This window comes from Lissotriton vulgaris, chromosome 1_2, assembly GCF_964263255.1.
Source record: "Lissotriton vulgaris chromosome 1_2, aLisVul1.2, whole genome shotgun sequence".
NCBI classification, from domain to species: domain Eukaryota; kingdom Metazoa; phylum Chordata; class Amphibia; order Caudata; family Salamandridae; genus Lissotriton; species Lissotriton vulgaris.
In genome coordinates, this window is record NC_141686.1 from 358798719 (window position 1) to 358923522 (window position 124804).

Genomic DNA, 124804 nt, shown 5'->3' on the forward strand with positions numbered 1-124804 from the left:
ACTGGTGAGCGTAGGCAGGGAACTGGCTGGGCAGCAGATTAGGACACTGGGTTCAGCCCAGCCATAAATTTAAAGAAGGAATTTGGTTGGGGGTGGTTGGGTATTTAAGCACAAGCGCGGGTCGCAACACCCTCTTAGTGAAGGCACCCCCCACCTGGTCGCCCCACCCGGATCCCACAAACTTAGACCACACCGGTTTCACGTTATGGCAGAATTGAGGCCGCAATTTAAACTTACGAGCGATCCTTCCACATGCATTGCTGCAATTCATTTGGAAGCCTGTGACCCTTGTGCCATAGCCAGAAGCACTGTGCCCTACGTTCAGTGCCGGCCATCATTCACTTCCCACCGGGTGACCTTTCACTTCCGGTGCAACCACCTTTCGTTCCGGGTAAGCGTCCGCTTCTAACCCGACCTGTAGACCTTTTCACTTCTGGTGCCCCACGCATTCTATTCCGGGTAAGCGTCTGCTTCCAACCCGACCAAGTGACCTTTTCACTTCTGGTGCCCCACACATTCTATTCCAGGTAAGCGTACGCTTCCAACCTGACCGGGTAACCTTTTCACTTCTGGTGCCCCACACATTCTATTACGGGTAAGCGCCTGCTTCCAACCCGACCGGGAGACCTTTCACTTCCGGTAGGTACCACCATGCCTTTCCTTCCGGGTAAGCGCCTGCTTCCAATCCGACCGGGTGACCTTACACTTCTGGTGCCATCATGCCTCCCAACTTTTTCCGGGCCACAGGCTCCGCCCTTGACTATTTTCCTCCGGTTCAACCCCCCAAGGCGATTGCGGTAGCTTGCCAGTACCCCCTGGGTCCTGACTGCTACCTGTTTGTGGCCTGTTCTTGTTCAGCAGATGCTAAGTTTAAGTAGGATCCCTTTGTAAATACCGCCAAGCCTTTCTGGGAGCTTTTGCTCCCCTGCCATAACTGCACCTCAATTCTTCTAATACACCTCCCACAGTTTGTATGAAATACTGCCCATATGTTCCGTAGAACATGTGGCATGAGGTTGTTTTATCGTTGAATCTGACCACCGTATGGCTCCCTCCTTGGGATGGAGCCCCTGCCAGGGACCTCCAGGGAATAATCTGAGTAACCCACTTTGTGTCATACATGCTCCTTCCAAGTTCAGAAGTATTTCTTTATAACGAGAAGGAAGTTGCCCCTTCCTATAGTTGGGAAGTTGTTTCCTACTGAAGTCGATGATCACAACTTTATCCTTTGTTGACCGGGTGCAGCATGTTTGAATCTTTAAGCAGTGCACCCTTGACCGTTGAAAAGCAATGCTGAATTCCCCCTTTATTGCCGCCAGCTCTGTCTGTAGCCCTGGAAAGGTCACAGTACTTGATCGCCCAACACCGCTCTGCACTCTGTGACGTAGAACAAAAACACAGTAATGGTGGCTCATAATCTCCTAGGAATGACTTTCATATACCGCTTAAGTTTTCATGACTTCTTGCACCGATGTCCACACCATGTTCCCCTTGAGCTTCCGGCATCCCATATTTCAGGGTTAGGATGTATCCTAGTAAAGGACTCCCGCCTGTTATTACCTGTACCCAGCCAGGAGCCTAACTGGGCAATGCTGGCCATCCACCTGTACACTATATACAGTTATTCAGAGTTACCTGCTCATTTGATCTGCTTTATATGGCTTATGTTGGACTTGGCCCTTTTGGCAGGTTCACCCCTGAACTTTTTGCTTTGTGTTTGTGACCCATGGATAGTGATTTCTGGTCTTTGCGCACTTTGACACTGTGGCGCAGTGTAAAGTGCGTGCGCTCCCTGAGTGCGTGAGTGAGACTGGCCTGCCCTCCCATAGGAATGCATGGGGAATGTCTGTGTCCCTGGTAGTTCCTGATGCGTGCATGGTCAAGTTTGGTATGTGCGAACTCGTGAGAGTGAATGCTGCGCAATGGAATGTGCGGCGTGTATGTGTCTTGTGCGGAAGCGCCACTTCTAGGAGTTGGCATATTAGTGTAAAATATACCTGGCGTGTGATTGGCTGGAGCTGGCTGGGATGCCAGGCTCCAGGAGTCTGTGTGGGTCTGCCCCGGTGGTGAATGGAGAGATTAGCATGCTGATGTGAGGGAGGGGCTGCGCCTGTGTCCTGAATGAGGCTGGGTTTCCCCCCACACAATGCTGGCTCCGCCCCCTGTGGTGCGACTGATGACCCTAGCCTGCCTGTTGAATGAAAGGGGTGGTTGAGCCATCAAGGGTACTCCAAAACCAGTTGCGACTGGTTCTCCCCCCACCCTGCACCTAAAGACAAAGGGAAAAGGTGTATAAAAGAGGGGCTGTGACCCCATGAAAATGTTCTTGTTTCTGACTTGGATCTACCAGGGGCATGCTGCTGCTTGGGCCCAGGGGAAGGCTTGCCCCCCCCCCTGGGTCCTGCCCAGCCCCTGGCTTGCTGATGGACCCCACAAGGACTTAGTGGAACTCTGTCCTGCTGAGGGCACCTGGGAGCGCTTTGGATTTCCCCTGTAGCGCTTGGGAGCGCTTTGTTGCCCCTCTAGCGCTGGGAGCGCTGTATTTGCCGTGGTAGCGCTTGGGAGCGCTTTCTGCACAGCCGGTGCCCACCCGGCATTTGCCCGTCTGATTTGCCGATTTCGAAGCCCCTGGCGAGTGCCCACCTCGCCAGGGACCGTGCCGCTATTGTCATGGCCATAGCGAGAGCCCACCTCGCCTTATATTTAAAATAGAAGGTTCACCGCCGCAGCCCGGAGTGTTTTGAAAACGTTGCCGGGCCGCTGCCAAGTGCGACCCGGAAGTGCCCGCCTCCCTGCTCGGGGCCGCGCTGTCATTGGCGGACACCCGAGGCAGGAAGCCAGGCAAGCTGCAGCGTGACGGGGCCAGGCGGAGAAGCAGGAAGCAGCCTGCACGTCCTGCCGAGGCTCCCGAGTGAGAGGAGAGCCCCGGACCTCTGCCAGCCGCCGGTGAAAAAGATGCTGCTGTCCGGAGGAGCCCCCACCAGAGGAAAGAGACCGGTGAGTGGGGCTCTGATCGAGGCGGTTGGGGGTGTTTGTCGGGCACGCTTTCGGTGCCGCCCCCGTGACCTGATCCCTGTCCTCCCTTTCTGCTGCCCCAGCAGGGCAGCGCTTGGTGTTCAGAGTCCCCCGAGAGGGACTCCAACGGAGTTAGAACACTTTGGGCGGCCCCGGTTGGCAGAGGGCCGCCCCGACTACCTGGGGCATTACTTGCTTCAAGAGCCCCGAGAGGCTCCGGGGGTAGTGTTGATCCTGAGCCCACGGAGGCTCCAACGAAGGGGCATTCTTTGTTGCAAAGAGCCCACAAAGGGCCCAAGGGGCATATCTCTATTTAGAGCCCTGAGAGGCTCTGGGCGCCCATTGTTCTCGAGTCCCCCAGAGGGGGGACTCCCACCAAAAAGGGGCCACAGTTGTATTCAGAGCCCAGTGAGGCTCTTGAGAGACAGTCAGTTGGGCAGAGCCTGCGAGGCTCCTGTGTTGGCCCATTTTTGATGTTGCACCAGTTGCCCAGCACTTTGTGGGCAACTGTCACGTTTAGGCCCTGACCTTGGGACACAGGGACCGCCACAGGTGGTGGCTAATGTGGATTTTGCGCTATTGTGTCTCCTTTTCTTACACCTCTGAATGGGTAGTTTATTCATCATGTGTTCTCTTGTGCTGCACCTCTGAATGTGTTTTTATGCGTCATGTGCTTTGCTTTTACACCGCTGAATGTAGGTTCTGCATCATGTGTTTCCTTCCCCTGCACCTCTGAATGTGTTTTTATGCGTCATGTGCCTTGTTCTACACCGCTGAATGTTTTTATGCATCATGTGCCTTGCTCTTACACCGCTGAATGTATTTTGTGCATCATGTGTTATCTGCACCTCTGAATGTGTTTAGGCGTCATGTGTTTTGTCCCCAGGTCTATACCCCTAAATGTATGGTGATATTTAGTTGGTTGTTCTTGCTAGTACAGGTGGTGCTAGTGAGGTCCTGGTTCCCTGCGTGACCTATTCCTAGGGTGGTTAGGATTGCGTAGGTGGTACTTACCTGATTACCAGTAGTTACTGGTTGTGTGCTATTTTGTGCTACAGTGATTTATTATTCCATGTTCTAAGTGCTAATTCTACCTAGTGCTAAGTTCTAAAAGTGCTGATTCCTGACAGTGGTCCAGGTGGCCCTGTCTTGTACATATCCCTTCTAAATTCTGCCCGTGCCTCTGGCACATTGTAAAGTGTGGGTTTTATCTAATGTGTTTTGGTGTAATACAAAGGCTATTTTTATATATAACCTTGTGTGGAGTTTCCTTTGTGGTGAGCCTTGGGTGTTGTTGCTGGGGTGCGTGCGCAAATACTTAACTTACATCGCCTCCAAGTTTAGCCTTGCTGCTCGCGCCATGTTACCTAGAGGGCGAGTAGGGGTTATCTTGGCGTGTAACTCCCTTGCCCTGACTTGGGAGTGGTGGTCTCTGACTGACTTTGGCGAAAGCCCTGGCCAGCCAGGGATCCCATTTCTAACATTGGTGGCAGCGGTGAGGATAAGGATTTGTGTTTGCATTGTACCACAGTGGCAACTGGCCGTACTACAAAACTCTGCATTTTAGATGACCACATTTTGGGGATTATTGTATGGAGTTTGCTAAAAATGTCATTTCTGTGGAAATGTGTTTCTTGTGCACTGTGAGTTAGGTGTCCCTAGCTCGGGAGGGTAGATCATCCCCCTAAGTGCAGTGTGTTTTCTGGATTCACCATGAGGGTGGGATCCAGTGATGGCAGCATAAGTGTGTCCAGTGCATGTGTCCCCAGTCCCTGTCCTGGAGTAATGGTACCTGTGTCAAGTGTGGTCAGGTTGAGAAATCAGGGGTGGTAGAAACTGCCTTACCAGTCTGGGGAGGGGTGTGTGTGGATGAATGGTGTGTGGCACTGGACGTGTGTGTGAGTTCTCTGGATGGGGAGCTTGCTGAATGCTTGTGTACTCTTGTTTTGCTCAGATACCTAAGTTCCATGTGTTAAACTTTTCCCAAGAACGTCTGCAGACAGTGGAGGCTGCTTCTGATTTTTTGTGGTCTGTTTAGAGACAGATATTTGGAGTTGGTAATGTTCTGGGAGGAGAGAGGCATAGGGGATGGAGTGATTCCAAAAGGAGTGGCTGAGGTGTCTTCCAGCCCAGTGTGGTGGAAGAGGTTGTGTAGCCCAGCAAGGTCTTGGTGTAGGGGCTCACGTCCTGTCTCAAGAGGAGAAGGAGTGGGTGGGACTGTATGTCTCCAGGTGCCCGAAACCCAGTGTCAGGGCCTGGAATGTTTCTGAAGGGAACGTCAGGTCGGGGGCCTAGGCTGTACCAATAGGTCATTTGAGGAAGATCTCCCAGAGTGTTTGAAGAATGTAGAACATCAGTGAACAGGATTTCATGGGTGGGCCTGAAGCTCATGGGAGTTTCCCCTGCCCCTGTGCCATTGTGTTAATTGTTGGGGAGTGACCCGAAGGAAAGGTTCTGGTCTTCCAGCCCAGTGTGGTGGAAGTGGCTCAGAGGAGCACAAGCCTGGTCTTCGTAGTCTGGGTGTTTTTTTCTTAGGAACACCAGGTGAGGGAGCCTAGCATGTCCGTATGGAGCGTCCTTCTAGGGAGATCTCCCAGTGTGGAGAGAACGTGGAGCGCCTGTAAGCAGGGCTCTAGTAGTTCTGTTATCTGGCAGTACCGCTCCAGTTGGGAGGGTGCAGAAGTCCAGATAGAGGGGTGCGAGGGGGATAGGTTCCCCAGTGGAGTAACCAGTGGGTCAGGGGCCAGCCAGAAGGGTTGTGTCGCCAGGGAGTGACCAGGGTGATGCCACTTCTGTCCTGAGTGTCAGGAAGACTTGTACACGACACATTAGTTATGTGTCACCCTCAAGGAAGACCTGGTGCGCCAGGCATCTGACCAAAGGGGTACGTCCCTCGGTTGGGGAGCCAGTAGCCGGTGTTTCCGGATCTGGACGTAAGGGCAACTGTATGTAGTGTCCTGAAGGAACTCCTGCCTGAAGAGAAGGAACCGGGTAAGCTGTATGGGGGATTGACCTGCAGTGGTTGCCTTGCTGCTGAAGGAGGAGTGAATTCGAATCCCAGGTGGTAGACCAGTTAAGGGAGCTGTGACCTATCTGTCATGACCAGCCTGGTGTCCTGTAGGCCCCGCACTGAGCCGCGTCTGCCTTCGGCCGCGCAGCCTATGCCGCTCGCCGTCCCCGTCTCGACGCGGTCCGCGAGCCGCTGCCTGCACCGCACCTGGCAACCCGCAAAGTGCAACGCCTCATTACACCGATCTTGTGCTGGTCTGACCGTGGTCACTGCTGCTGAGGGAGTAAAGGTCCCGAACTGGTGGGAGAGTTGTGTTCTGGAGGGTGCTTCAGAAGTAGAGGTAGCGTGGGGCATTCTTGCCCGTGACCTCTGGTCAGCCAGAGGGTGCGGACCCTAGGTTGAAGGACCAGTGGTAGTGTGGAACTACACTGAGAAAGGGAGTGGAGAATGGCTATGTAGGCCAGGGGTTACCACCCCCCACTCTGTGGATTGGTAGGGACCAGTGGTATCTGGGTGGCCTAGGGCCTGGTCCTTGCCGTGGACAACTAAGGAGTACCAGTGGGGTAGCCTAGTTGGGCCTGTTTTTTTTTTAAGTATGTGCTTGTCTTATGGATCAACGTGGCGTAGAACCAGAGGGTGTCCCTGCAGTGCGGGCCCGCGTCCGTGTTCTATCGCCCCAAGCAGGGAAGTCCATCACGGTGGTGATTGTTCTCCCCTGCGTTTTGGCTGGAAGGGGGTCGTGTTGGACTTGGCCCTTTTGGCAGGTTCACCCCTGAACTTTTTGCTTTGTGTTTGTGACCCATGGATAGTGATTTCTGGTCTTTGCGCACTTTGACACTGTGGCGCAGTGTAAAGTGCGTGCGCTCCCTGAGTGCGTGAGTGAGACTGGCCTGCCCTCCCATAGGAATGCATGGGGAATGTCTGTGTCCCTGGTAGTTCCTGATGCCTGAGGTGTGCATGGTCAAGTTTGGTATGTGCGAACTCGTGAGAGTGAATGCTGCGCAATGGTATGTGCGGCGTGTATGTGTCTTGTGCGGAAGCGCCACTTCTAGGAGTTGGCATATTAGTGTAAAATATACCTGGCGTGTGATTGGCTGGAGCTGGCTGGGATGCCAGGCTCCAGGAGTCTGTGTGGGTCTGCCCCGGTGGTGAATGGAGAGATTAGCATGCTGATGTGAGGGAGGGGCTGCGCCTGTGTCCTGAATGAGGCTGCGTTTCCCCCCACACAATGCTGGCTCCGCCCCCTGTGGTGCGACTGATGACCCTAGCCTGCCTGTTGAATGAAAGGGGTGGTTGAGCCATCAAGGGTACTCCAAAACCAGCTGCGACTGGTTCTCCCCCCACCCTGCACCTAAAGACAAAGGGAAAAGGTGTATAAAAGAGGGGCTGTGACCCCATGAAAATGTTCTTGTTTCTGACTTGGATCTAACAGGGGCATGCTGGTGCTTGGGCCCAGGGGAATGCTTGCCCCCCCCCCCTGGGTCCTGCCCAGCCCCTGGCTTGCTGATGGACCCCACAAGGACTTGCTGGAACTCTGTCCTGCTGAGGGCACCTGGGAGCGCTTTGGATTTCCCCTGTAGCGCTTGGGAGCGCTTTGTTGCCCCTCTAGCGCTGGGAGCGCTGTATTTGCCGTGGTAGCGCTTGGGAGCGCTTTTTGCACAGCCGGTGCCCACCCGGCATTTGCCCGTCTGATTTGCCGATTTCGAAGCCCCTGGCGAGTGCCCACCTCGCCAGGGACCGTGCCGCTATTGTCATGGCCATAGCGAGAGCCCACCTCGCCTTATATTTAAAATAGAAGGTTCACCGCCGCAGCCCGGGGTGTTTTGAAAACGTTGCCGGGCCGCTGCCAAGTGCGACCCGGAAGTGCCCGCCTCCCTGCTCGGGGCCGCGCTGTCATTGGCGGACACCCGAGGCAGGAAGCCAGGCAAGCTGCAGCGTGACGGGGCCAGGCGGAGAAGCAGGAAGCAGCCTGCACGTCCTGCCGAGGCTCCCGAGTGAGAGGAGAGCCCCGGACCTCTGCCAGCCGCCGGTGAAAAAGATGCTGCTGTCCGGAGGAGCCCCCACCAGAGGAAAGAGACCGGTGAGTGGGGCTCTGATCGAGGCGGTTGGGGGTGTGTGTCGGGCACGCTTTCGGTGCCGCCCCCGTGACCTGGGCCCTGTCCTCCCTTTCTGCTGCCCCAGCAGGGCAGCGCTTGGTGTTCAGAGTCCCCCGAGAGGGACTCCAACGGAGTTAGAACACTTTGGGTGGCCCCGGTTGGCAGAGGGCCGCCCCGACTACCTGGGGCATTACTTGTTTCAAGAGCCCCGAGAGGCTCCGGGGGTAGTGTTGATCCTGAGCCCACGGAGGCTCCAACGAAGGGGCATTCTTTGTTGCAAAGAGCCCACGAAGGGCCCAAGGGGCATATCTCTATTTAGAGCCCTGAGAGGCTCTGGGCGCCCATTGTTCTCGAGTCCCCCAGAGGGGGGACTCCCACCAAAAAGGGGCCACAGTTGTATTCAGAGCCCAGTGAGGCTCTTGAGAGACAGTCAGTTGGGCAGAGCCTGCGAGGCTCCAGCGTTGGCCCATTTTTGATGTTGCACCAGTTGCCCAGCACTTTGTGGGCAACTGCCACGTTTAGGCCCTGACCTTGGGACACAGGGACCGCCACAGGTGGTGGCTAATGTGGATTTTGCGCTATTGTGTCTCCTTTTCTTACACCTCTGAATGGGTAGTTTATTCATCATGTGTTCTCTTGTGCTGCACCTCTGAATGTGTTTTTATGCGTCATGTGCTTTGCTTTTACACCGCTGAATATAGGTTCTGCATCATGTGTTTCCTTCCCCTGCACCTCTGAATGTGTTTTTATGCGTCATGTGCCTTGTTCTACACCGCTGAATGTTTTTATGCATCATGTGCCTTGCTCTTACACCGCTGAATGTATTTTGTGCATCATGTGTTATCTGCACCTCTGAATGTGTTTAGGCGTCATGTGTTTTGTCCCCAGGTCTATACCCCTAAATGTATGGTGATATTTAGTTGGTTGTTCTTGCTAGTACAGGTGGTGCTAGTGAGGTCCTGGTTCCCTGCGTGACCTATTCCTAGGGTGGTTAGGATTGCGTAGGTGGTACTTACCTGATTACCAGTAGTTACTGGTTGTGTGCTATTTTGTGCTACAGTGATTTATTATTCCATGTTCTAAGTGCTAATTCTACCTAGTGCTAAGTTCTAAAAGTGCTGATTCCTGACAGTGGTACAGGTGGCCCTGTCTTGTACATATCCCTTGTAAATTCTGCCCGTGCCTCTGGCACATTGTAAAGTGTGGGTTTTATCTAATGTGTTTTGGTGTAATACAAAGGCTATTTTTATATATAACCTTGTGTGGAGTTTCCTTTGTGGTGGGCCTTGGGTGTTGTTGCTGGGGTGCGTGCGCAAATACTTAACTTACATCGCCTCCAAGTTTAGCCTTGCTGCTCGCGCCACGTTACCTATAGGGCGAGTAGGGGTTATCTTGGCGTGTAACTCCCTTGCCCTGACTTGGGAGTGGTGGTCTCTGACTGACTTTGGCGAAAGCCCTGGCCAGCCAGGGATCCCATTTCTAACAGCTTAAATGAAAAGGTGATGTTGTGTGGTCCGAATTAACTGCTTTCCGTACCAATGAATTCATGCTTCAGCTGTTCACACTTTCCACCTTGTAGTAGCTAATTGCCTCCGGGCTGCATGCGCTTTGTTTCCCTACACTCTAAAGGCTAATTCGTTGGGTTTTTTTTTACTTTCCTAACATGTGAGCATTGAAGAACCTGTGGAGAAAACTCCTTCTGCTTAACATTTCCTCAGCTATCATGTTCGCCCTCTTTGATAACCACTTTGTCAACCCAACCATCCATCCATGTGAAATTGCTTGTGTCTGGGGTGGGGTCGGATTCCCATTTCCCCACAGCTAGTAACCCCGCAGCACCAGCTGTCATGCAACCTTTCTTTTATTCTTAAAACCTAACCTTTCACGTTCAGCACACACATTCATCATCACTCCTGTCACCACCTAGATCATGGCTTGCTTTACCCTCAATATATATTTATATCTGTAAGTAAAAAAAAATGTTTTAAAGAAACAAAAATTGTAGGCTCTTCGGAGTGCTTTATAAACCATTGTAATCACTGTTGCGGGAGTGCGGACGTATTGCAAACCACAAGACATACTTTGGCAGGGGCGGTAAATCTTATTGAATTCCTGGTTCTTAAATCAGAGACTCGTTTCATATAGTTATCATTGAATACTACAATTTCTATTACTACGTGTACAAGGCGATCGATGGAATCCTTAGATTCATTGATTGTTTGTCCTAAACTCATTCTTTTACACACCCTAATATGTAGCTCTGTCCTTTCCTGCCGCCTAGCGAACAATGCCGTGACCACAGTTCTTTCTGAACATGAGTAGTGCGACTTCAACGCGAAGAACACTTTTTGTGGGAGAACGGTACTGCCCCTACTTCTGCAATGATGGGATGGTAGACAGGGCCAACCTGCCCTTAGTGTGATAAGCCTTTGTATTAACAGTGGGGTTTGTGGACGAGGTGTATTACGTCATGTTGTTGCTCTTTGCTATTCGAAAATGCTGATCATTCAGCGGCGAGACTAATCAATCAATCCATCATAAAGCGCACTACATACCCGTGATGGTCTCTAGGCGCTAGGGGGGGAATGCTGTTACTGTTTGTAGAGCCAGGTCTTGAGGAGTCTCCTGAAGGTTAGAAAGTCTTCGGTCTGCCTACAGTGTGTACATTAACTTAAGAGCCTACTACACCAGCTCCTTTGAGCTCTGAGTATGCTCTGAGTATGCTCCTGCCTTCCAAATTATAAGGCACCCTGCTCAGTATCCCCTATCCTGACCCCCTGACCCTCCCTCGGCCAGACAGCAGCGATGCGGCCCTCCCAGCGCTTGGAAATGCACCATTCATCCACCCTGTGGCCGAGTCCCCCTTATGATGGCTGTCAGTCCCGCTCACTCGCCACAGGGAACGCATTCCGAATGTGTATGCCCACCACTTTCAAATGTCACTAGCCGCCACTCTTCAGCCCGCTCCGTCTGGCCTGACGGCGTTTGTTGGGACCAGCTACGGAGTCATTCTGTAACTTCTTGTTGCCATACGCCTTCCCCATGTGCCAATATTCCGGAGGGAACTATCGACTTTACACCTCCTTGTAGTGACACTCCTGTCCATGGAAAGTTACCCAAGCTGTGATGTCACTTTTGTTTTTGCTTGACAGCAGAGATACCTTGAAATGAAATGAAATGAAATTAGATTTCTTAAGCGCATGGCTGCCCAAGAGCGTCCCAGCGCTGATACACACAGCTAGCTTCCAAGATCCTCGGACAACGGACTCATTTTCCTCGTGGGAAAAGGAATGTCTTTAAAGATTTCCGAAACTTCTGGAGACAGGGTTCCAGACGGAGAGCAGCAGGAAGATCATTCCAGATCTTGGCTACGTTCACAGAGAACCTCCTGCCTCCTGAGTGAGCTCTCTTTACTCTGGGGATGGTCAGTAAATTGCTCCCGTCAGAGCGGAGGGAACGCGAGGACTTGTAGGGGCATATAAGGTCCCTGAGGATAGGGGGGCCCATTCCCTGGAGAGACTTAAAGGCGATGGAAAGGGCCTTAAAGTTAACTCTCTCCCGGATGGGGAGCCAATGGAGAGCTCTAAGAGCAGGCTTGGCCGAAGTTCTTTTTGCAGTGCCTGTCAAAACCCTGGCCGCCGCATTTTGTACTCACTGGAGGGTGTTGATGGCTGATTCAGGGGCACCGAGCAGCAAGGCATTACTGTAGTCCAGCCTTGACAGTATTAGCCCCTGAATCAGGAGTTTCCTTGAACTGAAGGGGAGAAGAGGCAACACCTTTCGGACTGAGCGTAACAAACCATAGCAGATCCCTGCCACTTTCTTCGTTTGTACTCTGAACGTCAGGTCGGGCTCTAACCATACTCCCAAGCTCTTAATTTCATTCTTGGGTTGGGGCGCCTCACCCAGACAGGGGGGCCACATGGTTTTGGGAAGGGAGGTGGACAGGTTGCCCACCATCATAAGTTCTGTTTTAGAACCATTGAGTTTCAGCCGAGATTCTGTCATCCAGGCCATGATACCTGTCAGACAGCACCCAAATCTTTCAGCCGCATTTTCATGGTGAGATAGCGAAACGACAAGCTGGGTGTCATCCGCATAGGTCACTATTTTCACCCCGAAAGGTGAAACCACATCCTCCAGTGGGGCCATATAGATATTAAAAAGCGTCGGGCTCAACGAGGAGCCCTGCGGGACTCCACACTGGAGGGGGATCGACTCAGACAAGTTGGTGCCATCACAGACCTGGTAGGACCGACCATTCAGAAAGGAAGTAATCCAGCTTAGAGCCTGGCCAGATATTCCCACCCTAGTAAGGCGCTGAATAAGGATACCGTGATTGACGGTATCAAAAGCCGCGCTGAGGTCTAAGAGGACCACAGCTGCGGAACCTCCTTCGTCAAGAATGCGTCTGGCTTCCTCCACTACTGCAATCAGGGCAGAGTCAGTACCCTGCCCAGGGCGAAAGCCTGTTTGCGAGTGCTTGAGCAGGTTGTGACCTTCTAGGAATGTGGACAGCTGGCGGTTGACAACCTTTTCTGCAATTTTGCCCAGGCCAGGCAACAAAGAAATAGGGCGGAAGTTCGCCAGATCGTCAGGGTCAAGTCCCAGCTTTTTAGGGAGAGCCTTAACCATCGCCTTCTTCCAGCTAGGGGGAACTTCCCCACCGCCGAAGGAGGCGTTCAGGAGATTCGTGGCCCGCGAGGAGATGGTCTGTGCAATCCGCTTAAGAATATGGATGGGCATAGGGTCAGAGGGGGAACCACTTTTAAGATTAGCTAATTCTTTGCGGAAGTCTTCCTCAGTTATGGGAGTGATAACTTCCCACAAAGGGCTCACACCACTCACGACCTGCATGGAGGACTCAGAGGGAGGAGTACTAAAAGGAATACTTTGTAGAATTTTCCTGACCTTGTTATCAAAAAAATGTGCAAGCTCATTGCACCGAGCTCTGCTCGTAGCTTGTGGCAATGAAGGAGAGGGGGTGTTCAGGAGTTCCTTAACTATAGTAAATGTTTCTCTTGAGGAGCTGGAAGCAGTCCTGATTCTCTCTTCATAAAAGGTCGCTTTCGTGCGGTTGCAGGCTAGCTTATATGCCCTCATGGCTTCCTGATAGGGGACTTTACTATTAGTAGACCAGTCTTTCCGCCAAGCGCGTTCCAGACGTTTGCAGACTTTTCTAAGGTCGCGCAGTTCAGTTGTGTACCAGGGGTTTTTAAACCCATTACTTTTCTTGGTACTACACTTCTTAGGAAGCACCAAATCCAGTGCTTTTAGTAACCAATTATGGAAACTGCAATCTGCTTCAAGGGAGTTCAAGAGCGGGGCAGGAGTAGATTGTTCAAGGACAGTGGTTAGGTACCTTACTACCTCTGTTAACATACCGTGCTGTAAGAGGGAGTCTGCGCATGCATTATGACTTCCCCATTCATGCATGGCTGCCTTATTTCTTGGCCCACATGCCTCGACGCTAATTTAAATTTTAAAGTATCTTATGGCTAAGAAACCATATCAATGCTTTTACAGTATTATTTCTTAATACTCTTTACTGTACGCACTTTACTTTACATTAAGTATTGCAATTATGGCAATTCATTTCTCTTGCGTGAGAAAGAAGACTGCTAAATAAATTACACCTTTTATTGAAAACGCCTGTCTCTCTTTTCTCTGCACTCTGGTGAAACTAAGTACGCACAATTGACTGAGTGAAATAGCTGTCTATTGTTTTCACACGACTCTAGAGATACACTCTTATTCTGAGGGAGCAAAGTTGTCATGTTGTATGGTTGTCAGAAGCTAACCCCTTCTTGTCTATCCAGGGAAGTTACACTCCTCCTCGTTTATTCAAGAAAGTTTCTAGTGACCTCTGAGCTAGCTGGCAAACCTTAAGTCTAATATAGTCAGTAGAGACCTAGTCGACCTCAGTCCTACGTCTACACTGCTGAATATATTATTCCAATGCGCAGAGCCTATTGGGAATATAGGAACTACACTACATGGTGCCCAACGTTTTGTAAGGCGATAAAACTAACGCAAGACGTTAGAGTAACTCAGTCGTGCTTTTTCACACAGACCCTTTTTCCCGTAAATACTCCAAAAGACGTCTGGAGTGGGTAAGAGGTTAAAATCCGCCGGAACTTAGTAGGAAGAGATTCCTATGTATAGTTTTTGGTTTAGTCAACGTTGAAGGATACAGTGTTCCAAAATATTGTGCATCTAATCTTTGTTTCCTTGAAACTTGATCTGCAACAAAAACCTTTCTGCCAGTAAAATGGGGGAAAGTGAAGAAGAGAGGGAGGCAGCTAGAATAGCTGCTCGACTCCTAGAGGATGACACGAGTCTCCTACAGACTGACCCGAATGCTATACTCATTCCGGTCAACATAAGAAAACTATAACTCTTAAACTTATAGAAAACGGACTGACATCACGAGGTGGTACAGTCATATTCATGGTAGAGGCCCATGAATATCGGCAGACAGAGGTATTCTATTCATGGATAAACTTTCCAGCAGCAAACGCTGTAACACACGAATTCCACTATTACAAAATAGAGGAACCTCCGGATGAATACACTCCTTTCGAGGACGTTGAAATCCCACTAAATTACCAAGAGCACCTGCTCTGGTTTAAAGGCGCCCTAAAACATAATGATCACATCACCAGGCTCCGTCCACTAGGTAGACCAGGAGCAACGTGGCCGGTTCTAGCCAGCTACACACCACATCCAGACATTGATAAAATGTCAAGCGAAGAACTCTTAGTTAAAATAAAAGAATTAACAACGGCATATAGAGAGTTAGTTCAATTGGCAATGGAGGATATAACTTACCTCCAGAAATTGAAAGAAACAGATATAACAGCCCAACCAATTGAACTTGCCAGAATCATAGAAAAATCCTATGAAGAACTAGGTAGAGATAGTTTGGGTGGGAAACTGGTAAAACCCCAACTAACTGAAAATCCTGAAAAGATATTTATTAAAAAGAATCTAAAGGGGGCGTGGCTAGCGGGCGGGAGCTCCCCACGGCATAACGGCCTTTGGTAAAATCCGATAACTTAATCCGTCACACCGCCCACCTGAAGTAGCGATACCAGCTCGGGGACCCAAGCGGCACCACCCGATCTGACTCCGGCGAAAATCGTGGGCTGGGGTCTGCACCATCCCGCACTGGCGTAACCAATGCGGTCACAATAGTCATCATTTCCAAAACCCAACCACCCTCATCAGCCCGAACGATTACCGCCCCATATCTCTAATTAATACAGAGGTCAAAAGGTACGCCACCGTCCTGGCTCAACGTCTCAGACCATACCTCAACAAATTCATCCACCCCGACCAGTTCGGCTTCATGCCAGCGCAGAGTACCAGACACTGTTTTAGGCGCCTCCATCTGGCCTCGGCCAACCGACAGTCACTAACCCCTTATATGGCTCTTCTCCTAGTCGACTTCGAGAAAGCTTTTGACTCAGTCAACTGGAGATATCTGGACGATGTCCTGGCTGCTATGGGCATGGGCCTGGACTTCTACCGTTTGGTTCAGGTCCTGTACTCCAAACCAACCGCAAGAGTGCTTGTCAATGGAGCACTCTCGGACGCATTCACAATCAGGAGGGGGACGAGGCAGGGATGTCCTGTCTCGCCCCTCCTTTTCACCCTGCCAATGGAACCTCTGGCCAGGCTTATTCGTGCTGATGACCGGGTCCAGGGCTGGTGGCTCTCATGAGGACAAAATCGCATTATACGCAGACAACGTCCTACTCTTCCATGCTTCCGAATCGGCCCCAGATGCCTGCAGATACTCTGTATCATCAAACGAGTCTCTGGCTTATGCTTGAACTCTGCAAAATCAACCCTGGTGCCCCTACATCTATCTAGAGAATGCTTTGATTGACAGTCTACCATCCCCATTAGATGGCAATCGTTGAAATACTTAAGAATCTGGGTCGCTCTGCTCTCTGAACTGGCTTGGGCACTTAACATCATCCCACTGGTCACAAAAGACCGCCAGAAGTGGCAAGCCCTATTGCTTAACCCGCTAGGCAGGGTGGCACTTTTTAAAATTTCCCCGATTCCTCTACATCATTCATAAGACCCCATTCCATATTTCCCGGGCATGGTTCAGGGGTTTAGACAGCTTGACCGCGAGGTTCCTCTGGAATGGTTCTCGTCCACGCATGGCCCTCTCTCGCTTCCAAATTCCACTCTTCTATGGAGGCATGGCCATGACAAACTTGTACCTATTTTACATAGGGAACCAACAAGACTGGGAACAAGGTTGTGAACAACAAGGCTGGGAACCAACAAGGCTGTTACACATAAGTTGCAAATGGTGCAGCATGCACCCGCCAGGCTGGTTCTGAAGTGGCCAAAGAAATCCTCAGCGTCTACCGCATTGAACACTCTCCACTGGCTACCAGTGGTCAAACGGGTGCTGTTTAAAATCCTGGTAATTACCTTTAGGGCCTTTCACTTGCAAGGACCAAAGTACATACAAAAGAGGTTTTCCCGATACCATCCATCACGCACCCTTAGATCCTCCAATGCCAATCTGTTGGCTATTCCGACTTTTAGACTCATTTCGAGGGGTGGCAAATCCCTGCCAGTCCTAGGATCCAAAGCATGGAATAAACTCCCCCCGCACCTCCGTGCTATGGAACGGGAATCTGAGTTCAGAAAAGCACTGAAGACCTGGATTTTCAGTCTCCCTGACACGTGCGCTAGAGCCCTAATATAAGTACCCTGGCCATATTACTGAAAGCAGCCGGACCAGACTCCACATCAGCTCTGGTCTGTGTAGGCGCCAAGAGGCTCCTTGGAGTGACAGTCGCGCGGTATAAAAACCAATTTACATTACATTACATAGCAACCCGCCTCCTAATATTGAACGACTGGTTTAATGGTGGCTGGTCCGACCCTGCCTACAGGACCGAGTTGAAAGACCTGGAACTCTCTCTAATCCAGACTATGATGTACGGGGGAACCCATTTCCAGGACCTTGCCCGCAGTATCCCGTGCAGGTTTGGTGGCCTGGCGTGACTCCCTACGCCATACCAGCTGGGGGAATAGGCTGACCCAGCAAACACCCCTCTGGCAATACACATGGCTTCGAGAAGTGGGGAACCCAGAGGGTTTCCAGGGCTGGGATCTTATTGGTATTTCGCAACTCTGCGACGTTTGGGTCGGTGACCATGTACGTTCCTTCTCGGACCTTCAAGTCAGACACTCACTCCACCCGGCACAGTTTATTAGGTACTTACAACTCCGCCACGCCCTCAGCGTGCATATAGTAACAGGCACGTCGCTTCTAGAACACAGCCCCTTAGTAGCACAAATCACAATGGGGGACTTTGGGAGGGGGTGGGGGTTTCAAGCATTTATCGTTCCTTAACTAACAATGGCCCAACCTCCCTCGACCCGCTGAGGACTAGTTGGGAGTCCTGGCTAGGTGCTCTGGAGGACGACGACCGGAGAGACGCCTTGATGGCTCCCAAAACCATCACTGTCTCAGCCTGGCTCCGCTTGGTCCAGCTATACTACCTTCATACCTCCTATCTTACCCCTGACTGCCTACATAGGGCAGGCCTAATGCCACACCCATCCTATACACGCGGTTTTGCCCCCTCATAGCTTTCTATTGGGAGCCACTGGTAGTGGAACTTACGGAGGTGCTGGGATGGGAGGGCCCTCACAACCCTTTGAACGTACTACTGGGAGTGACAGATGGACTGGACAGCTCTAGAGCAGACACATTATTCATAAGCACCGCCCTTGTGGTGACCAAACAAGACATTGCAATGGCATGGAAGAATCCCGGCCCGCCAAACATAGTCAAATGGCGCAAAGGAGTAGACTGGTGCGCCACACAAGAACAACCACGGTATGAGGCCAGGGGATGCCCGGCCAAACATCGCTAAATTTGTGGCAAATGATGATGTGTTTCTGTGTCTTTATTGTCATACAACATATGACTCTAATGTATTACAAATGGTAAAGCCGCCCCCTCAGGTCTGGGTGAGCCTAGACTATGGTTGGGTGTTTATGATGGGCACGATTGAGAGTCCGGAGACTGAAGGCTCGACAGGTTTCTCACAGTGCTGCCAATGCACGGTGGAGCTTGTGAGATAAACAAGGGGCACACTTTGTATTCCCACGTGTTAAACTGGAGCGGTGCACCTGGCTCTCGTTAGGACTGGTAACAAATATGAGAATGTGCACGTGTGATCTTTAAAATGTTAATAAAAACAGAATTAAAAAAAAAAGAAACAGCAGAGAGGAGTTGGACAAGAAAAGAAAGGAAGCCCCTGAGAGTGTGAAAGATGTTTCTGGACTATACAGCCATTTCTGATATTTCAGGAATTGCCTTAAATAAATGAAAGCTCCAAACTACCTGCTTGTGGAACGGTGGAGGATGAGTGGAGCCCGCAACCTGCAACCAATTCTCAAATGCATTTTGTTTTCGTTGGACTGGTAATTGTGAGGCGCAGCACAGTGAACATGAAATGAAAAGTGCTAAAGAAAGAAAGTGCTTGTAGCTACTAAACAAAAAGGTTTAGGCGATCCTCTAAACCAAAACTTTGTTGATCCTCAGTTACAATTTCCACACGTACACCGTTGTTCCTGTGCCGTAGTAAGCATGTAAGGTAGCGCAGATGGTTAAGGCATCCACTGCAGACATCTGCAGCATGCAGAGCACAGGCTTGAAGCCTTTTAAGATGCAACACATCCTCGACCCTTCTTTTGTGAAGGCGTCCCCTCCCTATGATGCAGAATGCTATACAACACGTGGAGTGGAGTAGAATGGACATAAGGTGTGGATATTCTTAAAAGGGTTGATGCGTGTGTGTGTCTGTTTTGTATTTCCAAAACGCTTGCAGGTGTAATCCTATGTGCTGTTCATCCCACTAAAATCTAACTTTGCCGTTGCATTTAGGAAGCAAACTGTGTTGTTAAATGAAACATACAGATACTTTATTTTAGGCAGAATGAAGTCCCGCATGAACCAAGAAGAGGTAGACGAAGGGTTCCTGCTGCTCAGACATCGGCAGTGCAGTGACTCGTAATAATGATCATTTTAACTGTGCATGGTCCTTAGATATCGACTCTCCTTCCAAAACGTACAGCCCTCCATCAGCGCTAGCAGGAACGCCCAGCTCGGGTTTATGCATATTTATGGAAAGACCAGGATGCCATGAGCTCAGGTGCAAGCAAAGGAAATCACCTATTTGACTGTTGTTGGGCTGCTAATATACAGTAATTTACAGGGTCAATGGGCCCCTCACAGTCCTGGGCCCGGTGCCACTCACCTGCTGAAACAATGGTAAAGCGCACAGAAGCATGAAGGGTCACCAAGCACCAGCAGGAGTGTGTGATGAATGGAACCAAGAACAGCAGAAGCATCTGCCGTCCGCTGGGAAAACACGAACATGGACTTCAAACAAAATATTATCTCCAAACCTAAGGCTGAAAGAGACATCTTCAATCATGAGGAGCACAAATAAGTGATTAATTTTTTTTTTTAAACCCTGTGCCGGTGCTCATGCCACCGCTTTTGCTGCACACGTGCAAAGATGGTGCTGCACCATTAGTTTAGTGCCCTATTGGCTAGTTCTCCTGCTGGGGGAGTAAATTATTAGGGGCCACTTGTACGAAGCATTTTTGCAGTCGGAAACGTCCAACCACAAAAATGCTTTAACAAATGTACCAAATACAAATTGTGATTTGGTAACACGCTACCTACTCGCAATTAGTGTGTGCGATTGGTATTTAAAAGGGTCGTGTTTACGGCATTTCTTCCAATTTCTGAATCTGAATGCGACTGAATCAAGGTCAAAATTTACTGACTCCTTGAAGGAGGTGGTAACCCATTTGCAAATAGGTAGGGGTCCTTTGAAGAATGGATAACAAATATTTTTAAGAGCAGGCGGCTGTCCCACAGACCCTACTGTCTACTCTTAAAGAAATTAAACAAAAAATCTTATTTTTTTTTCTTTTTAAATGCATCCCATTATCCTTTAAAGGAAAACGGGCTGCATAAAAAAAAAAAAACAGACTGCTTTATTAAAAACCAATCATAGACATGGTGGTCTGCTGACCTCAGCAGGCTGCCATCTCTGTGATGGTTGTGATTCCTAATGGGTCTCAAATTGCGACCTACCACACTAATATGCATGAGGTAGGTCTATTTGAATCTCGCTAGCAATCGCTAATAAAACTCAAAAGAGTTTCATACATTAGGAATTCCGATTTCCAAAGTGCGACTCTAAGATAACCGCAAATAGGAAATCGGTATTCCTGATGCTAGTACATCCTACCCTAAGTCTTGTTGTATTGTGCATTCTTCGAATGAGGAAAGCAAAAAAGGGCTGGGATGAAAAAAAGAAATAAAAAAATCAGTCTGGACACAGTACTTACTCCTTATAAGAGGTAAATCAAGTTATACCTGGCGGCACTCATAGATACGGGGCTGCTTGGTGGGTTCACTGCTTTCCAGTTGGTTGCGGCAGCACTCTTCACTACCGAAGCCTGAGCGCTGTAGAGCTTACAGAGCGACAAAAAAATAAATGTGCGCCCTATAGGAGGGGATCTTAAATGCACAGAATGCTGACTCGAACCCATTGCAATGCAAAATACAGCAGGATTTATTTAGGAAAAGATGTCTACATACATCTGCAATGAACACAGTTCAACTATTAACTCTTAAACATATGTGGTAAAAGGTATGATGGGAAGGTAAAAGACCCCACGTTTCTTTCTGCAGCTCCAACTTTAATCACGCACCACAAAGAGCGAGCAGCACCTGGGCTGAAGATGGAAGCCAGTCCGTTCCGAGAGGCGAGTACCTCTGTGCGCTGCGGAGGGGCTACGGGCTTCGATTTGTTGGGACTTTGGCATCTGTGAATAGAGGGCTGTGCTGAGAGCCCTAGCTGTGAGCTCATAGTTGTTGTGACGTGTAAGTAGTAGTTTAGTGTGTGTTTTGTAAGGCGGTGTGAGAGCGTTGCGGCTGTGCCCTCATGTAATGGCGTGAGCGAGGTGGTAAATGAATCCTATATTCGGTTGGTACAATAGAATCAACTAGCAGTGGGGAACGTTGAGAACATTTATAAACAAATAACACAAGGATGTGATTGGGTACCGATCATATCTCCTTACATTCTTGTACGGCTGCTCGCAATCACGCTTCACAGGTGACCAAAGCTGCAATTACGGAGCCCAGGTCTAGCCCGGGAAAATGACTCATCTGAATGATGCTGCTTCACTGGGGGAATATATGCCTTAGCATGCTTGCGGCAGGGTCAGAAATTACTTCTCTAAATACTTTTTTGAACACTTTTAGCTGGGACTTAAACATCAGTATGCCGCACACCATGCCCTTCAGTACCGAACAATGCTAATTAGTGCATGGCCTTTTAAAATAAATTAATCTGAAAGGGACGGACCACGCCCGGCATGCGAAGAAGAAAGATGCTGCACAACTTGTGAACCTGGGCACCCGATACCTGCAGTTTAAGAGGCACGCTGCAACGTTCTCCCCTCTTCCACGGTGATATGTTGCTAGGCCCAAGATCTGCTCTCTGTGCTCCTTCACGCAAGAGATCTTTTTTCCACGCTGCTCGCTTTTTAAAAGCAAAAGCTGCAAATGGTGCCTCAGTGATGTGTGAAGTGTATGCGCTTCGCAATGGAGTTTGCGCACTCGTGGTTATTACACTAAATGCACGTAGCCTACAGGGAACACTGGTCATTAGGCATTTATGACTATAAGCCCTCGCTAAGTTACAACATTCCAGTAAAACTTACTTTGGGGTAAGCAGGACAAAAGATTGTTACAGTGAAAATGGATCCATCTTGTTTGTATTAATTGGTGTTGTAGAAACGTTCGTTTTGATTGAAATTCCTGGCATAAACTGTGCAGTGATAGGGTTCAGTTTAGTGTGTATTATTTGGTGCCGTTGCATATGTGACTTTCGCGTAAAGCTCTTCTCACACACTGTGCAGTGATAAGGCCTCTTCCTGTGTGTGCACTTTGATGCCATCATGGCCTTTCTTTCTGAGAAAAGCGCTTGGAAGACACTTTGCAGTGATAAGGTTTCTCTCCTGTGTGTTTGTTGTTACGAGACTTGACTTTTGATTTAAGCTCTCATGTGTGTACGCTTTGATGCCGTACAAGCCCTCCGTTCTGGGAAAAGCGCTTTGAACACACAGTGCAATGATAAGGTCTCTCTCCGGTGTGTATTAGTTGGTGCTTTCGTAGATTTGCCTTTTGATTGAAGCTCTTCTCGCACACAGTGCAGCGAAAAGGCTTCTCTCCTGTGTGTGTTCTTTGATGCAGTACAAGGGTCGACTTACGAGAAAAGCGCTTCTCACACACAGTGCAATGATAAGGTCTCTCTCCAGTGTGTATTAGTAGGTGCGTTCGTAGATTTGCCTTTTGATTGAAGCGCTTCTCGCACACAGTGCAGCAAAAGGCTTTTCTCCGGTGTGTATGTGTTGATGCTCCTGAAGGATTTTCTTTCGAGTGAAGCTCTTGGCACATACAGTGCAGCGAAAAGGCTTTTCTCCTGTGTGTGTTCTTTGATGATGTACAAGGTCTTTCTTATTAGCAAAGTGCTTGGAACACACAGTGCATCGATGAGATCTCTCTCCTGTGTGTACACTTTGATGCCGTACGAGGTCTCCCTTTTGAGAAAAGCGCTTTGAACACACAGTGCAGTGATAAGGTCGCTCTCCGGTGTGTATTAGTTGGTGCTTTAGTAGATTTGCCTTTTGACTGAAGCTCTTCTCACACAAGGTGCAGCGAAAAGGCTTTTCTCCTGTGTGTATGCGTTGATGCTGAAGAAGAATTTTCTTTTGAGTGAAGCTCTTTGCACATACAGAGCAGTGATGAGGCCTCTCTCCTGTGTGTACGCTTTGATGAGGCCTCTCTCCTGTGTGTACGCTTTGATGAGGCCTCACTCCTGTGTGTATGCTTTGATGAGGACTCTCTCCTGTGTGTACGCTTTGATGAGGCCTCTCTCCTGTGTGTACGCTTTGATGAGGCCTCTCTCCTGTGTGTACACTTTGATGAGGCCTCTCTCCTGTGTGTACACTTTGATGAGGCCTCTCTCCTGTGTGTACACTTTGATGAGGCCTCTCTCCTGTGTGTACACTTTGATGAGGCCTCTCTCCTGTGTGTACACTTTGATGAGGCCGCTCTCCAGTGTGTGTTCTTTGATTCTGTAAAAAAGTTGCCTTTTGAGTGAAACACTTTTTACACTTTTCGCAGGGATATGGCCTGAGGCTGGTGTGTCCTTTTTTGTGCCTCACAAGAAGTGTCTCATTGATAAATCCTTTCTCACACACATTACAAGCAAAGCGTCTCTCCTTCATGTGCATTCTGCGCCGTTTCTTTAAGTCGATATTTTGAGTTATATTCATCTCGCCTCCGGAACCTTTATGGCTTTCTTTCCCATTCATACTTTCTAGATGTGATTGTTGTGCTGCAAAATAGAAAAACATTGAAAATTACATGAAGAAAATATTTCTTGAAAAAGCTGCATTGATATAATATGGAGAAGTGAAGTTACAATTCAGGGAAAAACATGTATGTTCTAATAAAAAGAGACACAAATGGGGGCTAGTCTTCCTACACAAAGTGCGGTGACTTAGTTCTGCAGCTGGAGCATGCTGGGAAATCAAGTGATTCACAAGAACCACTGTTGGACATGGGCTTTCTGGTTGGCTAGGGTAGGCACCTAAGCCAGGCAGAATCCACCACTCTAGTCAGGGTAAGCCAGATACACACCTGAGATAACCTGTGCTCACCCTCGGGTAGCTTGGCTCAGAGCAGTCAGGCTAGTTTAAAGAGGCAATGTGCAGAGCATTTGTGCAACACACTCGCGCAGCAACACAGTGAGTAAACCACAAAAGGGAATACACGCAGGATTAAGTAAAAATAGATTCTATATTGTACATCAAACAAGACAAAAATGACTTAAATCACACCGTTAGTGCAAATAATGCAGGTTTGACAGAGAAAAACACAAAAATTACTATGAAAACATAGGTCAAAGTGCACCTGCGCAGCTATTCCACTTCATACGGTAACTGAACGTGGTTGAAGTGATTGCATTTAGAAACCAAACGTATGGCGCAGGAGCACCTACTAAATGCTGAACAGTAATTGAGCTTGAGTCTTCCAGCAGTTCTCCTCTATGGATGGCCTGCACCATTCTTGAGGTCATCTCCAGAGCAGAGACAATGCTGAACAAGAAATGCCCCTCACGCTCTTGCGAGTGTGGAGCCCGCCGGGGCCGCTTGAATCGCGTCTCTTTGCCCAAGGGAAACCAAGGCACCCGTGAAGGAGAGTAGGGCGGCTTTACCACTCTTCTGGACCCAACCCGCCTCATAGTACCTTTGTGGGTGCAGGGTCACTGTCCGCAGAGCATCTGTAACTTGCTAACAATGTTGTCATGTCTCGGGAGTGAGACCCGACGTTGAGAGCTTCGTGCAGTATACGCGTTAAAACCAGAGGGCGAGGCTGGCTGGAATGAACCTTGGAATGCTGGCCCGCCGCATGTTACGGAACAACGTGTCGTTGAAACGCCTGCCTTGAAGGCTTTGTGCAGCTCCTGTAGCTCTGTAGCCTTAGACGCTCCACCCTACCACCTCAGAGCAGTAAAAGTCTTCAAGTGGCTGTTGCTCGAGTCTCACGACCAGAGGGGCCACACTAGTTTGTTCTTGGTGGCATCTGACGGTGGCGATATCTTGCCAGACTCCGGGGTTGAGGTTCACAATACAATTCAGCTGCAGTGAGCACGCTGGCTCTAGGACGGGTTTGTTTCTCTGGTAATGCCTCCAGGCGAAACAACGCTGTTCTCGCTAGAGAAAAACGCTCACCACATGCTGGTTTGTAAAACATGGAGCACTTCCCTAGAATGTACAAAGGCATTCCGCTGGTCAGAGCGCTGCACTGTAGGCCCATGGTGCACTCTCCTGTAATGCACAAAGTTTTACCTTGGTGCAGAAGGGAGCACTGGCGACATGCTAGCCCTTGTAAAATGGGCTCACCCAGCAGAAGTCTTGGAGAAAAGAGGCAACAAGGTCTTTGATGGCCCTGAGATCTCAACAGAATAGGGGGCAAGCAAACAAGCCCTTGGAGAGCACTTCGGGCACAAAAGGAGGTGGCAGGCAGCAGACCGCACATACAGTTAGGTTGCAAATTGGCAGACCCTCCTGCAGCCCAGCAGCAGCAGGTCAACACAACAAGGCAGTTAGTCGAAATGGTGGTTGCTTCTGGCAGCACAGCAGTCCTCATGGCAATGAGCAGTTTGTAGAGCCAACAATGTCTGGCTACAAGTCCAAAGCAGGATCTAAAAACATGGGATGAGAGCTCCAGTACATATACTCAAAAATGTCTTTGATTAATGGGTGACTTCAAATGAACCCTCAGAAGTGTGCAACAGTCCCTTGCAGCCCAGTCCTGGTTCCAGACGATCAGTAGGGGGTAAATCAGCCCTTTGAGTGAGGGCAGGACACAACCTATTCAGATGAAAGTGTGACTCACCTCTCTCCCAACCGAAGAAGACTATCAGCATGCAGATGTATCCCCTGTCACACCCTTCCCCTCCCATTGGGAAAGCTTGGTTGTCATGACTCTTCCAAACATGATAGTTGCAGGGGTTTCCTCTGAGGTTGAGTGAGGGGGTCAAACCGTAACCTCAAAGAATAGTGTTCAAAACACCTTCGAGGTCGAGCTTCCCCAATGCAGAATGATGAACAGCTTTGTTTAGAGTACCCATGAGGCGTTCTACCAGACCATTGGCCTGGGGTCAAAGGGGAATGCTTTTTTTATGCTTTATATTGAGGTGATCTAGAAAGTTTTTTTAATTCTTGACTATTAAAAGGTGGGTCGTTGTCAGATTTTAAGATTGCAGGTACAAGTCATGTCGCAAAGATGCCATCTAGGTTGTGAATAACCCGGCTCATGTGTAGTGGATGAAAGGTCTTCTACCAATGGAAAATGGGAGTATTGATCAACAATAACTTAAAGATAATGTCCGTTATCCAGAGGGCCATCAAAAAATCAATAGAAATTCTCTCCCAAGCTTGATGTGGCAATTCAAAGGTTGCTGACTTACTTGAGATGAAAGACAGTTGCATACGTGACAAGTCTTCAATTCTTTTTTGACCCTTTCGACAAGATACGGAAACCAGACTCGATCACGGACAGCTCTCTTAAAGGCAACTATTCCTCGATCTCCTTATTGGGCGAATTCGGCTACTTGTTGTCAGAGACTTTGGTCAATAACAATCCGTGTACCTTGCAGAATGAGGCCTTCCTGCGTTACTGAAAGTTCATCTCTTACATTTCTGAACTTCATATACTCGCTATCATTAGTGAGAGGTCTAGAATGCTGGTTCCACAACTTTTAATCTTGACATGCCACTACCTTGGCTCGTGGCAGTGACAATTTGCTCTAAAGCCATAGCAGTTGGTGTGCTCAATTTCACAATAAATTTGATATAATCCTCCACTGTCTTACATGGGGTACCAGGGCACAATCAGCCAGTTTCTGATCTTAACCTGGACGATGAAGAATCGTTTAGTTGTAATTCTTGGGAACTCGAACCCAAGCGCTCAATTCTAGGAGGCATTTTTGCTGTGGGATTGCCAAATACCATCAACAATGCTTGGTGATCAGCCTCTAATGTGAAGGGCTTTCCATACACAAACACATGGAAATTATTCACAAGCTCAAACCAGTGCCAAACTTTCTTTCTCAGGGTGCGAGTAAGCATGTTCAGTTTGTGACTAGCTCTTATTGGCATGTACCACGATATGTCTTGGGGAATTTAGCGGTCCCTTGCGCTGTGCAAGGATTGCATCTAACCCTACAGGGCTAGCACAAACTACTCCCTCTGTATGGAGTTTGGGATCAAAGTCGGGAATTTCAATGGCGCTCTCAATGGTTTGCTTGATTTTTTGGACGCTCTGTTGGCCTTACGCAAGCTCCTGCAAACCCATCTCTTCAAGGCATCGATCTAACATTGCTGTTCCTCTGCCACTCGGTCTATAAGTGCTAGGAGGCCTCAGGGGAGCTACGCGCTATATGAACTTAAATTCATTCATTCATTCTTCTCACACTCATGTGACCAATGAAATGACACATACTTTTTGGTTAGTTCTGGTGCAATGACCATACCAAAGTCTTGTATGTATCTAGAACAGTAATTGACCGTTCCAAGAAAAAATGGTAAGATGGAACTATCTTGTGGGGGATTTGCACTAGACAATGCTTGTACTCTAGATGGATCAGGTTTCATACCCCCATCACAAAAGACATGGCTGAAGAATTTCAAGCTTTTCTTGTGGAATTCTCATTTGTCGGCATTCAGAGTTAAGACTGCATCGTTCAGCAAACGACATACTTGCATGAGAGTTTTGTAATGCTCTTTCTGTGCAGCCCCAAAACAACAATAGATCACTATAGTTAAATACATTTACTACAGGCTATATGATAAGTCAAATGACGTCTTGGAAAAGTTCTGCAGCAGAGGATATTCCAAAACTCAATTGCTTTTAGCAAAACAAACCAATATGCGTAGAAAAGGTTGCAACGTATCTGGATTTTTCTTCAAGTTCTAATTGGTAAGATCCTTTATTTAGGTTGAGTCGAGAACTCTGCGCCATTCAATTGAGTTATATCAGCAATGTGCGGACTGTGAGGTTTTTCTTGCTCAGTTGCCTTGTTGGATTGACGTATGTCAACACTTAAGCGTACAGGTCCTTCACTGTGTCTTTTAGGCACTGTTACAATGGGAGAAAGCCATGGTGTCGGACCAATGGAGTGTTCAATGATGCCACGTATAAGTAAAAAATGAAGTTCCTTTTCAACAGCTTCATGCAAGTGAAACGCAACTCGTCTGTCTTTGATGAAAATTCTCATTTATGTGTAACCTTAATTTCATTGTTTGACTTTTCCCGACCAATGAAATAATGAAGGAAATTGACTTACAATTTCATGATGAGCATTCATAGTGTAGTTCACTGATATCAGTCCCATATCAGCAGCACTATGGAAACTCAGCAAACACTTGAAGCTGTTCCTTGAAGTACATGAATAGGCGCATTCGCCACAGTTTTTTTATGTTTCATCATGGCTAAAACAAAATTATTTGACTATTGAAGGGCGTTGAGGCAGTCCATGAGTATACTTTAGTCTTTGAATTCGTAAATTGTGGTACCGGAGATAATTTGTGATACATCTCCAGCGGCAAAATATTTATCGACGCACAGCTGTCTTCATGTTGAATTGTCTTCACTTTGGATTTTTTATCACATTCGACTAGCCCCATATGTGCATGGCTTTTTGAAGTAAACATCAATATTGCACAATTGTCATTTTCCCTTTCATTGTAAACAAACATGGAGGAATTCTTTCTCGACGATTTAGACGATTATCAACTTCATTTTGCATCAAATTGACTCAATTGGTGTGACCTCTTAGCCTTGTGGGAGTACGTTGAATGTCACTGATGTAGCGTTTGGTCGGCCATTTTGTCTTCAAACTGCAACAAACTTACTTTTATCTTCGCATTGCAAGTCGTCACGAAATGATTTGCTTTACCACAGTCTATGCATATCTGTCCAATGGCCGGACATTTACCTTTGTGTGGAAATGACAGACCATATCTTTAACACGTTTTCTTTTTCTGTGGAAACAGATCCGTGTGTCCCTCGGCCTTGTACCTTGGCTTACTTTTCGTGCTCATGACCGACGCACTACGGACTCCATGCCAGTCACTTGGCGATAAGCACGCTTGTCAGCGCAAGCAGCCTTGAGGACTTGATCCAAGCTCAGTTTCCATCAGCATTTGTCATTGAAATTCATACGACAGACATCCATTGATTACTCCGAGGAGCGTAGCCTCCTCATCATAAATTAATTGAATTTACAGTGATTTACCAAACATCCAGTCTTTTCAACAAACTCACTACCTGGTCTCTGGCATTCTTGGCTGAATATATATCCTTTATAATTCACATTTGTCACTGGCTTAAACTTGACATTAAAGGCCTTTTTGATTTGATCATATGTCTTTTCACCTTCTTGTAAATTCTTTTTCATGGCTTCTTTCACTCCTTCACTGGCCATGTTTCTCAAGATACTTTATACTCTTTTGCATCTATTGCATCTATAAACTCTTCAAAAGTCTCTATCCATGCAGTCCATCTATCGCTAATATTCAGTTTTTTTGCAGTATCAAACGCAGTTGGCGGTTTTAAGAATGCAGCAGCCGTGTATACATTGGAGGACAGTAGTGGTCTGTTAGACCTGGCACCATTGGCGTGGGTCTCCCTTCCATTTTTGCTGTTGCCTCATGTGTTTTGCTGGTGTATAAATGCTTTGGGCACTGTGCCACTGCTATTCAGTGCCACAGTGCGAGTGCTCCCTATTGTAAATTGATGTATTGATCAGTAGTTCCATGTTTGGCTATGGTTTACTTGTAAGACCCTAGTCTAGTGCACTGCGTGTGCCAGGCCGTGTAATCCAAATGCTGCTGGTGGACTTGCAGCACTGGTTGTGCCACCCACAGAAGCAGCCTTGCAAAGTGTGTCTAAGGTCTGCCATTGCAGAGCCTGCGTGCAGTCTGGTACTGTCATGCTGACTGGGCAAGTGCACCCACTTGCCAGTCCCTAAACCTTCCCTTTTCTTCATATTAGTCACCCCTATGGTAGGCCCAAGGGCAGGGTGCATTGTAAGTATAAGGTAGGACATGCCCTGGTGTGTGTGGCATGTCCTAATAGTGAATTACAGCCATTTTCGTTGTTCACTATTGCAAGGCTACATGTTCTACATGTATGATGCTCAACAGACACCTAAGACAGGTGCTTCAGGTAGTGTAGAAGAAGTTCTTCCCTCCACAGATGATACTACTGATATTGTGGTACCAGATGATGAAGATGAGGCAGAGGAGGTAGATTCTGACATTGAGGTAGACAGCCAGGTCCCAGTCAGAAGACTTAGCCAGGCTAACCTAAGCATACATGGGAGTCAGTATGGGCAGCCCCCATACAGACCCCCAAGTGGGCTTATCCAGAGGCAGAGGAGAGGAAGATCCCACTCCAGGAATTCTCCCCAATCTCATGCTTCAAATTGCTCTCATGCCCCTGCTCAGAGAGAGATGACCTCTCCTCAGAGAAGGGAACATGGGCCAGAATGAGAGAGGCTAATCTGAGGATTGAAAGGCAAGAACTTGAAGTTGCCTTGGCCAAAGAGAAGCTTGCTCGTGCTAGAGAGCACAGAGATAGTGGGTTAGAACCCACTGGTGGCAGCAATATCCCTAAGGATAAAGATAGGTCCTACGATAATAGAAACCTAAGCAAGATTGTGCCCCCCTACAAAGAAGGGGATGCCATCCACAAATGGATAACTGCTCTGGAGAGGGCCTGCAAAAGTGCAGCAGGTACTCCAAAGTCAGTGGGCAGCAATCTTATGGCTCTCCTTTTCAGAAAAAGGTAGAGATGAGCTCCTCACAGTTAGTGATGGGGATGCTAACAACTACTCTGTCCTGAAGAGTGCTCTGATTGATGGGTTTGGCTTAACCACTGAACAATATAGGTTGTTGTTCAGGGACACCCAGAAGACACAGACTCAGGACTGGACTGACTTTGTAGATTGTGCCACTAAGGCTCTGGAGGGCTGGTTATTGGGCAGCAAAGTACATGACTATACAGGATTGTATAATTTGAATATAATAATAATAATAAGGAAATTTATAAAGCGCCTAGTTACGTCATCTCGGCGTGTCCCCGCGCTTATGAGGGAGCAGATCCTTAGTAATTGTCAAAACCAGCTTCTACACCAGCACCTGGTGGACTCAGATCTGACCTCAACACAAGAATTGGGTAAGAGGGCAGACACATGGGTCAGAACCAGGATTAGGTCTAAAAATCAGGGTGGTGACCAGAAGAAAGATTCTACCAAGCCTCAAGAGAAAGGTGGGAATAAATCTAAGGACAAATCCACTACAGGGCCCCAAAAATCCTCTGAGGGGGGTGGGTCCCAAAATCCTTCCTCTACAGTTAATAAACCTTATTGCCATGCCTGTTAACAGCCAGGCCATTGGAAAACTGACAGCAGTTGCCCCAAGGCCAACAATAAGGAAAATAGTCCTCCAGGTAATGCTCCAACACCTCCTGTTACTACTAGTAGTAATCCCCCAGGTGGTGGGAGTGCCCCCAATAATTTGGCTGGGTTTACTTGGGGAACTCAGGTGGCCTAACCAGGTCCCCTACCACAGCTACTCTTGTCTGTGAAAATGGCATGGGGTTTGCCAACTTCACTGCTTGTCCCAACACTTTGAGAAAGTACAGACAAGAGCCCCTCGTCAATGGCCAGAAAGTTAAAGCCTATAGAGACACAGGGGCTAGCATCAATATGGTGACCAACAGTCTAGTCCCCTCAGGATATTATACCTGGGTTCACCTATCAGGTGACTAACATTGATGGAGTGCAGAAAGATCATCCCATGGCAGTAGTGAATCTCAGCTGGGGAGGTGTCATTGGCCCCAAGAGAGTGGCAGTGTCTACAAACGTGCCTGTAGATTGTCTACTGGGGAATGATCTAGAGATCTCAGCCTGGGCTGAGGTAGAAGAGGAGACCCATTCCAAAATGGTAGGCCTTCCCCAAAAGGTTAGTGGGGTTGTGATAGTCGCAGCCCCTGCCCAAGCAGATTTCCTCCCTGAACAGGTTGGCAGGGATGTGACGGTCACAGCCCCAGCTCAAGCAGAATTCCTCCCTGAAAAGGTTGGTAGGGCTGTGATGGTCACAGCCCAAACTCAAACAGATTTTAGTGTTGTGAAGCCTGAAACAATGGATCACTCCACTCAGACAGAGAGTATTGGGGAGGAAGAAAAGTCTCCCTCCCACCAGGCATTAGGTGAGAGTCAGCCTCCTCAGGGAACTGACCCTACCCCTTGTGAAGGAACTGCCCCAGATGTAGTCAGGCCTAGCCTGGCAGAGCCTCTGATGTCAGTGGACCCTTCCAAGGTGGGGCCCAGTCTGGAGCAGGTAATCTGCCCCTCTCTACCCTGCCTCAGTCAGCCCAGGGCTGTAGAGGTCAGGAAGGCCAGTGGACCCCAAAGGGCCCCCTGTCCACAGGAACCCCCCCATCAGCAGATTAGGGGCACCAACGCTAGAAACCCTAGCCAGGTGAAAATTCCAAACACTCCTGAGGGATCTCCCTTACACCTAGTTAGGAACCTCCCCCAGATGGACTCTGTTGGGCACAGCCAAACTTGGGACCTAAGGGCCCCAAACCTAACCTGTCCCTCCAGTGGTTCAACCAAAGTGACCCAGCCTCCAGCAGTAGGTAGCCAGAGGTTGACCCTGAGAGCACAGTGCAACTCAGTCATGGAAAGAAAGGCATACATGGTGGATAGTGATTGGAGGAAGCTGAGCCCAACATTAGTGGAGCCTCACTTCAGTACTCCATCCCAGCACCAGCCTTTTACTTTGCTTACCAAAACACACCACAGGTAGAGATTCCCTATGGTGGAGACCATCTGATACCCTTAGGGTGAGGGGTTGCTTAGTGGACCATGAGACAGGGGGTAACCATGCCAGTGCAGGTACTTCCTTATACGGCCACTTAGGCAATATAGGCTTACCTGGTCAGGGATAGCCTTATCTCCTTTTGTTTGGGGGGAGGGGGGGGTTATGTAGGAAGGTGGATACCCGACTATGGTTACCCCCAACTTTTTGCCTAGTGTTTAGCTGGTTTTTGACTTAGTTGGCCTGGGATCCTGCTATTCGGGGCCCCAGGCTATCTGCTCTCTCTGTAAAATGGACTCCATGTACTGTAGGTACATACCAAATTGGATATTGGGTCACCCTTGTGAGTCCCTGTATAGTGTACCATAGGTACCCAGGGCATAGGTGCACCCAAGGCCTACCAGGGGCTGCAGCATATATTATGCCATCCCTGGCTGGCCACCTAAATTGACACAACTGGCTGATCACTCAGCTGGGGCAAGGTTGTGTAAACACCCACTGCTTAGGTATAGTATCCCTATACCTACCTTATATATAGACACATAGTAACCTATAAGTCACTCATATGGCAGGCCTTAACAATTCTGGAGGCAGAGTGCTTGGTTATGTGTGAGATGGTGCTCTAGCATGAGCTGAGCCTGTCTGCAGCTTTCGGAACCATGTCCTTATAGCTGTTCTATGATATTGCCATACCATATACTTTTAAGTGCATTATAATCCTTGCGGTTAATGCTAACTTTGGTTTGGCTTTATCCAAACATGTCGTGTAAGGTTTCATACGCTTTGGAATACTACCCCCTCGCCAATTCTGGCGACGGGGGTAGCATTCCACCCTTCTAGAGGGAGAAGACATGTTGAAACTACTGTACCCGGTTAAAGTTAACCAGAGCCCCAGCATCACAAAATGGATGCTGCTGCCACAGACACAAGTCTGACCTCCTGCTGCTGGGAGTCCTTCCAGTCAGGGAGGCCTGGACAATAGGTTTCCTTCCTCCTTCCTGGGGAGGTGCGAGCACCACCCCAGACAGGACTTTGTGTATTGGACAGAGAGGGCTGAATAGGATGAGACACTGCCTGAGGCACACTAGGTGCTTCATGCATGCCCAAGTTCAAACCGGTTGCTGGGGCACTCCAGCCCTAGCTCTGGCACGAAACTGAACAAAGGAGAGGGGGTGTAACCACCCCCCTTCCTGGTCCCTCCCATAGGAGGGACCTAGAAAGTAATCCAGCCCCTTTTAGTTGTATAAAGGTAGGAGCTGAGTTCTGAGACTTTAGATTAATCCTGAACTGAAACTTGAAACAAAACTCTGGACCTTCGACATTCTGCTGAAGCTGAAGATTGAAGAATCTCCCTTGTGGCCAAGGAGTGACCACCCTGGGCAACCAGGCACCATCCAGCCAATCAGCGGCTTGCTTTGTCGACGTTCCCGCCGGAACCCGAGCACAGAGCCTGACAAGACCCAGACTTCCAGACCTCTCTGAGACCTCGCTTCACGACTGCAGCATAGCTGATATCCGTGGAGGCGACGAGACACGTGGGACCGGACATCTTGAAAAGCCTGCAACTTGCTAAATGTGCTGCTCCTGAGGCATCCTCGAAGCTGTGCACTGGGGATTGAGAAACCCTGAACCCGAGCTCCACCTACACCGAAGACCAGCCCTCCACACTGCACGAGTTCTGCGTGGGGCCCTTCTGCTTGTGTTCTGCTCGACGCGTTGTCCGGTTGCTGGCCCGTTGGCTAGTAGCCTCTGTGACGACAATCCTTTTGAATCACATCGCTGGTCTGGTTGCTCCAGACTGGCCCTTGCTTCCCTGCAAAGGTGAAGCACCACAGACCTTGCTGGTCTGCACCAGAAGCCTTTGTTGTATCCTGCGTGGGTTGCCTTTGCCAAGGCTGGTTGACTCCAATCCGGAAATCGACCCCTCCATCTGCGAGAACCTTCGTGGGACAGCTCCTCTCCAGCACCTGGTCGTCCTCGACGCCTCCTGGTCCGTGTGGCTGCAAAGACAAGCTTCAAGACAGCACCTGATTGCTCCTCGACGTCGTCTGGTTCCTTCCTGGTTCCACCCGGTCACTGGCTAGTGACTCAGACTCTGTCCCCTTTGCTTTCAGGTCTCCTTCATCTTCGATCCACCCCTGGACCCACCCAGACATCTTCCTCCTGGTCGCCTGCAACATCTTTCTTCAAGGATCCATAGGATTCAACGACGAAACCCAACACATCTTCACACCTATGCACCCGCCGTCCGCGGGTGAGGTAACGCGAGTACTTTGGTGCTCCCAAGGGTATTGACTATCCAAATGTCTAAGTCTTTAGTTGTTTCCTCCTAGCTAAACTGGAAGTGTCCTAAATCCTTCTAAATCTAACTTCGAGATTCCCATTGACTTTGTATTGACTGCCGCGCGTGTGTAAAGACACTGCACACGCCGCCTGTGGGCCTCCTACTTCTAAACTACTGTTAAGATAGTGTAGCCCCAGCGATTCCCTAGACCCTAGGCCTTTCCTTTTCTCGTGACGTGGTACTTATACCACTTTCTTAATATATGGTTTGCTTCGCCCCTAGGGCCTAACCGTAAATTGTTCAACTTAACGTATTCTAACTAAGTGTCTTGTTATGTGCTTTTGCCTCTGATCTCATAAAGAGTTCAGAGGAGTGTGTTAGTAAATAAATACATATATATTTTATATATATCCTGTGTGGTGTCCTTTCATTTGATATTCAAGGGGTTACATATGGTAAAACAGCTGGCTTTACATGCCCTCAAGAGTATTTTAGCCTAAGACTGTTCTGTCCACGCTACCACTAGGGTAGCTGGTCTTTAAGGTTGACTTACAACCATCACCATAAGGGTTGTTTGGACTGGTGCAAGGTGATCACTAGAATAGTGAACACCATATACCAGGCCAACTTCTCACAGCTCTTACCTGGACAGGCCGCTCCTGCATTACCTCCGCCCCAAACTCTGCTGAGCTCCATCGCACTCCACTTCCTACCACTGACCCAAACGCCACTCAACTGATCCCTACAACAGCCCAGCTTGAACTCACAATCAACACTATTCTGGATGAAATCTCGTCACTAGGTAAGAACGCAAAGATTACCTCCTTCCTGCCCCAGCTTCACGCATCTATAGCAAACACTGATCCTGCCACAAACATGCACTCTGATCCCCTATCCTTTAGCCCTAGACAAACTATCCCCTATATCCATCACCAACTCAATCATAGATGCACCACGACTGAAATCACGCAACGGGAAGCTGAAATGCTGAGCAACACGTATGACAATGCCCCGAGCAAGCCTTGCCGCCGCAAGATCCCGGTCATCCTTGGCACGAGTAGAAACCTGAACACCACTCGCCCTCCCAGGCGGCCTACTCAAATAACAACCATCCAACCCTGTCAGCTTGGTCCAAGATCACTACCTACGCGTTGCTGCATGCTACTAAACTGTCAGTCAGCAGTCAAGCATGCCACTCAAATAGCCAAAACCATCCCAGGACACAAAATCGACTTCTGCTTTCCAACTGAAACCCGGCTGAATGACCACTCATCCTCTTTTATCAATTTCCTCAACCCACAGGGCTTCTCAATCATGCGTCCGACCGCTATGATCGTATTGGCGGTGGATTAACCATTATACACAAAAACTATCTGTGCTTAACTCCATTCCTCAGCATGAAATACCCTACCTTTGACTATGTAGGAGTTCAACTCTCGTCCAAAGACCCCAACTCTATGAAAATTCATGTCATCTATCTCCCTCCTGGTGAAAAATGACAAATCTTTGAGGACTAAACAAAACCTATTAACGCAAAACTCCCTTAAAGGCAGCGCAGACGTTCTACTAGGAGACCTAAACCTGCACTTGAACAATGCCGATGATCCAACAGTACAAGCCCTATCCACCCTCCTGGAAGCGAACAATCTCACCCAACACTGCAAGAAACAAACTCATACCAAGGGCTCTACCATTGATGCAAACATCTCTAAGCAGAATACCTTAGCCCTCCGTTCTATCCTACCCACCGACTGGACTCACTACCACCTAATTCTTTTCAATTTCAATGCCATCCAACCAAAGCCCCACCCCCAAAATACCCGGCACAAGCACTGTGCGAGAAACATACATTGAATCTCCCAGGCAGAGTTAGAAGCATTAGTCAGTGCCCAAATTCCAAGGTGATGATCTAACCGCTCACTACAACACAAAAATGGGAGACCTCCTTGACATAGTCGCCCCTTTGAAACTCAAGAAATCAAGAAGTATCCCTTCCAGATCTTGGTTTAACAAAGACCTTAACAAAGAGGCAACAACTCCGATTAGCTGAAAGAAACTGGAGACAACAACCCTTGTTAACACATCTTGCGATACCGGGAGCTAAACGCATAAAATACAAAAAACACATCTTCAGAGAAGAATCCCCCTTCTTTTGAGCCCACCTTGACCGTTCTAGGAACAGACCTAAAGACCTTCTCAACGTCATCAAACAGCAAACCTTCTCTTTCCCTCAACACTCAATAAATGACTCTACCATGCGCTGCGAAGAGTTTGCAACATTCTTCTCTGAAAAAATATCTAACATTGAAATCTCTCTTGACCCACCCATCTCTGCGTCCTCCACCAAAGATGTCCCCCTTAGCAAAGAGTGTCTACCCACGGCCCTACCTCCAACTAATGGTCATCTCACCAAACTCACCCTATGCCAGTTGGACTGAATTTGACAATGTCCTTTCAGAAGAAGTGCTCAAATTACTCGCTTGCATGAAATCAACTTCGCACATTTCTGATCCCCTCCATCCTGAGCGTGTCAATAATCACAGTCACATCATATCTCGCCTGCATGGACCAAAATCATCAACTCCTCCTTTTCGAGCAGCTCCATGCCAACCTCCCTCAAACTCGGCCAAGTCACCCCCTCATCAAATAACAGAGACGCCGACTAGAACAACCGTAACAATTACAGACCTATATTTATACACATTTACCTTCAGAAGCAAGTCTCATCAAAGCATAAGAGTGCCTGACGAACTTAGTAGTCCCTACGCTGGTACTTTTCAGACTTGATTATTGGAACTCTTTCCTGTCTGGCCTTCCCCGAGAATATTAACATCACTGAAAGAAATGCTTCATACAGTTATCCACTTTGTGACAGGTCACAACATGTTTTAATCACATTTCTTCTATACTTCGCATCCTACAATGGCTTCCAATTGAAGCAACAGACCAATGTAACACTGAATACATCACCCACAAAGCCCTCCACAACTCCACACCCTCCTACGTGGTTGAAAAACTCAAAATCTCTGGATCTGAACAAGGATCGAGAATTCGTAAAGTCCTCCTGCTGGAACAAGCGACATTCAGGCAAGAACACTTCATAAAGCTCGCCTTCTCTGCCAGCGCTACAAGGATCTGGAACTCCCTCCCACAAGCACCTTGAACAACCACAAGTCTTGCCACAATTAAAAATAAACTCAAAATCCTCCTATTTGAGAGATGCTCTGAATAATAAATCTGTGGTCACTTTTCTGCATCTACTTTTCCAATGTATCCAGATATTAACTGTTTGAACTTTCTCCCCTGACGTGATCTGTGGTATTAGTCTATTGCTTGTATGTTATTTGATGACACATCTAATCTGCATTTTGGTCTTTCTTCTTAGAAAAGTGCTTCAATGCCCTTCAGTCAAGATTGTACTGTATAAAACCACAAAAATAAACACATGTGATTTAATAAAGAAAAAACAGAAAACACATATTTTTGAAAAGTTTGTGCAGATGTGTCAAAAGATTTCAAAGTTATCAGCAAAGCAATAATTGCTTTTCAATAGAAACTCCTATAACCACAAACTACGTGGGAGGGAAGGAAGGAAGAGCAGAAGAGAGAGAGAGAGGGAGAGAGTAAGAAATAGAAAGAGAGAAAGATAGAAAGAAAGAGAAAGAGTAAGAGAAGGAGAGAGAGAGAGACATAGAAAGAAAGAGAGAAAGGGAAAGATATATATATATATATATATATATATATATATATATATATATATATATATATATATATATAGAGAGAGAGAGAGAGAGACTATGGTTTAAGTGAGTTTCAAATACTTTTTAAACATAAATTAAGATGTTAAAAACAATCCCAATAATAACTTAATTGTAACCTTTGTGTTTTAGATCCAAGACTGCCAGACAGCGCTCAAGACATCGTGGGGATATTAAGGAAGCATCAGTGGGAATACATTCCACCCATTCCTTACCATTGGATTTGTGGTTTGTAACTCAAATCCGTCCCTCCCGCTGCCCAAAACCTTGTTTACTGTATTTTTCCACAAACACGCTTTTCTTTCTTTGAGGAAGCTTGCTGTTTACTTTTCTTCCTATGACTTTCAAAATGAGAGAATTTATGTGACAATTCTGCTGAGTATCCATACAAGAGGAGAAGGTGTAAGATTTTTTTCCTAGCACACAACAAAAAAACAAGCACTGGCAAAGCCAATTGGTCTTGCCTTGCAAACCTACTGACTTTGCAAATGACTTTTTGCAGTGTCCCACACCATCATTCAAAAAAGAAATATCCTAGTGCATTTTGCCGGGTTACAAAGATTGACACGTAGTTACTGAGGCCTACCCTTTGAATTTCAATCAAATGTGGTGGATATGATTAATGAAAATAGAATGCTGGGAACAGAGAGTTATTACTGTGCCATCAATAAGCTCCTTAGGTGCTGCACCTAAAAATGCTGATATTACATTTTTTTCTGAATGCCGGGAAAGGGAACTATGAGTCTGATAAGAAACTAGATACGGTTGCTCGCTGTTGCAGGGAATCCCAGCCCACAATCAGAGCCCGAGACGTCTCTCCCCAGTGTGAGGATGTTATTTTTGAAAAGTAGCTTGGCCACGCAGTCATACTTTATTTGACTATTTTCCTCAAGATACCACTAGCAAAGCGCCCAATAATTTCCAAATCCGCCCACGGGCTTGCCGTATTGGATGTAAAGGCCTGAGATGTCCTGATGGTTTTCTGCTTCAATATGGCCACCACGCAGGCAGCATCGAGGGCGCTGGCCTTGCAGGGCGTGAAGGTAATTTTTCGGCCCTCACACACCTTCTTCTCAGCAGGCACCAGGTGTGTGTGGGGGGGTCTCCCCACACTCAGGTGTGTTATTCATTTATTAATTCAGTGTTTTATATAGATCGAACATGACCCAAATGGGTATCAGAGTGCTTCACAATTCTATAGCATTGTACTTCTGACATTTGGTTTGATTAGTCCTTTAAACAAACTACCAAGTACATATATTCAATTTTAAGTGGAAAACATTTCTACTTTACAAATAATACATGTCCTGAAGATTACTAGAGATCAACTTGCATTACAATAGTATGTGTCCTAAATATTACAACATGTGACATTTTAAAAATACATGTACCAAGAATGCCTCATATCATTTAGTACAGTGGTTTGTACATAGCCAACAGCCCGGTTACAGAATACATAGCTATTATCCTAAACTGCTTTTGGCCCGGAAAAGTCGTACAGATGTGGCAGGGTCGAGTCATGATGCTGCTGGTGAAAGCTGCCAGAAGATGCTTCAATGGCACGGCCCTTTGTACATGCAATGTCCCCTCCACCCCAAGCCGTCCTTCCATTACCTTAGGTGCCAAGTTTACAGTCAACAGTGAAGTTTCTGGTCGGCAGCAGTAGACATGAGCACTTTAGTTGAAACGGCTGCTACCATTATGCGAAGGGGAGGTGGTGAAGGCAAGAAAATGAAGTAATTTGCTTTTATAAATAACCAGCAAGGAGAGGCAAGCAGCGATGAGTGAGACGGTGAGGAACTGGCTCTCTTACATTGAAGTCAGAAAAAGAACAGGCTTTTTAGGGGAAACATCATATGACATTTGATCTCGGTCTGTGATTGAACAGCAAATGTGACGAGATAAGAACAAGAATTACAGCCATTTACAAAAAAGCTTGGAGCGAGTGAAAAAAGTGCTCATATGAAGTGCTCTTAGAAAAAGTGCTAAAGCAGTTGATAATATGGGATCATTGCAAAGATACAAGTAACGGGACGGTGCTCGGTGGGAGGGAACAATTTACGAAAAGGAGGGACAGGTAGGAAAAATTAGCCATTTGGAAACAAGGCTGTTTAAAGGAGATTCGAAGAAACAAATAAAAAGCAATGAGTGGGCAGTAAGCCTACAAAGTTAAGCGCTGTTGTGGCAAGACCTAAAAAAAAGAACTGGGCTGATGTTTCAGAATATATCAGAATTAGTACAAATGAAGCACATTTGTTTTGTATTACTGAAGTGTGGACAAAAATCTTTGAATATGATTAAAACACATTAATACACTAGGGGATGACATTTGCAAACATCATTTATGTGCAGTAAAACCATATTTCGATGTAAATGTAATGATCATTTCAATTGAAAATGTTTTGTCTGTAATGGCAGTGCGCTACCACACCAAATATACTCCACACTACGCCACTCAACTCCACACCACTCCACTCCAATCTATGCCACTCACTCCATGAAACAACACTCCACTCCACACTCCTCTACTCCACACCAGTTACCCCACTCCAATCCACCCCACTCCAATCTATCCCACTCCACTCCAAATACCCCAAACCATCCCACTACAATTCACCCTATTCCAATCTATCCATTCCCAATTTACCCACTACAATCTACCCCACTCTAACTCAATCTACCCCATCCCACTCCAAACGACCCCACTCCAATCTACCCTACTACACTCAATATTACCCAATCAACCCCACCACACTCCAATCTACCCCACTCCACCCCAATCTACCGCACTCCACTCAGATTTACCCCACTCTGCTCCAATATATCCCAGTCTACCCCACTCCACTTCAATTTACCCCAACTCTAATCTACTCCAATCTAACTAACTTCACCCCAATCTACCTCGCTCTACTTCAGTCCAATTTACCCAACTCCATTTTAATCTACCCCACTGCGATCTATCCAATTCATCTACACTCCTACCACAATCTACCCACTCCAAACTACCACAATCTACCCACTCCAATCTACCATAATCTACTGCACTCGACTGTAATCTACCCCAGTCCACCTAATCTATTCCTCCTCACTTCATCCAATCTACCCCACTCCATCCAATCTACCCCACTCCATCCAATCCACCCCACTACAATCCACCCAATCTACCCCATTCCACTCCACCCTAATCTACCCCACAACACTCCACTCCAATCTATCCAATTCCACTCCACCTCACTCTACCCAAACCTACCTCATTCCAGTTGAATCGAATCCACTCCACCCTACTCCAATCTACCCTACCCCACTCCACGCCAAACTTACCTATCCCAATCTACCCCACTCAAATCTACTCCAATCAATTCCACCACACTCTACCCCACCCCAACCCAATCTACCCTACACCACTCTATATAACTCCACTCTATTCTACTCCAGTCCAATGTACCGCAATCCAAACTACCCCAATATACTGCACTCTAATCTACTCCACTCCAGTCTTCCCCACTCTACTCCAATCTACCTCATTCCACCCCATTCTTTCCCAATCTATCCCACTCCAATCCACTCCACTCCACCTCAATCTACTCCACTTCACCCAAATCTACCTCAATTCAATCTACCCCATTTTACTCCAATCTACCCCATTGCACTCTACCCCAATTTATCTCCCTTCTATCTACAACACCCAACGTCGTGCCACTAACTTTTAACCATGCCGAACAGCAGTCACACTGGGGTACATAATGGCTAAAACACGTTGCCAAAGCCAATAGCTTTCGAATAGGAGACACCTATTTGTTTTGCCAATGCTTGTTTTCAGTGGGTTTTTTTCTTCATCATATACACACGCAACAGTTCCCTGCAGCCAACTCCAAGCAAGCACAGGTGTTCAACGGTGCCTGGGCACAGCAGGGGATTCCCTAAAGGGCCTGGCTTATGTTTTTTTCTTTATTCTTTTTAAGGGTTCCCGGATACTTTCTTGGGGTTCTCGGACCCTTGCAAACTTGTGTATCCTTATTGGACATCGATAGGGTTTCAGACCGAGCAGCAGGTCTCCGAACATCACAAATGTCCACCAGGGTACAAGGCCAAATACTGAGCCTGCACAGACACCTGCCTAAGGTTTGCGGACCTCAAGGGTCATGATGTGGAATCCAACCTCTGTCTCAAAATCAGAAATGTCTTTCTACATTTTAACATTAGGCAGCCCCTGTGCCAGGGAGAGACAGGATGGCACCACGGCTCTTTATGGCTTCTTTAGTATTTTTACAGGATGTGGGGAACAAGTCTCTTCATCATGTAATGGTTCAAGATGTAGCCAGCCAATCAGGGAGCCTCAGGTCTGCTAACCCAACTTTGGGTTTACGTATCCGAAATGGATGACGGAAGAAAAAGCTCTCTCATCCAATCGGATCCAATAGATTTTAACATTTGGGGCCTCGAGTCCAGATGCACGAACCATTCATGGGCTAAAGGTCCAGCTAGATCTATCTTAAATGATTAGTGGCTTAATTTGAGGACCACAAAAAAACACTGCATGAAACTAGTCATGCCAATCCCAAATAGTTTTGTGCGGATTCATTGAACGGTACCAAAGTTATTATATATATAGATACAAATTATATTACATGGGTTTCTGTAATCCCTGTATAAATGGCAGTCTCTAATTTCTTTAGAATCAGGAATTTGTGACGTACCAAGTCAGTGATTATGAAGAAAAGACGTCAGAACTCGGCTTTTAGAAGTTATTACAATCGACTCCTGAGGGCTCAATGCCTGCTGCCAGCTCCAGCAGCTGATGTGAAAAGAAGGTCAAGTCACGAAGCATAATTGAAGCAGCTGTTCACAGCAACAAACAGAACTTTGCTTTTATTACTTCTGCTGTATGTTACTAGCTTACTATGAGAAGCAGAGGGAATATGCTTATTAGTTTCCTTAGATAAAGGAAGGGTGGAATATTTCTGCATGTTTCTACACGTTTCGAGCTACTGCAGCTTTTTATTTCAGGGACTTTTATTGAACAGTTTCTAACATCTTTTTGGAAGAAATATCTAACAGTTTTGATGTTTACTTTTGCACAAGATGTTTTCAGTTCATTTTTCATGTTTGCAAACATGTTAGCTGCAGCATATGTAGGAGCTACGCATCAAGATTTTTTTATGAACGGCGATGGTGTGACCATGTATTATACGGGATAAAGTACCACCTGGTGCATATAATAAGATTATTGCAAGTCACCTCAGAGTTCCAAAACCTTTGTGTATCTGTCTATCATGAGGTGGTGTGCACTCCTGGAGAACCCTGCAGTGACAACAACATCCCTGGTCAGCCCTGCTGTTGAGGCCAAATACAGACTAGGATTTTTATATCAGGAACTGCAGACGACTGCGTCTTACCCAATGCAACTGGAAACACAGTTCCCTCTCTAGACTGAGCATGTCTGCTATTCTCAATGAACACCACATCACTTGCATCCGACTATTACTTGGGATTCTGGCCAGTAATTCCTTTCATGAATAGCGCTATTTCCAGTTCCTCAGCCCGGAATGGGGACGATCATGGAACGTGAAGAGCTACTGGCCTATTTGTCTCATGCAGAGCCCCATTACCAGGCCTGTTTCTGCACAGGAAGGATGCAGTCCTGTGTGGAAACAGAGGAGGAGATTGCAGGGAAACATCTGCACCGTGTGTACTCGTACTCTGGGGGTCAGTATCGCTCAGTGGATTCCATCAATACCATAATCCTCCCCTCAGAGACTTTCTAAAATCTGCCCATACGCATTTTGAAGAGGTTACATGTGTTAGTATGCACTCCGAGAGTCCATTTATAGTGAAACACATACCTGGGGTAGATTCAAACAGCAATAAATGTGCATTAGGGAATTCCTGCTTCAAGCATAGGTGTTGCTGTAGGCACTGGGTTTGTTGTGACCTCAGCTCATCAAAGGACAATAGCCCAGACTCCAAGTGTTCGTCTGATGACTTCCCATCAGGTGACACAGGTTGTAGGCACTGCTTCTCCTGGGGATCTTGGAAATGAAAACACATCAGTTCTTCTTCCAAGTGATCATCAGGTTCCTTCCCATCTGGTAGCGCGCGTTGTATACAGTGGTTTTGCTGTGGTTCGTGTCCTTCAGGAAATAGTGGGTGTGGGCAGAGGTTCTGTTGCTGGTCCCAGCTATTATCAGACAATAGGGATGGTTCTTGCTTCAGGGGCTCATCTCGCTCCCACTCTTCTGGGAACGCTGACTGTACGCTCTGGTCTTGCTGTGGTGTCTGCCCATCAACAAATTCTGAGTGAAGACACAGGTTTGCCTCCAGTGATCTGCCTGGAGGATCTGTCAGAGGGCATCTGGATAGAGTACAATCCTGCTGTACTCCATTTCTATCTGGAAACCCAGGTTGCAAGCACTGGTCCTGGTGTGGGTGACGTAGATCAGGAAACATTGGCTGTAGACAAACGCTTGGCTCATATGGAGGCACTTGATCATCAGTTGGCGAGGAGAGTGTACAGTACTGCTTTGGTGCATGCCCATCAGAAAACACTGTCTGGAGACACAAGCTCGGTTCCCCTGGCCTATCAGGTTGAGGTGTCGCAGGAGACCGGCTAACAGCACAATCTCTAATACTCGCCGGACAGACCACCTCCAAAGACACTGCGCCATTATCTAGGGAACCTTGATCCTTTTCTATAAAGATTTTCTTAATCAGCCCAGCGACTCTAGAAGGTACGTCCTCTACAGTATTCATCAAGTTATCCAGTTTGGCTTCCAACTCCTCCAGCATGGATAGAAGAATAATGTGGGGCAGGTTCTCCGAAAGCGGTTCCAGGTCCTGGTCCCTCTGAGCATCATTTCGGGATCTTGAAGTTGAGACATCATGAAGAGCTAAAGATGAGACTGTGGCTCTTACGGATTCATGTGAACACTGCGCTGTCACTTTCTTTTCTGGAGCCCGTCTTCTGCCCATTCTGGTAAATTGATGTTCAAGTCTCAAGTGTCTGCAGAGGAGAGGAAAAGAGAAAAGACAACACGTTATCACAGGACAGTTAGGTCAAAATACTCCTGATCAGAGAAAAATGCGAAATTCTAAAACCTGAAAAAAATGGAATCATTAAAATTTCACAATACCGCAACATAGTTCATATATTATGAAAGGCACGGATTTGAAATGTGTTTCCAACATTACGTCTGTTCCTGCTCAAATTGTACACTGTGCAACCACAAAAAGAGAATACTGTAACGGCCTTGCAGCAATGAAAGGTTTATAATACCCTGGCACACAAGACTGCGCTATCATCCTCAATTGCACTGTACACCTTTCTTTTGCAGTATTCAGGTCAGTGACTGAAGCAAGCGCCAACATGCCAAACTTCTACAGGATCTACAAAACGCTTGTTATGTCATTGCATATATAGAGAGCATGTTCAACCTGGGGTTTCTTGGAACTGAATCAGAAATACATAAAAGAGGAGAAAACGAACCATAACGGGGAAGAATCGAAATTTGCCTAGCTTACGTAACGGTAAATTTCAATTCTATTAAGGACACGGAGGCGAGGATTATGCTATATCTTCCTTCGCTTTATTAACATAAAGACTCCACAGCAGCTTAGGAAAAGATATAATAAGAACAAAAATGCTTTAAACATAAAGCATTAACGTAATGTTCAACAAAAATAAACAACAACTCCCAAGAGTCTCTTGCGTAACAATAGTCCATAGTCCTATTACTCTGTCCATCATCACTATATAACCGGACTTCTCATCATCTTCCTCCTCTTTCTTCGCGCAGATCACGCTTGAGCCTCATTGGTCCTGCTTAGCACCGTCGTTGCCTGTCAAAAAAGGAACAGCGTCAGCGAGGTGGCCTAGGAATGCGACAACAAGGCGAGGAGCATTCAGTGATTAACACAGTACTGACAATGTAAAGGAAAACGCTTTACTTACTGCCATACGGGTGGGTAGAGACACCACTGTGGCCCGGGTGGGATAATCCTCGCCTCCGTGTCCTTAATAGAATTGAAACTTACGTTACGTTACGTAAGCTAGGCAAATTTCGATTCTATGTCAGGACCGGAGGCTTCAGATTATGCTAGTTTAAAGCTTACTTACCACCAACTGAGCCAAATCCACCACCGGCTTGAAATAAAACCTCTTGAAGGTGGAATCTGAGGACCAATCCGCCGCGCGTATTAGGTCCTCCAGACGAGCACCCACCGAGAATGCCTTAGAGGCCATGGCCCCCCTGGCGGAGTGTGCTCCAAAGAGAGAAGTATTGATGCCTGCTTCTTGCATGACCCATCGCACCCACCGAGCAATAGTAGGGGAGGAGACAGCTTTGTGTGGCTTCCGCAGGGCAATCAACAACTGACGCTCGCCCGGAGGGCGCAGATCCAAGGTCAGGTCCTCATATGCTTTGAGGCATTGCACGACACACAACTTAGGAGTGTCAGTAAAGGCTGGATAAGAAATGGAACGCGACGACGTCTTAGTACGCCGGCCCACGGTAAAAGTAACCCCATCCGGGGAAAAGATGTGTGCAGAGACATCCAGCGCGCGCACGTCCGAGACGCGCCTACAAGAAACCAGACATAACAACATGGCTAACTTCGCCGACAGCTCCTTAAGAGACAGATAAGAATTGGCTGGCCACGACAGGAACAAATTCAGAACCAAATTGACGTCCCAAAGGACGGAGTACCTGGGTTCTGGCGGCAGTGCGAGGCGAACAGCCCGCAGAAGCCGGCACACAAAAGGATGTTCCCCTACCGGGTGGCCATCGATGTTATCATGGCCCGCAGAAATCGCCGACCGGATAGCATTGATCGTCCTATACGCTAGATCCTTGTCGGCCAAATGCGCCAGGAAATTCAGCACGGGAACAAGGCCTGCGACCACGGGATCCAGATCCCTTCGTAAACACCACCGCATCCACTTAAGCCAAGCGGATCTGTAACGCTTCGTCGTACTATCGGCCCATGCTTTGGAGAGCAAGTGCTCAGCCGACCCCGAAAGGCCCGGGAGCGCCCAGCGTCTCCTGAGAGCCTCCACGCCACGAGGCGGAGAGTGTTCTGCACGACGAGAGGGTGAGGTTCCTGATCCGGGTTCGTCAGGAGCAGAGGAAACAGGGGGAGTAGGATTGGAAAATCCCAAGAAAGCTCCAGAAGAACCGGAAACCATACTTGAGACCTCCACAGCGGTGTAACCAACACCAGTTCCGCACCCTGGCAGCGTATTTGAGCCGCCGTTCGCATGATCATGGAGAACGGGGGAAACGCGAACGGCTGTTCCCGACTCCAATCCTGCAGGAACGCGTCCGTGGCCTCCGCTAGAGGGTCCGGCCTCCAGCTGTAAAACCGCGGCAGCTGGTGGTCGAGACGGGACGCAAAGAGGTCCACCGAGAAGGGACCCCAAAGGGAGTGTAGCCACCGGAAGACTTCCGGATCCAGTTTCCACTGGCTGGCGTCCCTGAGATGTCGAGAGTGCCAATCCGCTACCTGATTGCACTGGCCTGGCAGATACTCCGCCGTCACCGCAATGTGGCGAGACAGGCAATAATCCCAGAAATCCTTCGCTAAATCCGCCAAGGCGCGGGAACGAGGACCTCCTAGGTGGTTCACATACTGAACCGCCGAAATATTGTCCATCCGTAACAGGACACAAGCCTTGACCGAATCTTTGGTCCAACAGCGAACTGCGAAGGAGCCCGCAAGGAGCTCCAAACAATTGATATGCAATTGTTGTTCTTCTGACGACCAGGCGCCGCCGGTGGAAAAATCCCCGCACCGGGCGCCCCAGCCCGACCTGCTGGCGTCGGACTCTATGATCAGGTCCGGAGCCGAACCGAAGATCGCTCGCCCATTCCATGCCTCCATGTGAGACAGCCACCATGACATTTCCTCCTTCACTTCGTCCGTGAGGGGAACCCACTGGTCGTAACACATCCCACGGCGCAGATGTTGCGCCTTCAAGCGTTGCAGAGCCCTGTAGTGCAGCGGCCCCGGGAAAATCGCCTGGATGGAGGACGAGAGAAGGCCCACCACCTTGGCGATATGACGCAGTGACGTACGCTCTCGTGCGATCGTCTGCCGAAGCAGGTGTCGAATCTTCGCGACCTTCCGACCCGGCAGGCTCAAGACTGCCTGCACCGAGTCCACCACGAAACCCAAAAAGGTGATCTGCTGAGTGAGAACCAAAACCGACTTGGAGCCGTTGATGACGAACCCTAGTCTCTGAAGCAGGCCGACAGCTTGACGCAGCTGGCCCGCCAGCACCTCCGGGCACTGCCCCATGAGGAGGATGTCGTCTAAGTATACAAGCATCCGGACCCCCTGACCTCTGAGAAACTCCACCACTGGGTGGAGGACCTTCGTGAAGCACCACGGGGCCGAAGAAAGACCGAACGGCAGGGCGGTGAACTCGAACACCTTGTCGTCCCACAGGAATTGTAGGAAACGACGATGAGGGGGGTGAATGGGAACGACCAAGTAGGCATCCTTGAGATCCAGTCGTACCATCCAATCCCGAGGGAGGAGCACGTCTCGAAGGAGGTGGATCCCCTCCATCTTGAAGTGACGGTAGACCAACCACCCATTGAACTCTTTGAGATTGATCACCGGCCTCTTGCCCCCATCCGTCTTGTCCACTAGGAAGACGTTGCTGAGGAACCCATGTGGGTGGCGCGTTGATAGACGGATGGCTCCCTTGCGCAGCAAGTCCGAGACCTCTTCGTCTATCAATCGCGCGTCGGATTCTGAAAAAACCATCGGGCGCGGGGGCCTCGCCTGAGTTGGCTGGTCGTAAAACTCGATATGGAAACCTCTTACAGTTTGCAAAACCCAAGCGTCGGCAGTGAGCAATTCCCACTCCCCGTAAAAGCTTGCCAGCCGCCCCCCAATCGGAACTTGATCCAAGCAAAGTACACTTACCGGGGGCATTTCCTTGTCCGGAGTTCTTCTTGAACCCTCTGCCACCATAGCGCTGTCCCCTCGTGGGGTAGAAGTTGGTGTAGTTGGCTGAGGTCTGGTACTGACCTCTTCCGGAGCCTTGTCCTCGGTTGTTGGTCTGCTGACCACGGCCGATCGCGCGGCCCCTGCCGCGACCGGCCCCTCCAGAAAAACGCTGGTGGAAGACCTTCTTGATGCTGGACTGAGCCTTGTCCAGCGACGTGAACGTATTCACGAACTTTCCCAGCTCGCGGATGAAAGGCTCACCGAAGAGGCCACCCTGAGCCACGGCACCTGCCTCCGACGAGGCCAGGTCCCCCAGCTTCGGATCCAGCTTGATAAGGAGCGAACGCCGCCTCTCCGTGGACAGGGCACAGTTGGCGTTGCCCAAAAATACGATCACCCTCTGGGCCCAGTTGGAGAGCACCTCCGGCGAAATGGCAGTGCCATTCACTCGAGCCTCCTCCGCCATATCGAGGATCTTCGTGGCGGGCCCGACCGCATCCAACAACTTGTCCTGGCAAGCCCGCCAGGACCAGTCGATCCCCTTCCTGGGGTCCTTCATGAATTTCGCCAGGAAGGTGGCCATCTTGGGGTCCAACTCCGGTGTCATGGCCACTTTCCCTTCCAGGGTAGGCCGAGGGCATTCCCCACGCAGGCAACCCCTCGCCTCCTTTTCTAGGGGCTTGCGCAGCCTGCCCGCGACAAACTTCGCCACCGTCTCCCCCGGGGCCCAGGCCGCGGATCGGGGGTGGACGATCTCGTCCGGGTCCAGCATGCCCGACTCGTCTCGGGGCATCTCCTTCGCTGAAGGTGTCGGAAGCCAAGAACGGGTCGACTCCCCGTCGTCATCCGAGTCCGGAGAGTCGTAGATCGGGGAGGCGGGCGCCGTAGACACGTCGCCCGAAGTGCCAGGATCCACCAAGGGTGCAGGGGGCACCGCCGTCGCCTTGGCCAGGAAGGCGTCACGAAGCCGCTCGAAAGCGCCCCTGTCCACGCCTTGAGCCTCTGATGAAGGTCCCTCCCCACGAGGTCTCTTCGGAGCGGGTGGCAACCCGCCGGACGTCCCCGGGAGTTCGGGGGACGGAGGCACCTGCGCTGCTGCCAGCTTCGCGCACTCCTCCACGATGCGGGCGGAAAGGCGGTCCTCCATGGGCCCTACCACCTCCGTCACGCAACGATAGATGGAGTTGTCTACCGCCTGATAGAACTCATCATCCTTCAGATAGGGGCAGGCTTCCTCATCGTATTCCCCTTCCATCTCGGAACCAAGGGCAAATGCGGGGCACCCAAGAGGGCGGCAACCGAGAAAGTTCTCGAATGTGGGCAGGCCAAGCGGCTGCGATCACGTTTTGGGCCAGCTGACGTGGCAGGTGGGCTGCACCAACCCCCAAGCGCGCAGACCCTCCTCGCCGGGACCGGGTCTACGTACCCCTCAAGCGCGCTAGGCCACACATGGGTAAAGAGGTGCACAGATCTCGCCCGAAGGCGATTCACGCGGTCAGAACCGCCATACAGACCCCAGAGGGCGTCAAAAAGTGGGCAAAAGTACTGACCCGGATCACCAGGTGTCAGAGGGGTACGCGAGGATCGGCCCCCGCGCAAGCAGACCCTACGGCGCGGCTCCTCGCACTGCGGAGGCGCGCCGGCGGGTCGGCGAGACGACAGGCCGCCCCCTTGCGGTCTATGTACACACCGCACACAAGTGGGAATAAAGTCGCGTAGGAACGAAGAACGTTCCCGCAACTGGGGACTCTGTAAGGAAATAAACCCTGCAAGGAGTCCCCCCAAAGATCGTACACAAGACAATCAATCACAATGAAAAGGTAACAAATAGAAAAGCACTTATCTGGCTGCGGGAGCAGCGAAGAAAGAGGAGGAAGATGATGAGAAGTCCGGTTATATAGTGATGATGGACAGAGTAATAGGACTATGGACTATTGTTACGCAAGAGACTCTTGGGAGTTGTTGTTTATTTTTGTTGAACATTACGTTAATGCTTTATGTTTAAAGCATTTTTGTTCTTATTATATCTTTTCCTAAGCTGCTGTGGAGTCTTTATGTTAATAAAGCGAAGGAAGATATAGCATAATCTGAAGCCTCCGGTCCTGACATAGAATCTAGTCTGAATAGGCTTGTGGGCTGTCAGATTTCTGGATGAAAGGAACTTGTACCAAAGCTGCGTCCACCTGATCTGATCCTCTGTAATTTTGCAATAGCAAGTAAATTCAAGTGAGGAGATCTCTGCTTTTGTACGGGTGTATGCATTTACACCTGGTTTGCAATGAAGTCAAGTCAAGTCAAGTCAAGAAATTTATATAGCGCACTACATACCCAGAGGGTTTCAAGGCGCTTAGGAGGGGGAGGTGGATTATTTGTCAAATATCCACGTTTTAAGCTGCTTTCTGAACGCTAGGTGATTCTGGGTTAGGCGAAGGTAGGCGGGGAGTGAGTTCCATGTTTTGGCAGCCAGGTAGGAGAAGGATCTGCCTCCCATGGTAGTCTTGTTGATGCGAGGTACAGTGGCGAGGGCTTGGCTGGAAGAGCGGAGTTGGCGGGAGGGGGAGTAGAAGGACAGTCGAGAGTTGAGGCAATCTGGTCCGATGTCGTAGAGTGATTTGTGTGCGTGGGTGAGCAGTCGGAAAGTGATCCTCTTATTGACGGGTAGCCAGTGGAGGTCTTTAAGGTGACCAGAGATGTGTTCGTTGCGTGGGATGTCTAATATGAGCCTGGCTGAGGCGTTTTGGATTCGTTGTAGTTTCTTCTGGAGTTTAGCGGTGGTGCCTGCGTAGAGGGTGTTTCCGTAGTCCAGTCGGCTCGTGACCAGAGCATGGGTGACTGTTTTCCTTGTTTCGGTGGGGATCCAGCGAAATGTTTTTCTGAGCATGCGAAGAATGTTAAAGCAGGAAGAGGATACGGCGCTGACTTGTCTGTTCATTGATAGTGAGGAATCCAGGATGACGCCAAGGTTCCGTGCGTGGTCTGTCGGGATGGGTGCATTTCCGAGGGCTTCCGGCCACCAGGAGTTGTCCCATGCAGAGGGGGATTTACCTAAGATGAGGACTTCTGTTTTGTCTGAATTCAGTTTCAGTCGGCTTTGTTTCATCCATTCGGCGACTTCTTTCATTCCTTCGTGAAGATTAGTTTTGGCGGTGCTGGGGTCCTTGGTGAGAGATAGGATCAGTTGAGTGTCATCCGCGTAAGAGATGATGTTGAGGTTGTGTTGGCGGGCGATGGCCGCGAGGGGGCTCATGTATACGTTGAAGAGGGTGGGACTGAGTGAGGATCCTTGTGGTACGCCGCAGATGATTTCAGAGGCCTCGGACTTGAATGGTGGGAGGCGGACTCTCTGGGTTCTTCCGGTGAGGAACGAGGTGACCCATTCCAGTGCCTTTCCTTGGATTCCGATGTTTTTGAGGCGGTGTAACAGGGTGCTGTGGCAGACTGTGTCGAAGGCTGCAGAAAGGTCGAGGAGGATGAGGGCGACAGTGTCTCCATTGTCCAGTAAAGTTCGGATGTCGTCTGTTGCTGCGATGAGGGCGGTCTCAGTACTGTGTTTGGCTCGGAAGCCCGATTGTGAGGGGTCGAGTGAATTGTTGGCTTCGAGGAAGGCGGCGAGTTGGTTGTTGACAGCTTTCTCGATGACTTTGGCCGGGAATGGAAGAAGCGAGATGGGGCGGTAGTTTTTGAGTTCGGTGGGGTCTGCTGTTGGTTTTTTCAGAAGGGCGGTGAGTTCAGCGTGTTTCCAGTCTTCTGGGAAGGTAGCGGAGTTGAAGGAGCAATTGATGACGTCTCGGAGGTGAGGAGCTATGACGGAGTCTGCTTTGTTGAAGATGGGGGCTAGACATCACAACCCTTTAGGGCTGAGGCAGTGGGTCTGATATTGGATTTGTTATTTCAATATAGGTGTGGCGCGTGCCCACCTCTGAAGATGATGTAGTACACAAGCTGCGTCGCTGTGAATTACTTGTAGTCTATGAATGGTGATATTGGGTATTCTTACATATACTCTGTTGGCATGATGAGATCTAGATAGGACTGCGGCCACCGCTATTGATTTTCTTGTCTAAAGTGGGAGGAGTGGGATTAGTTTCTGAAGCAGTTTCAGCACAAATCTGCATTTAGATCCTACTGCTCCAGCCTGCTGGTTCTTGCTAAGATTGCTATTGATTATCACTCAGAGGCTTTTAGCTGAGGGGTTAGGCTCCGGTAGCAATCTCATTTTTGTTGGAGAGTAAAGTTGGCTCCAAACGTTGGTCTTATTCTTTCAAATTACAATCTTCAGTTTGGTCAATATTCAGTTTTAGCTGATTCAACCTCATCAAGTAATCATCAAATTGCATCATATTTTGAGGCTGGAGTTGTGAGGCTGACATTCCATTGATAAGAAACGGTGTAGTTATAAAGCCTGGAACCTCTTGAAGACAGTTCTCTGGCCAATAGTTTTTGCAGGTTAAGGGAGCAGAGGTATTGCCCTAAAATTCTTTGTTATATCCGGGACTTCTCCCTGGTTTTTCAGTGACTTGAGCTCTACAGCATTTTGAAACGCGCTTGGAGCGATAGCTTGAGCTGCTGAATTGATGAAAAAGCTCTGCAGGGGATTGCTCAAGACCTCGCTTTTAGATGGAGACTCAGCACCCGCAGCGCCCAGATACCCTTGGAGTGCGCCTTATAAATGCTGATTGATTGATTGCTGAGGTCAGAGATTCCATGACTGCTGGAGGGCAAGGGTCAGTTGGTAACCCAGATTTGACCTTGATCATTAAATTCATGAAGCCCGTTTATTTCTTCAAACAAGGATAAGGAGAGTAGAGTTATTTTCATACTCAACTTTAGAATTACTGCTGCTGTAATTGTTTATACTATCTTTAAAGAATGTTTTTGTTAAGTATTTAGATTGTCACAGAATGCCTCAATAGGAGTCAGGGAAGTTCTCATTTCATCTGGGAGCGACTACTCATTCAGGATTTCAAAAAACTATTTTCATTTGCTTCTAAGATTTGTTTTGCCAACTAAGAGGACTTTGCATGGAACGGGGTTTGCCTTTATATTCCTCAAGCTCAATTTAAAAATTTGATTTTGCCCTCTTTAGCATCACTTTCCCGCCAGTGTCGACGCAATGCAGGTTTTGCCTCCTTTAACTCTGGCTTGTACCAGGGCACTGGTCTGGTGCGGTTTATAACACGCTGTTGGATTTGAGGGGTGTGGGTCACTAGCATGTCTGAGCCACAGAGTGGATTATTTTTCTTTGGAGAGAAAGTCTTCAATTGATGGGAAGAGGGTGTTGCGTTCTAATCTAGGACCCTGATCAATATTGTGACCTTATGCCCCTATACGGCTATAATCCCTTTGTACCCCTGTATTGGCATAACCGATCAAATGCAAAATTCAGAAACTCGTCTCTGGCCTAACACGAACAGAGCCACATTTCAGAATCACTTCCTCTGCAGCTTCCTCTGTAGCTCATTAGAGCAAATGACACAGCAGAAGCCACTATCTAAGATTCCTAGATTACACTCCGAGTTCTTCAACAAGATAAAAACTCAGCAACCTGGGAAATCCCCGCTTGCTATGTTTTGATTAGTAATAGAACTCTAATGAGCACTGAGAGACGATCACTTCCTAGTGACATCTTTATTGACGTCTTATGTCCAAAAACCTACGTCAAACAAGGCACCTTTCAGGTATAAATATTACCAACGTTGCCTTAAGCAAACGCTGAAGCTGAAGCGATCACGCTGCCACGCTGATACTGATGCTATCGCCGCCTTAACGACATCAGCGAGCGATGGTGTGGTGCACATAGGAGCAGAACAGCTGTCCCCTTCAGAGCCCAGCAGATACAAGCTGCCCGCGGACGCTGCCCCTCCTCCTCTTCCTCGACGCGCTGAGAGAGACGCTGTCTTTTCTCCTGCCGAGAAAATCCAGCTCCGGCGTTTCCAGCCTACTCTTGCGAGTGACTGGGATATCGAGTCCCTGGAAGGAGATACCAGACCTCTAACATTCTATTTCAGAGGTATGGTGTTGACTAAACCCTTAGAGAGAATTCTTGAAGCAAACCTTGGCAAAACCAACTTAACTAAAACTGCTACTTACTTACTCCCTCCCAAGTATTAGGCTTAGGTCAGGTACACTGGGGTAGGCGTAGTTAGAAGCACCAGTTGAGTACGTTAGCCTAATGTATATATGAATGTATATATGTTTTATTCATTTTAAACCATTGTATGGCTAAGAAACCATATCAATGCTTTTACAGTATTATTTCGCAATACTCATCTTACTGTACGCACTTTTTATAATAACTAGTCTTGCAATTGTGGCAATTCATTTCTCTTGCATGAGAAGAAAGACTGTTCAATAAATAATACCTTTTTATTGAAAACGCCCTTCTCTCTATTCTCTGCATATTGGTGAAAGTAATCTGCACAAAACTGACTGAGTAATATAACTGTCTATTGTTTCACACGACCCTAGAGATTGACTCTTATTCTAAGGAGCAAAGTTGTCATGTTTATGCGGTTGTTGGAAAACTGAATCCCTTCTTGTCTGTACCAGGGAAGCTGATCACTTCCTATTCAGTCAAGAAAGTTTCCAGTGACCTCTGAGCTAGTTGGTAACAAACCCAATTAAGTTTAGCATAGTCAGTGGAGACCTGGAAGATCCGCACTTCTACGTCCATACTACTGTTTATGTTATTCCAATGCGCAGGGCCTATTGGGAAAATAGGAACTACACTACATGGCGCCCAAACGTTTGGTAAGGCGATAAACTAACTCAAGATGTTAGAGTAACTCAGTCGTGCATTTTTCACACAGACCCCTTTCTCCCGTAAATACTCCAATCGACGTCTGGAGTGGGTGAAAGGTTAAAATCCGCCCGACCTTAGTAGGAAGAGATTCCTATGTAAAGCTCTGGTTTATTCAACGTTGAAGGATACAGTGTTCCAAAATATTGTGCACCTAATCTTTGTCTCCTTGGAGACCTGCTCTGCAAAACCTGCATTTGTAAAATCAGTAGAAAACAACGGAACTGATGCCGCAGTAGATGCGACTCAGCAGGGTCCCGACGGGACTACTGAACTGGGTGCAATAATCATCCCGGCACATTTAAGAAATACTATAACGTCAAAACTTATAGAAAAGGGTCTGACCACACAAGGTGGCACAGTCGTCTTCGTGATAGAGGCACACGAATATCGGCAGACAGAGGTATTCTATTCTTGGATAAAATTTCCAGCGGCAAACACCGCAACACACGAGTTCCACTACTATATAGTAGGGGATCCACCGGAAGAGTACGCTCATTTCGAGGAGATTGAAATCCCATTAAAATTCCAAGAGCACCTGCTCTGGTTTAAAGGCGCCCTAAAACATAATGATCATATTACCAGGCTCGGTCCACTAGGTAGACCAGGAGCAACATGGCCGGTTCTAGCCAGCTACACACCACACCCAGACATTGATGTTATGTTATGTTATGTTATTAGTTCATTTTTATAGCGCACGGCTACTCAAAAAGAGTGTCCCGGCGCTTTTATTGGAGAAGGCAAAGAAGCTGCAACATAATAACATAACACCAAATGAAAGACTAAAAAGAGCAGTGAGCCAGGAATTTAAGAGAGAACGGCTACTGAGTAAAAAGCCACGTTTTAAGGCCTTTCCTAAAAGCCAGCAAGCTAGTGGCTCCCCGCAGGGCCAGCGGCAAAGAGTTCCATAGCTGAGATGCCAGCAATCCAAAAGAGCGTCCGCCAAGGCGCGCTTTCTTTACCCGAGGGACAACAGCAAGGTGCAGGGATTCCGACCTCAGAGACCTGGTCGGATGATAAAAGACCAGTCTCTTGATAAAATGTCTAGAGAAGAACTCTTAGCACAGCTAAAAACATTAATTAAAATACATAGGCAATTAGTCCAATATGTAATGCGGACTGCTACAGTCCAATCAACTGTTAATGTACCACAGCTGACCCCTCATCAGGGGAACACTAATAAAATTACACCACAGAACATACAGTCATGTCTTGGTAAAACACCCATAAAACGGGAACAAATTCCTTTCTGGTTAGCGCAGAAAATCACTCAAATAGAGGCAGTATTTCCGAATACTACCCCTATTGAGAAACACAGAATCTTGACCATCTGCCTTCCAATGGGGGTCGCACCACACGTGGAGGACTGTGACACTTGGGGTACAGTCTTTGCTTCCATTTACACAAAAACACATGGTTTTCCGTCCATGGCGGTAATACCAGAAGTGCTAAAACAGATTCAGAATGAATACGGTCCAGAACCTGCTTTAACTCTTGGTATGAAATTACTGAAAGACTTCAAGCAGGTCTCGGCTATATTATTAGCCAATATAAAAGGAGAAGCAGCATCTGTGGCGATCCGCCAGAAGTTCAGAAGTTGAAGGAAACAGATATAACAGATCAACTAATTGAGCTTGCCAGAATCATAGAAAAATGCTATGAAGAACTAGGTAGAGACAGCTTGGGTGGAAAACCAGTAAAGCCCCAACTGCTCGAAAATCATGAAAAATTATTTATTAAAAATAATTCTAACACTCCTAAAAAGAGCTGGGATGGAAATAAACAATCCACTCCCAAGGAAAACGTTTTCCAGTCCAGAGGAAGGTCTCCTCGACGGAGGGAAAGAACTCCGACTCGAGAACACCAGTCTCCCCAGAGGGAGCCCTCTGAGAAAACTTTAGAAATAGGGATAATTTGAAGAAGCCTGATAGATATCAAAGTATTGATACAAGTCCCTCTCGATCTTTTTCGCAGAAATCGGAAAGAAGAGGACGGTCAGACCCAGGAGAGCACACCAAGTCCAAAGACAAGGAACCCTGCTCAAAATAAAAAATCTCAATTTCCAATAAAGAAGGTAGCCAGTATTAGAGTAATCGAACATGCTGAGAATACTGAGGACACAGTTTAAAAACGGGGAGTGGGCACAGACAATGTTAGACAGTGCAGCAGAAATCAGTATAGCCCGCAAGATCCTGATGAGTCATCTGGAGACAGTGGACACGAAAGAATACATTCATGTTGTAACTGCCGACACCAGAGTTAGCGAGCCCCATAAGATATACGAAATAACATTGCGTATAGAGGGTGATAAGACTAGGAATATAAGGGGTCTATTTTGGGATAAACTCTCAAAAGGCTATGATATTCTGTTAGCTGAAAAAGATTGGCCCCCAGAGTTTGTCAGGGAGTGCCCTCGTGGCGAAGAAATGATTATGCCTGCCTTCTCGAATCACATTCCGATTCACAAAAAATATACTTATGCAAGGAAATGGGCAGTAGCCCAGGCACCAGCATTATATAAAAATCATGTAGGATGTGATGAGGACTCTCCTCCTCACAAAATCCAGTTAAAAAGTCAACCGACTGCACAAAGGCAGTATCCCATTAAGCAAGAAGCTAAAAAACAAGTCAGGGAGATTTTAGATCAACTTGACTATCAGGGGGTGATTGAAACATGCACCTCTCAAATGAACAATCCTTTGTTTCCTGTCTCCAAACCAGACAATTCATATCGTCTAGTTTTGGACTACAGACACCTTAACGCATGTTGCAAAACATTTGCAGTACAAAATTCACATAGTGCTGCACTAATGAATAACATAGTTAGGAAAAAATATAAAACGACATTAGACATATCTAATGGTTTCTTTTGTCAAAATATTGCACCAGAAAGCTGATACTTGACCGCTTTCTCAGTAATGGGGTCTCAGAAAAATTTCTGTAGGCTCCCACAGGGATTCAAGAACAGCCCAGGACTATTCTCAGCTAGAGTAACAGAGTTACTACAAATATATGATGACGAGGCATTATCTTACGTAGATGATATCTATCTCACAGACGACGACTTGGAGACTCACTTGAAAAGAGTGAACACCATTATACTTGGGTTCGCAGCAGAGGGTTACAAATTCAACTTTAAAAAGTCTCGAATTGCCCATCTGACAGTATTATTTTTAGGATACGAATTATCAAGTGAAGGAAAAAGTCTAGCGGACAACTTCTTAGAGAAGTGCGCTGTACTCCAAGCTCCAAAAACGCTGAAGAACTTACAATCGATTCTAGGCTTTCTGAATTTCGGTAGAACTTACATTCTAAATTACGCAGAGAGGGTTAAACCTCTCTACGAACTAATTAAACCTGATTTTAAACCAATCACTTAGACTCAAAAACACACAGAAATTTTGAGAACACTGCAAACAGACATGTTAGCAAAAACAAAATTAGATACACGTGACAACACACGCAATCTTGTAATCCGAGTCATCCCAGGAAGATGCGGATTCACATACCTGACCTCTAATGAGGGAGAAAAGGTACCAATAGCTTACAAATCACATTTGTACACAAAGGCTGAAATAAAATTCAGTTCAACTGAGAAAATTCTAACTGCGGTTCAGACTGCTGTAGCGAAAGAAAGGGCCCTAGCACAAGGTAAACGAATAATAATCGTTACACCCATACCGGCTTTAGAAGCCGTAACTAAAGCAAGCCTTCCTAATGCTAAAGCTTTGCATCCGAGATGGATCCAGTGGGTTAATTCTCTTGCTGCAACAGACGTAGTTTACGAATTTGATCCTAATTTAAAGACACAGGAATTTTTACAATATGAATATGAATGTCCTCTGCCAATTGAAATCCTGCCTCTAGAAGAATATGGAAGTATTATATATACTGACGGATCAGCACAACCCGCAGTTGGGGGCAAACAAGCTTACAGTGCTGCGTGCGCGATTGTTAAAGGTCGCTGGCACAAAGGAAAATTTAGACCAATGGTCACTAAAACACAATCTCTAGGAGATTGCTCAGCTTAACGAGCTGAATTGGTAGCATTTAAGATGGCGCTAGAATACCGATCGCGAATTCCCCACACTAATAGCGTGCGATTCCTAATATTGCGTACAATCTTATAATGAATACTTGCAGAATTGGGTGGAAAATGGTTTCAAAGATGCAAAAGGTGGCACAATAAAGCATAAAATGCTTTGGGAACAAGTAGTTGTTTTACAGAAAGAACTACAAAAGACTCACGTGATACACACTCTGAGTCATCAACGTGATGGCGTTCACGTTGCAGGGAATTCATTGGCTGATGAAGTCGCGAAGGCAGCTGTGCAAACGGCTTCCGTAGCTGCGATTACTCGGTCACAAACAAAAATAGACAGCGACATTCTACAAGCTGTCAGTGCGTCAGTAAAAGATAATAAGAAAACACTCCCAAAAGGCTTTCCAGAAAAGTACTTATATTTAACAGATACGAATAATGTTCCTTTTGCTCGAATCCCTGGAGTGGGGGATAGAGTAATTCCAAACATGGAACACAGGTTAGGACTAATCAAAGCGGCACAAGAAGGGCTTGCCTCTGCACACGCTGGCGTTTCCGCAACAATATCACTATTAAAACAGAGATATTGGTGGCCTCGCATGAGAATACAAACTAAGAAGTATGTATTAGAATGCAAAATATGCCAAAGAATGAAAGTATCAACAGTAAAACGACCAGCGCAGACACCCCTTCTCATCTCGGATAAACCATTTGCATGTGTTTACCTGGACCACTGTGGTCCCCTACAAAGGGACGGCAACTATAAATATATCATGGTCGCAGTGGATTCCTGTACCAGATTCATATGGATGTGGCCCCAGCGCTCGGCTGACGCCAGAACGGTTATGAAAGATCTGCAAGTCTTTATCGGCACATACGCAATTGCCATGTTCCATTCTGACCAGGGTCCTGCTTTCAGCTCTCAAGCTTGTAAGGAGGCCATGGCCAGCATGGGAGTTGGGTTGCGGTATTCTTGTCCGTCACAACCCGAAGGGAACAGTGTGTTAGAAAGAAAAAACCGGGACATAAAGCAATCTATAACAGCGAAGGTATTAGGTTCAGGTGCTGGGTGGGTCAAACATTTAATAAGTGTCCAGTTAAGTCTAAACAACTTGCCAAGAAATTCTCTAAAAGGTTTCAGCCCATACGAACGATTGTTCGGAACTAGAATGCTAATTCAGGACTTAGATAGTCAGATATCAGTGGCAGAAGATAAGAAAACAGACTTTGACATCAAAGATCGTTTGGCTGTTTTACAGGACTTGAATGAAACAAGAAAATCCTTAAGCAACATAAAGTTAAAGCAACAGCCAGCTACCACTGACGAGGCACCACCAGCCCCAGCAAGGCCTGTCTGGATTCCAAAGATTGGGGATCTAGTCAGAGAAAAAATATCGGTGAAGAAGGAATTTGGGCCTTCTTACAGAAAAGCAGTACCTGTCTTAGCAATCAACGGAACAAGATCAGTAGTACTACCGCCCCTTGCTGGTAAAAAGGAGAACAGAGTTGTATCAATCGACCTGGTAAAACCACAAGCATGTGGCCTATAATCAACAGTAGGCCCAGTGGACTCCCGAGAAACAACAGAATACCCAAACTTGCAACAATCCAAGAGGTTCAAACTGAAAGACTAATCCCATTTGATCAGCCTGCAGTGCACAGAGAGGGACTACGCAATAATGCCATGGAACTCATGCCTCTTGAGACACAGATTGAAACAGTTCGTCAAGAAACACCAGTCTACAATGATGTGGCATCAGAATGTGCTACCGAAAGACAAATTGAAAGAACAATCCCAACAATTGACAGAACTGCCTCTGGCTACTTCATCAACTTCGACAACTTTTCTGAGGATCAAAGCAACACCGAAGTGATGCCGGAAACAAAAAAGACTTTTAAAGAAAAAGCAACAGAACTCTTTCAACAAATCAAAGAAGTATATCTGGATGCACCATTGATTGAGCATTGGATTATTTCAGGGGTATTCATACTCCTACTATGCCTAATTTTAGTTTTAATTTTAGGAAAGTTTATTACAATTCAATGGACACAGCAAGTCAGAACATCAACTTAGTCCTCAAATCATACAGATCATCCCACGTGAAGAAAAGAGAACTGTCAACAGTAAATGTCACAGCCATTCCAATAACCGGTGGGGTAGTATGGGAGAAAACGGACTATGAAATATATGGTCCGGTCGAAATCCTGAAGTATCCTCATCAATTCAAGGTTTCCTTAAGTGACTTTGTAAAACCTAGTACATTCTCTGATGATTGGGACTTTTGAAAGTATTAATAATATGATGTCTGATTTAGTAATGTCAGCTAGATTCACAGAACATGATTGTTTACAAGGTTCGTCTAGTTATGAACAGATGTTCTGCTACACACACTATGGTGACCATTACTTGCATAAATCTGCACAGCCTAGAAATGTTTTAAGTATAACCAATGGGAACATTGTGCTACACCACCTAAAAGCAGTTCTAAAACATTCTATGAGAAATTCAAGTACTTCTCAGGGTTTAACACCAGTGATGCAGAAACGTTTTATTACAAACTGTTAGATAAAACAGGATTGAAAACAATGCTGACAAATACTAAATTGATATATTCAGAAGCATTTTATGAAAAAATTATGACATTTGGTTTTGATTATTGGAAAAATAACATTGAAACAAAAACAATCTGGGGCACAAAAGAGTGGCAGGTACAAGGCCTAGAAGCACTATTTCGAGCCTGCATGATCCCAGAACAAATAATGTTTTTAAATGAAACAATTCAACAAACAACTTGTCTTGGCCTAGCTAAGATCAAGGACCTTAACAAACCGTCTATTCCAAAGCCAATACCTGATAATGCAACAACAGATATTGAGAAAGACGTATCTAAAATGTTACATCTAAACAGAACACATCCTGATTGGAAAAAGTGGTTAATCTGGCCTACTGACACAAACAACTGTCAAGATAGATTCCTGAATAAAACACAGGGGTTCACAATGTCCAGACAAGACCCTAGATACTCCCAGAGACAACATCCAGGGATAGTAACAACATACAGTGTAGGGAAGCTGTGCCTTGAATGGCTAGAATCATCCACACTGGCTGAAATTAAGCAACACTTGTCTTTACTTAAAGATGGTGCTGATTTGCGCGATTTCATTATGGGACCACGCAAACAGCGTCAAAAACGTTTCATAGCGACCAGTATCTATGCAGTATACAACGAGGCTTGGAAAGTCACACAAACTGAAACAGCTGAAAAAATACGAGAAATTGATCGTATTAATTTGGAAAAATCACTTTCTGTTGTGGACAATGAGTTAATGACTCTGTCCTCCAGAATATATTCACTGGACAGCATTGTATCATCTGCCATAGATATAATAGACAAAGACTTGCTAATGTTACAGCATGGCCAGTCACAATTGCGTTCTATTGTACAGTTAGGCTGGACGCTGCAAAATCTTTGTTCAGGCTATGTGCCTTGGCGTTTAATCGACACAACGTCATTGTTTTCCATCTTTAACCTTACTGATAAACAAATCAGCTTGGCACAGAAAGGAGCAGACTATACAATCCTGAGCATCGAAAAACTTGAGAGATTACCTTTGACAATGTCAGAAAGTCCTGTCACTGAATGGATAATACACGTGATTATCACAATTCCGATAACAACTTTCCGATTTAAAAAATGCCTTGAATACATACCTACTGGCCAGTATGAATGATTGGGTAAAGGATACATTAAGTCAACATGGAAATTACCATATATACACACATGCTATAGTGACAGCAACAAAAATGTATTTCTTAGTGGTGAAAACTGTAAACGTTCACTAAGCGGTATACTTTTGTGCCAGGGTATTAATTTACACGGAGCCTGTGAAGGTAATTCTAACAACCTTTCATGCCACCAGCATGTCACACCTGCAACGCAGATAGAGCCTTTCTTTATGCAACTCGCAAATGGGAGTTACATTCTAATAACGGATCACAGATGTTGTGGCCTTTTGCCAGGAAAAGCCTATCTCGTAAGCGTAACATCCATGGTCAAATGCTGTATGCAAGCATTGTTTCCAAACAGCCCTGGAGACACCGACACTCCGATTTGCCTCGTTTGAATTTCTCTTCTATACAAACTGATACTTTAAGCAGAATGAAGTCTGTGCTTTTGCAGACAACAGTGCCCATCACGTCATCAAAAGAGACGTATGATCTCCTAGTTGCAAGGACGGCTACGGAGATACATGACCTTTTATCAACAAATTGCCCCGTGCATTTCACAGAAATGCTTAGCCAAATTCTTAACATGTCTAGTGCCATAGGCATCCCAGGCATATTTAAGACGATTTTTACGGGACTGCTAACACCATTCAAAGCAATTCTGGGAATCATTCCTAATTTTGTACATTCAGTCTTTGGCGGCATACCCCTATTTTTGGGACTTGTAGCAGGCATTTTATTTTTGACCCTCCTGCTCCGATATGGCAAGCCAAAGCTCAGACATGACTCCTACAAGGATGAAAGAAATGATCCTAGCAATCCGCTACCGGGACAGAATAACTAGAGTCCTTGGATTGGCCAGGCTGAGAGATCTGAACATGACCTGGATTCTTTCATTCAGACCTATATGGCAATCCTGCATCTTACCTGTGCTTCGATGTATGCTATGCGGAGATGAGTGCGTGTTGGACATCTGTCTTGCACTTCCATCAGCAGTACCAATGGATATCGATACTTTGCTAAGTCCGATAACGGCTCATGCATTATGTTGTCCCCAGCGGCTACCAATCCTGATGACGGCATTCGTTGAGACTCCTGTGCTACGACTAGGTGGTGACAGTGGAGCGAGAAATAAAAGCAACATCACCCAGGTACGACCATCTATGAGCATTGCTGATCCAGACTTTGATGACAGCAATCATTCTCACACCTGCCAAGTTACAGCACTATCGAACTTGGTCGAACTGTCACCTGATTTTGTAGACCAATTCTTTGAGAGCCTGTCTGATATGATGTTCTCCCCTGAACAGAAATAATAACTTTAGAGAAACATTCCGACACACAGCGTTCCCATGAACTCCGAATTCGGCTTTCAGTTTTGATCAACAAAAACTGCTGAAAAACGTTGGAACCCTATTCCCCCGTTCAACAAGAATTTTTTTTTTAATTGAACACTTATTGAAAATATTTACCTTTTCTGGCACGAAAAATTCTTTGCTTAAAGTAGACCTATTCATATAGCACAGAAGCTTCTATTTTTAGGTAAATCTAGAGACATAATAACTTTACATCAGCCTCTAGCACATTTTACAGCAATGCATTTATATGTGATGAAATTATCTCGCCTTTGTTTTCTGTATTAAGAGATATTTCATGTGTAATTATTTTGCAAAATCGTTCATTGATTACATATGCTATAATTTTGAATGACTTCTATGCTTAAAGACGTACAGTACCGAAATTACCACGTAGTTCAGATACGCCATTTCAAATGCATATATATATTTTGGGGTGGGTAATGTTACACATGCATCTTTTGCTATAGTTTTAGTAAATTGATGGACATAAATTCGTGGAGTGGGTGTCACGTTCTAATCTAGGACCCTGATCAATATTGTGACCTTATGCCCCTATACGGCTATAATCTCTTTGTACCCCTATATTGGCATAATCGATCAAATGCAAAATTCAGAAACTCGTCTCTGGCCTAACACGAACAGAGCCACATTTCAGAATCACTTCCTCTGCAGCTTCCTCTGTAGCTCATTAGAGCAAATGACACAGCAGAGCCACTATCTAAGATTACTAGATTACACTCCGAGTTCTTCAACAAGATAAAAAGTCAGCAACCTGGGTAAGCCCCGCTTGCTATGTTTTGATTAGTAATAGAACTCTAATGAGCACTGAGAGACGATCACTTCCTAGTGACATCTTTATTGACGTCTTATGTCCAAAAACCTACGTCAAACAAGGCACCTTTCAGGTATAAATATTACCAACGTTGTCTTAAGCAAACGCTGAAGCTGAAGCTATCGATGCCACGCTGATACTGATGCTATCGCTGCCTTAACGATATCAGCGAGCGATGGTGTGGTGCACATAGGAGCAGAACAGCTGTCCCCTTCAGAGCCCAGCAGATACAAGCTGCCCGCGGACGCTGCCCCTCCTCCTCTTCCTCGACGCGCTGAGAGAGACGCTGTCTTTTCTCCTGCCGAGAAAATCCAGCTCCGGCGTTTCCAGCCTACTCTTGCGAGTGACTGGGATATCGAGTCCCTGGAAGGAGATACCAGACCTCCAACATTCTATTTCAGAGGTATGGTGTTGACTAAACCCTTAGAGAGAATTCTTGAAGCAAACCTTGGCAAAACCAACTTAACTAAAACTGCTACTTTCTGAATCCCTTCTTGTCTGTACCAGGGAAGCTGATCACTTCCTATTCAGTCAAGAAAGTTTCCAGTGACCTCTGAGCTAGTTGGTAACAAACCCAATTAAGTTTAGCATAGTCAGTTGAGACCTGGAAGATCCGCACTTCTACGTCCATACTACTGTTTGTTATTCCAATGCGCAGGGCCTATTGGGAAAATAGGAACTACACTACAAGGGGGGAGGGGTTTGAAAGTGTTGATAACACTGGCTCTGTATTAATGTATCGCCATGTGTGTATGGTTTCATTTCCTGCTTGTGGATCAAGTTAGAAAAATCTACCAGAATACAAACGCTGATCAAATACTGATTGGACCATATGCAAGGAAGGATGATTATATTCAGGCAATTCGAATTATATGCCCAGATCAGATCTACGGGATTTCGTTTTATGTGATCTGAGCATGTAATGTGTTGGTGTAAATTCAAAATCATTAAATCAGCAAATTCATTATCTTTAGGGACCAAGTTTTCGTCATCAACTCAAAACTTGAGAACGGAAAGCAGATCTACTCCTTCAGTTGGAGTAATTTGGGAGCAGTGATGGTTCCGGAGTGAAGAGTGGTCGAGCAGCCATCCGCCTCACGCCAGTTGCGTATGCTTGGCTAGGCGGCCTGCGATGTGCGAGCAGAGGCGCTGGCAGGCAGCGAGGAGAGACGCGCTGCTAAGAAGAAGCAGAGCAGTAGCTTTGGCAAGAATAAGTCCTTGGGGCTTCTGCTCTCTGCCTCGAGACCCACGCAATCCTCGGGAGCGGACTCAGAGGACCCACTACATACAGATGCTGACCTGGCTGTTGGCAGTTTTCTCCCTGGACGCCCTTATAATTCTGGGAAACTTGGCGACCGGTTGCAGCCCGTGGTGTGGAGCAGGGGAGTCCCGGAGGGGCCTGAAAAACTGTAATAATATGAGCGGCAGGGGATCAAGAGAGGGAGCAAAGCCAAGAACGCCACGGAGCCTCGAGAGAATGCTTCAATGGAGGGCGGCACCTGCAACAGCCGCACCCGGCATGAGGTTAGTGGCGCTAAAAAACTGCTTGTAAAACCCAGTGGAGCCGGGGCAGACGCAGGCGCAGGCAAAGACTGTACTAATACAATTGGCGCTCCCACACTAGCCAAAATATTCCCAGGGGCCAAAGGGCAGATTGAAGGACAGAGTAAAGGATTAAGCCATAACATTAGTGCAAACAATAACCCTCTGCCGATAGTCTCCCCAGACCTGGACATAACCCTGTCTAAAACTCTTGTACCCACATTAGCCCAGGACCCTGAGATTGACGTAGTACATGGGGGGCTCGAGGTATCGTCTCAAAATAACCCTGTGGCTGCATCAGAACGAGTAGGTGGAGTGGAAGACTTTACTCCCTCATCTCTCCTAGCCGAAACCGACACTGACACTGACCAGGCAAGCCAACTGGGTCTAAACGGAACACACAAGGGAGATCTGCTTGCACAGAGGTCTGAGAAGCCTGGAGCCCCACTAAGTACACCCGTGACCGGGATAATCAACTATATCCAGGCCGTGGAAGCAGCGGCTGGGTCTCAAGCACCCTGGACCCCGGACGTAGGGCCCGAACATTTTTATTCTGTCTCTGATGGTACCGGGACATCTTCAGACGAAGGGGGCCTTGGCTCAAGCGAAGGGGATGGCGACAGTTAGGAACAGGCTAAAGACACAGGGACAGTGCGCGCCAAAAAGGGAAGAAGCAAAGGAAAAAGAAGGAGCCAACTGAAGTAGGACTACTCAGACTCGCAAATGTCCTACCCCCTAGATGAAGACGAGGAGGCGCAGCAGACTGACTGGGAAAAGGTAAAGAGACTGCCAGCCGTCATTGATTCATCCGAACCCTCTTTAGCTTCAATACTGGCGTCTATCAAAGAATTCCAAGAGGAGGTGTGGGCGGACAGCCAGGCAGCAAAGAGTGCAGCTAAGAAAGTGCAAGGTGGCCTCGGACGTCTAAATAAAACATGCACAGACATAAGTGATCGTGTTACTATGATAGAGGGGTGCACGGAATATCTGGAGACTGAAGTTACGGCAGTCAAAAAGCAAAGCGAAGCCAACACCGCTTGCCTGGGAGATATAATGACAAAGATGGAGGAGCAGGAAAATCGCCAGCGAAGGAACAACCTACGCTTGCTGGGCATTCCAGAAGGTAAAGAGGGGGAGGACCCCAGAAGGTTTATTGTGAAGCACCTACAAGACTCTTTTCCTGACCATCCTACCTGGGATTGGGACCGAGAGGTGCAGAGGGCCCACCGCTTCCCCTTCAACCTAAGGAGACAGCGCGGCGGCGGCAACAGCGGCACGGAAAGTGGGCACCCAAGGGTGTTTCTAGTTTATTTTGGAAACTTTTTACTAAGACAACTCATCTACGATCAAGCCCGTCCTAACTCCAAAAAAGGGGCTAATGGGATCAGATTCTTTGCTAAACCAAACTTCTGTCACCAGGCAGTGGAGCGAAGGTGGCGCCTAAGGCAACTGATTTTTCCAGTTCAGCAGGCAGGAGCAGAAGCCTATCTCATGAACCCTGCCAGGCTCAAAGTCATCTTTAGCGGGAACTCTCAGGTCTTCTTGGCCGAAATTAAAGCCGCCGAATACCTTGACGAGATTAAATCTAAAAAAAGAAGTACCTAGATTAAAAGCATCAAGAGGAATGCTAAAGGAACTTGTCAAATATAGACATTAACAGATATTAACATGAAATGTCTTTCTTTTTTCTCTAAAAATGTCATACTAATCTTAAGAATAATTCAGATCACGGTTTTTGCATTTGCTTTTTCACCTTTCCACGTGCGAGATATATTTTATAAGGGGTACTTCTTCAGCTTAGCTGAAAATACTGGCCTCAGCCACACAGGGTGGCACTTAGCCGTTTTTTGACCCTATGATTAAAGAGGTGTGGCGGGTGGCTGTACTTCACTCACGGCAGAGAAACACAGGGGTGTCCCAAAATAACACAACTGTAATATCCTATCAATTACTGCAAAGCTTAATGCAACAAAGTGCAAATTAATTGATCACACAAACATGAAATACCGATTATGAGAGAGGCAAGGTAGAACTAAAGGTATATTGTTACAAGTTTGGTATAGTAATCATCTGCATCAGACCAACACATTAGCTCCAGAATTAATAAACAGTCTATTGTCAATGTAGTAAAAAATATTATGAATATTTATTACATATAGCTGTCTGGAAACAGTTTGCAATTTGTAATGTACTTAAAAAACATATGCTAATCAACATAAGTATATACGAATGACAAAATTTAATAATCAATCACACAATACATAATTACATAGAGTACATAAATGGTATAAAAAAAGATAAAAAAGAATCAGGAACAAACAAGTGTCGATGCGGCGTTTCGTCTTTTTGTGAATAAAACACCTTCTTCAGGACAGATTCTGCATTGTTAAAAAAACACAAAATTACCAAACCGTAATTGGTCACAGACATTCCTTTTCTTTTTTTTAAAAAAAACAATACAATTATGCTTAATCTAGTAAGCATTAATTACGAGGGGCAATTTTCTTTTCTTGATTTAGTGCTACAGTTATGCTCCTTCGTGTTCTTTTACCACCAACATACATTTTGTTCAATATTTTTTAATGCCTCTCTCTCTCTCTAACCTTATACTTGAGAAAGACTTAGATCTTCCATCTGTGCAAACCACTATTTATTCTAATGTGTTCACCATAATTCCAATATGGTACGTACCTCAATGTTAAAAACAGGGGGGATGTGTTAGACTCAGTCATGTACTGGAGTTGTTGCGCTATTTCTTAATTCTTTATTTGATAAGAGCGTTCTGCTGGCATATCCCACCGATTTTGGGGACTGTAAGGTATAAGAGTATTTTTGCAGCCAGATTTTACTTAATATCTCTTATAGAATTGCCATTCGTTATTCACATTTTTGTCATTTTTACCTTTGACAAGTTGGTGCCAGCTATAAGCTGTCCGGGGGACCCACCGATAATGTGTAGAAAGATTTTTTCTCAATTAAAATTCTACAAACAAAGGGGAAGATAATGTTATGAAGGGCCCTATACCCTGAACCGGTATGTATAGATGGTTGGTATGAGTCGGCACTCACCTTTTATATAATATGGCAATCGCTGCAGCCGAAGGCCTTCTTTTTGCTATGGCACTACGGCTTGGGGGTTGACCTCCCTGCATTCAGTTACCAAATCTGAAAAAGGGCAGGGCAAGTGCCTTTAATCAAAACCAGCTCAGGTTCAACATCCCCACGTTTAATCAGTTTTCCATGTTTGCGGGAATGGAAGGAGTTGATTGACTTTGTAGCCAGGCCCCGGGGGTCATCCCTACTCATAACCATTGTGTTAAAACTAGTCTTCACATTAATATGGACATTGGTGTCCCATCACACTCTATGCGGTTGGGGAGCTTAGAAAATGATGACCGACAAACAATTGGTAATGAAGGCAGGGTGATCATTGATGAGGCCACCCACCGCAGGGATGGGAACCCTAAGGTAGCGCCCATAGTGGATAAGTCCACAATTTTAGGCTTAGGAGGTATATCCCCAGACCTAACCACTAGCAATGCTACTCCAAAGACGAAAATTATCAAGTTAATTTCTTGGAATATAGCGGGACTATAAATTTGTTAAAAGCAGAATGGAGTGAATTTATAGAGAGGTTCGATATCTGTATGTTCCAAGAAATGTGGAGTGTTTCCCCCCAATACAAATGTGGTTTCTCCACCTACTTTATTCCTGCTACTAGTATAGGGAGAGGCCGACCTTCAGGGGGCTTACATATTTGGATTAAAGTAGCACTCAATCTGATGGTCACTCCTCATTCCCTGCCATCCCGGGACATCTTGTATATCTCTGTAAAGGGCCAGCATTCCAAACACTCTTTTGAGCTGTTTAATGTCTATGCACGTGGGTCCCCGGGAGGACAAATTTCACCCACTATAGCTCTTCTTGAGGGGGCGCTAGCAGGGATTGCTCCACTGTCCAGTGTTGTCATAGGGGGAGATTTTAATTGTACATATGAACCCCTAACGGTAGAAGACATACTAGACATCCCGCGTAAAGACCACATCTCTGGCCACCTGAAAAACCTCCACTGGCTCCCCGTTAACAAGAGGGTTACTTTCCGCCTCCTAACCCACGCACACAAAGCACTTTACGAACTTGGACCCGAATGCCTCAACTCACGACTTTCCTTCTACACCCCCTCCCGCCAGCTACGATCCTCCAACCAAGCCCTTGCAACTGTACCTCGCATCAACAAAACCACCATGGGAGGCAGATCCTTCTCCTACCTGGCAGCTAAAACCTGGAACTCACTTCCCACTCACCTTCGCCTCACTCAGAACCACCTAACATTCAGAAAGCAACTTAAAACCTGGATATTCGACAAGTAATTCCCCACCCTTCCTCAAGCGCCTTGAGACCCTCTGGGTATGTAGCGCGCTATATAAATCACTTGACTTGACTTGACTAAAAAGTCAATCCCACCCCTGACTCTCGCCCCTATTAAAAAGTGGACCCCAAGAGCGATCCAATTAAACGCCCTAACTGTAGAATATAATTTACGTGCCTTAACCGTCAGGACAATTTCGGACCCAAATGGTGCTATGACCTATAATAAACTCAGCTGCCCGTCCCGTATTGATTACATCCTCCTCGATACTAGCTCATGGAGTAGATTAGTGGATATGGTAGTCACACAGTCACAGGACAGTGACCATAATCCGCTCTGTATGGAAATAAAATGGGGGAGGGCGAGGGACTCGCCCGAGGCTCCTTTAATGACCACAAAAGAAGTAGTCCCGTCTGATGGCAATCGTAGACTTAAATGGAACAGGGTGCTGTACCAAGAAGATAGTCTACTTTGTATTAAAGGTTGGGTGGAATTGGAAGCAAGGGTATTTGCTTCTAAATCCATGGATCCCTACAGTGACCAAAACTTCAGCCTTGTAGATTCTTATAACACCCTAATAAAGAAAATTGGTTCCTTCTTCATGATAAAAGATAGTGGGGGTTCAAAAAGGAAGAACCCTGTAAAAGCTAGCACTCCATGGTATACAGCTCAGTGCAGGCAGAGGAGAAGGGCCATAGCAGATGCTATTAGAAGGAAGGATACAACTGCATTGCGGTTAGCTAGAAGGGAATATAAAATTTGCATTATAAATGCTAAGAGGGACTGGGAAGAGGAATTCTGGCAGGAACTAAAGTTGGCTGCCAGCGCTAAGAACCTTAGCCCATTCTGGAACCTGATAAATACTCTAGATAGAAGTGGAGTAGAGCCCCTCGCCAACCACATAACCGAACAGCAATGGCATTCGCATTTTTCAAAATTATACTGTGATGAAGATGAAGTAGCCTCATTTTGCAGGGGGCAAAATGACCCGGGTAGCGAGGGATCCATAGCTATTGAACTCTTCACACCCCAGGAAGTTCTTGCTGCCATTAAGAATATAATTCCCTCAAAAGCAGCAGGCCCGGATGGGCTACCAGGTGATCTATATTTATACGATCCTAAGATGTGGTCGGTTTTCATTGCTCCCCTCATGAATTTGATCCTTGGTGGTCACCCTGTGCCCGACTCGTGGAAAGGTGCAGAAGTGGTTACCATATTTAAAAAAGGTGATAGGGAGGACCCTGCCAACTACAGGCCGATTAGTCTAATCGATGCCATGCAGAAAGTAGTTGGCAGGGTCATTGTAAATCGGATGGATAGATGGTTGGAGGAGGAGAATATACTTTCCCACTTCCAAGCAGGCTTTCGTAAAAACGTGGGCACTATGGATCAAGTATTTAGGTTTTGGGCAATCTACTGGAAGACAGTAACTGTTATGAAGGGGAATCTTTACCTGGCATTTATAGACCTTAAAAGTGCCTTTAATCTAGTACCCCGAGCAAAACTTTGGAGGGTGCTTCGGGATATGGGGTTCCCACGCTATCTTTTGGAATTGATATTTAAACTCCATGAGGATAGCTGCGCCAGGATTAGATGGGGGACCCAGGGCCAATTAACAGGGAGGGTGTCTGTGAACAGGGAGGTGCGCCAGGGCTGTGTGATGGCCCCGACACTGTTCTCCCTCTTTGTCAATGGGGTGGTGGACCATTTGAGGGAGCACGGTGCTGATGCCCCGGTCCTGGCAGGGGAGAAAACACCAACACTCCTCTTCGCAGATGATACCCTCCTGTTGGCCAAAACCCCATCTGGTTTGCAAAAATTATTGGACAGATTCAGTCTGTTCTGTCACAAACGTGGATTGACTATCAATACTAATAAAACAAAGTTGATGGTGTCACCCCCTACCAAGAAGGCAAAGAAAATTAATATCTTCCTTAATGGGTCATCTCTTGAGGTGGTAGAGGAGTTTGACTACCTGGGAATAAGAATAAACAGCAAAATGAGGTGGGATTCCCACGTGGCCAAGATGCTTTTAAATCTCAAGAGAGTCTCAGGTGCTATCTTAAGGAGCCAGCGACTGTCAGTCAGCAGGCCTATTGCCCCGGTTCTTGCTGTGTATGAGGGAAGAGCGCTGCCCTCTGAAACATATGGTGCCAAACTTTGGGGTGGTGAAAATGTTCAAGATTTAGTCCGAGCGAAGAACAAATTTATAAGAGATTTAGTATCCCTCCCTACCTCAACTCCGCTGAAACCCCTTTTCTCTGACATGGGCAAATGCTCTATTTTAGATATAGTTCATCTTTGCCCCTTGTTGTTTTGGGTGCGCCTGAGGAGGACCCCGGAGCTAGCAAACTATGCTTTGGTGTTGGATGAACTAATCACCTTGAACAGTGCGAGTAAAATACAGTGGGTAAATAAACTAAGGCAACTGGTTACGAAGCTGGGTTTGACAGAATTCTGGACTACTCAGTCCCCTCCCCCAAAGCAAGTAGTCAAGAAAATTTACTGGGAATGGGTAGACACAGAAGAATGTAGGAATCCGAATTGGGGCCCCCTAACCACACAGTTCCTGGAACATAAGCCAACCAGGAAGTTGGAACCGTTTCTAGACCTCATCAGAATATCAAGAGATAGATCACTTTTCTCAAAGATGAGGTATGGGACTTTACCCCTTAATAAATTCACGGAACGCTGGAAAGGTTCAAGGGCCCTAAACGGTACATGCCCATGCTGCCCCTGTAAATCAGAATCTTTACCACACTTTCTGTTTGGTTGTAAAGCTTATAAAAGGGCAAGACTGAGGTGGCTGAAACCAGTCTGTATGGAGCTGGGGGTTAGAGATTTCCGGGTTGCCCTCCGTATCTTCACAACAGATACAACATCCTCCCTTATTGTCTGCGGAGTGGCAAAATATTTGTCAAGTGCTTGGCTCACTCGAATTAGGTTTTTAAATGCTAATAAAGTGTAGCCTTTATATATATTGCTAGTAATTTATATATGTTTCTCATTATCACTGCACTTTAAATTATGCTTTCAAATGGCTTTTTATTGTAAATATTGTTTTATTCTCTTACTTTATGAAAATGTATATTTTTAACAAAATCGTTTTATATGAATGTATGTACTTTTTTGATATGCTAATATCGAATAAAGTATTACTACTACGACAATAAACAGTCTATTGTCAATGTAGTAAAAAATATTATGAATATTTAATACATATAAATGTCTGGAAACTGTTTGCAATTTGTAATGTATTTAAAAACATATGCTAATCAACATAAGTACGAATCACAAAATTTAATAATCAATCACATAATTACATAGAGTACATATTTGTTATAAAAAAGATTAAAAAGAATCAGGAACAAACAAGTGTTGACGCGGCGTTTCGGCTTTTTGTGAATAAAACACCTTCTTCAGGACAGATTCTGCATTGTTAAAAAAACACAAAATTACCATTTATGTACTCTAAGTAATTATGTATTATGTGATTGATTATTACATTTTGTGATTCATATATACTTATGTTGATTAGCATATGTTTTTCTAAATACATTACAAATTGCAAACTGTTTCCAGACAGCTATATATAATAAATATTCATAATATTTTTTACTCCATTGACAATAGACTGTTCATTAATTCTTGAGCTAATGTGTTGGTCTGATGCAGATGATTACTATACCAAACTTGTAACAATATACTTTTAGTTCTACCTTGCCTCTCTCATAATCGGTATTTCATGTTTGTGTGATCAATTAAGTTGCACTTTGTTGCATTAAGCTTTGCAGTAATTGATAGGATATTACATTTGTGTTATTTTGGGACACCCCTGTGTTTCTCTACTTATCTCCCCTGGTCCCACAAACCAAGATAGGGGGACTCCTTATCTTTTTTTACATCTTCACTCACGGCAACCATCACTCAGGTTATACCTGATTGCTCGGGTCTCAAGGGGGGGGGGCAGGAGGGGGGGAACACAAAGAAGATCAGCATGTTTCTAAGAGTTCTAACGCTGTGATATTGTTGGTGAAGCCACATCGTCGCCAGGCAGCTGGCCACCTTTTGGCACACCAAGCAGAGCCCAATATTGCCCCAAAACCCCCTTGCCTGGAGGCATCTGTGTACAGTTGCGCCCTCTCATCAGATGACCACCTGGGCTTGCCCCGAAGCGGTCGCTCACCCACGCTCCCTTCCTTGCTGCCTGATCGTGTGCCTCACCGCTGCCTGCTTCCCTGCTGCCTGGACCCGTCCTGGTATAGTAGTCTGCACAGTGCAATCGTGACCACTTGCACAGCTTTGCAGAATTAAACGCAACGTAGCCAGCGCATTTTAAAAATAAAAACTGTATCAGCTTATTTGCATAGTGCACGTTAGCGCTGCTTTGTCTGGAAATATAATTGCCGCAGACTGTTAATTCATTCATTGCCGGTCCTCGGCTGTGCTCCGTTTCGCTTTTAGTATTAAGCAGCCATTTTGTTGTTGTTGTTGTGTCCCTCCTGACCCGTGTCTCCTCCCCGCTACCGCCTCCCAGCTGACCCTCCCTCGCCCCCGCCCCCTCCACCATCCACATATGACAGATGCCTTTGCGCGCAGCAGTCACGCGCAGCGGTCACGCCACATGCGCGCCGAAGGTGCGCCAAAGGTAAGCCCGTCCGCGCCTGTATCGCGCCCAGTGCCAGACCCCCTGGCCCCCGCAAACCGCACTCCTCCAGCATAACGTATGACGCCGCCACCCTCCTAGCCCTCAACCCCGGACGCACACCTCTATGCTGCGTAGCTGCCCCAGGACACAGACATGGACCCTTCGCCTGCCACTCCTGCAAATTTACCAGCATCAAGACCTATACCACATCCACTAACCCCAAACACAGCTCCGACTCTAACCACCTGAAGTGCATCCTGCTGAACACCCGCTCGGTCCACAGACACGCCACCGAACTCTGGGATCTACTCAACACTACATCACCGGACGTCGCCTTCCTTACTGAAACATGGATGAACGCATCATCAACACCCGACATCGCCATAGCCATCCCGGACAATTACAAGATTATCCGAAAAGACCGCACCGTCCAAACAGGAGGAGGCATCGCCACCGTCCATAAGAACACCATCAAAATCACGACCAGCTCCGACGATATCCTTACAACCGACGAACACCTCCACTTCCAGGTCCATACCGACCCTAAAACCACACTCAGAGGCACCCTCATCTACAGGCCTCCAGGAACCCGTAAACAATTCAGCGAAAACATCACTGACTTCATCAGTTCACATGCCCTCGCCTCCGAGAACTACATTCTATTAGGAGACCTCAACTTCCACCTGGACAAGAAAAACGACAGCAACACCACCACCCTTCTTGACAATCTGGCCAATCTCGGCCTCAAACAACTTGTTGACACCCCCACCCATGTAGCCGGACATACGCTTGACCCAATATTCACCTCCAGCAAACACATCTCCTTCGACCGCACCACAGCTCTCCACTGGACGGACCACAGTTGTGTTCACTTCAGCTACAAAACCACCTCGACCCACAACCCCCCACAACCTATCCCCCGAAGAAAATGGAACAAAATCACCACCGACCAACTCCTCACATCGCTCAACCAAAATTCCCCCGCCCTCTCATCGGACCCAAACCAAGCTGCCATCAAATTCAAACAATGGATCACTCACAGCGCTGACGAATTAGCACCCTTGAAAAACCATCACACCAAACAAGACAGCAAAAAGGCCCCCTGGTTCAACGATGACCTTAAGAAATCCAAAAAGCTATGCCGCACCCTCGAGAAAACATGGAGAAAAAACCCAACCACCGACAACATGACCACCCTCAAGGCAGCCACCCACAAACACCACCAGCTGATCCGATCCACCAAGAAATCAGCACTCAAGAATCGACTCGACAACAACGCCCATAACAGCAAGGAACTATTCAACATCGTCAAAGAATTCACCAACCCCACCGCAGCCTCAAACGACATCACTCCCTCCCAAGACCTCTGCGATTAGTTATCCTTCTTCTTCTACAACAAAATTGCCGACATACATAACAGCTTCGAAAACAGTTCCAACAAACAATCCTCTCCACCCCCCTCAGAACCTAAACCGCCCTCTAACAACCTCAGCGCCTGGAACCCAATCACCACTGAAGACACCATCCGCCTCATGAATTCCATCCACTCTGGCTCACCAACCGACCCATGTCCCCACCACATCTTCAACAAAGCAGACTCCACCATCGCACCCCATCTCCGTGATGTCATCAACTGCTCCTTCATCTCTGCCACCTTCCCAGAAAGCTGGAAACATGTCGAAGTCAGCGCACTCCTGAAGAAACCCACAGCAGACCCCTCTGAACTTAAAAACTACCGCCCCATATCCCTCCTCCCATTCCCGGCCAAAGTCATTGAGAAAGCTGTCAATAGCCAACTCGCCGCCTTCCTCGAATCCAACAACTCCCTCGATCCCTCACAGTCCGGCTTTCGAGCCAAACAGAGCAGCGAAACCGCCCTCATCGCAGCAACAGACGACATCCAAACACTACTGGACAACGGAAAAACAGTGGCCCTCATTCTACTAGACCTCTCTACCCGCCTTCGACACGGTTTGTCACAGCACACTCATACAACGCCTCAGCAACATCCGCATAAAAGGAAAAACCTTGGACTGGATCATCTCGTTCCTAGCTGGGAGAACTCAGAGAGTCTGACTTTCCCCATTCAAATCAGAGGCCACCGAAGTCATCTGCGGTGTACCACAAGGATCATCACTCAGTCCCACCCTCTTCAACGTTTACATGAGTCCACTCGCTTCCATCGCGCGTCAACACAACCTTAACATCATCTCCTACGCTGACGACACCCAACTGATCCTTTCCCTCACCAAAGACCCCAACACCGCCAAAACCAATCTTCACAAAGGCATGAAAGAAGTAGCCGTATGGATGAAAGACAGCCGCCTTACACTTAACTCAGACAAAACGGAAGTGCTCATCCTAGGATCATCCCCCTCTGCCTGGGACGACTCATGGTGGCCTTCGGATCTGGGCTCAGCACCCATACCCACGGACCACGCACGTAACCTTGGCTTCATCCTAGACTCTTCACTCTCGATGACCAATCAAGTCAACGGCGTCTCATCCTCCTGCTTCAACGTACTTCGTATGCTCAAAAAAATCTTCCACTGGATCCCCGCCGAGACAAGAAAGACTGTCACCCACGCACTGGTTACGAGTCGACTAGACTACGGAAACACCCTCTACGCCGGAATTACAGCCAAATTACAGAACAAACTCCAACGCATCCAAAACGCTTCAGCAAGACTCATTTTGGACATCCCTCGTCAAGATCACATTACCGGCCACCTGAAAGACCTCCACTGGCTTCCCGTCAACAAGAGAATAACATTCCGTCTCCTCACCCACGCACACAAGGCCCTCAACAAACTAGGGCCCGAATGCCTCAACACTTGACTATCCTTCTACACACACACCCGCCAACTTAGATCATCCAATCAAGGCCTCGCCGCAGTTCCGCGTATCCAAAGATCCACCATGGGAGGTAGATCCTTCTCCTACTTGGCGGCCAAGACCTGGAACTCACTCCCCACTCACCTCCGCCTTACACAGAACCACTTCTCCTTCAGAAAAGAACTTAAAACCTGGCTATTCGATAAATAATGAACCCCCTCCCCAAGCGCCTTGAGACCCTCTAGGTGAGTAGTGCACTATATAAATTCTTGAACTTGAACTTGAACTTGACATCCTATGTTTCACAGTTATTCACCTATTTAGATACTTGTAACGAAGACTACGTCCAGATTCGCTTTAGAGAGGAGGGGGAGGAGAGGAGACTGGGGGGGGAATTGGAAAGGAAAGGAGGGAGGAGAACAATACAATTGCAGAGATTTTCCGACTCGCCATCTCTTTAAAACAAACCATTAATGGCTAGCAAAGGAATTCTTAGGTTTATTTCTGTTAACGTTTGTGGGTTGAATGATAACGGGAAAAGACAGAAAGTGGAGCAAGGATTAAGGTCTTTAGGAGGGGATGTTATATGTCTCCAAGAAACCCATCTGGAGGGATCACAAAAACAGCTGTTAGACACGCTAGGCTATAAAATCATAGGAGATACCACACAAGGAGTAAAAATTAAAGGGGTGGGAATATTGGCTGAAAGAAAACTATCTATTAAGAGCCCAAAGGTGAAATCCGACGCACTAGGTAGATGGGTGATAGCGGAATGTCATCTTCCTACAGGCACCTCCTTCACACTATGCTCAATCTACGGCAGCAATACTGACGACCCAAGCATTATTAATCAGATATCCGGGGAGCTAACCCATTGGCCCACTCCAATAATTCTATGTGGCGATCTTAACATCAACTTGCCGCACGATCTAGAACTAGGGAGTGAAAGGAATTACAAAGGCAGGAAACCTCTAGTCTATAAAGACATTAATGAACCTAGCGCAAACACACGGGCTTAAGGATGTTTGGTCTAAACTTAACCCTTCACAACCTGGATACACATATTTCTCATTTCCACATCAAACATTCGCCAGGTTAGATTATTTCCTGATCTCGTCTTCTCTGCTAGACAAATGCACAATATGCCTAGCCCCACGTTTTAAATCAGACCACAACCCACTCATTCTGATGGTTAGGGGGTTCGAGATTGGGAAGGACACCCCCAGGTGGAGCTTTGAGAAAGAACTTCTACAGGATACTAGCTATCGGACCCATATGCAAGCCTGGATTCAGGAGTTTCTTGAAATAAATGTGGGGTCAGCATCCAACACAGTAGTTTGGGACACGGTAAAAGCTGGTATCCGGGGGAGACGCTAAGATTCTCAATTAGGAAGAAAAAAACAGAAAAGCAGTTAATAACCGACCTACAAATAAAGATAACTGCAGTAGAAACCGCATTAATCCAAAGGGTCCAGAACGGAGCTGAAACAGAGAATATACAAACTGAAGCAACACTGATTAAGGCTAAAATAGGAGCAATATTCTCAGAAAGAGCTGCATCTAAGTGGGCAGCCGCCGGTGAGACACTATATGAGTGTGGCAACAGTATTGGCCATCACCTCGCCGTCAAAACAAGACAAAAAACGGTAAACTGCGAAATATGTACGATCCGTCTACCTTCAGGGATAGAAACCAGTGATTTTAATAAGATACAAGAGGGTTTTCAAGATTTATATGGAACTCTTTACTCAGAAGGAAACACCCGGCCTGACGACTTAGCAGAGCAAGAAATTACTAACTACTTGCAGGACATCGAACTAAGGCAACTTAATACAGGCTACTCTACCCAGTTAGAGAATGTGCCAGAATGGGACGATATTACAGCTGCCCTATTCAGTGTACCCGATGGTAAAGCGGCGGGTATAGATGGTATCCCAGTAGAATTTTATAAGGTCTTTGTGCCCCAAATAAAGCATTTTTCTTGACATAATCACCACTATTTTTAACGGAGGGCCACCCCGCGTCCTGGTCTAATGCAAAAAATTCTATCTTCCCAAAGAAGGATAAATCACCTTTAGAAATTGGTTCTTATACACCCTTTACCTTGATAAACTGCGACTCTAAGATCTACTCCAAGTTGCTCGCAATCAGACTGTCCATGGTAATAGAATCTCTGGTCTCCGAGTGGCAACATGGATTCATTCCAAAAAAGGGTACCATGGAGCATACACGGAGAGCCATCACTCTGTTTGATGCCGCACAGTTGTCAGGAGAGCCGATGTCCCTGATTTTACTAGACGCCGAAAAGGCATTTCACCGGGTCTCCTGGCGGTTCCTGTGGGGCATCATGGAGAGGATGGGGTTTGGACAAAAGTTTAAGCAGGCAGTGCAAGCACTATACTACCATCCGACAGCCTGTCTAGTGTTAAACGGTAGGCTCTCCAAAAACTTTAGTATCTCACGAGGCACCAGGCAGGGCTGTCCCTGCTCCCCTCTGCTGTTCGCTCTTTATATAGATCCCCTAATAAAAAAATAGAGAAAGATCCGGCCATTCAAGCCATGAGCACACAGGGACTGCAAACAAAGATACTGGCTTACGCAGACGACTTGGCCATCACCACCCCTGATCCCGAAAATGCTATGATGGCACTAGAAGCAGAGGCCTATAGGTTTGGACAAATCTCAGGATACGCGCTAAACAGCTCCAAAACTCAGATAATAACTAATAGTGAAATTCACTGGAATAACAGCAGGGTAGTAACAAAAGCAAAGTACCTGGGAGTGACTATAACTGCAAATTTGGACAACCTGGTAGCAGAGAACTTAGTCCCTTTGGCCACTGATACGAAAAAGTCCCTTAAGGCAATTGACAATCTGCACCTTACAATAGTGAGAAGATGCAACGTAATTAAGATGACATATTTTCCAAAATTACTTTATTATTTTCGCTCTATTCCGCTAGAATTCACCAAGATACAGCTAGCAATGTTTCAGCAAATTTTTACACAATTTATTTGGGCGTACTCACAGCCTAGACGGGCCCTGAAACAACTGATACTTCCTAAAGAACGGGGATGGGCATTGCCAAACATAGTACTCTATTCTTGAGCATCAGTCTTACAATATAGTACCGAATTAATCACAACACATCCTTGCACCTCTTCTACTGAATTGCCATCTCCTTTCCGGATGTTAATAGGAGAGGAAGCTCGCGGCTGCCTTTTCCGACAGCTATCCTACGGATATTACAAGCGAGTTTGGTTTTTATTATAGGAGTTTATAGAGCGCCTGGTGACGCCTCCCGGCGTGTCCCCGCGCTGTGGAGAAAAGTATTATTAGGGTGGAAGGCAGCGAGCAAAACAGTTAGATAGTGAAAAGATACGTTTTTAACTGTTTTCTAAAGGATGTCTCGTTTTTTTCCTGTCTGATATTAATGGGGAGGGTATTCCACTTCTTGGCTGCAAGAGTGCGAAAGGACCTGCCTCCCAATCTGGCCTTTTTTGGGCGCGTTGTTTTAAGCAGACCTGTTCCCTTGGAACGTCGGGATCTCTGGGGTTCGTAGAGCGAGGCTAAGTCAGACAAGTAGGAGGGGGCTTTATGGTGGATGATCCTGTGGCACCAGAGGAGTGCCTTGAATACTATCCTCTTGCTGATAGGCAGCCAATGCAGGGTATCCAAAGAAGGTTTCGAGGGAGCTCTACGAGGGAGTCTTAGCACAAGGCGTGCCGCTGAATTTTGCAGGACTTGTAGTTTCCTAATATTTTTTTCTGAAGTGCCCAGCAGGAGCACGTTCCCATAATCTATACGGGAAGTGATAAGAGCCTGAGTCATGGTGCGCCTGGAATTCAATGGAAGGAGATCCAGGGTGCGATTAAGCGTTTTCATAACTCCAAAACACTTACCAACAGTTTTTTTGACATGACTGTCATAGGAGAGCTTGTTGTCTATCCAGACACCCAAGTTCTTGGCTTCCGGACTGGGAGTGGGTACAGGTCCCAGACATGTAGGCCACCAGTCTTTGGTCCATTTAGTGTTGTTTCCCCCTATTATGAGCACCTCGGTTTTTGTTCCGTTTAGTTTGAGGCAGTGCTCATTCATCCATATGGCCAGCTTGCACATACAGGATTTGAAGTTATCGGCCTCCGAGGAGGGGGATTGAGACAGGGAGATCAGGAGTTGAGTATCGTCGGCGTAGGAGACAAGCTCTACGCCGAACGATTGGACCACCTCTGCCAATGGTGCCATATATAAGTTGAATAGGGTGGGGCTCAGGGCAGAGCCCTGAGGTACCCCCTGTTCTAGAGTCATGCTGTCAGAGAGATAAGACCCTCTTTGGACCTGAAAGCTTCGGTTGGTCAGAAAAGCCTTCAACCAACCTAGTGCCTCTTTTGTAACCCCCGCTCTGTTTAGACACTGTAGCAGGATGGAGTGAGCTACAGTGTCAAACGCGGCACTGAGGTCCAGCATGATCAAGGCCATGGTTTTGCCCTCGTCGGCTCCCTCCCGCAGAGTTTCAGTAGCTCTTAAGAGTGCTGTCTCTGTGGAGAAGCTCGATCTGAAACCCGATTGAGATGAATGAAAGGCTTTTTGGGTTTCAAGATGGGTCATAAGTTGGGCATTAGCCACTTTCTCAGCTAATTTAGCGAGATATGGTAGTAGTGAGATTGGACGTAAATTCTCCAATATGTCCTGGCTCAAGTTGGGTTTTTTTTTGATGGGGAACACTATGGCTTTTTTCCAGTCAGCGGGTAGACTAGCTGTGGAGAAGGATATTTGCAGCATATGTCTGAAGTGGGGCTCCAGGACCGAGAGGCTAGCAGTTAAGATTTTAGGAGGTGCGGGATCACGTGGCGAACCAGATTTGATACTTTTACAGATTTTTATCAACATTTCAGCAGGAGGTACAGAGAATACGCATAGACGGGATTGAGTGCATATGTGATCCTCATTCTCTGTAAAATCAATGCCAGATTTTATGTTGCTGGAAAAATTCGCATATATGTTTGTAATTTTATCAGAGAAGTACTTGGCAATTTTATTGCAGGTTTCCACTGAATCATTATAGGAGGTGGGATTAGACTCAACTATAGAGATTTCTTTGTATATCTGGAAAAGCTCTTTAGAGGAGTTTTCAGCTTCTAAAATACGATTATTATAGTAGGATGCTTTTGATGTGCGTACCTTTTTGTTATATTCTTTTTGTGCTGTTTTGTATCGGGCTTTAATTTCAGGGCAGAAACTAGCACACCAATCTCTTTCGAGCTTTTTACATGCCGTTTTAGCGAGCTGGAGCTCCTGACTGAACCACGGGGCAGTTTTTTTGGTTCTTGTGGCATTAGTCATAGTGCGAATGGGAGCAGTAGCATCCAACGCTTTTGTGATGTAGTCCTGTAGGTGAGCATATGCTGTCTCACTATCGGATCCTTTTGGGGGGCCTGCATCCTGAAAGATATTAGAAAAAGAGTCAATGGAAAAGTCCTTCCATCTCCTGCGCTTGAAACGCTGTGAGCTTTTTTTATACTGCTCGGTCTTTTCTAGTTGGATAGATATAGGGATAATAAAATGATCAGACCAGGGAATTGGCTGAGGAGATAGGGTCTGAATTCCCTTCCAGTTTCCAAATACAGGGTCTAATAAGTGTCCGTGTTGGTGTGTCGGATCATTGTTTTTTAACTCTAGTTCTAAAGAGAGTAGCTCTGATTTGATGTCCGCCGCCTCTTTGTCGAGCGGGTCGTCAAAATGGACGTTTAGGTCGCCAAGCACTACAATTCTAGTTTTTTTAAGCGCAAGATGGGTAATGGCTTCCACCAGAGTGGGGGTAAAATCATAGAGTCGTCCAGGGGGGCGGTACAACAGAATACCTGAAAGGGAGTGATTAGGACCAGTAATAATAGTAAAGGTGGCCGCTTCACTATGGTCAATCACGGTAGAAGAGAGGGTACACTCTAATGGAGATTTAGTGGCTATAGCAATGCCCCCCCCCTCTACCATCTTTCCTATCCAACCTGGAGAGGACGAATCCAGGTGGAAGGGCCTGAATAATGTCGGGATCTGAATATTCGTCCAGCCAAGTTTCCGTAAGAAACAGAATGTGGATTTTGTTATCTTTAAGTAAATGGTAGATTTCTAAGCAGTGTTTTCGTAGAGATCTACAATTGAGCAGAGCTGCTTTTAATGTATTAATGTCGCTGGTAGAATTCAGATTGTTATCAGGGGCAAAGGTGCATGAGGTACAATTTATTAGTGATAGGGCTTGCATCTCATGTTTGCAGCATGTAGGATTGTTTGGCTGGAGATCTAGCAATTCTTGTCTGCCATACCGTATGATGGTTGATGTAGGCGAGCCAGGGTTTATGGCCCCGCGCCCCGTCCAGTCGCGGACGGGCACAGACGGGCTTGACTTTGGCGCGCTTCCGGCGCGCCCGCTGCACGCGTCCGCTGCGCGGTCGCTGGCCAACACACATTTATAGGCAGTAGGGGCAACTAGAACACTGACCTGGCAGCCCGGAGACGGAAGTGCTAGGCTCCTCCTCACCCTCCGCAACAAACGCCCAGAAATGGACGCGGCGGACCGGGGCGGGAGTCGGCGTGAATGTGAGTCGGCTGACTTAGCACTCAGCCTGGCGGTGAGGTACAGTCAGGAAAGTGACAAGAATTATTTAAGCACACAAAATTTTAAAATTTAGCCTTACTCGCTAAAATTAAGAAAACACGCTATAGATCAGCGCTAACAGTGTGAAACAGTGGTAGAACACAGCGCAAGCGGATAGAGCCTGCCACTGCCACCGGCAAGACTCTTCTCCACAGCGCGACTGCGTTAGGCTGCAGTTTAAGTACACATCGCCTACAGCGCAACTAGAACGCTGACCTGGCAGCCCGGAGGCCGGAAGTGCTAGGCTCCTCCTCACCCTCCGCAACAAACGCCCAGAAATGGACGCGGCGGACCGGGGCGGGAGTCGGCGTGAATGTGAGTCGGCTGACTTAGCACTCAGCCTGGCGGTGAGGTACAGTCAGGAAAGTGACAAGAATTATTTAAGCACACAAAATTTTAAAATTTAGCCTTACTCGCTAAAATTAAAAAAACACGCTATAGATCAGCGCTAACAGTGTGACACAGTGGTAGAACACAGCGCAAGCGGATAGAGCCTGCCACTGCCACCGGCAAGACTCTTCTCCAGAGTTCATCAGTTTAAGACACTGATGAACTCTTTTAAGGTATTTTCTAGTATACGCAGGATTTATGGTCTTGGAAGGTTTAATCACTACACCCCCCTTACTCAAAATCAAAATCTGCCTGGCATTTTTTCCTAAGTTACCTAGCAGAATGGTACAAAACTGGTATCTTAAAACTAGGGGACCTAATTTCAAACGAGAGAGTGAGCACATTTTTAGAACTTCAAAGCAAATTTGGGTTAAAACAGCAAGATGCCTTCAAGTTCACAGCTATTTATAGCTTTCTCTCACGGAAGGTGGGGGGACTGGCTGGGTTCTCAGAGGTTAAAATTATCAATATGCTATCAACTTCGGTAGCCCCACGAATAGGGTCTATCTATGCCATTTTAACTCTGAACACACCAGATGATCTTCCTAGAATAGCTGACAAGTGGTAATCAAAATTGGAAGCACCACGTAGCCTGTTTTTTAAATCCTTGGAACTTTCACAGAGAGACTTACTGTCAGCTAAATTGCAAGTACAGCACTTCAAAACCATTTTCTTCTTATATTTAACTCCAAGCAGAATTGCAAAGTGGAGCACGGGGGAGGGAACAACATGCCCATGCTGCTCAGCGGTTGGAGCTGACTCCATCCATATGTTTGCTACCTGCCAAAAACTGTCCTCTGTCCTGTCTAGAATACAGGAATTCTTGGGAAAGGTTGTTTCACAAGACTACACACTAACCCCCACAACTATTATGCTAGGGACCTGTGAAACACTAAGGTGGACTAAAGGAGGCGCTTTGGTGTTTGTAGCTATGACAGTTTGGAGGATCTGTGTAGCCTACGGGTGGAAAGACGCAGACCCGCCACCATTCTCTCAGTGGCTAGCCAGGCTAATGGCGACATATCATCTTGAGAAAGCGATATACGCTAAAAAAGGTTGCAAAGGGAAAAGGAGAGGGATAGACATATGGGAACATATTACCACATGGCTTGAACGCTCAAACTAAATCTCTATATTTAACTCTTCAATTCCTTAGCACCTCCAACCTCCAGATCTCCCTTTTCTTTTTTTTTGTCTCTTTTCATTTTTAGGTCTCGCAACCTATCGATGTGCGCAAGCGCATCGAGCGGAGCGAGAATTCATGTGGCGAAAACAGCTTCAAACCAAAGGGCTTTCAGCCCCGCGGTTTTCATGCAGTGCCCGTGAACCACGTGATAACATGCACGCGCATTCAGGGCCAGCCAGCCCAGCACATCAAAGGGCTTCTCCTCCCCTAATTATTCATGGCCGGCCGCAGGCCGGCCGTACTTTCAGTTTCCCCGGAACGGCTAATTAGGGGAGGAGAAGCCCTTTGATGTGCTTCACACCAATGCGCCTCAGTCATTCCTCTTCTTTGTATTTGCTTCCAGACTCCGATCTGCTCATGTGCACAAGACGCTTTACACATTACACTCATCTGCCTGAAGTGGGAGTTTTAAACAAGCAAAGCTGGTCCTTCTGTACTTGCAGTTTCACTTCTAATGTGTGTTGTTATTTATCATGATTTTTAGCTGAGGTGTATCACGCTTGTTCATGAGTTTGATCTCTTCATACTGTGAAATGTTTTCTAAGTTGTTTTTGATTGTCTTACCACTGGAGGTCTCCCTGTGCTACATTTAGCCTCTGACACATGCAACGCCACTCAACCACGCAACGCCACTCAACCACGCAACGCCACTCAACCACGCAACGCCACTCAACCACGCAACGCCACGCAACTACGCAACGCCTCTCAACTACGCAACGCCACTCAACTACGCAACGCCACGCAACTACGCAACGCCACTCAACTACGCAACGCCACTCAACTACGCAACGCCACTCAACTACGCAACGCCACTCAACTACACAACGCCACTCAACTACGCAACGCCGCGCAACTACGCAACGCCGCAACGCCGCAACGCCACGCAACTACGCAACGCCACGCAACTACGCAACGCCACGCAACCACGCAACGCCACTCACACATGCAACGCCACGCAACTACGCAACGCCACGCAACTACGCAACGCCACGCAACAACGCAACGCCACGCAACAACGCAACGCCACGCAACTACGCAACGCAACGCCACGCAACTACGCAACGCCACGCAACTACGCAACGCCACGCAACTACGCAACGCCACTCAACTACGCAACGCCACTCAACTACGCAACGCCACTCAACTACGCAACGCCGCGCAACGCCGCAATGCCACGCAACTACGCAACGCCACGCAACAACGCAACGCCACTCACACATGCAACGCCACGCAACTACGCAACGCCACTCACACATGCAACGCCACGCAACTACGCAACGCCACTCACACACGCAACGCCACGCAACTACGCAACGCCACGCAACTACACGCAACGCCGCTCAACTACGCAACGCCGCGCAACTACGCAACGCCGCAATGCCACGCAACTACGCAACGCCACTCAACTACGCAACGCCACTCAACTACGCAACGCCACTCAACTACGCAACGCCGCGCAACTACGCAACGCCGCGCAACTACGCAACTACGCAATGCCACGCAACTACGCAACGCCACGCAACAACGCAACGCCACTCACACATGCAACGCCACGCAACTACGCAACGCCACGCAACGCCGCGCAACTATGCAACGCCGCAATGCCACTCAACTACGCAACGCCACTCAACTACGCAACGCCGTTCAACTACGCAACGCTGCTCAACTACGCAACGCCGCGCAACTACGCAACTACGCAATGCCATGCAACTACGCAACGCCACGCAACAACGCAACGCCACTCACACATGCAACGCCACGCAACTACGCAACGCCACGCAACTACGCAACGCCACGCAACTACGCAACGCCACGCAACTACGCAACGCCGCTCAACTACGCAACGCCGCTCAACTACGCAACGCCGCTCAACTACGCAACGCCATGCAACTACGCAACGCCACGCAACAATGCAACGCCACTCAACTACGCAACGCCACTCAACTACGCAACACCACTCAACTACGCAACGCCGCTCAACTACGCAACGCCGCTCAACTACGCAATGCCGCGCAACTACGCAACGCCGCAATGCCACGCAACTACGCAACGCCGCAATGCCACGCAACTACGCAACGCCACGCAACTACGCAACGCCACGCAACAACGCAACGCCACGCAACAACGCAACGCCACTCACACATGCAACGCCACTCACATATGCAACGCCACTCACACATTCAACGCCACTCACACATGCAACGCCACTCAACTACGCAACGCCACGCAACTACGCAACGCCGCTCAACTACGCAACGCCGCGCAACTACGCAACGCCGCAATGCCACGCAACTACGCAACGCCACGCAACAACGCAACGCCACTCACACATGCAACGCCACGCAACTACGCAACGCCACTCACACATGCAATGCCACGCAACTACGCAACGCCACTCACACACGCAACGCCACGCAACTACGCAACGCCAAGCAACTACACGCAACGCCGGTCAACTACGCAACGCCGTGCAACTACGCAACGCCGCAATGCCACGCAACTACGCAACGCCACTCAACTACGCAACGCCACTCAACTACGCAACGCCACTCAACTACGCAACGCCACTCAACTACGCAACGCCGCCCAACTACGCAATGCCGCGCAACTACGCAACTACGCAATGCCACGCAACTACGCAACGCCACGCAACAACGCAACGCCACTCACACATGCAACGCCACGCAACTACGCAACACCACGCAACTACGCAACGCCGCGCAACTATGCAACGCCGCAATGCCACTCAACTACGCAACGCCACTCAACTACGCAACGCCGTTCAACTACGCAACGCCGCTCAACTACGCAACGCCGCGCAACTACGCAACTACGCAATGCCACGCAACTACGCAACGCCACGCAACAACGAAACGCCACTCACACATGCAACGCCACGCAACTACGCAACGCCACGCAACTACGCAACGCCACGCAACTACGCAACGCCACTCAACTACGCAACGCCGCTCAACTACGCAACGCCGCTCAACTACGCAACGCCATGCAACTACGCAACGCCACGCAACAACGCAACGCCACTCAACTACGCAACGCCACTCAACTACGCAACGCCACTCAACTACGCAACACCACTCAACTACGCAACGCCGCTCAACTACGCAACGCCGCTCAACTACGCAATGCCGCGCAACTACGCAACGCCGCAATGCCACGCAACTACGCAACGCCGCAATGCCACGCAACTACGCAACGCCACGCAACAACGCAACGCCACGCAACAACGCAACGCCACTCACACATGCAACGCCACTCACATATGCAACGCCACTCACACATGCAACGCCACTCACACATGCAACGCCACTCAACTACGCAACGCCACGCAACTACGCAACGCCGCTCAACTACGCAACGCCGCGCAACTACGCAACGCCGCAATGCCACGCAACTACGCAACGCCACGCAACAACGCAACGCCACTCACACATGCAACGCCACTCACACATGCAACGCCACTCACACATGCAACGCCACTCAACTACGCAACGCCACTCAACTACGCAACGCCACACAACTACGCAACGCCGCTCAACTACGCAACGCCGCTCAACTACGCAACGCCGCTCAACTACCCAACGCCGCTCAACTACGCAACGCCGCAATGCCACGCAACTACGCAACGCCACGCAACAACGCAACGCCACTCGCACATGCAACGCCACTCGCACATGCAACGCCACTCAACTACGCAACGCCACTCAACTACGCAACGCCACTCAACTATGCAACGCCACGCAACTACGCAACGCCACGCAACTACGCAACGCCACGCAACTACGCAACGCCACGCAACGCCACGCAACGACGCAACGCCACGCAACGCCACGCAACGACGCAACGCCACGCAACTACACTCAACGCCGCGCAACTACGCAACGCCGCGCAACTACGCAACGCCGCAATGCCACGCAACTACGCAACGCCACGCAACTACGCAACGCCACGCAACTACACGCAACGCCGCTCAACTACGCAACGCCGCGCAACTACGCAACGCCGCAATGCCACGCAACTACGCAACGCCACGCAACTACACGCAACGCCGCTCAACTACGCAACGCCGCGCAACTACGCAACGTCGCAATGCCACGCAACTACGCATCGCCACGCAACTACACGCAACGCCGCTCAACTACGCAACGCCGCGCAACTACGCAACGCCGCAATGCCACGCAACTACGCAACGCCACGCAACTACACGCAACGCCGCTCAACTTCGCAACGCCGCGCAACTACGCAACGCCGCAATGCCACGCAACTACGCAACGCCACGCAACAACGCAACGCCACTCACACATGCAACGCCACTCACACATGCAACGCCACTCACACATGCAACGCCACTCACACATGCAACGCCACTCAACTACGCAACGACACTCAACTACGCAACGCCACGCAACTACACGCAACGCCGCTCAACTACGCAACGCCGTGCAACTACGCAACGCCGCAATGCCACGCAACGCCGCAATGCCACGCAACGCCGCAACGCCACTCACACACGCAACGCCACGCAACTACGCAACGCCGCGCAACTACGCAACGCCGCTCAACTACGCAACGCCGCTCAACTACGCAACGCCGCTCAACTACGCAATGCCGCGCAACTACGCAACGCCGCAATGCCACGCAACTACGCAACGCCACTCACACATGCAACGCCACTCAACTACGCAACGCCACTCAACTACGCAACGCCACTCAACTACGCAACGCCACTCAACTACGCAACGCCACTCAACTACGCAATGCCACGCAACTACGCAACGCCACGCAACAACGCAACGCCACTCACACATGCAACGCCACTCAACTACGCAACGCCACTCAACTACGCAACGCCACTCAACTACGCAATGCCACTCACCTACGCAATGCCACTCAACTACGCAACGCCACTCACCTATGCAACGCCACTCACCTATGCAACGCCACTCACCTATGCAACGCCACTCACCTATGCAACGCCACTCAACTACGCAACGCCACTCAACTACGCAACGCCACTCAACTACGCAACGCCACTCAACTACGCAACGCCGCGCAACTACGCAACGCCGCAATGCCACGCAACTACGCAACGCCACGCAACAACGCAACGCCACTCACACATGCAACGCCACTCACACATGCAACGCCACTCAACTACGCAACGCCACTCACCTACGCAACGCCACTCACCTACGCAACGCCACTCAACTACGCAACGCCACTCAACTACGCAACGCCACTCAACTACGCAACGCCACTCACCTATGCAAGGCCACTCACCTATGCAACGCCACTCACCTATGCAACGCCACTCACCTACGCAACGCCACTCAACTACGCAACGCCACTCAACTACGCAACGCCACTCAACTACGCAACGCCGCTCAACTACGCAACACCGCTCAACTACGCAACGCCGCGCAACTACGCAACGCCGCAATGCCACGCAACTACGCAACATGCAACGCCACTCAACTACGCAACGCCACTCAACTACGCAACATGCAACGCCACTCAACTACGCAACGCCACTCAACTACGCAACGCCACTCAACTACGCAACGCCACTCAACTACGCAACATGCAACGCCACTCAACTACGCAACGCCACTCAACTACGCAACGCCACTCAACTACGCAACGCCGCTCAACTACGCAACGCCGCGCAACTACGCAACGCCGCAATGCCACGCAACTACGCAACGCCACGCAACAACGCAACGCCACTCACACATGCAACGCCACTCAACTACGCAACGCCACTCAACTACGCAATGCCACTCACCTACGCAATGCCACTCACCTACGCAACGCCACTCAACTACGCAACGCCACTCAACTACGCAACGCCACTCAACTACGCAACGCCACTCACCTATGCAACGCCACTCACCTATGCAACGCCACTCAACTACGCAACGCCACTCAACTACGCAACGCCGCAATGCCACGCAACTACGCAACGCCACGCAACAACGCAACGCCACTCACACATGCAACGCCACTCACACATGCAACGCCACTCAACTACGCAATGCCACTCACCTACGCAACGCCACTCACCTACGCAACGCCACTCAACTACGCAACGCCACTCAACTACGCAACGCCACTCAACTACGCAACGCCACTCAACTACGCAACGCCACTCACCTACGCAACGCCACTCACCTACGCAACGCCACTCACCTATGGAACGCCACTCACCTATGCAACGCCACTCACCTATGCAACGCCACTCAACTACGCAACGCCACTCACCTACGCAACGCCACTCACCTATGCAACGCCACTCAACTACACAACGCCACTCAACTACGCAACGCCACTCAACTACGCAACGCCGCGCAACTACGCAACGCCACGCAACAACGCAACGCCACTCACACATGCAACGCCACTCACACATGCAACGCCACTCAACTACGCAATGCCACTCACCTACGCAACGCCACTCACCTACGCAACGCCACTCAACTACGCAACGCCACTCACCTATGCAACGCCACTCACCTATGCAACGCCACTCACCTATGCAACGCCACTCACACATGCAACGCCACTCACCTACGCAACGCCACTCACCTACGCAACGCCACTCAACTACGCAACGCCACTCAACTACGCAACGCCACTCACACATGCAACGCCACTCACACATGCAACGCCACTCAACTACGCAATGCCACTCACCTACGCAACGCCACTCACCTACGCAACGCCACTCAACTACGCAACGCCACTCAACTACGCAACGCCACTCACCTATGCAACGCCACTCGCCTATGGAACGCCACTCACCTATGCAACGCCACTCACCTATGCAACGCCACTCAACTACGCAACGCCACTCACCTACGCAACGCCACTCACCTATGCAACGCCACTCAACTACACAACGCCACTCAACTACGCAACGCCACTCAACTACGCAACGCCGCGCAACTACGCAACGCCACGCAACAACGCAACGCCACTCACACATGCAACGCCACTCACACATGCAACGCCACTCAACTACGCAATGCCACTCACCTACGCAACGCCACTCACCTACGCAACGCCACTCAACTACGCAACGCCACTCACCTATGCAACGCCACTCACCTATGCAACGCCACTCACCTATGCAACGCCACTCACACATGCAACGCCACTCACCTACGCAACGCCACTCACCTACGCAACGCCACTCAACTACGCAACGCCACTCAACTACGCAACGCCACTCACACATGCAACGCCACTCACACATGCAACGCCACTCAACTACGCAATGCCACTCACCTACGCAACGCCACTCACCTACGCAACGCCACTCAACTACGCAACGCCACTCAACTACGCAACGCCACTCACCTATGCAACGCCACTCGCCTATGCAACGCCACTCACCTATGCAACGCCACTCACACATGCAACGCCACTCACCTACGCAACGCCACTCACCTACGCAACGCCACTCAACTACGCAACGCCACTCAACTACGCAACGCCACTCAACTACGCAACGCCACTCAACTACGCAACGCCACTCAACTACGCAACGCCACTCAACTACGCAACGCCACTCAACTACGCAACGCCACTCACACATGCAACGCCACTCACACATGCAACGCCACTCACACATGCAACGCCACTCACACATGCAACGCCACTCACACATGCAACGCCACTCACACATGCAACGCCACTCACACATGCAACGCCACTCACACATGCAACGCCACTCAACTACGCAACGCCACTCACACATGCAACGCCACTCACACATGCAACGCCACTCACACACGCAACGCCACTCACACACGCAACGCCACTCACACACGCAACGCCACTCACACACGCAACGCCACTCACACGCAACGCCACTCACACACGCAACGCCACTCACACACGCAACGCCACTCACACACGCAACGCCACTCACACACGCAACGCCACTCACACACGCAACGCCACTCACACACGCAACGCCACTCACACACGCAACGCCACTCACACACACAACGCCACTCACACACACAACGCCACTCACACACGAAAAACCACTCACGTTGCCAATAGGTCTCGCAGTACGACAGTTGGAGCCATTACAATTGCAAATAACAATGCCTTTCACTTTGGTTATCATTTTAAATACATAAAGGGCTTTGTCATTTACAAAACCAATAGCTCCAACTTTCCTACTGCGAGACCTATTGGCAACGCCAGTGCTTGTTATTTTTCTTTCTCTCTGTTCTGCAAGTCCCATTACACTTCTAGTTTTTGAAAATTCTCTCATGATGCTTTATTCGTATGCACTTTGATGTTCCTGATTAATATTTTGAACTTTATCCTTCTATTGTGTAAAAACGGGGTGGGGGGAGGGGGGACACCACTATGTCAAACTCTGTATATTTTGCAAATCTTGAAAAAAAAAATGTTTTAAATGGAGTAATTTATAAAAGAGATGTGTGGATCCACTGGTGAATAATTGCTGATATCCCACCTCCTTTCTCTGAGCTCATTCTCTTTTGGTCATCTCAGGTATGGCTTCTGGAGATCTGGAGTAGATTCCTCTGACAACCAGGTTTCAGTTAAGAACAGGATATCCAGCTTAGAAGATTCTAATAATTTGAGTATTTCCACCTTATCTTTGCCTAGGGAAGGTGGGTTTAGTAAAGCCGCTTTTAACGACTCCTCAATCTGAGGATGTAGAAGAGTATTATTGTTTGTTGGTCCGCAGTGAGGGCTGTTGAGTACCAGTATGTGTGGCTGGCATACACGCCATTTGCCTCTAAAAACAAGTCAAACATGGGGGAGATACTAAAATCTGTGTACATGAAAGACTTTAGATCTTATGCAGAATATGAGAAATATTGAGTACGCTACCTGATTTCTGGTCCCAGCAGTGGCGGCCAGGTGTGCCTGGGAGCAGACAGGCTTGTCTTTGGCAAAATGTTTGCAACTCACATGCCAAATGTTTGCAACAAACACGCACACAAAAAAAATTGCTCTTTAAAAAGTCCATTCAATTGTGTACTCACAGATGTGACACAAACTCCAACTCTCACTTGTACAGCCTCACACTTCACACCTCATTTATAAATGGATTAATGTAACAAATCAGATATCTCTTAACCACATGTTCAATGCTGCACAATTACACAGGCATTGTGCTCTGCTGTGCACAAACACATGAAACACAATCCATCCCCAGGCACAAAGACCTACACACTGGAAATAAGTAATCAGATGGATCAGTCGCTTACAAGCTCATATATAATGTTCCACCCAAGACAACCAATCACAAACAAACACATACACACTGTCTCGCACACACAAATCACTTCCATACATTTTGTAGTGAAAGGTTAGGCTTCGACCAAGCCATTCACGGGCATCAACTACTCCAAGAGACCTACACACAGGGTGGGCACAGATCTGTACAATCACATGTAACACCCCAAATAATCACGGCTCACTCTTCTCACAAAGGTGTTGCAGTCTCTTCAACAGAGCTGTGTCATCCCAGAGTCTCTGAGGCAACACCCAATGAGGAATGCTGCTGAGGGAGTTGGAAGGTGTCAGTATCTGAGGAGGAAGCAGTTCTGTGGGTTGAGCATTCTGTAATATATAAATTCCTCCTTTCTATCAACACCATGGACATGCAATACTTCATATATTAGCGACACGCGGAAATATGGAAAAATGCACAACGCTTCAATTCCAAATAGGGAGCCCTAAATATGTGTTGGCCGGGCCCCACAAATCATTAGTATATCAACAAACTAGAACTCAGCTTCGTATGTTAGTTATGAATAAAACAACCACCTTACTATAGGGAACAACGTGCGGATATCAAAAGGTTCAATGTACAGTACTGTGGACAAAGGTACTTAATAAAGACATGTATTCTGAGAGAAGAAACTAATATTGTTCTGTAAAAATATACTTTTGTTTCCTCCTAGCATACCTCTTAATCCATTGCAGAGACAACCTCCCACTGAATACAAACATCAAAGAACAAGGTCTGAGCAGGTATTGGTGAAAATCAGTAACAACTCCAAATGGACCCATTCTGGACAAATGTATGACGTTACAACGCATACATTTACAACGCATTCACTTACAACGCAGTTTTTATATTGCAACATCCACTACAACGCATTCCATTGGATCGCATGACACTACATCGGATTTTTAAAAACTACCTTTATAACGCATTTCATTACATTGCATACTACCTTTACAACGCAAACCATTACATTGCATTGCATTTAAGGTACGTATTGGATAGTATGGGGATACAAATGACTATTCCAACTCCAGGGGGTGCAACAATAGGGTAAGTGTTGGATAGTGGAGGGGTAAAAATTACTATTCTAACTCCAATGGTATGCATTGTAATGGTATGCGTTGTAATGCCTCCGGATCCGGATCTACAACCGACCCCTGCCCCCACCACGTCTTCAACAAGGCCGACTCCATCATCGCACCCCAACTCCGGGACGTCATCAACACCTCCTTCAACACCGCCACCTTCCTGGAGAGCTGGAAGCATGCCGAACTCAACGCCCTACTGAAGAAACCAACAGCTGACCCCACCGACCTCAAGAACTTCCGCCCCATCTCGCTCCTCCCATTTCCTGCCAAAGTCATTGAGAATACCGTCAACAGACAGCTTGCAGCCTTCCTCGAGACGAACGGATCCCTCGACCCCTCGCAGTCCGGTTTCCGAGCCAACCACAGCACCGAGACCGCCCTCATCGCAGCCACCGACGACATCAGAACCCTGCTCGACAACGGAGAAACAGCGGCCCTCATCCTCCCGGACCTCTCTGCAGGGTTCAACACTGTCTGCCACCGCACCATAGTTCAACGCCTCAGCAACATCGGTATCCAAGAGAAGGCACTAGAGTGGATCATCTCGTTCCTCACCGGAAGAACACAGAGAGTCCGCCTCCCCCCATTTCGATCCGAGGCCACCGAAGTCATCTACTGCGTACCGCAAGGATCATCACTCAGCCCCACCCTCTTCAACGTCTACATGAGACCTCTTGCAGCCATCGCACGCCAGCACAACCTCAACATCATCTCCTACGCCGACGACACCCAACTGATCCTCTCCTTCACCAGAGACCCCGCCACCGCCAGAACGAGCCTACACGAAGGGATGAAAGACGTCGCCGAGTGGATGAAGAACAGCCGCCTGAAACTGAACTCAGACAAGACGGAAGTCCTCGTCCTGGGACCATCGCCCTCCGCCTGGGACGACTCCTGGTGGCCCCCCGCCCTGGGCGCCACCCCCAAGCCAACAGACCACGCACGCAACCTGGGCTTCATCCTGGACTCCTCCCTCTCGAAGACCAGACAAGTCAAAGCCGTCTCCTCATCATGCTTCAACACCCTACGCATGCTCCGCAAGATCTTCCGATGGATCCCGACCGAAACCAGGAAGACGGTCACCCAGGCACTCGTCACCAGCCGACTGGACTACGGAAACACCCTCTACGCCGGAACCACAGCCAAGCTACAGAAAAGACTCCAACGCATCCAGAACGCCTCCGCCCGACTCATCCTGGACATCCCCCCGACGCAGCCCCATCTCCGGCCACCTGAAGGATCTGCACTGGCTCCCCGTCAGCAAGAGGATCATGTTCAGGCTCCTCACCCACGCACACAAGTCTCTCCACGACCTGGGCCCCAAGTACCTCAACGACCGCTTGACCTTCTACACGCCCACCCGCCAGCTACGTTCTACAAGCCTCGGCCTCGCCGCCGTACCACGCATCCGAAGAGCCACCGCTGGAGGTAGATCCTTCTCCTACCTGGCGGCCAAGACATGGAACTCCCTCCCCATCCATCTCTGGCTGACCCAGGACCATCTCGCCTTCAGGAGACAACTCAAGACCTGGCTGTTCGAGCAATAGCGGTCCCCTTCCCCCAAGCGCCTTGAGACCCTGCCGGGTGAGTAGTGCGCTATACAAATGTTATGATTGATTGATTGATTGATTGAATGCCTGCGTAGTAGTGAATTGCGATGTAGTATCATGCGTTGTAATGCCTGCGTTGTTGTGTCATGCCTTGTAAAGGATGTTGCGTTGTAATGCCTGTGTTGTAAGTGTAGTGCGATGCAATGGTTGCATTGTAAAGGTTGATTCCCATTTTCCAGATATAAAGGAGTTAAAACCACACACTGAGGCCACACTAAATCTTTGATGTATTATAACAAGGTCACAAAGTGACCCCCTTGCACAGTACACCTCAAGTCCTGAATTTCAGCAAGGATACATAGCTCGGATCTAAACACTGTTAATGGGTGTTTAAATATCATAATGCACTGTCCTTTAAAGAGCCATGGCTAAATGAAGGGATTCATATAGAACAGTGGGCCATGTAGTCTCACAATTATTAAACATCACACACACACACCTGCCTACTGCATTCACACTTGAGTGTGAGAGGCTCGGGGCACCCCCTCACTGACCTGCTGAAAGTGATGGGACCTGCAGACAGGCTCCTCCTTGCGCTGGACAGACGGACAGAGCACCAGACCTTCTCCCTCCTCTGATGCAGGTTGGGCTCCGCTGATGCTGCTGATTCTGCCACCGCTGACCCGGAAGCAGACACGTGTGAGAGGGCGGAGCTTCATTTCGCCTCCGCTGCTTCTGCAGACGCTGCCCCCGGTGACCCAGACACTGTTCATCTCTCAGGCCTGAGGAGAGCCCCATCGGCTCCGTTGTTTCTGCCGACTCTGCCCCGGGTGACCCGGAAGTGAAACTGTTCATGAGTTTCCAGCAGTGAAGGAGAAGAAACCCAGGAGAGAGGGTGAGACTAAGGAGGGAGGGGAGGGAGCAGAGGAGAAGGGGAGAGGAGGGAGGGAGCAGAGAGGGAGGGAGGGGGAGGAGGGGGAAGGAGGGGGGAGAGGAGGAGGAAGGAGGGGGGCAGAGAAGGAGGAGGGGGAGGAGGCAGAAGGAGGGAGGAGGGAGGAGGAGGGTGGAGGAGGAGGAAGGGAGGCAGGGAAGGGGGAGGAGGGGGCAGACGAGGGAGGGGGCAGAGGAGGGAGGGGGTGGAGGAGGAAGCAGAGGAGGGAGGGGGCAGTGGAGGAAGAGTGGGCAGAGGAGGGGATGAGGGGGACGGAAGAGGGGGTGAGGGGGGCAGAGGAGGAAGAGGGAAGGGGCCAGAGGAGGGAGAGGGGAGGGTAGGAGAGGGTATGGGAGGGGGCACAGAGGGGGTAGGGGGGGAGATGGGCAGAGGCATTGGGGCGAGGGGCAGAGGAAGGGGGGAGGGGCAGAGGAAGGGGGGGCGAGTGGCAGAGGAAGGGGGGGCAAGGGGGGCAGAGGAGGGACGGGGAGGAGTGGGTGAGGGGGATCTTAGGTGCAGAGGAGGTGGGCAGAGGGGGGGAGTCTTAGTGGACCCCAGACTTGGCCTTCTATAGATATTTTTAAATATCATATCCAAATATTCTTGTACCATATGTTAGAATGTTATTAGTGATGATTCGCTCAGCAATAAATATCTGTTATGGAAGATACCCTTCGAGGTGAACATACGCTATCCAAGAAACACGTTACGTCTCAGTGATGTGAGACCTTTTACTGCAACTCTTGTAACTCGGCCGTGAGTCGGTTTGACAGTAAAAGGCCTCTTTCCCTGTCTTACACCCTCTAGTGCAGGTTACAGTAAAAGGCCTCTTTCCCTGTCTTACACCCTCTAGTGCAGGTTACAGTAAAAGGCCTCTTTTCCTGTCTTACACCCTCTAGTGCAGGTTACAGTAAAAGGCTTCTTTTCTGTTTTACACCCACTAGTGCAGGTTACGGTAAAAGCCTCTTTCCCTGTCTTACACCCTCTAGTGCAGGTTACAGTAAAAGGCCTCTTTCCCTGTCTTACACCCTCTAGTGCAGGTTACAGTAAAAGGCCTCTTTCCCTGTCTTACACCCTCTAGTGCAGGTTACAGTAAAAGGCCTCTTTCCCTGTCTTACACCCACTAGTGCAGGTTACAGTAAAAGGCCTCTTTCCCTGTCTTACACCCACTAGTGCAGGTTACAGTAAAAGGCCTCTTACCCCGTCTTACACCCACTAGTGCAGGTTACAGTGAAAGGCCTCTTACCCCGTCTTACACCCACTAGTGCAGGTTAAGGTAAAAGGTCTCTTTCCCCCTTCTTACACCCACTAGTGCAGGTTACAGTAAAAGGCATCTTTCCCTGTCTTACACCCTCTAGTGCAGGTTACAGTAAAAGGCCTCTTTCCTTGTCTTACACCCACCAGTGCAGGTTTCAGTAAAAGGCCTCTTTCCCTGTCTTACACCCACCAGTGCAGGTTTCAGTAAAAGGCCTCTTTCCCCCATCGTACACCCACTAGTGCAGGTTACAGTAACAGGTCTCTTTCCCCCTTCTTACACCCACTAGTGCAGGTTACAGTAAAAGGCCTCTTTCCCTGTCTTACCCCCACTAGTGCAGGTTACAGTAAAAGGCCTCTTTCCCCGTCTTACACCCACTAGTGCAGGATACAGTAAAAGGCCTCTTTCCCCGTCTTACACCCACTAGTGCAGGTTACAGTAAAAGGCCTCTTTCCCTGTCTTACACCCACTAGTGCATGTTACAGGAAAATGCCTCTTTCCCTGTCTTACACGCACTAGTGCATGTTACAGGAAAAGGCCTCTTTCCCCCGTCTTACACCCACTAGTGCATGTTACAGGAAAAGGCCTCTTTCCCTGTCTTACACCCACTAGTGCATGTCACAGGAAAAGGCCTCCTTCCCAGCCTTACACCCACTAGTGCAGCTTACAGTAAAAGGCCTCTTTCTCTGTCTTACACCCACCAGTGCATGTCACAGGAAAAGGCCTCCTTCCCAGCCTTACACCCACTAGTGCAGCTTACAGTAAAAGGCCTATTTCTCTGTCTTACATCCAATAGTGCAGCTTACAGTAAAAGGCCTCTTTCTCTGTCTTACACCCACCAGTGCAGGATACAGTAAAAGGTCTCTTTCCCCGTCGTACACCCACTAGTTCAGGTTACAGTAAAAGGCCTCTTTCCTTGTCTTACACCCACTAGTGCAGGTCACAGTAACAGGTCTCTTTCCCCCTTCTTACACCCACCAGTGCAGGATACAGTAAAAGGTCTCTTTTCCCTGTCTTACACCCACTAGTGCAGGTCACAGTAAAATACCTCTTTCCCCGTGCTGTCAGTGTTGGGCGCAGTGCTGGGGGCTCCCACTCCTGATGGGCTATTTCACAAAGCCGCTTTAAGAGATGCATGGAATTGCGTCAGTATGTGGGCGACGAGAGTGGCGTTCTCATAATGCTTTGTTCCGTTTACCACAGAAAAAAACACAAACTTGTAATAACAAGCATTGGCATAGCCAATAGGTCTCGCCTTTGCTACCTTATAAGTATTTAGCTATGCAACACAATATCCTTGGTGCAACAAATTCAACTGTTCCATGGCTAAACACTTATACGGTCCCAAAGGCGAGACCTATTGGTTATGCCAATGCTTGTCTTATTTGCAGGGGGATGGTGTTTGGGGGGGGGGGACCTTTGTATGCGGGAGCTTGTTGTGGGGAGCTTAGTTTTTCGAGGGGTTGTTTGGAGGGGCCTTGTTGCATGGGTTGGCTTGTGGATGGGAGTACGTGAAGCTACTTGGGGCCGTCTTGTTTGAATGTGGGAGTGTTGGACAGGCCTCGTGGAAGGCCCGCTCCCTCCCCGCATGATAGGGCCCGGACACCGGCTCTCCCTGTATCCCCAGAAAGAACCATCCCGGCAACCCACCGAGGAACCCGCAACCCGTCCCCAACGGGACGCCTGCTCCCGAACACCCCCGTATCGGCTGGCCGGGCCTCCATCAGCAGCATTGCCCCGGCCCAGCCGCCATCTTGGACACTGCATCACGAGGCCACGTGGCCTCGGCTCGACCCCAACCCTGGGCCTGGCCAGGCCCCGACATCGAGGCACCACCATCCACCCAGGGGGTGAAGAGACCACTTGGCAGGTCAATGGGAGAAAGGAGTGTCGATGGCTCTCCTCCGCCAGGTGCCGATCGCCCCCAGCCTCCCCGGGCGCTGGCTCCACCCCCCTGCTGGGTGTCTGGACTCCCTCATCCCGGACCTTCCGACCTCCAAGCGCGAGGGTCCGGACATCAAAGGAGACCAGACCTATAACTGGGGCTGCTCCAGAGCAGGAAGGCAGTTGTATCCTGGAGTCGAGAGACACCTTGAAGAACTCATCCCTGACGGACTGCTGGCGCTGCTGCAGCCCTGCCTTGTGAACCCATCTCTGAAGCCTGCTGGCGCTGCCCCGGCCCTCTACAACGTGAACCCTCGTCCAAGCCTGCTGGCGCTGCCGCGGCCCTCCTTCGAGAACTATCATCCAAGCCTGCCTGCGCTGCCGCGGCCCTCCTTCGAGAACCATCATCCAAGCCTGCTGGCGCTGCCGCGGCCCTCCTTCGAGAACCATCATCCAAGCCTGCTGGCGCTGCCGCGGCCCTCCTTCGAGAACCATCATCCAAGCCTGCTGGCGCTGCCGCGGCCCTCCTTCGAGAACTACCATCCAAGCCTGCTGGCGCTGCCGCGGCCCGACCTTGCAGACCCCTAAGCTCAAGGATTGTGAGCTTCCCTCTTGCCACGCCTGTACCGGACCGGTACCAAGACTGTCCCGCTACCCCTTTCCCTACAGAGACTAGAATTGAGAGGACCCTCGTGTCCAGACCTCACTGTATCGCTGATAACTTTGCTTTAAGAACCGTATATAAAGTGTGTTGACCTCATCCTTGTGTGGTGTCCATCTGTGGGGGGGAAGTTACTCGTCTGTACGATCGCTGGAGACGGCCCTCACCGGAGGCCTCTCCCCCTGTCCTCGGCCGACCCTCCGGGTCCCCGTCTAACATTGGTGGCCAGCGGAGCGATCCGAACCAACGCGTAATCGTACAGAGATAACTCGCCCCACGACTCAACCACAATAACAACAAAAGAGAGCGGAACCACAGAAAAATTCCAGATGGAGAAACTAGAAGAGTACAACCACAGAGAACTAAAACAATTCTGCATAGAACTAGGCATTGCTACCACAGGACTAAGCACGAAAGAAGACTTCAAAAAGGCCCTGGAATCTTGGGCAGAGACGGGTACGGCCGTACCCCAAAACCAAAGCCTCGAGGCACCGGAAACGAGCACCCCTCCGACGGAAGAAAGAAGATCGGGTCTCTCCCCAGAGGAGATCCAAGAACGGGAAAAAAGCCGGCTCCATGAATTGGAGCTGGCTCGACTGCGTTTGGATGGAGAACTGAAATTGGCGGAACAAAAAATAACGTTGGAACACTTGCGGCTTCGAGAGGAGCGGGAAGAGAAACAAAGACAGAGAGAGTTAGAAGAGAAAAAGCTAGCCTACGAACATGAACGCAACCTCAAAGAAATAGAGCTTCGGAAACAGAACAAAGATCCCGGGGTTCCCGAGCGCCCAAACACTCCTGCCACTACAGACCCTAAAGTCCACATCCCCAAGGATGTCGTCAGGGAGTATTACCGGAACGATGATATCCAGCAATGGTTCAAGGCCTATGAGGTAGCCATGACCTCCCACCGGATTCCCCGGAGCGACTGGGGAGCCGGGTTATGGGGGAGGTTCGTCAACGAAGGGCGCGACGCCCTGCTGCAACTCCCGGACCATCAGATGACGTCCTACGACCACATGAAGGCCGCCCTCCTCACTCGATACGGACTCACGCCCGAGATGTACCGCCAGCGGTTCCGCGACTGCAAACGGATCCCGGATACAACTTGGGTGGAGTACGTGAACTTCTTCAGCCGAGCATTCGAGGGGTGGATCAAGGGCAGCAAGGTGACCACTTACGAGCAACTCTTCGACCTTATTGTGTGGGAACACCTTTCTAACAACTGCTTCGTCGAGCTCAGGCAGCACCTCCTCGACAGCAAACTGACTGAACCTCCGCAACTCACCGCCGAAGCTGACCGATGGGAAAGCACCCGAGTTGCCTGAAACGGGCCCAGCGAGCCGAACAGAACCAACTAAGGACCCCATCGCCCCCGAGGGGGAGGGGGAGGCCAGGGTCGGGGCAGAGACGCCGTCCCGGTGGCTACCGCCAGCAACGCCCCGCCCCCGGCCGGCAGGGGAAACCCCCTGATGCGTCCGGGGTTCCGGACCAATGTTACTTGCCACCAATGCCAGCGATCCGGCCACTACGCCAATGATCTGAATTGCCCGAAAAACCAGAACCCTATGCCCCGCCAGGTCGCTGCCGCTGCCCTGGGGGAAGGGCAAACCCCAGAAGACCCTGAGGAGTACGAGGCCGACCAGCCCGAGTGGGAACCAGCCGCCATGTCCCTGGTCTGCCTAGGGGAAAGAGACATGATCCCGCGGGCCCCCCTACCCGCCAATACGCAGAAATATAGCCAGTGGGTCAACATTAATGGGCGCCGGGCTGAAGCCCTACGCGACAACGGGCCAGTGTGACAGCAGTCCGCTGTCATCTGGTGACCCCGGATCAGATCTTGCCAAACATCCTTTGCCCCGTCCGGTCAGCCGACAACTCAGAAAGCCTGTGTCGGATGGCCTGCGTCCCCTTCGAGTGGGGAGGAGTGTCCGGAATGCTGAAAGTGACTGTCCGCGATGATGCACCTGTGGACTGCCTCCTGGGAAACGACCTTGAAAGTTCCCCGTGGGCCGCCGTCGAAAGAAGAGAGCACCTGGGTATGTTGGGCCTCCCTGAATGGGCCTGCATAACGACCCGGTCCATGGCCGCCCGCGCCATCCCCAGTCCCGAAGAACCAGAATGGCCAGAGCCCCCTCCCCCGATCGTCCCAGAGGGAACCGCCCTAAGAGCCAATCCCCCAGAACCAAACGAAGAAGGGCCCGTTCGACTCCAGGACCTTCCCGAACTGGCCCAGTGGCGTCAAGAGGGTGGTCCCAACCCGGAACAATTCCGACAGGAACAGAGCACCTGTCCCTCCCTCGAGGGACTCCGGCAGCAAGCCCTCGCCCAGAGCGCAGGAGACACCTCAGGGGCCCACTGGATTTATTGGGACAATGACCTGCTCTACAGTGAGCAAAGAATTGCTGAGCTGGGGGCCAGTCGGGTACTGGTGGTACCCCTCCGCTTCAGAGACTTCCTTTTGAACTTGGCACACGATGTCCCCCTCGCTGGGCACCTGGGGCAAGACAAAACGTACAACCGCTTGGTAACTCACTTCTACTGGCCCAAAATGCGAAATGATGTCTCCAACCACTGCCGTGCCTGCCCCACCTGCCAGGCCAGCGGGAAGAGCGGCCGAAAGATCAAAGCACCCTTGCAACCCTTTCCCGTCGTCACCACCCCGTTTGAACGGGTAGGAATAGACATTGTGGGCCCCCTGGACCCCCGAACGGCACAGGGGCACCGGTTCATCCTGGTCCTGGTGGACCACGCCACCTGCTACCCCGAGGCCATTCCTCTTCGGACCGTGACAGCGCCTGTGGTAGGCCGAGCCTTGATGGGGATCTTCTCTCAAATGGGCTTCCCCCCGGGAAGTCGTCAGCGACAGGGGCACGAACTTTATCTCGAAGTACATGAGATCTCTCTGGCAACAGTGCGGGGTCACCTACAAATTCACGACCCCTTATCACCCGCAAGGAAATGGACTGGTCGAGCGGTTTAACCGCACTCTCAAGGGAATGATCATGGGCCTGGAAGAGCCCCTGCGTCGCCAATGGGACGTGCTGCTCCCGTGCCTCCTATTCGCCTATCGAGAAGTCCCCCAGAAATCCCTCGGCTTCAGCCCCTTTGAGCTCCTGTATGGACACCCAGTCCGGGGTCCCCTCAGCCTGGTCAAGGAAGGATGGGAGATGGCCCCCCAGAAGACTCTCCAGATGTGTATAAGTATCTCCTGACCCTCCGCAACCAGACCCGGCGATTCAGGGAGCTCGCCAAAGCCAACCTTGAGGCCAGCCAGGAGGACATGAAGAAATGGTACGATCAGCATGCCTCCTCCATCGAGTTCGAACCGGGACAGCAAGTCTGGGTGATGTCGCCGGTCGAACCCTGTGCCCTGCAGGACAAATGGACAGGACCCTTCAAGGTGATAGAGCGCAGGGGCCCCGTCACCTACCTGATCGACATGGAGTCTCCCCGGAACCCCCTACGAGTCCTCCACGCCAACAGACTCAAACCCCACTTCGTACGCTCGGAACTCAGCCTATTGATGGCAACAGACAGTGGGACGGAGGAAGACTCCGAGCCCCTCCCTGACCTACTGAGAACCTGTGAACAGGATGGCTCAGTGGAAGGGGTCAGACTCTCCGACGCTTTGACCCCGGAGCTACGCCAAGACTGTCGAGCTCTCCTGCTACAATTTGCAAACTTGTTCTCCCTCACCCCCGGGGTCACCCCCTGGTGCCTTCACGACGTGGACACCGGGGATAGTCCGCCTATTCGACACAGGGCGTACCGGGTGCCAGATCGGGTGCGCGCCTGCATCCAGAACGAAGTCACCAAAATGCTGGCGCTAGGAGTGATCGAACCATCCGACAGCCCCTGGGCCAGCCCAGTCGTACTGGTCCCCAAGGCTGCCGCCCCGGGCGTTGCCCCCGAGCTCCGGTTCTGCGTGGACTATCGGGGCCTGAACACCGTTACCAGAACCGACGCTCACCCCATCCCCCGGGCAGATGAGCTAGTTGACCGCATGGGGACTGCCCGCTACCTGAGCATCTTCGATCTAACAGCGGGCTACTGGCAAATCGGCCTCACCCCCAGGGCCCAAGAACGATCCGCCTTCTCTACCCCGGATGGCCACTACCACTTCAAAGTGATGCCATTCGGCATGAAAAACGCTCCAGCTACCTTCCAACGACTCGTGAACCAGGTACTGGCGGGCCTCGAAGAATTCAGCGCCGCCTACCTGGACGATATTGCTGTGTACAGTCACCACTGGGCAGACCACCTCCACCACCTCCGAGAAGTCCTGCACGCCCTCCAGCAGGCCGGCCTCACCTTAAAAGCCAGCAAATGCCAGGTTGGCCAGGGGTCCCTGACCTACCTCGGACACCAAGTGGGGAGCGGTCTGGTGGCACCCCTTCAGCTCAAGATCGCTGCCATCCAGTCCTGGCAACCCCCTGTCACCCAAACCGAGGTCCGAGCCTTCCTGGGGCTCACCGGATACTACCGGCGGTTTGTAAAGGACTATGGCAGCATTGTGGGGCCCCTCACGAAACTCACATCCAAGAAAAGCCCCAACATAGTCAACTGGACGCCGGACTGTCAAGCGGCCTTCGAGAAGTTGAAGACCGCCATGTGAACCGCCCCCGTGCTCCAGGCCCCCCGACTACAGCCGGGAATTCATAGTCCAGACGGACGCCTCAGATCATGGCGTTGGGGCAGTCCTCTCTCAACTCAACGCCGAGGGAGTCGATCAGCCAATGGCCTTCATCAGCCGACGCCTGCTGGCTCGAGAACAGCGCTGGAGCACCATCGAGCGGGAGGCCTTCGCAGTGGTATGGGCCCTCAAGAAACTCCGGCCCTACCTATTCGGTACTCACTTCAGGGTACAGACAGACCACCGACCCCTGCAGTGGCTGATGCAAATGCGGGGTGGAAAACCCAAAACTGTTGCGATGGTCCATCTCCTTACAGGGGATGGACTTCACTGTGGAGCATCGTCCTGGCCAGGATCACGCCAACGCGGACGGCCTGTCACGCTTTTTCCGCCTCGGCGAGGAGAGTACCCAAGAGGATGGGTGACTCTCCCTGCCTTCAGCTGGGGGGGACGCATGTTGGACAGGCCTCGTGGAAGGCCCGCTCCCTCCCCGCATGATAGGGCCCGGACACCGGCTCTCCCTGTATCCCCAGAAAGAACCATCCCGGCAACCCACCGAGGCAACCCGCAACCCGTCCCCAACGGGACGCCTGCTCCCGAACACCCCGGTATCGGCTGGCCGGGCCTCCATCAGCAGCATTGCCCCGGCCCAGCCGCCATCTTGGACACTGCATCACGAGGCCGCGTGGCCTCGGCTCGACCCCAACCCTGGGCCTGGCCAGGCCCCGACATCGAGGCACCACCATCCACCCAGGAGGTGAAGAGACCACTTGGCAGGTCAATGGGAGAAAGGAGTGTCGATGGCTCTCCCCCGCCAGGTGCCGATCGCCCCCAGCCTCCCCGGGCGCTGGCTCCACCCCCCTGCTGGGTGTCTGGACTCCCTCATCCCGGGCCTCCCGACCTCCAAGCGCGAGGGTCCGGACATCAAAGGAGACCAGACCTATAACTGGGGCTGCTCCAGAGAAGGAAGGCAGTTGTATCCTGGAGTCGAGAGACACCTTGAAGAACTCATCCCTGACGGACTGCTGGCGCTGCCGCAGCCCTGCCTTGTGAACCCATCTCTGAAGCCTGCTGGCGCTGCCGCGGCCCTCTACAACGTGAACCCTCGTCCAAGCCTGGTGGCGCTGCCGCGGCCCTCCTTCGAGAACCATCATCCAAGCCTGCTGGCGCTGCCGCGGCCCTCCTTCGAGAACCATCATCCAAGCCTGCTGGCGCTGCCGCGGCCCTCCTTCGAGAACCATCATCCAAGCCTGCTGGCGCTGCCGCGGCCCTCCTTCGAGAACTACCATCCAAGCCTTCTGGCGCTGCCGCGGCCCGACCTTGCAGACCCCTAAGCTCGAGGATTGTGAGCTTCCCTCTTGCCACGCCTGTACCGGACCGGTACCAAGACTGTCCCGCTACCCCTTTCCCTACAGAGACTAGAATTGAGAGGACCCTCGTGTCCAGACCTCACTGTATCGCTGATAACCTTGCTTCAAGAACCGTATATAAAGTGGGTTGACCTCATCCTTGTGTGGTGTCCATCTGTGGGGGGGAAGTTACTCGTCTGCACGATCGCTGGAGACGGCCCTCACCGGAGGCCTCTCCCCCTGTCCTCGGCCGACCCTCCGGGTCCCCGTCTAACAGGGAGCAGGTGGGGAAATCTTGTTTTGGTGTGGGGATGGTTGGTGAAGAACCTTCTAGTATGCTGTGGCTTGTTGAAAGTGATTGACTAGACGTGTGTGTGTGTATGGGGGGTCCCTGCTTGGAAGTTGTGGCTCAATAGAGTATTGCTTGGACACAAACCTATTGGGTGTCTTCATCGAATGGCTGTTGAGGGTTGTTATTTTCATTGCGTGTGTGTGTGGGGGGGCTCGTTGGGAAATAGTTTGCTTGGAAGTGGAGACTGGTTGTGAAGAGCTTGATGGGTTGTTGGGGCTGGCTTTCTTTGGGCGTGGGGCTCTCTGGGGTATTGTGTAGGCATGTGGGTTGCTGGGGGCAGTCTCCAATGGGTGTGGGTCGTGGCAGGTGGCTATATGGTTGAATATGGGGAATGGATGGGGTGTTCTCCTTAAGATGTGGGTGTTCATAGGGCTAATTTTGCTTGGCTTTTGGGACTGGTTGGGGAAGTGTTATTTTGGTTTTATGCAATGTAGAGCTTGGGAAGAGCTTGCCACGGTGTCAGTCCATTTGGTGGTTTGCTCTTGATTGAACATGGAATCACTATGGGATATTGCGTGGGCGCTGTTGCGGAGGGTTGTTCAGGACGTTGGGCTTGGTGTACCTTGAAATTGAGTTTTGATTGGTATTGTTTTGGTTGCATGTGGTGCATGGCTGTGCTGATAGTAAGGTTTGTTTGAAAGAGGGTGGGTGGATATGAGGGTTGGACTTACTCAGACACACGGGATGTTGGAAAGTAGCTGTTAATTGGTCTTATTTTGGCTGGGTGTGGGGACTGCTTAAATCGACTTTGCTGGAAAGTGGGGCTGTTTCGAGGGAACATGCATGGACGAGGGGGCTGGTTGGGAGTTGACCTTACTGGCGTCTACATCGTCCTTCATCTGATGGTGATGTTGATGGCACTTACTTTGTTTATCTGCTGCCAGCACATGTTGGTGGTCATGCTCAAAGGAGGGGTGCACTGAATAGGTTTACCAGGGGTTGCGTTTTGCGCACATGTGGAGGATAGTTTGGGTGCTTTACCTTTCGGTGGGATGTGAGGGCTCGTTTGATGTCGTTCCCTAGAGTTTATTGGTAGGGAGTCTTGCAGGAGTCTTTTCACAGAGGCTAGAGCAGTTTTATCAAGAGGTCGGAGTGCTGAAATCATGGAGCGCTGAAATCCTGAAACTACGCACCAGCATGAACTACTCCGCTCAGTATCATCTGTGTAGGTGGAGGGGGCACTGGTAGGAGTGAGGGGAGGCGGCGCCAGTCTGAACCCCCATCCACAAGTTCTGGGGAGGAGGGCCCGCGCTCCGTGCGCACTCACCCCTCCAGCCCCGGCCGTGCCAGGGCTCCCCGGGCTCTCAGCCGAATTACCAGTAGCCGGGATGTGTCCTGAGGTGCCCTTGGCAGACACTGCCAGGGAGTGACGAGTAGACGAGAGGGAGGCGGGGACCAGAGCACCGGGGCAGGGGGTAGGGACAGGGAGCAGGGAGGAGACTGGGGAGCACCAGGGAGGGGGCAGAGACCGGAACCGAGCTCGGTGTGGGGGCCGAGGGGGCTCCTCTCCCGGTCCACTCACACCCTCGTCCCTCCGCCGCCGCGTCGCACCGCTGGTAAGGAGAGGAGGGAAGACAGGCGCACACTAAAGAGACGATAAAAAGAGAGAATGGGAGCGACCCCACACCCAAGAGAAGGGGTACCACAGGTAATTAAAGAGCAAATCTCTCCTGGGAAATTGATTTTGTTGTACTAATTGATCCTAACCATCCATTATAACGTCCCCGATCACAACCACAAATAGAGACAACCAGGGCCCCAATAGTCAGCTAGGCAGAACAATACTCATAAACACATGATATGCAAAAGTAAATGAATTTAATATAATGTATAGAACTTACACAATGATTAAAAGTACTCACACAAAAAGGTATTTCATCTGATACATACGTAATAAAAAACACCAGTGTGCTAGAAAGATAAACAATAAAACAAAAAATGAGAGAACAACAAACAACAATGTATAATCAAAAAAACATCAAGAATTTGTTACTCCATGTAGGATTCATTGTTGTATTATCTCTTGGGTGTCCATGAATCATTTCATTTAGTCAATACCCAATCAAATCCTTGGATGTAACACCCAAAAGTACGTTGACGCGTTTTGATGGCCTTTATATTATTATGCGCCACCTTCCTCAGGACAATGTATATAGAATGTTCTCTTTCAATTTAAAAACACCAGTATATCCTCACAATCTCACTGGGGTGGTTCAGGAACTGTTTCCACAATGTAGATGTATTCGCCGGGCACCTTGGGGCTCCAATGATATCTTGGTGCTGGCACGCTCCCTGCAGGGTGGTGTGTCCTCTGCTGGGAAATTGTTAAAAATGAAGCGGGGCTCCTTGGGGCTCCAAACGCTTCTACAGTCGATACGGTAACTCAGGGGTTATCTATCCTCCCATGCGGTGTAGCCGATCCTTTTAAGCATCAATGAAATTTCTTTTAACGATGAAAAGGATTTAAGTGTCTTTCTTGAAAAAGTATCGGGGTGCAGTGACTCTAAGCGCATATGCAAAGTAGTTCCCCTGTATCCATCCCCAGTCTTCTTCCACTCCTTCTATGTATGCTTGATTAGAGTGGTGAATCTGTCAGCGGTGTAACGGCGGCGCCCTCCCGACCGTCTTCCGAAAAGCACACTAAAGAGAGGCAAAGTGGGACGGGAAAAGAAGAGAGAACGTGAGAAGTAGAAGCAGAGAGGGGAATGAGGTGGGGAAAGAGACGGAATGAAGGATAGGAAGGCAACCAAAAGAGAGAAGAGGAGAAAACAGAGTCACAGTGAGTCAGGTGAAAACAACACAAGCAGGAGTGAGGAAACACGCTCGCCATGACGCCGACTTTTCTCTATTTCTGCCGTCCCATTTGGACGGACTTGGCCTGACTTCCTGCTGGCGTAAAAAATGTATTATCTTCTTTATGGGGCCATCTTTTTGTCCCCATAAAGATAACAAACCTTTTACACCAGCAGGAAATCAGGGCAGTCAGTCCAAGTGGGACGGCAGAAATAGAGAAAAGAATACGTCACCAGGACCTATTTCCCGAAGGCTGGCCACCGTTTAGCATAAACGGTGACGCCGGCCAATTGGAAAGAGGGGTGGGGCTTAAAGTCCGCTAGTGACACTGACTAAAAAACATGCACAGCCATTGCAGGCTCGACCTAAAAACAGGTCTAACCCCTCCCCCCCCCACACGCCCCCAACATAAACACACATGACACCTTCAGGAACAGTTTGGGTACAGAAGTAAATCATACTTGGTAAAGAAAGGGTGCTCCACCCCTCGCAAGAATGGGCTTGTGTCAGAATCATAATTCAGGCCCCTCTACCCGCTTTGGGTCCCGGTGGCACTGTACCTGCTGTCCCACTGATAGCTATGCCTCTGCAAGGAGCATGAGACGAGGAATATGACACAGCAATTTAATTCCCGTGGGACTCAGAACGAGCGACTCAGGGTTTTGAAACAAGACGGGTGATCATTACTCAACTCAATGGCAGCCCTCTTATCGGCAGCAATACAATGAAAGGTTGGGATGTCCGACGGCAAATACATATTTCTACAGACAGCACGCAACCCACCATAGCAATGGCAGAAATCTTGCAGTGGATCATCGCAAGGGGAGGTACAACTAGAGCTACCAAGGGCCAAAACAGTAGCTTATGTTCGAAATGAGTGACTTCAATCAACAACATGCTCTTCACCTGGGATTCCAATTTATCATTGCTGCCACTTATTTGTCCTTTCAGAAAACTCTGGCCATGTTAGATTGGTTTTCCTCACTGTCACTCTGCTGTCCTTTCAGTAACTTCTGGTCATGTCAGATGCGTTTATCCTTGCTGTCATTCAGCCATCCTTTTAAGTTACCTTGGGTCATGTTTGATAGGTTTGTTCTTGCTTTCACTCAGCCATTCTGTCCGTAACCTCTGGTAATGTTAGATTGGTTTATCCTCGCTGTCACTCAGCCGTATTAAGTAACCTCTGGTCATAATAGATGGATTTCTCCTTGCTGTCACTCAGTCGTCCTTTCAATAAACTCTGGAAATGTTAGATGAGTTACTTTGCTGTCACATCCACGGTGAATACGTTTCTGTCTTTGGGAGGATCTTCACTAACTCACGTCTATTTTATGAAGTTTCTGAAAATCTTCGTTAATATTTTCAATTATTTAAACTTATAAAAGTGATCATAATTTCCAAAAAATCTCTTAGGCTTAGTCTTTATGCTCTAGTACTATGCCATAGGTAGCTTCCTTTGACTTTATGTGATTGGGCGGACAAGGCTAATAGGGGTTTCAGAGACCTTGTCCGGGTAAGATCTCCAAATTTATTCCAAGGGCAAATATGTACGCTGGAGAATCCACTCCTGGGCAGAGCACTGGTTATAGTGGGGAAAGTGGTTGTCAGACCTCGAGATCTCTGCCCTTGAGTACAAGGTCTCCGTTCAGCAACAGCCTAGCTCTTTGATCTGGATGTGCCCTTAACACCATCGATGCTAGTGTTATTTTCCTCCTGTGCTGGCTTTGCTTTATTCCCATTGTTCATGACGAGCTGAGCTCGTCATGAGCGTCCAAGGGGTTAAGGGAACTGAGGAAGGTGCGAAATCACTAGAGATATCTTCTTTAAAAAAAGGAAAAATAGTTTCACTTGCTGTGGTCTTGTAGAAGGTCATTGATAGTGGATGCAAGAGTGCTTTGGTGCCTTGTGTAAGGTCATTGATAGTGGATGCAAGAGTGCTTTGGTGCCTTGTGTAAGGTCATTGATAGTGGGATGCAAGAGTGCTTTGGTGTCTTGTAGAAGGTCATTGATAGTGGGATGCAAGAGTGCTTTGGTGTCTTGTAGAAGGTCATTGATAGTGGGATGCAAGAGTGCTTTGGTGTCTTGTAGAAGGTCATTGATAGTGGGATGCAAGAGTGCTTTGGTGTCTTGTATAAAGGCATTGATATTGGGATGCAACAGTGCTTTGGTGTCTTGTATAAAGGCATTGATAGTGGGATGCAAGAGTGCTTTGGTGTTTTGTAGAAGGTCATTGATAGTGGGATGCAAGAGTGCTTTGGTGCCTGGTGTAAGGTCATTGATAGTGGGATGCAAGAGTGCTTTGGTGTCTTGTATAAAGGCATTGATAGTGGATGCAAGAGTGCTTTGGTGTCTTGTATAAAGGCATTGATAGTGGATGCAAGAGTGCTTTGGTGTCTTGTATAAAGGCATTGATAGTGGGATGCAAGAGTGCTTTGGTGTCTTGTATAAAGGCATTGATAGTGGGATGCAAGAGTGCTTTGGTGCCTTGTATAAAGGCATTGATAGTGGGATGCAAGAGTGCTTTGGTGCCTTGTGTAAGGTCATTAATTGCGGGATGCAAGAGCGATTATGTGTCTTGTAACAAAGGGTCAGTGTTGGGAGGTGAATGGACCCTACCCAAGCATTTCTGCAAAGTTCTTAGGCTCACATAGAAACAATGCTGTCTTTCATCATGAACATATTTCTTAAGTTGCCTTCCCTTTCACACAATAACCTTTTACACACATTTGCGTGTGTGACAATGTTGGATTTGTTTCTTTGAAACCTCTTTGCTTACAGCGTCCACTTTGCTTAAGATTATCACGACTCCTTGAAAACCAAGGCCCGACATACATTGTGCAAATGTTCTATTTTTCATTCACGGTCGACATAGCTATCTGTAGACCATAACAACGCTGTCTTGCCCAGGACTCGCAAGGATGCTTTACATTATGAATAAACATCCGTTTCCTAGTGTTGTAAGAAGAGTGATTTGCTGTCATTGGCGAGGTCTCTACATGCTGATGCTTCGGCCCAGCAGCCTGCTGATATCTCTGTAAGGGATGTCCTGCTTGTGACCACGATGGAGACCTCCATTCTTTCCCTTCAGGCAACAAGGGTTGGATCATCCAGTACGTGGATTCTTGGCAGAACACACACACGCCCTTGACACTCCGGTTAAGGACTGCATAGTCGGAGTACGCCAGATTTCTATATTGCTTTATTTGCTTGCATGTGTAAATTGTTTTAGCACGATGGTGGAACTTTTCATTCTGTTCACTGTCCTAATACTTCTAATAACTTTCATTTGCTTCTGTCTATTGATCATTGCAGCACATATACTCTACACAAGAATCACGTTGGTTCAATAAACATTGAAAATATCCCACTGTTTATGCCTAGTATATTTCTCTGAGAGGAGGAGGAGAGCACGAGTGACTGGGCAAAAGGGTTCTTAGTCTGTGCTTGGTCATGGTAGAGCCTCAATGCCCAGCATGTGTTATGCAGCATCTGAAGAGCTTTTAAGAGCTGACAAAACCAGATCATAGAGGGAATGTTACTTTCCAAAATCAGTTTCCAACGCCACACGATGTCACTCAATACCAATTTAAGTATCTAGGTGACACAAGATTATCCCAGCAAAGACCTTCCAAATAGTGCCTTGACGCACGGTTTGCCTGTCTGGAGCATGGAGCTGACCACTGTTTGCAGACTGAAACAATGGAAGTCCCAGGTCAACCAATGGAAGTACGTCTGAGAGGCAGGAAATGTCCTAAACAAAAAAAGAAACCCACCAGCTGGAAGGAAACTTTGTCCTTAATAGAAATCCATTCCGAGCAGGGCATTTTCACCTTTAGGAAAGATGATAAAATTCTTGATTTGTAACTGGTGCTTTAAAGAGCCACCACAAGCCTGCCTGGTAATGTTCATTTAGAGGGAACAACAGGCTCTTACCTTACTCCAACCATGACTTTGCCATATAGTTTCCACTCCACGGTAGGAACTGCATGTTTGTGGATGGCTTAACTGTTGGGATGGTGTCAGACTGATTCCAAGCACCCCCTCAGGATGTGTTGTCCTTTAGGCCTGCTAGTTCACAGTGCCACCACAAGCCCCACTAAACCTAGACGAGTAGCCATGCTGATGAAGCCTGCCCATCACAAGTTCTTCCAGTTACCTGTTTTGATTCCCTCCCTACCTGTCTGCGCTCTCGTCTGTCCAGACTTGTCAACACGTTTGGCCCCAACATTTTGAATTCTGCCAATGGTATCTCTGAGAGGTGGTTGTTCGAGAGCTGGTGGTTCCACTCTTAAACTGTTCTATGTTTGAACCACGGTTTCACATTTTAGCTGTATGAATACGGAAAGTGATCAGTCTTTATTTTTATAACTTAAGTGTAGAACTTCGGGAGCTGCATTAGACTGGATGAAACATTTTGCCATGACTTTACCAACTGTAGGTTGCACCAACTAACATAAGAAGTCCATAAAGAAGTAAATATACAAATGTCCGTCCAATGTTGAGAAAAATCAGAGTTCTTTATTCTTCTTTACAATATTGACAATTGTACACCAAACAGCCAACACGTTTCGTTCTATACGAAGAATTTCATCAGGGCTGTAAAACAATATTTAAAACACATATGTAATACAATATAATGAAATGCATATTTTTATACATATAATTCATTGTATACAAACAATTAATAGCATAGCCTCCTGTTTTTTAGGCTATGCTATTAATTGTTTGTATACAATGAATTATTTGTATAAAAATATGCATTTCATTATATTGTATTACATATGTGTTTTTAATTTTAAATTTGTTTTATTGGTTTCAAAAACAATGACAGACAATGCATCGCAGTAGAAAGGCATCATGTAAAGGAAGCATCGGGTACAGACATATAAGGCTTCTCCACAAATCGAGTTGCAAGCAAGGTACATGAGCCAGGTTATGGATGAGCTGCACAACTCATATATGCCAAGTATAGCAGAGACGCACAACTTTGAAAACAAGACCCTCCAACTCCCCCCCCCCCACCCCCCCCACCCCAGCCGGTGTGCCAAAATTGAGAAACAAACATTAAACCACCCGTAAGGGGTATAGTTTGTCCCATCAGGAGGTCATGGAGGATCTTCAGGGATTTCTGTGAGGCGCAGTAAGCGGAGATACCTGGGACACGTGATCTCGTTGAATTCGCTGGAGAGGAGGGACAGCAATGGCAGCCACACTTTCCGAAACGTGTCTGCGGACTGTGTGAGTATAGCTTGAATGCGCTCCATGCCTAGCGTAAACCAGAGTTTATGCAGCCATCCCGTGTGGGTGGGCTTGGTGGAGGATCCCCAGAGTGACAGAATGTGTTGTGTTGCTGCCTGCATCGCAATTCCCATCTGGCGCCCTCGGATTGACTTCAAGGGGAAGGCGAGCGCGTTGGGAAGGCCTAAGATAGCATAGGCAGGGAAGCGTGGGATCTCGGTATCGAAAGTCTTATCTATATCATTTAAGACTGCAGTCCAGTTTTTTTGACCTCCCGACAGTCCCAGAGGAGATGAGTCATGGTGCCCTGTTCCCCGCAGCCTCTCCAGCAGAGCGCACTACGAGCCGGAACAGGAGTAAGGTGCCAGTAAAGGGCTAGCTTCACCGCCGCCTCTCTGCCCGCTGTGTTACGTGTAGTGTGAGAGGCCCTAAAGTATATGGAGCTCCATTCCTGGGCCGACAATGTTCTCACCAATTCCGTCTCCCAGCGTCGCTGTCTGCCACTCGACCCAAGGCGGTTGGGGGTGTGAGCATCTCGTAGAGGTCCTATATAAGATGTTTGTCGGTTTCTCTCGTCACCAGCCACCGCTCAAAATTTGTCATATGCCTGCTCACCAGGGGAGCATAATCCGGGTGCGTGAGCCAGTGCCTGATTTGAAAGTACTGAAACAAGTGGTGAGAGACAACATCATAACCCTTTGACAGTTCGGAGAGAGGGAGAAAACCCTGCGGGTCGAAGAGATGGCCCGCCGACCTGCAGCTCGTGCCTCGCCATTGCAAAAAGGCGCGGGGGTCAGTGCCCGGTGGGAATTCGGGGTTGTCCAGAAGGGGGGTGAGCAGGGAGGGAAAAGTTGTCAATTTTCTCTTAATTGCAACCACGTCCCACACGCGTAAGATAGTGCAAGTGATAGGAGATTTCTGGAGGTATTTCGGTCGGTCTTGGCGGCGGATGTACGGGACTTTCCAAAGGGACGTCTGGGCCATCGCCCTGTCTTGAAATAGCCATCTCTTTTCAGATTCCGGCCTATACCACTCCACCAGATAACGGAGTTGGGAGGCTTAGAAGTACTGGTGGAGATTGGGGATCCCGAGGCCGCCTTCATCGACACCGCGATATGCCAGTTGTTTGTGTAGGCGCGGGCGCTTTCCCCGCCAGATAAAATGGTGAAAGGCAGTCTGGAGATGTGCGATAGCCCCAGCTGGAGGAGTTACCGGAATGGTCTGGAAGATATACAAAATCCAGGGCAGTGCCGACATTTTCACTGCCGCGACACGGCCCAGCAAAGAGAGCGGTTGTTTAGACCACTGCACGAGGTCAGCTCGAATTCGGGAGGAGAGGGTGTCGTAATTGAGGGAAACCGTTGATTCCGTGGAGGAGGTGAGCATGATGCCCAAATAAGGGAGTTGTGTTGTCGTCTGCAGACCTCCGCCATATGATGGCGCATCGCCTAGAGCTCAGGCGTTCCTGCCCAGGGGCAAGATCAGCGACTTCCCCCTGTTAATTTTAAAGCTAGATATGGCGCCAAAGGTGTCAATCTCCTCCAAATAAGCAGGGATAGAGTGTTCCGGGTTATCGAGGGCGGCAATAATATCGTCGGCGTATAGGCCGATCGTGTGTGGCTCCCCGCCAAAAGTGATGCTGTGAATATTGGGGTTATCGCAAATTTTTTGCGCCAGAGGCTCGACGTAAAGGGCAAATAAAAGGGGTGAGAGTGGGCACCCTTGCCTTGTGCCTCTTTGTATTTCGAAGGGGCTAGAACGGTAGCCGCCCAAGCGGACCCGTGCGGAGGGGAGATGGTAACAACTCGCAATCCAGGATTGGAAGCGATCCCCGAGCCGAAAGCGGGCTAGCACCCGCTGTAAAAAGTTCCAATCGACGCGGTCAAACGCTTTTTCTGTGTCGCTTGCGACAAGAGCCGAGTCCGATTGCTGGAACTGGGCCTTGTCGACCAAATGTAGGATCCGTTTGGTGTTATCGCTACATTGGCGGCTCGGGACAAAGCCTGATTGGTCGGGTTCCAGAATCCCGGGCAGACACGGTTCAGGTCTTAATTGAGAAGAGAAATGGGGCGAAATGCCGAGCAGTGTGTGGGATCTTTGCCGGGCTTAGGCAACACCACAATTTCGGCCGTCAGCATACAGGGGGGGATGGAACCCGGGCCGGTGAAGGAATTGAAGAGCTGGTCAGGATAGGAGCAAGTAGTGAGCTGAAGATCTTATACAAACCGGCTGAAAAGCCGTCAGGCCCCGGAGATTTAAGAGGGCGGAGGCGAGAGATAGCTGCCAGCACCTCCTCCAGGCAGATGGAGGCCTCCAGGGTATCCACCGTTCCCGGGGAGAGTGCGGTAATCTCCGCTGTCTCCAAATAGCTGTCAATATCCCCGCTCGGGGCGTTATCAGCATGGTATAGTGAGGCATAAAAGTCTCTGAATGTTTCCGCGATCTTTGTCTCCCCCCTCAACTGCCACACCATTGTCGTCTCGAAGGCCGGAAATCTTCAAGTGTTGTGACTTGGCTTTCAGCGCGCTGGCCAGAAGTCGGCCTGTTTTATTCCCCCCGATGTAGTACGAGTGGCGCAGTCGGAGAACCGCGAATTCAGCCCTGTCGGTATCTAGGCTGGCTAATTGGGCACTGGCGGCCTTCAATTGTTTCCACACCCGTGGAGCCCCGGTCCGACTGTGAACTCTCTCGAGTTCAGAGACCTGGGCAGAGAGGTCCTCTCGCTTCGCTTTACGAGCCTTAGCCTCTGCTGCCGCTATGGCAATGAGGTCGCCACGGACCACCGATTTCAGCGCTCCCCACAGAGCCGTGATTGGCGTCTCCGGTGTGTCATTAATGGTTAAGTAATCTGTGATACATGAACGGATTTGTTTAGTTACCTCTGGGCGTTGTAACAGAGTCTTGCGTAGTCTCCACGCCCCTGGGGGGGCGACTAGGGCTAGGAAGCTCAAGCAAAATCTCCACGGCATCATGATCGGAGAGGGCGGCAGGGACAATGCTGACGTCAGCGAGGGAAGTGGCCAGGTCGGAGGATCCTAGGAAGTAGTCGAGCCTGGTGTAAGTGCGGTGCACATGGGAGTTGAAAGTGAATTGGGACGCAGTAGGGTGCTTAGCCCTCCACAAATCCACCCAGCCCCGCTCCTGTAACCAAGCCTTACCTGCACTGGAAAGGGCGCCCGTGTCCCCATATCTGTGGCCGGACCTATCCATATGAGTGTCCAACACTAGGTTGAGATCCCCCCCCAAGGAGCAAGAGGGCGTCGGGTGACTGAAGAACCTCTGAAATGGCACCCTTCATAAAGGGCTCTTGACCTGTGTTAGGGGCGTAAAAGGAACCAATGGTGAGGTGTTGATCGCCAATGTGAAAGGTGTAGGCCAGGAGTCTGCCCTTAATTTCCCCCACTTTATCCCCTATCCTCCCTCTGAAGTGCCTAGAAATCAGAATGGCCGCCCCCGCCTTCTTCGATGGTAGTGAGGAGAAAAGCTGCTGTGGAAAAGCGCGGGAGCGCATCCTATGCCAATCTTTCGTAAGCAAATGGGTCTCCTGAAGTAGACAAATCCCCGCCCCTGAGTTTTCTAGATATGACATCACTGCCCTCCGCTTGATGTGATTGTTCAAGCCCTTCACGTTTAGGGTCAACACTTTCAAGGCAGAATTAGCCATTACAAATCAGGTAAAGGAGAGGTGTTGTATGAGGATGACAGCGCTGTGCTCTGAAACGAGGGTAAAGGGCGACAAGCCCAGAATGTGGAATTCCCTGTGACACACCGGCTTCTCTCCCTCCCCTTCCACCCCTCCCCGCCCACCCCCCCAAAAACTCCCGTTCCTCCCTCCATCCCTAACCCCAAAAAACCCCCAGTCCCAATGACCAGTCCCCCGCTTCCCTCCACCCGGATCCAACTTCCCAACTTTGTGGATACAATGTCCCAGTCCTGTCAGTCCAACACAGGTCTGTGGTAACAATACCTATTGGGGTGATGTCCAATGCCGGCCTTCGTGGCCCCCTGCCCGTCCCCTCCGCTTAGTATGCAACAATGCGGTGATACTCCCCCCCTCCCCCGTCAGAGAAGTCAATCAGCGGATGATGTCTCTTTGGCCACTTCTAGATTGGCCGTAGCTCTGTCCTGTGAGATGAGCTTCAGGCTTGGAGCGTAGATCCGAGGATCGTCTTCGGCCCACCGTTTACCAGCCTCCAAGGGAGGACTCCTGGGAGGGCCCCACTGGCGATGCGTCGTCTACCATTTCAATGCCCAGTAGTGTGCAGGTGTCCTTGAGGGAACGCAGCTGTTGTAGGGCCCCATTCCATTTGAAGATCAGACGGAACGGGTGTCCCCAGGAGTAGGGGACCTCTTGTTGATGCAGAAAGTCCGTAGCCACCCTGAATGTCTTCCTCTTCTGGAGAGTGATAGCAGAAAGGTCCTGATACAGGGCGATGGGGTGGCAGCGGTACTGAAGGGGTTGGTTCCGTCGAGCTTCTCGGAGAATCCTTTCTTTGAGCGGGAAATCAGGGAGGAACGCTAAAATATCCGGTGGCGGGGCAGATGAGCGCATGGGGAGCCCCACTCTGTGTGCCCTGTCTATCTGAGGGTTCGCCCAGTATCTCACGGAAAAGACCTTGTAAATAGCCAGTGACGTCCGTCCCTTCTGCTTTTTATGGGCCCCCCCGGACATTTATGTTATTACGGCGGGACTGATTTTCTAAGTCCTCCGCGTAGGCCTGGAGGTCCACCTGTTGATCTTTGAGCCGTAAGACCTCCTGCTGGAGTTGCTCGACCGCTTCGCTTCTCGTTTGATCGGCTTCCTCAATGGCCGCCACGCGCTCTCCCAGGCCCTCCACATCTCTCCTAAGCTCCCTAACCTCTCCGGCCACCTCTTGCTTCAGGGCTTTGAAGTCGTCTCTAAGGGAGTTAAACAAGGACTCCAGGAAAGATTTAGTGATTGTCACATTATTGTCAGCGGGCGTCGGTCGTGACTTGGGGACCTCGGGGGAGGGTGGCCCTATGTCGTGTTTGGCGTTGCCTTTCGCAAGCATCTCTGGAAGCGTGCGTTCCCCTTTCTTCCTGAGACCCGCCAAACTGTCCGCTGCGCTTCCGTCAGACCGGTGGCCCTGCCCGTCAGGGCCCCTAGGGCAGAATTTTGGGTGTGTGTGTGTCCCAACGCAGTTGTCCCCGATATCGTGGTAGGTGGCAGCGCCGACCAAGGGCAAGGTCTCCGTCCTCCTGATCTCAGTGGCCGGTGATGGGTGGTCCCGGCGTGAAGCGGCCGGTACGGAGATCTGGCTTCCCAGGCAAGAGGGTGTTGGTAGTCAGGCAAGGTTCTATTGTGGTTATAGCCCCAGGGCCCTACCACGAGGAGTCTGTGAGGGGCTGTTTGTCCCCGAGGCAAACGGTCACTGCATCATGGGCAGGTCCCTCGCTATTGTGTGCAGGGCCCCCTAGTTCCACCTTTTTGGTCACCTGGCGGAGGTTTGTGAGGACCCCTCCACTCTCAGCTCCCTGCCTCGCCTCTCAGTGGCCCTGTCTTCAGGCGCGCGTTCCTCGCCGCCTTCGCTTTGCGGTCTGTGGGCCTAGCTGGGCCCTTCGCCAGTGGCTCGATTGCGCCCCCCGAGCTCTCGGCTCCCACCAGCCCCGAGCTGTCCTCACCTCCGTGTGGGCCTGAGCCCGTTGCCTCCTCGGGTCTCCCAGGAGCCGCCAGGGGTCCCGCGTAGTGCCGGCTGCGTGAAGGTCTTCGCC

At 48.9% G+C, this 124804-nt stretch overlaps 1 protein-coding gene across 1 annotated transcript; it reads right to left on the reverse strand.

Moving 5' to 3' along the window:
• Positions 1 to 22521: 22521 nt before the first annotated feature.
• On the reverse strand, positions 22522 to 100629 carry LOC147736839 (uncharacterized). Its single transcript, XM_086952708.1, has 4 exons — positions 100527 to 100629; positions 44544 to 45700; positions 23296 to 23597; positions 22522 to 22950 (listed from the first exon to the last, which is right to left on the reverse strand). The coding sequence occupies exons 2-4, from the start codon at positions 45667 to 45669 to the stop codon at positions 22522 to 22524; spliced, it is 1857 nt and encodes a 618-aa protein (XP_086808834.1). The 5' UTR covers positions 45670 to 45700; positions 100527 to 100629.
• Between the last annotated feature and the right edge of the window lie 24175 nt (positions 100630 to 124804).

Excerpts from the sequence above, each read along its gene's own strand:
- LOC147736839 (XM_086952708.1), bottom strand. The coding sequence starts at position 45,669 with ATGGGCAGAAGACGGGCTCCAGAAAAGAAAGTGACAGCGCAGTGTTCA. Across the intron at positions 23,598-44,543 it reads GCTGTTTGAATCTACCCCAG|CACAACAATCACATCTAGAA; the intron begins GTATGTGTTTCA and ends TCTATTTTGCAG. Across the intron at positions 22,951-23,295 it reads GAGAGCGGCCTCATCAAAGT|CATCAACGCATACACACAGG; the intron begins GTACACACAGGA and ends ATTCTTCTTCAG.